This window comes from Arvicanthis niloticus, chromosome 12 (genome assembly GCF_011762505.2).
Source record: "Arvicanthis niloticus isolate mArvNil1 chromosome 12, mArvNil1.pat.X, whole genome shotgun sequence".
NCBI classification, from domain to species: domain Eukaryota; kingdom Metazoa; phylum Chordata; class Mammalia; order Rodentia; family Muridae; genus Arvicanthis; species Arvicanthis niloticus.
In genome coordinates, this window is record NC_047669.1 from 77065472 (window position 1) to 77209650 (window position 144179).

The 144179-nt window shown below is 46.5% G+C and overlaps 1 protein-coding gene and 1 long non-coding RNA gene across 3 annotated transcripts; both read left to right on the forward strand.

The window, feature by feature from the left end:
- Positions 1–20831: 20831 nt before the first annotated feature.
- Positions 20832–38839, forward strand: Ets2 (ETS proto-oncogene 2, transcription factor). The gene is made up of 10 exons (XM_034515406.2): positions 20832–21199; positions 24831–24902; positions 28124–28235; positions 30153–30272; positions 30608–30808; positions 32043–32126; positions 32681–32905; positions 33793–34056; positions 35558–35676; positions 36635–38839. Exons 2-10 carry the CDS (start codon positions 24831–24833, stop codon positions 36848–36850), a joined length of 1413 nt encoding a protein of 470 aa, XP_034371297.1. The 5' UTR covers positions 20832–21199; the 3' UTR covers positions 36851–38839.
- Positions 38840–53942: 15103 nt separating this feature from the next.
- On the forward strand, positions 53943–111500 carry LOC143444109 (uncharacterized). 2 transcript variants are annotated; one of them, XR_013113675.1, is made up of 6 exons: positions 53943–54097; positions 89353–89485; positions 90902–91030; positions 95087–95298; positions 98417–98516; positions 106245–111500. It is a non-coding gene; the product is annotated as an uncharacterized LOC143444109 (long non-coding RNA). The 2 variants fall into 2 exon arrangements; XR_013113676.1 differs by having other exon boundaries at positions 111268–111500.
- The last annotated feature ends 32679 nt before the right edge of the window (positions 111501–144179 follow it).

The window sequence follows — 144179 nt, forward strand, 5'->3', positions numbered from 1 at the left end:
ATCTATTAAATATAGTACTGGAAGTCCTAACCAGAGCAATTAGACAACAAAAGGAAGTCAAAGGGATACAAATAGGAAAGGAAGAAGTCAAAATTTCATTATTTGCAGATGATATGATAAATATACTTAAGTGACCCCAAAACTTCCACCAGAGAACTCCTAAACCTGATAAACAACTTCAGCAAAGTGGCTGGGTATAAAATGAACTCAAACAAATCAGTAACCTTCCTCTACTCAAAGGATAAACAGGCTGAGAAAGAAATTAGGGAAACGACACCCTTCACAGTAGTCACAAATAATATAAAATATCTTGGAGTGAATCTAACCAAGCAAGTGAAAGATCTGTATGACAAGAACTTCAAGTCTCTGAATAAAGAAATCGAAGAAGATCTCAGAAGATGGAAAGATCTCCCATGCTCCTGGATTGGCAGGATTAATATAGTAAAAATGGCCATTTTGCCAAAATCAATCTACAGTTTCAGTGCAATCCCCATCAAAATTACAAATCAATTCTTCATAGAGATAGAAAGAGCAATTTGCAAATTCATTTGGAATAACAAAAAACCCAGGATAGCGAGAACTATTCTCAACAATAAAAGAACTTCTGGGGGAATCACCATCCCTGACCTCAAACTGTACTACAGAGCAGTAGTGATAAAAACTGCATGGTATTGGTACAGAGACAAGCAGGAAAATCAATGGAACAGAATTGGAGATCCAGAAATGAACCCACACACTTATGGTCACTTGATCTTTGACAAAGGAGCTAAAACCATCCAGTGGAAAAAGGACAGCATTTTCAACAAATGGTGCTGATTCAACTGAAGGTCAGCATGTAGAAGAATGCAAGTCAATCCATTCTTATCCCCTTGTACAAAGCTCAAGTCTAAGTGGATAAAGAACCTTCACATAAAACCAGATACACTGAAACTAATAGAAGAGAAAGTGGGGAAGACCCTGGAATACCTAAGCAGAGGGGAAAAGTTCCTGAACAGAGCACCAATGGCTTATGTTCTAAAATCAAGAATTGACAAATGGAACCTCATAAAATTGCAAAGCTTCTGTAAGGCAAAAGACACTGTCAATAGGACAAAACCAACAGATTGGGAAAAGATTATTACCAACCCTACATCTGATAGAGGGCTAATATCCAATATATACAAAAAACTCAAGAAATTAGACTCCAGACAACCAAATAACCCTATTGGAAAATGGGGTACAGAGCTAAACAAGGAATTCTCAACTAAGGGAACTCAAATGGCTGAGAAGGACTTTAAGAAGCACTTTAAGCCTTTAATCCCAGCACTTGGGAGGCAGAGGCAGGCGGATTTCTGAGTTCGAGGCCAGCCTGGTCTACAGAGTGAGTTCCAGGACAGCCAGGGCTACACAGAGAAACCCTGTCTCGAAAAACAAAAAAAAAAAAAAAAAAAAAGAAATGCTTTACATCCTTAGTCATCAGGGAAATGCAAATCAAAACAACCCTGAGATTCCACCTCACACCAGTCAGAATGGCTAAGATCAAAAACTCAGGTGATAGCAGATGCTGGTGAGGATGTGGAGAAAGAAGGACACTCCTCCATTGTTGGTGGGATTGCAAGCTGGTACAACCACTCTGGAAATCAGTCTGGCGGTTCCTCAGAAAATTGGACATAGCACTACCTGAGGACCCAGCTATACCACTCCTGGGCATATACCCAGAAGATGCTCCAACATATAACAAAGACATATGCTCCACTATGTTCATACCAGCCTTATTTATAATAGCAAGAAGCTGGAAAAAAAAAGATGTCCTTCAACAGAGAAATGGATACAAAAAATGTGGTACATCTACACAATGGAGTACTACTCAGTTATTAAAAATAATGAATTCGAGAAATTCTTAGGTAAATAAATGGAACTAGAACATATCATCCTGAGTGAGGTAACCCAATTACAAAAGAACACACATGGTATTTACTCACTGATAAATAAATAAATAAATAAATAAGCCCAAAAGCTTGAAATAGCCAAGATTCAACTCACAGACCACATGAAGCTCATGAAGAAGGAAGACCAAGTGTGGGTGCCTCGGTCCTACTTACAAGGAGTAACAAAATACTCAAGGGAGCAAATATGGAGACAAAGTGTGGGACAGAAACTGAAGGAGGGGCTGTCTGGAGACCGTTCCACCTGGGTATCCATCCCACGTGCAGTCACCAAAGGTAGACACTGATGTGGATGTCAGGAAGTGCATGCTGATAGGAGCCTGATATAGCTGTCTCCTTAGAGGTCTGCCAGAGTCTGACACATTCAGAGGTAGATGCTCACAGCTAACTATTGATCTGATCAAGGGGTTCCCAATGGAAGAGTTAGAGAGAAATGTGAAGGAGCTGAAAGGGTTTGTGGCCCCATGAGGAGAGCAATAATACCAACCAACCAGAGCTCCCCAGGGTCTAAACCACCAGCCTGGGAGCACATAGGGAGGGACCCATGACTCCAGCTGTATATGTAGGGGAGGATGGCCTTGTTGGGCATAGGTAGGAGAGGAGATTCTTGGTCCCATGAAGGCTGGACACCGAGTGGGAGGGAATTCGAGGGTGGGGAGGTGGGAGTGGGAGGGTAGGTGGGGGCACATCCTCATAGAAGCAGCAGGAGGGGGTATGGGCTAGGGGGTTCCTGAGTGGGGGGGGGGGATGGGGTAAGGGGATAAAATCTGAAATGTAAACATAATATCCAATAAAAAGAAAAAGTGCCACTCTTAGAAACAGGCCTTGCCACTTTGAAATAAATGTTCTGAGCACTTGTCTGTTTTGATTTCTTGTGTAGTTTTTCTTTTTTTTAATGGTAGACAGACTCACACACACAAGAGCTCCTGCGGATTTTAAAAATACAGTTGAGACTGTAGCCCTGGAAACAAAATGGCTCAGTAGACGATTGTGCTTGCTACACAAACAGGCAGGCCTGAGTTTGGACCCCCAGAGCCCATGCCCATGCCGAAAGCCATGTGTGCCTGTAAAGCCGGTGCTGGTGGGTAAAGATAGGAGGAAGCTAGCACTCTACCTGAAAAACAGGGGGCTCCAGTCTCTGCGAGCCACTGTCTCGGAAGGAGCAAGGTGGAGAAGTATAGAGGAAGCGCATGCGCACTAAAGCACACGCTAAAGGAACACTCCCTCAAATGCTGCTCATAAGCCCCAAACTGAGCTTGCAGTCCCAGGAAACCATTTCTTCTGGGATCGCAGAAGCAAAGCGGCTTCCCTTGCCCCCAGACACACAGCGCTTGACCTGCTGTCTCAAAAACAGCTTGTCTGGAGAAAACAGCTAACTTCCCTATTCTGATTCCTTACCCTCAGCTACGAAGACCTCAGTCTGAAGCACTAATGTGAGCTTTCCTGAACACTGGTCGCTATGTTTCTGCATTCTGTGTCCTGATCCCAGTGTGGTCAGAACTTAACACGCTACCTCTTCCATTAAATAAAGTTTGTTCTAGCTGCCTGGGTCATCAAAAGTCTTGTCTTTTATTTCTTCCTCCAAACTTGCTTTTTACTCATCCTTACACACACACATACACACACACACGCACACACACATGCACACACACACATCACACAGAGACACATACATACACACATACACACACATGTACACACATGCACATACACATCACACACACACACACACACACACACACACACACACACAATGCTAGCATGTGGGACATATAAGCAGAAGGACTAAAAGTTGGAGGCCAGCCTGGCCTACACAAAAAGATACTACCTCAAAAACACAAAACAGAAACAAAGTTGCTGAAAAGTTACAAGATTCACAAAGTTTTATAAAGGAGTAACTGGAAGGTGTCCGTCCACTGTCTGCACATCCCATGGGGGTCTCCGGGATGCAGCCTTTGCCTGTGCTGGACTTTCAGAGATGCAGCTGCCTCTAAGACAGCCTGCACCCATCACCCACTAGCCTTACCCTGAAACGGACCTAAATCACCAAGGCATTGGCTCACGAAGCTAGCCATGGGTGGAACTGTTCTTTGGTCTGTCATCAGTATCCTATCTGGAGTTTTAAAAGGCTTAGATTTGTTTGTGGTTTACGCATATGAGTGGTTTCCCTGCATTTATGTATGTGCACCATGTGTGTATGGTCCCCAAGGAGTCCAGAAGAGGGTATGAGACCACCTAGAGCTGGAGTCATGAATGGTGTGACCTGCCACGTGGGTACTGAGACGTGACCCCAGGGCTTCTGCAGGAGCAGCCAGTGATCTTACCCACTGAGTCATGTCTTCAGATATTCTCCAAGAAACAGACTCACCCAGCAAGAATACGTTTTCCAGTCTCCCTTGCAGCTAAATGAAGTGCAACGGAATCCCCAAGTAATTGCCACCTATAATTTGAATCACTGCCCTTCGGAGATGCATGCCTGTGCTTCTCTTCCTTACTCGGGAGTGTGGAAACTAAGCAGAAAAAGACGACATTGGGGATTCCTGGAGATACCTTGGACCACTGTCCCGAAGAGTCACAGACAGAACAGTGAATTTCTATCTCACTGGAGACCCAACGCTCATGGGCGCTTTGACGGACATGTTATTTGTAAGTGTGGGTTTTCTGTGAGCAATGGATTATTTGTTTTTAATTGTGTTTTTGTTGTTTTCGGACTGTCTCACTCTGTAGTTCACACTGGCCTGAAACTCCTGTGATCGCTCTCTGCCTCAGCTTTCAGAGTATAAGAATTACAGACCCACCCTCCATCCCCCATCCTCCACCCCTACGCTCACAACCCCCACCTTCTATCCCCCACCCTTCACCCCATTCCCCATCCCTCACCCTCCACCTCCCATCCTCTATCCCCAACCCTTCCATCCCTCACACTCCCTATTCCTGTCCCATGCCTCACTACCCCCCCACACACACACACCTCCCCCCTACCCTGCTGTATTTTCAGGGAAGGGAAGACTCAGTCTGTAACAAAGGCCCTCAGAAACACCCTTCTTCTGCCCGGTGTCGACTTGTGGCATGAAGTTCTCCTGAGAGGCATTTTTACCTATGACAGCCCATGAGACAGAGGCTACTAGGGTCTGCAACATGACTGTAGGTAGGAGTGCGTACTCCTTAGTCAGCCATTGCAGGAGGATGCAGGGCTTCCTCAGGTCCTTGGAACTAATGAATATCATTTGTGTCAGGGTGGCCTGGAGGCCTCACAGTGACTCTGATAAGGCTGAGAGGCCAGACCTTAGACTCTGTGGCCAGACGTGTGGCACTTAGTCCTTTATCTTCACAGGCAAGGTCGCAGAAGGAGCTAATGGCCCCCAGCAGCTGTCACCCAGAGGGAGAGTCCTCATAACGTACTTTCTGGCTTTACGTTAGTCATTGGTGAATGACTCTGATCAGGGTTAAGGGCGGCCCTGAGTGGCTGGTTGGATAAGAAGAGAGTCATAAAGATCTGGAGTAAATGGGACGGTGCTGCAGACAAACCTAGCTCCCTCCGTTCATCCTTTAATCATTGACTAGATGCAGGAGTGTCCAGAAACACCTCGAGATCCCAGGCACCATAGAAAGTGCTGGAACACCATAAAGAACAAGGCTCTGCCCTCCCTGAGCTTTTGTTTGCATATGGGAAAAAGATAATAAGATTAGCAGAATTCTAACAAGGTGACTTTCAAAGTGACAAAGGCTGGGCCAGGCCTTAGCAACTGGGCTGAGGACCCACAGCAGCAGAGTCAGAAAAGCACTCGGTGCCATTGGGTTTGAATTATAAAACAGGCAGACTCCCAGCCATGGAGGACGGGGAATTCCAAGGCACCCTAAGAACAAAGGCCCTGGCGCAACAACATTGGCTGTTCCGGGAACAGTGGGCACAAGAATGGGCTGGGCACTGGGGTTGGGAGGTTGGCTGGTGGGCAGGATATCAGCATGGGAAGTGGGCCTGGGGCTGGGTTGTGGATACCAAGAGGATTTGACCTTATCCTTTGCTTAGGATTCAGAAGAAATGGTGACCTCGTGGGATGTACTAATGATAAGGTTGGCTGCTAGGTGAGAGGAATCTGAGGGTGACCTGGCTGCTGAGTGGTCCAGCCTGGTGATGGTGGTGACCAGAGGACAGCAGAGGACAGCGGTGAGAAGAGGGTCCAGCCTGTGGTTTGTGATGGAAATAAAGCCCAGAGGACTAAGGGATGGTTAGGCGGTGAGAAAAGAATTTAGAATCAGTCCTGGAGCCTGGCCAAACAGCAGACGGCAGGTCTTAGCTACACTTCCGGTAGTTGTAGAGGAAGGGCTTATGGGGGGCTACGGTTCATCATAGCGGAAGAGACACAGAGGCAGCAGGCTCCACGGTGACTGAGCTCTACACTGGAGCAGCTCACATCTTAGTGAGCAAACGGGAAGTATGCTACAAAATCTCGGAGCTTCTCAGCCACTTCCTGATTCAGCACCTTACTCTTCACACCTTGCCCCACCCCCAATCACCTTGATGAGACCCCCACTCTCCCAGAAAGCAAAGTTCTCTGACCTTCAAGAGCACGAGCCCATGGGGAGCACTTCACCTCAAAAACTACGTCCTGGGGTCACTCTGTGGACAGAAACTCCTTTCCTGTTGTATCACTTTGGTGGTACCCATACTTTGGTCTGTCATGGGAGGGCTACCTAGATTAAGTAGACATGTGTCTTCAGTCTCCCCAGGAAAAATTTTTTCACACAACCCAATCGGCACCCGAAGATGAATTTGGGGAGCAGTGAGTGTGTGGTCCTGGCTGGGGGGTGGGGGTGGGGTAGCAAGGTATGCAACTGGGGCTGAGAGGCCTGAGCTTTGGGAGGAAATTCCCCAAGAGCTGTCCTTTCCTGTATGGAGTGCATTAGCGTGCATTGGTGTGACTGCGGTTGCATGGGTCTTGTCAGGGGTAGTGAGATGAGTAACTAAGGCTGACTCATCAGGGTCAGGAGTGTCTGTGGGAGAAACCTTAGGATGGTGATCTTCATCTATGACAGGGAGTGTCATGCCTGCTTGATGACTGGGGTCTACCACAGGGACATGGAGATACCCTGAAAACAGTTAAAGGTTTGGAGCAAACTTGGCAGTCGTTGAGATTTCTGCACAAGGGTGAGGTTGTCAGCCATGGGAGCTGGAGAACTGGGAATCCATGGAAAGACTCAGAGGGGAAAAGGAGAAGATGGTAAACACAGTACCAAAAAAGATTCTCCTCAAATCCAACCTTTAGTAGAAAAATGAAAAATCTAAAACCCAACATGCAGATGGGGCATTAACCATGCTTTGGTACAAGAAACTGGTATGATCTGGAAACACTCAGCATTTGAACGGTTGGAATTAGGGGGCAATGGAAGAGCCTGTCCCACCCTGCCCTGTGAGGCTGTGGGGCATGGGAGCAGTCTGACTGCTGGGGGCACAGGAAAAACTGAGTAATGTAACCTCCCACCCCTGATGAATTAGCTAATCAGAGCCATTAGGAACAGGCAGTTATCTTCACTAAGGAACTAGGGATAAGAGGGGCTGTGTTTGAACCCCGGTTCACTGTTCACAGAGGAGTTCAAAGGCTGAGCCACCAGAGACCTCAAGCCTGGTGTGGAGCTTCAGTGCCTTTGCTGAGTCTGTTGTCGGGGCAAGGTCTTCAAAAGCAGGAAAGGCTTTGGCAGATCTCCGTGACTTAGACAAGCATGCAAAGAGCGTTTGTAAAGTGAAAGAGGCACCAACCGGAGACTAAGGTCGAGAAAGACAACAGGGGGAAAAAGAAAGGCAAAGTGGAGGAAGAGGGCTATTTCTGAAGATAATGGTGGCAGGATTTGTGTCTCACTGGAGTCCCTAAGGGGTGGGGGGAACAGAAAGAAAGCCAGACTGTTTGCTAAGGAGCTTCTGACAGCCTAAGACCTGGGGAGCTGTTCACAGAAGACACCCGTGATAGAACAGGTGAAGACAACCAAACCTGTCCCAGGCTGGGTAGTTATCCCCACACACCGGAGAGGGCACATTTCCCTCCGCAAAAGGTTAAGCTAGGGGCAGAGGTGGTTTGCCCAGCCAGGAATTCCTCCCACAGCCAGGTATAGTGAATGGGGAGGTAACAGCAACAACTGCATCCAAAGTGCCTGTCTGACCCAGGGAGCCAGCAGAGGAGAGCAAGACCACACTTCCCTTTGGCCCTGAGTAGGGCTGAACAGATTAAGCCAGGCTCACTGAGAGCATCAAAGGAGAAGAGGAGGAAGGCTCTGTGGAAGAGCTCCAGGATACGGAAGTGAAACAGCTCAGGGAGGATGACTGACGATCACAGGGGGCTGAGTAACTTCGCTCCTCCATCCATGCTTCATACCCAGTCTGGATCGGCGGAGGAAGCAACAGATACAAATGGATGGAGTCTTTCCGCGCTGTGTTAGACCTTGCTTATGTGTGGCTTTAGTATCATCTTACTCAGGGTTTCTATTCCTGCACAAACGTCATGACCAAGAAGCAAGTTGGAGAGGAAAGGGTTTATTCAGCTTACACTTCCACATTGCTGTTCATCACCAAAGGAAGTCAGGACTGGAACTCAAGCAGATCAGGAAGTAGAAGCTGATACAGAGGCCATGGAGGGATGTTACTTACTAGCTTGCTTCCCCTGGCTTGCTCAGCTTGCTTTCTTATAGAACCCAGGGCTACCAGCCCAGGGGTGACACCCCTCACAATGGGCCCTCCTCCCACCTTGATCACTAATTAAGAAAATGCCTTACAGCTGGATCTCATGGAGGCAACTCCTCAAGGGAGGCTCCTTTCTCTGTGATACCTCCAGCTTGTGTCAAGTTGACACACAAAACCAGCCAGTACAAGTATCTTCTTAGTTGTGAACTGCTGTGGGTCACCTGATACCTGCTGAGAACAGATAGGACCCCAATGGTTATTGGTTATGAGGTGGTGGTTTGGGATGTTGTCCTGCCCATCATCTGGAAAGATTTCGATAATGCTAACCTCTGAGTGTTTTGCAGATTTGGAGAGACAACCTGGTACACTGGCACTATCAGGGTACCTTACAACCCTGGGTGCTGGGTGAATTGAAAGGGAAAATGGGTTAAAATAACATCTAAAGGGGTTTAAATCCAAAAGGTACCCTTCATGGGTGGAAAAGGACACTCCCAGAGATTATTATTGAATGAAAATTCCAGTGCCAGGAGTGGGGCCACCTTCTATGAGTTGTTGGCCAGGGAACCCCCACAGCCCAAGGATCACGAAGGCCATTGATACTGTATACTGCCGGTTGTACACCAGGACTAGACAGCAAGACCCTACTGAGACAACTCATGTGCATGTTTTGGCTACAGGAGAAGTTAATCTGGGAGTAAACAGAAAACTCCTACCCTGCTGACTGGCTTCTATATTGTCAGAGGGGAGCATGCAGGTGGAGAAAGTCAACATTCCTGCTTAGCTACGGACCCTTTTGTTCTGAAATACGGTTATGCTATGTAGGATATGTCCGCTTGTGCAATAGGGACCCGGCTGTCACAGGTAAGGTTGACAGCCTTTTGGCTCCACAAGAGGGAACTCACATCAGGTGCTGTAAGCTACAACAAAAACCCGCAGCTGGGAAGTCATAGGTCCCCACAGGGAGGCAACCTCTATGGTTTTACTAGATGGGTGTGCTGTGTCTGTCTAACTGCCCACAGGCAGTCTGTCTGTCTACACCCATAGATGATTGTCGTCAGTCTCAACTCATAACCTCTGGTGACGCTGTTGAGAGCAAGTGGCTGTTACTGCCGAGAGGTGGCTATTGCTTACCCATAGGTGGGCGTCTACAGTCACCTACAGGCTCAGGGATCATTGTGGAAGGGCAGGCAGAAAGAATTATGTAGTGAGAATTTTGGTTTCTCTAAAAACCAAGTTCTGTTATGTGACTATGTTTTAATCCCAGGCGTGGGATAGGGGCTGCTTCAGTTTGTCCACAGCTGCTAACTCTTGCTGGGAACAAGCAAAAGAAACGTATTCTAAGTACTACCATTCTGTTTTCAGACTCCATTTAATCATAAGGAGAAACTGAATTCAGGGTCCGAGGCCCTAGGGAAGCTGAAGACTTCCCAACAGCTGAGCAGCTTCTGTTGTAAACAGTTGTCTGAGTCCAGCCATCTCAAGGACAACGTCTCCAGTTTGCTGGCAGGGTGAAACAAGTCCATGTTCCTGGGCCTAGGAAGGAACCCCCATCCCACTTCTCCTAACGTTCTCTTAATTGTCTGTTAACCGGTAAGGAATATGGAAATTGCTGTTGTCTAAACCTGGGTGCCTAAGCTGTAAAAATACGCAATGACTTGGCTGTTATGTCCTGATTAACCACATGCAGCTGACCGGCTCCTCTGTCCCTTTATCACTCTGAGCTCCAGACCTAAAGTCTAAGAAGATGAGTTAAGGGCTCTGAGCTCTGGACCTAATCTAGGAGAATGAATTGAGGACTCTGAAAGCCAGATGCCCTGGATATGGCCCAGTCTCAATGGTTATTCCCTTGCTTCACCCATAATGACAACATTCAATTGGATAACACTGTAGTCCCCCCACGTCCCCTCTCACCTCCTGTTCCCATTCTTTGAAAATGTTGTACAATCCTTCGGGGATACAGTTCTGATCCCAAACTAGCCACATCTCTGAGTGGTCAGAAAAGTAAAGCTTTCATTTCAAGCTTCCATATCTGAAGTTGAGTTTTCTCAGTTTCCATCCCAAACCCAACACTATGATTGTCTCCTGCTTTAGGAGGGGCATGATTTTTGCCAGCTGCAGACAGTTAAATTCTGGGGTCTCTGGAGAAGGTATAAATGGGAGAGCCTCCAAGAAGGCCTGGGCTGGCTGCTGCTCCCCCTGCTGCTCCTGGTTGTTGTTGCTGTTGGTCATGTGGTCATGAGCAAAAAGAGAAGAAGAAGAGGAAGAGGAGGAGGAGGAGGAGGAGGAGGAGGAGAGGAAGAGGAAGAGGAAGAGGAAGAGGAAGAAGAAGAAGAAGAAGAAGAAGAAGAAGAAGAAGAAGAAGAAGAAGAAGAAGAAGAAGAAGATATCCTGACTACAAAGATTGAACTTGTCCCAAGAAACTCTACACCCCTAATCTGCAGGAAGTAGTCTAAAGAGATCTAAGCCCCCCTTTCTCCTCTACCTAGTGTGAGGGTGATATATATAAGAGCCCAATAAAATAGGCAAAAAAGTATCCCCCAAAATGTAAGAGCTGGAATAAGAAGCAGAATACTGCTTAACAGTTTTTTTTCTGAGACTGAAACATTCCATCCTGAAGAGACCCTCTTTAAAACAGGAAGGTGAACTTCCTTTAAGACAGCCTCTGGAAGTTCCTGAAACTGACCAAATAATACATTAGCACCACCCCACCACCCCCATCCCCCGCTAAAATAAATGATAAAAGCTGAGAACTTTTTAAAATTCATATTTTATTTATTTTGTTATATTTTATATAGTTAGATGTATATTTTTATTTCTACTTTATATATTTATTATTTTTAAACTAGCCAAGCTGCAAGGACAACTCTCAGAGAACAGCTGCAAAGAAGACTCAGATCAGAGCAGCTGCTGAGAAGAAACAGAAACCAGCTGAGCTGCCTGGAAGAGGTTTAAAACCCCTGAGACACCTGGGAAGGACAGTCTGCAACCTGTTGAGCTGCCTGCAGGCTGTGCAGTGTGCTCCAGGTTCCCAGCTCTGTGAGATGAATCCATGCTAGGGTTGGGCTTTGGTGAGACAGCTGTCTTAGAGTCGTTTCTGCTCCTGTGAGAAGCCACTCACCCACATTCCCATAAGTAACCCCAATAAAGGCCATTGGTTCACAAAACTGCACTTTGTTTTGACGTGGTTTCCCTATGGGGGTGAGTAGACAGGTGTGTGACACCTCCCCAGGAAAAGTTTTATCACACAACAGCAGTGAACTAAGGTAGATATGTGTAGCCAGATAGTTTGCATATCAGCCCTGCCACAGATCAACAGGTAGGCTGGAAGGAACCCCAGTGTGGTCCAAGACAGCCAGGTGGTTATTACAGTGACTAACTTTCAAAGGTGGGACTGAGCCAAACCTGATCTGGAGAGCAACAAGGACACCAGGCAGGGTCCAGGTTTGAGCTGAAGGCAGGAAACAAAGGCAGTGACTTCCTCCAGAAGCCAGAGAGAGCGAGAGGCCCTGATTCACAGCAACATGGCATCCAAAGCAGGGGACAGTCTAGACTTCAGGTCCCAGACAAGAGTGCACAGGACTGGCTTTCCTCACCAAGAGTGGACTCCTGTTGAGGGGTTCCCAGGGACCCAGTTCTGAGGACCTAGAACTGGCAGAAGCTGGAAAATTCACAGGATCTCCCCACCCCCCAACTCTTCTGGCTTTCTTGTCCCTGAGATTATTGCAGGAATTTCTGGGAAACTGAGCCACCAAATTGTTTTCACTTGGGGAGAGGAGCTCCCCGCTTTTATTAACAAGCTATTATTCAGATTTGTAATTAAGATTACTTTTATCAATGGTCTCCCATGTGAACTATAGAGACTGGTCACCGCCTGGGGCTTGCAGTTAGCATTCCAATACCTAATTGCCCTTATAAACTGAGTGCTGATCCCACTGGCTACTGCTGGTTTTAGAATTCCTTCTTCTCTCTCCTCTCTACCTCAGCTTCCTTCTCTTTGTTTTTTAGAAAGGGGCTCACTCAGTCACCCCAGCTGGCCTGGAACTCATAGAGGCTGGGCCATCTGCCTCTATTTTCAGGGTTCTGGGATTGAAGCCATGACCCCACCACGCTGGGCTGCTCTCATTTTCATGGAGAGAATGAATGCTAAGCCACTGCGGAGTTGACGGTCTTACGCTCTATACAAAAAAAAAAAAAAAAAAAAAAAAAAAAAAGTTGTTTTTGTTTTGTTTTTACTCTGAACTGCCTTGATAAGACCCTCATTTTCTTAGACATGGCTTCCCGATGTGCTTCCAACTTCCTCTGCCTTCCAGGATCAATTCTCATGGAGCCTGTACTAGTTTTCTGGGACTGCCGTGGCGTATTGTACAAACCAAGTATCTTAAATGGGAGAACTTACTGCTTCACTGTTCTATAGGCCAGAAATCCAGAGCCAAGGTGTCAATAAACGCCATGATAGCATTGAAGGCCCCTGGGGAAGATCCTTCGTCATCTCTCCCGACTTCTGGTGGCCCCAGGCATCCCTTGGCTGTGGCTGCGTCACTATAATCTCTGCCTCCATCTCTAGCTGGCCTTCTCTTCTGTGTCATGCTTCTGTGTGTCCCTCCTAAGGATACTGTCATCAGATTCAAGCCCCGTCACAGTAGCCCAGGGTGGCCTCATCTTTGGATCCCTGCAGTGGTTACAGTCTGTTTATCCAAATAAGGCCACACTCCTAGGCATAAGATCCTGGGGTGGGGTCTGTCCCTTACCCCTCAAAATCACACTTGCCATCCTTTGTGGAGAGTGACTATGAGTCCAACCTCTCCAAGGTGGAGTACATGTCTGGCAGTCAGTCACATCTGAGGTGTTCTTGCTAGCCACAGGGCTGAGACAGTTTATAGACTCCCAAATTCTGAAACAAATCTTTGTGGGGCCTCTAGGCTCCTGAACGACCGCTGATAGGAAGAGTTTGAAGTTGTACCTTCTGCAAAGTATAGGGAGCTCAGAGTCTCGGCTCGCTGACTGTCCACATGTCTGTATAAAGAGCAGAGAGCCAAAGGGCCACTGAGTCACTCACCACGTCTCTCACGTAGACTAGGACGATGATGCCTTTTCTGTCTGTCATAGGAAAAGAGGTGAGGGGTGGTCCACATACACCATGTAAAGGTCTGTTCCGTGTGCATGGGAGAATATTCTAGAGGAGAACTCAAGAGCTAGTGTTGAAGCTTTGAGGATAGGCTCTGGGATTTACACTGGAGATGGTGACACCTTCCCAAGAGCAATGTCACAGATGCTGTGACCAGGAGTGATAAAAACACAGTATTTTGTTGGTTTAGCTATAGTAAGAGCATTTATCACCATGTGTGACCACCTGAGTTTGATCCCTGGAACCCACATGGTGGAAGAAGAGAAATGGCTCGCACAAACTGTCCTCTGACCTCCAAGTGCATGCCATGATGCACACTAAAGCGTGCCCGTGTGTGCGTGCACATGCACACATTAAGTTAATGTAAAAATTAATTGATTAATCAAAGTAGTATAAAAACGACAATTCTGTCATCAGTTAGCAAAGTATCATTGCTTATATGCTCTTAACCCATAAATTCACATGTCGAGGATACCCAAAGGCCTTTGGGAGCTTTGGGGAATGAGATGAGGTCATCAAAGTGGGCCCACATACAATGAGAGGCTTTTAGGAGAGAGCTGCCTGTCTCAGTTTGTGGCACCACCGCCATGGTCTGTCACAGAAAGAATAGAGTCACATATGCACAGATGACATAAAGGCATATGTGAAACTGTCTGAGGAAAAAAGAAAAGGATCAGATGGGAGACAGCCAGAGGACCAAGGGGAGGGTAACAGGATACAGGGGAAGATGCTCCAAGTCATAATGTACTTGCATGGAAATGGTCTTAGCAGCCATACATAACAAATCTAAAGAAAATCCAAAACAACCCCCCACAAGGCAGGAAGAAGACCCACCAGATGTCAGCACCATGCTCCCAGATTTCCATCCTCTCTCCAACTGTGGGCTTAATAAAAGCCTGTTCTTTATGAATTACTCCGTCTCCAGCACCTTGCTGTAGCAACAGCACACAGACGGACTAATGTTACACAGTGTAATTTTTTTTTAACCAATGGAACTTTAATATATACCAGTGCTTGCTAACCAGCATGTTTACATTTGAAAGGCAACAAAACGCCATGCTGAGTATTAATTTGGGGCGATTTATTCCAAAAATGTTTATTAAATGCTGTGTCTGGAATTTTTCCAGTGCTGCAGAAAGGTTAATGCCAAACGAGACAACAATTCTGGCCCTGATGGAATGAAATACATGCTGGAGAGACAAAGAATTCATTAACAAGGTAAAATAATCAATTAACTAATTAATTAATTATCAATTAATTGAAAGAAAGGATTAGGAAATGTTGTTGAGGAACACCTGCCTGACAGGAGCAAGGTCTCTCCTGCATGGCAAAACAAACAGCCTGAACTATAAAAACATTAAATAGTGTCAGGGGTTTAAATAAAAATAAATGAATTCACATGATGTAGTCAATTAAGTAGAAAGAGTGCCACTGAGTGGCTTCGAAGATCACCAGGTGGCTTCTTAGTTTAGCTAGGTTGGATTTGAAAGAGAAGTCAGGTGAGGCCAGGGGGTGGAGTCTTGGGAGGGAAAGGCTCAAGGAAGCCTCCTGCCTGGCAGCTGGGGGTTGCCCTGAAGCCAGAACATCCAGAAGTGGGAGAAGGCTGCTGGGAAGAGATGAGCCACATGGACCCACGGAGGAGGCTCATGAACAGCCAGGTCTCACGGCATGTCACAGAACTCTGGCTTTTCCTGAGTTACAGGAGAGCTACTGGAAGGCTTTAGCTGAGGAAGGCCTAGCTGACCGATCTAACACAGTTCCTCTGTTAGAAGTCTCTAGAATAATGCGTAGAAGAATTTAAATTCGCAAGTTCCATTGAAAAGTCATTTTCTAAATGTCAAATGCTTGCTTTTCTTCCCCCACTAAAGTACAGCAGGTGGTTCTGGGCAGGAAAATAGTCCACGCCTTCCGACACAGACACCGGAGGGTGGGATGGAAATGAAGACTCGGGAGGCACACTCACTCGCTAAGTTTAGTCAGTCTTCACACTTGCTCCCAAGAAGCACATATGCTTGGCTCAGCACCGGGAGAGGGTTTCCTTTGTCTCTCTCTACACCGAGCCCAGCTATTTCAGGGTGGCCAAGTGTCTGAAGGACGCTCTGCTACTCCTGACTCTGCCAGGAAGGATGGGGCTTGCAGGCTGAGGCAGGGGCTGGAGTGAAGCTCTGGATGGGTTATCAACATGGTCTTGCCTCTTCCTCCCCAACTCAGGCTGGTCTAAGAAACATAGAGCTATGTCCTTACCATGGTGTTAAACACTCTACACAATACAGCCACCACTTAGACGAGCAACTTCCCATGTACCTGCCAACAGAAATGAAATAATTGACCTCAAAAGGAGATTGGTCTCAAAAAGGAGATTGTGAGGGAAACAATGAGACTGTTTTTGCAGCAGAGACCACACACTGGCCCCAAGCAGTGACTGCTGGCTTCCTGTACCGTGGATGTCCCTCCTAGGGCTGCACTGAATTCCCAGTGCAAAATGGGAAAGAAACTCTTGTTCAAAATCTGTGACTTTCAAGATGGCAATACCAGGTGAACGAAGGTAAATGCTGGTGTCCGAAAGGGCGTTTATTTGCTAACACAACAATGAGGTAACGCAAAAATGAGGTAACACAGCATTCTGTGAGACTTTCTGGAAGATAAGGTCTGCTGACCTTCCCTGTTGAAAGCTTAGACGGGAGGCTGAGCTTCCTCCTACTTGGACCGCAGCACTGGAATAGAGATTGACCAGTGGTTAAGAGAACTTACTGCTCTTCTAGAGGACCTAAGTTTGCTCCCAGCATCCATATCAGGCAGCTCTCAACTCCCCAGGGGATCCAACACTGTCTTCTGGCCTCTCTGGGCATGCAAATACACACAGATAAAAATGACTGTTTTTGCAATTGGAGCAAAACACATGCAGTGGAAACTATATGGCTGTGGAAACCGGGGTCTGTAGGTCAGCTACTCTGGGACAGACAGGATCCTAAGAACATGTTCCAGGATGTGGGGAGTCTTCCGGTACCTAAGAAGCCACTCCTCAGAGGCAGCACCAGACTCCCAAGTCTCTGCTTTAATCTTAGACTTCCAGGCCTCAGAGCTGGGAGACCTGAGTCCCCACTGTTTATAAACCATTTGCTGCGTCCAGTTCTCCACAACCACAACAAACAACTGAACTACCCTTTCTACATCAGTTTATGCCGCACGTGGCTTTTGAGCCTTAGAACCGAACGATCCTGCCACTTAATGATTTCCTTCCAAGGCCTACTGAAGCCGGTTACATTATCCTTTTGGTTTTTAATCCAGATCACACCTTAATCCAGGTTTTGTCTTGTGTCTGGAGGTATGTCAAAGACTGGAGTCTTGCTGGAAGGTCTGACGGGATTGTGAAAAACTCTTAGTTTATTTGTGGTTCAGCGATCCTGGTGGCTCAGAGCAAATGTAGGAGTCATGTTTGATTCAGAAGGGGGAAAACAAAAAACCCTACAAGTCATATATCTGTACGGGTCTGACTCAGTGCAGACACATTTATTTAGAGATTATCAATTTTACAAATACCATGGGTCCTTATTACGAGTTCAGCTGTTCAGACATGCCTAAGGCACACCACCCTGCAGGTTAATACCACGGTGGATTTTCAAAACAGTTGATGCACTTCAAGAATGGAGCCTTAGCCTTATAAGGGAAGCAGCTGTGTATGGTGATGGTGGGATGGACAGCATAGCACTGAGGCCAGGGGTGTGGCCCAGTCCTGCAGGAAAACTGCCCAATGACCCTGAGCAGGGAGTCACACCTCCTTCTGCCTCAGTTTCCTTCTCTGTAAATATGAGCATGGGCCTTATTTACTGGCTCTGAAGAGTCTTCAGGCTTCGAGATTCAGACTTAACTCCAGGGCTCTCTAACTACCAAAGCCAAGAAAATCAAAGAAACCAAGACTTCTCTTCACAGCAATGGTCTTGACCTTCCTGGTTGTGAGGGCTGGGCCTTCAGACATTAAGGGTGAGCCTGGCAGGCAGAGACTAAGCCTACCTAGGCAAGGAAATGGCTGATAGTATTCCTTATTTTTATTTCATTGTGTGACCGACCACCTTTGTTCTGTGCTCAGGAGAAAAAGGGGCAAAGGACTGGGCTGGACCTCAGACCAGAGACCTAAAGACACTTGCCCCAGGGGCCACAGCTGGATAGCCAGCAGGAGGCTGAGCTATCCCAGGCAATGTGGCCCAACAGCTGCCCTGAGAGGTCTGGAGAGCAGGCTCCATGCAAGGAATCTGTCTTCATGCCTAGGGCCCTGAGAGACACAAGAGGCCTCAGGCCAGCAGAGAACATGCTAGAGGGACAGTGGGAAAAGGTTTTTTTCCCACGGATTGTCCCTATTGTCCATTAGGAAAGACCTAAGGCCTTGGCAGGCACTGGGATCCCTTAGGTGGGAATTGTGAGGTTGCCAGCTCCCACCTTATACAGATTCCCGGGCCCCATGCAGGCCGACAGACTGGAGAGGACTGGTTTGGAAAGGCTTGGGGTTAGAAAGTCTGCCTTCATCTGTACCTTGACCCCACCACCAGTGGGATTTGAGAATCAGTAGACTGCTAACTACCCCCTGACACATTCCAGGCCATACTCAAATTGGGGTGATTCTACCTTCCCACACACTCCAGGCCCTTACTTGCCTCTGCTTCTCCATCCTCTGGGGTCAAAGGAAACACTGTGTGCGATCCTCACAACCCAACCTCATGGGGCAGGAACTCAAGTCTCTGTCCCTTTTGTCGTCTCCACCTCACACTGTGTTTGCTGAGTGAATATTGCACACCTCAGACTAAATGTTTAACTTGGAACTGGGACCCCGCCCTCCCACCCCCTAAGATGGAGCCATTGAGCCAGATCACAAGGTAAACACAAGCCATCTCTTCAGGAGGCTGCCCTGCACTGTTTCTGAAAAGGATGACTTAGTGGGTTAATCATTGTCTCATAATTATGCCCAGATCCTAAAGAACTGCATTTCACTCTCTAGGTAATTCATATGCTCTTGCATATTGTCTCCCCTTCTGTTCAGGGGAGAGCTACATTTGTCATCACACTGCCCCCGCCCCCACAGTCCACCTGCTTGCTCCTCAACAACTCCCCACCAGTGAGCCGTCCCAGCCTCCATTTCCTCCTAACACCATTGACTTTTGATCTCAGAGCAGAAGGAGTGCGCTTTTATTAGATTCAATTTGCAGGAAGGCCCCAGCTTCCCTGTGAATCGAGCCATAATAGTCAATGAATAATCACAGGGCTCAGCCAGGCTGGGCTTAAACTCTGCTCAGTAACTAGGAAACCACCCAAGAAGAGGAAGGGAGGGGGGGAAAAAAAAAACAAACAAAAAAGGTAAACATGTATCTGTTAAGTTCCTGAGCCTATAACTGATCAAGGCTGAGGTGGGCCTAGCAGATGCTTGGGTCCCCTCTTCCAGAGGGCCAGGCAGACCGCAAAGGTGCATGCGGTCTCTGAGACCTTGCTGGTCTGCCATGTGTGCTTCTAGCGGCTGTCGTTTTACATTAGATGTCACATACTCAGACCCGGCAGGGTTGGGGTAGCTTTCCTGAATACCTTCCTTCCTCTTCATATATATGTCAGTTTTTTCCCCCAAAAGATTTTCCTAAAATGCTCATAAGCGCGAGCTTAGAAAAACTTGTCGTTCGGGTATTTTGAACCTGTCTCTACCAAGTTTTGCTTCATCATCTAATCAAAGTTTAACGACACGGGTGCATGACTCTCGGGTACTAACCTCCTTTGTAGCTCTCTGCTCGGTATCCAGCCGCCTGAGCAGCCCTGAAAGGTATGTTATCTTGGCTCAAGAAGGCCTTTGTGGACCAAAGAAGTCTTTAAGTGCCCACAGTCTCTGGAGCAGAGTGTTGGAAGCAAGCAGCCCTTCCTGTTTTGGGTGCCTGAGCTTCAAGAGATCTCTATGTGTGTACCAGGCTTCTCAGACACGTGGTCAAGGCATGGGAACAGATGCGGGGAGAGAGGGCCAATGGGCATACTCCTTCAGACAAGTCAGTACCTTCTGCTATTTTTTTTTTAAGTTAGCATATGCGGCTCCGTGTCTCCATGGTAACGGAACAGGGAATCTGTCTTCTATTTATGGAGTTCCTCCTTGACCTGGGTTCTCTGGTCCAGACCTGAATACACACTGAGAAACCACGAGGAAATATCAATTCCCTCTGGACCTGGCTGTTTTAGCTTAGTGGATTGGGCCTTGACTCCTGCAAAGGTGATACACTAGAGAGAAGAAGTATCAAGTGCAATAGTATCTAGATTGGCAATAATTTCAGATGGGGAGTTGCCATGGAAACCAGGAACCCTGAGTACCAGGGAAGCTGGGGCCTTCCACTCCTTTCCCAGCAAGGCTCTCCTTGTAATGTACCAATCGTCAGTCCCGTGGCCTTGCCAAAGCTTGCCATTTGCAATTTTATACGCATCTCTGGTATCAACCTAAACTTGAGAAGGAACGCAATAATATTCAACGTACTCCTGTGCCTACGGACCAATTACACAGGTTTCCTACCACGGACTCGGCGCCTTCTGACCAAAAACGCAACCACCCTCTGGCTGGTGTTTCGACCATGAGTTTAGGAGAGTCACGTGGACTTGGCATGTAGCTGATCTGGTAGACTGTGTTAAGTAGAACACCAGAGCCTTGATGGACTAGTAAGACTAATAATAATAGATGGCGCCTAAGTGCTAGGCCAAGTCGGCACTGAGACTCGTCTCAGCCCTAGGGGGCGCCATCTGCACCGAGGCAGTAGGAGGGGCCTCCCGAGAGTCAAGCGGCTGCGCCACGTTCTGCTCTTCCACTCCCGACTCAGCCACCCGCCCAATTTGCGCCTCCCTAACCCCACGTAAGAGTCCTTTCACGACGGAAGGACTAGAAATCAGGAACCACATGTAGCTCCAAGCACAGGGTCAGCTTCACCGCAGAAGCCTAACCACCCAACCCAAGTGCCACCAGGGCCCCCAGCTCGGACCTGCAGATACCCGTGCGCCGGGGAAGCGGACGGACACCGCCCTGCCCTTCTAGCTAAACCTCCTGGGCACAAGGCCCGATTCGGGCCCTAGGAGCAGGGACCAACAGGCAGGCGACACAGGGGCGCAGGGAAGGGCCCGGGAGCAGCTTGGATCCGTGGCTGCCGGAGCGCGCTCTCCTCCCACGCCGGCCTCGCGCTCGCTCCTCCTCCGCGCTCTCTCCGTCACCCCTGCAGTCCCCTCCCCCGGTCCCCTCCGGCCCTCCCCCAGCTTCAGAAGAGCGCGCGGCCAGGAGATCGGGCTGGTTACTTCCTCCACCGCGGCGCTGAGCACGGAGTGGACACCACCGAGGCCCGCCAGTCCCCACCACAGTCCCCGGCCCCGCGCGCCCGGATCGGCCCTACGCCCTCGTCTCGCCCGGCCTCGCGCGCCGGGACCGCAGCGATCTCCTCTCCTCGCCGCCCTCCGGCTGGCCCAGCCCGCTGCGGCGCGGTAAGAGCGGCCCCTGTGCGCGACAGTCCTCCGGAGAGACTCCGCCCGGGGTGGGGTGTAGTGCGGGCAGCCCCTGCTCCCGCCGGGCGATCGCGCGCCCTAGAGCCGCTCCGGCTGGTTCCTAGGCACCCAGTGGCCTCGGCGGGGGACCCGGGCACCGGGTGGGGCGCAGGCAGCCCGCTTTTGTTTTGGGGAAGCTAGTGGCCGCCCGGTGCAGTTCCTGCCCGGGGCGCGGGACTGCGTTTCTCGAGGGGGCTTGTGGCACCTGGAAAGGTGGCCGAGGTAGCCCCAGGTTCGGGTGACTTGAGTGGGGGAGGTGCTAGGCCTGGGAGGATGTGTGGGTGTCCTGCGCCTGGAACACCTGGGAAGTTGCGGCTCCCGGGAACGTGTCACCTGCTTGACCAGGTTTGAGCTCCCCTGGGCCCCTGGGAAGCCAGCACGGGACACGGTCCAAATAGGGGTGCTTGTGGCTGCCCTGCCTTTATTTTCTCCTTAAAACATAAGAATGAAAGAGTATCCCGAAGGATTTGCGTGTTTGACGGGTTTTTTTTTCAATTTATTATTTAACCTCATAAGACTTGTACTAGCCTGCACTCAATTTCAGGGGAGCCTAAAATAGTAGTTGACTCGCTACTTATTTAGAAAGTAAAGCAATGAGCCGTCCTGGTTGGAGACTGGAGTCATTTAATTCACCAGTTGAGAGAGAGACTTGCTCCCTGTTGGAAGGAAGCTCCTGTGCGGTATCTGCCTGCCCACACTACCGCCAATCGGGAGATACATCTCAGTGTTAAGCTTTTATTAAAATCTGAGTAATCTCACAGTACAGTTAATGTGAACACCGCGCATCCCACAGGAAAATAGCCAAACTCTCATATATGGAATTAGTCATTCATCTCTCTAAACTGATCGCTAAGCGAAAAGCAAACCAACCTTCAAAAGGTTTTGTTCTTTTTTATTTTTTTAACCTAAATTTACCTAAACACAAACCTATGCTCTCTTACATAAGTGATTACCTATTTCAATAAGGATACAGTTATCCTTGAAATTCTTGTTTCAAAACTTAACTATTCTCAGCCATTACATTTCTGCCGTTTTCTCCCATTTCTTGTTACTTTTTTTAGCCCCCCCCCCCGCCCCCCAGTACCAAAAGGTCTAAACTTGAAATTGATTTATCTAGAGTCTTGACTTGTCCCAGGGGTTAGCAAGCACATCCAGTAGAATAAAAGAACTTAAATTTGATTAGCCGCGTGTCTGCCTGAAGCCATTTAGTAGAGGGCTTTAATTCTACATTTTTTTTTCCAAAACTCATTAAAAGCCAGGCAACAAAGGAACCCTGTTCTGCAGCCGGTAATTACAGCTCTTTATGTGGGAGTGGGGTCCTCCCTTTTCTGCTCCTGTTTGTACACAAAAGACAGGGGAGCTTGTCTCCGATCTCTGAGCTACTCTCTGCCTATCTCAGAAGCGGAAAAATCAAAATGAAATACCCAGGTGTCTCTACATTGGGGCGACAGAAAGCGCTGTCTGACGCCGGGCCCTGGAGGGACCATGTGGACGCCTCTTGCTCTGTCGCTGGTTTTCTTCGAGAGGCTTGTGTTTAGTCAACAGGTTACAGGGCTGACTCCATCCAAGTAGGTGACTTGAAGTTCTCAGTTGGGGAGCATTTCACAGGGCTGAAGTGTGACAGAAAGGCCTGGTTTAATCATATTTGTGAGCTCTCTGCTTCAGTGGGGTGTGGTAGGGAGAGCCCACTCAGGCATGGTCAGGATATAAGGCCTTACTGATCTGAGGTGTAATCTCTATAGACACCCCCATAGGAGTGTGGCCTGGGCCAGTGACTCAGTATCATCAGGCCTCAGTTACCTCAGAATATGGTGATTTTATGCTTGAAACCTGGACTCTCAGGAGGATTGCGGGAGTGGGACTCAGGTCTTCACATCTGGAGCTAGGCATTCTGTTATGGTGGCCTTCATTTGTGAGGAATATTGAGACCTCAGTGAGTATAGCTGAGGTAATATACCAAGGGAGAACCTGAACAAATGTGCCAGCTCTGGAGATTGCACAGACCCTGCTGTGACCTTGCCAGGATGGTGGCTCCTTCAACACACCTCAGCTTTTCTGGGCTGCTTTAACCCCAATTTGCATATCTGAGCTCCCAGAAGCCTTCCCCAGGGCCTCTTTCTGCTCTCACTGCCTTTTATCAAGGTGTGAGTGTGTGCACGTGTGCACTCGCACATGTTGGTATATGCGTGTGAGTATGTCTTTAGTAGGAAATTGTTAAGCCATCTGTCATTGGCCATAATGTTGACTATAAAAAGAACGTAAGAAAGAGGGATCAAAGCAAGTTAAATAATTCTTTGAGACTATGCTATCTGCTGCCTCTAGTGAGTTGTATCGGTTGCGTGCTAATTTTAGTGACTGTGTGTGGTTAGCAGGTGGGTGCACATGAAGGGTGGGGGGAGGATGGGGTGCACACTTCCCACCATGGAGCTGTTGTAGGCTCCCAGTTCTGTAGCTCAGAGCCTGGAGGACAGGAGCTGCTGTCGAGTGATGGTGATCTCTGGTGTGTAGAAATGAGGTTCAGTGACTGGGTCCGACTAATACTCTGGTATTGCTGAGGGGCCTTCCTTTACTTAACATGTCACTTGCTTGACTCATAACTACACATTAGGGCCCCAGAAAAAAAGTTCAGATCACTGCGAGTCACATTTTGGTTTTTTTTGTTTTGTTTTGTTTTGTTTCGTTTTTCTTCAATGTGCTCAAAACTGTCTTAACAGGTCAAATTGATTTTACTATATTCAGTCAACCTAATGTACTCACAACATCATATAAGAACAAAGTAAATATCCAAAGTACTGAGACATTTTCCTTTTTCCCCGCTAGCTCTTGAGGTCTGATGTGTATCCTCGTCAGAGCCTGTCTCCCTTCACAGTAGCCATGTTTTGTGCCAGTAGCCACAGGTGGCCAGCTGGTGGCTGCTTAGTTAGTCTGCCCAGCTCTGGGATATAAGCCCCTATTATTTAAGCAAGGCCAAACCCTCTTGAAGAAACATAAAACTCTGCTACCCACAAAGGAGAGATGTTCTCAGATCATATACTCAGAGCCCAGGATCTGGGACAGTGTGAGGGGTTGGGTGTTCAGGGTCATGTGCTTCTGCATAGCTCAGAGTAGAATGGGTTTGCGTGTATGCTGGTCTGAGTCCCATAGGAGCTTCCAAGGCAGTGACCCCTCTGTAGCTTCTCTTAGAAGCCCAGGTTGAACTGACTGCCCTGTGTAGACTGAAGAGGGTGGCTTGTGGCTCTGCTTGGTATCACCTCAGCTCTCACCTCAGCTGATCATGTGTAACCCAACCTCCTTGCTCAGCTATGCCAGGGTTCAGGGAAGCCCATGGAGTCTCACATCTGAGTGGAACTGTGTGGGACCCCCTCCCCAGACCTTGTTCTCCTTGAGAGCTACTTGGCCTGGATCCCTTTTAAACAAGAATTTCCATATCCAAGTGTGGGGACGTTGGCCACAGGTAGTGTTCCATCCGGCTAAAGACTGAAGCCACCGTCAGTGGTCAATGTTATCTTTAAAATGTGCTTCAATGGTAAGTAACCTCTTTGACTCTGTCTCTTTTGCTTTTTTTTTCAAGATGAATGACTTTGGAATCAAGAACATGGACCAAGTGGCCCCTGTTGCCAACAGTTTTCGAGGGACACTCAAGGTATGTGCTTCTTATTTAAATTATCTTGACAGTTTCAGAAACTCCATTAATGAGAGAAAAACCTGTGGCCCCCGGTTTCAGATATCTTAGCTGTGTGGCTCTGATAAAATTGTATACTCTCTTTGAGCCTCAGTTTTCTGTGCTGTCAAATAGATATCTTGATGCTATTTGTACCTGTCCCTCCAGATATGACCATAGTTCACTTGTAGATGAGCTCATCCCGTGGCTCCTTTCAAGTGGGAAAAACAAGTCCTGTGATTCTTTTTTTTTTTTTTTTAATTGTATTTATTTAATGTCTGTGAGTATTCTGTCACTCTTCAGACACACCAGAAGAGGACATTGGATCCCATTACAGATGGTTGTGAGCCACCATGTGGGTGCTGAGAATTGAACTCAGGACCTCTGGAAGCGCAGTCAGTGCTCTAAACCACTGAGCCATCTCTCCAGCCCAAGTCCTATGATTCTTAAAGAAAACAGCTGGAAAGATTGTTTCTGTGTTTCCATGGCTGATCAAGAAGGATGTTTGTTTCTGAACTAACTTCCTTGCCTTTATTTGTGTCTGTGCACATGCACCATGATACACACAGAGGCAGGAGGATGGTTTGTGGGAGTTAGTTCTCCCTTTACTTTCACTGTGGAGGTCCTGGGATTTGAACTCAGGTCACCAGACATGGCCCTGAGTGTTTTCACTGGTCAGCACCATTCCCAGAAGGTTGTTTGACTTAAATGAAGAAGCTGAAGAGTAGGCATCTTGTGCTACTTCCTTCGGGAGGGGCTGCATCCACCAGGGTAGAGGGAGCCTGGTCTTCTGCTGCAGCAGCCCAAGGATGTTTATGCAAACCCCAAACAGACTAAAGACAGAGTGGCTCCCCTGTGGAAACCCTTCCATGTTGTGTCTGTAACATGTTGTCAGCTCCTTTTGGAACACTCTTGTAGCATAAACTGGTCATTTCTTGTTTGAGGGTATGGTTGTGTGTGTGTGTGTGTGTGTGTGTGTGTGTGTGTGTATGTGTGATCTGTTTGTATGGTGTATTTGTATATGTGTGTGGGGATGTGTATGGTAGGTATTTTTGTGGTGTGTGGTGTGTGGTATGTGTATGGTGTGGTATGTGTATAGATGTGTGAGTGTGCATGTATATGAGTATGTGTGTGGTGTGTAAGTGTGAATGTGTGGTGTGTGTATATATTTGTATATGGTGAGTGTGTATGTATGGTGTGCTTGTATGTGAGTGTGCATGTATGTATATGTGTGTGGTGTATTGTGTAGTGAATGTGTGTGTGGTGTATTGTATATGTGTGTGATGTCTGTGTATATGTGTGTGAGTATGGTGTGACTCTGTATGTGTGTGTGTGTGTGTGTTTGTAATAAAGAGGCCAGTGATAAGTATCTTTCTCTATTCCGTTCCATTTTATTTTTGAGACAGCATTTCTCACTGAACCTGTTGCTCAGCAGCTAGTTTTGCCTAGGAACCCTGTCTCTGCTTTCCTTGTGCTAGGACTACCAAACTACAGCACAGACTCCAGTGTTGGCTCTTGCCGAACCTCTTCATTGTAACAGGGTCTCTTGTTCTCTGCCTGCTGGCCCCAAGTTTCTAGGGGTTCTCCTGTCTGCCTCCCTTCCCAGCACACTGACGTTACAGGCAAAGGCCCCGTGCAACCTTATGTGGGTTCCAGGGATACTATCGCATGTGCTCTCGCTTGCCCAGCCAGTTCTCTCCCCGCTCCGCCTCCCGCCAACCCCTTCTCCCTAAACCATTTTTAAGATTGTGTGTCTGGTGTAAACTACAGAGGCAGAACCTGGCACCTGTCCTTCTGTTTGGTTTAGTCACATGCCTTCAGCGGGGCAGAAATGGTAAATGTTGTAAGGACTTAGTGTGCCGGAGCAGAAGCTACACACACCCCTAAGGAAAAAAGCCCTCTGTAAACCGAGGGAACTTGCTGACGTCTGGTTTCGGAGAAGACTCTCGTTGCCAGAGTCTGTGTGGAAATTAGCAACAGTTTGCGCTGCTCTTTAACTTCCTGGTTTTAAAAGAAGAACTTCCAGAGAGACACTTTCTAGAAGCCTGGGCAATGCTCAGGGAAGGGTTTTGTTTTTGTTTTGTTTGTTTGTTTGTCATTGTCATCTACTTTATATTTCACCCAAATCATCCCTGCATAAAATCCTAGGTACATCCAGTTGAGGTTTTCACGCCACTCAGTGGGCCTGACCTCCTAGGTAGCTGGCAGTCCTGAAGGCTGAGGATTTGGGCTGGGGTTGGCAGCCTGTCTGTCCTCTTGTGCAACAGGTCTGTCCCTCACTCTTCTGCGTTTCTGGAATGAAGGCATGGTGTTGGACTGATTTATTTGTAAATGTGTTACACATTTTCCTCTCCCATGACTCAACATGTGGGTCATTGTGTTACACACCATGTAGGATTTCCAGGTTATGTTGGGAAATAGAACTTTTCTTCACGTTCCCTAACAAACCAGGCTGGGGTGGACCAGCTTGCCTCCACTTTTTCATGCTCCTCCCATTCAGGGCTGCTGTGTTTCATAAACATGGAGTCTGTGAGATCATGAGCCGACCATACTTTCCAGGGCTTTATGTGTGTATCCAAGTTTTCCTGAAAGATGCCTCTGAGAGCCTCCCTGTGGTTGAAGTTTCTTTTCTACAATCTTTTATTTTATTTTTTAATATCATGGAAAATATTAAGGTTGTTTTTCACAGATTACTATTGTCTGAACCACTGTGTGATGAGGAGGAATCCCCTCCCTTCACTTAAAGTGGTGGATACTTCAAGAGAGCCGTCCAAAGATAAAAATAGCTTGTTATTGTTTCGATTTCCCATTTCTTCCTAGCCTTTCCTTTTTATTTGAATTGCATGACACTAAAACCCTTTGCCAGCTCAGGTTTTTCTTTGTCTACACACCCAGTCTGACGAAAGAGGTCTTGTTCTTCTCTGAAGACCTCTCAGTGTGGTCCTAAGATTCTGCTGTTTTTAGATGTATTTCATTTATTAAGTTGATTGTGCTGATAAAATAATCTTCCCAGCCATCTGGCCCTACCAGGTTAATTAAAGAGTGTAGAGTGAGATAGAATTGTTTGGATTACTTTGAGGTCATTGGCCCGTGTTACCTTAGAATGGCTGATGTCATCAGGACCCACGGCAGGGTTTACTGTGGACCACTATGAAAACACATCAGCAAGTGAGTTCACGTGGCATTTCTCTTTCTTTCCGCAGCGCCAGCCAGCCTTTGACACCTTTGATGGCTCTCTGTTTGCCATGCTCCCTTCTCTCAGTGAAGAGCAGACACTCCAAGAAGTGCCCACAGGCTTGGATTCTGTCTCCCATGGTAATTTGTCCTTCACCCTGACAGATGGTGCACAGCTTCTCTCGGCAGCCGGGTTAATAAGGACATGATTAGTTAATAGAAATAGACCATCCTCCAGTGAAGAGTATCGATATCTTGAGTATTGGGTATGAGAAGCCTGGGAGAAGCCTGGGAGAAGGTGTTTTTTTTCTCTCTTGTGTGAGTGAACTGGTCATTCTGGTGTCTTCACAGGAAATTCCCACCTGTGAGCAGAGACCTGTCATTCACAGTTTGGAATTCTTTGTTTGTTTGTTTGTTTGTTTGTTTGTTTGTTTGTTTTTTGAGACAGGGTTTCTCTGTATAGCCCTGGCTGTCCTGGAATTCACTCTGTAGACCAGGCTGGCCTCGAACTCAGAAATCCGCCTGCCTCCGCCTCCCAAGTGCTGGGATTAAAGGCGTGCGCCACCACTTCCCGGCACAGTTTGGAATTCTTGAGAGTTGTGCTTTGGTGTTTTCAGACACTTCCTCCTCTCCCTGGTGTCTTTTTCAAATAGAAGATAATGGGCATTGAAATGTGTCCCAGTTCACACACACGCACACATGCACACACATGTGGGTACGCACACATGCACACACGTGGACACGCACATTCACACACCCCTTTCTTTTTGAGTTTTGGGACCACAAATTCCTTTTGCTCCTCTTAACCCTTTATAGTTCGGTTGTAGTTCTCGTTGGCTTTCTTTATCTCAGTCAAAGGCCTAGCACATCACGTCCATCTCCACGGCGGCTTCATAAAGTAAATGGCTGGACACATTCCAGATCGACTTGTCATGTATGTGAAGTGGGTGCTCAAACACACAGCCCACAAAGATCAATTAAAGCTCCTGCCATGCTTTCGTAAGTGCAGTGTCGTCTGGCAGTCATTTATCGTTCCCGAAATTTCTGGAAGCATCAGAAAAGATTCCTTTCCCAGAAACATTGTGGGTGTGCCTGTTTTTGTGTAGTGTTGACTGCACCTGACATGCCCGTCACCTTCCTTTGCCATCAGCTTAGCTTACTGGACACAGCTCCTATCAAACACGGTCTGAAGACAGACCAGGGACGATCCAGCCTTTTGACATTGCAACCTGACATTGGCATCTACAGAGGCCATGCTCGATAACCATGCGGTCCTGCTTTGAATACGTCTGACAGTTTTGTGTTGGGCTGTGTTCACAGTGGTCCTTGGCTACTCACAGGATGCAGGCTGCAAGGCTGGATACTTCTGAAATGTTTTGAACAAAATCTGTAAAATTTAAAATTTTTAAATATATTTTAGGTAGGAATGGTATCTGTGCATCTCTGCTTTTTGAAACCTTGCAAAATATTTAATTTTTGTTTTAAAAGTTCAACGCATACACACACACACACACACACACACACACACACACACACACGAGGACTTTTTCAGGTTCACTTGGAACTCACTGTATAGCACAGGTTACCTCATTAGTCTCCTGTCTCTGTTTTTCAAATGCTGGGATTACAGCTGTGTACCACCAAACTCATTTTTATTCTGGATTTTTTTTTTTTCTGTAATTGGAGTAATTCTAAGAATTCTAAGAAGCACGATTGGCTTTGGTTCCTGATGTGTTTGCTTACTTTTTTAAAAGAGAAAATAGCATGCCAAATTATAAAGTCTCTGTGATTACTCTAACAGAGTCTACTTCAAAAAAAAATTCTTTTCTTGTTTGCTTTTTGAGTTTCCGTTTTGGTAATACTGGGTATAGAACCTCCTGCGTGCTAGGTGACTGCTCGAGCACTGAGTGGTGGTACCCCAGCCCCGCAGCTGGATTCTGTGAAGGAATTGTGTCAAGATTTGTGATCAGGGCTCTCTCTGATAAATGGGCTGGGCTTATCCTAAGCTTCTGTCGACTTTGCCACCTGAGTTCTGACGTCCCTGTGGTCTCTCTCTAGACTCGGCCAGCTGTGAGCTGCCTTTGCTCACTCCCTGCAGCAAGGCAGTAATGAGCCAAGCCTTAAAAGCCACCTTCAGTGGCTTCCATAAGGAGCAGCGGCGTCTTGGCATTCCCAAAAGTAAGTGCTGGGCTTTGAGGCTGCTGAATCCCTGGAGGATGCATATGTGGGACCTGTTTGGCTGGGCCCGTCTTTAAAATGCTCCTGGTTGCCTGGTTGTCTTGCAAGAAACGGAACCACCTTGAGCCTGTGGCCTGCTGTACACATAACCCCCTGCACTCATTAAATACCGAGTGCCATTGGTAGCTTAGAACATGCCTGTTTCATGGCAGAGTCGTGTCTTGTTAATTTCCTGATTTGGAGCTGTCTGGGCTTGGTGAATTGTTGAGGGCCACACACCCTCCCAGCCTTCCAGATGTTCACTGGTCGTGTCCTCTCCCGCCCTCCTTGCACAGACCCCTGGCTGTGGAGTGAGCAGCAAGTGTGCCAGTGGCTGCTCTGGGCCACCAACGAATTCAGCCTGGTGAATGTGAACCTGCAGCGGTTTGGCATGAACGGCCAGATGCTGTGTAACCTCGGCAAGGAGCGCTTTCTGGAGCTGGCGCCTGACTTTGTGGGTGACATCCTCTGGGAACATCTGGAGCAGATGATCAAAGGTGAGGTGCAGAACTTGGGAGGTGGGGACCCAGGGAGCAGGAAGGTGTGCCCTTCCACCTCAGGCTGCCCAGTGCTAGAGTCCATTGCCTCAGAACACCCCCAAGCAAGTCAAACGGGGAGGTGATGACTGGTCTTCATTCCATGGAGGGAAGCATGTACAGTGTTCGTGGAGTGCCAGGTATAGCCACAAGGCAATAGCCTGAGTCACCAAATTGCTGCCTGTTGCCAGGCTGTACTGGTTGTACCAGCTCAGAGTACCTTGGATATGTAGGCCAGCCAGGGTGCCAGGTGGGTGAATTCACTAGGAGGACCGAGAGAGACAGGGTTGAATGTAAGGCAGCACATGCAGACCATTATAGATTTGGTAGGAAATGACTCCAGTCCACTGAGGATTTTGGAGAACGGGTTGTAACTGATCAACAACTGATCGACTTGTGTATATACAGAAATGTTAAAAGTAGACGCCAGACTCAGAAATCTCACCAAGGCTAAACACTCTCTTGTCACCAGCCTTAAAGATCAGTGAGACCTGCTTAAATAATACCTGGGTTTAAATGGGGGACAGCAACAGTAAGACTAACATTAAAACAAGCAAACAAAAAAGTTTAGTACCATGGCTAAACTTGCAACATATAAACTCAGAATTTCATTTGGGGTTTTGCTGCCAGGCTGGTTTATTTACGTTTCCTAGAGCCAAGAAAACCACCTTTAAAGACCCCTGATTCTCAGGGAGCACGGACCGATGTGTTTCTGGGCAAGTCTGGCCTCCTGGGCTTTTGTTCAGTGTGTGTGTTTGTGTTGCTTGGCCTCAAGGAATGTTGTGTGGTCATGTGTTCCTAGTAGTTACTTACACAGAACACACACTTTCCGTCTGGATCTCAGGACATCCCAGACCAACCTGTAGAGGATGTGAGGCCTCACAGAGGGCAGGAACCAAGTAAATTTCCTTCACCCAAGGTTTTCCCAGCCCTAGGACAGATGGTTCTTCATAAACACAGGTGTGAAGTGAACACACACAAACCAGGCTGTTCTAGACAGCGACATCACTGATTTTGGAAAACTTACCCCAGATCATTAGAAAAATACCTTGTAGTTTTAAACATAAGAGAACCGAACCAAAACGGAATGTGAAGAGCAGGTGTTGAGGCGAGTCGTCCTGGTGTCCACATGACAGGAAGTTGAAATATGGATCTTCTTGTAGAGTTTTCAGACTGTGCCTTCCCTCTTTTTCAGAGAACCAAGAGAAGACAGAAGACCAATATGAGGAAAACTCACACCTCAACGCAGTTCCTCATTGGATCAACAGCAACACATTAGGTCAGTCAGGTGATTGTGCCTTAAGATCTCTGGTTTTGGTCTCTCCAGTTCCTCAGGTAGCCTAGCCTGTGGTGGCTACACACGGCATTGATCCACTAAGCAGCTGAAATATGGCAGGTCCAGTTGAAATGTGCAATAAGAATCTAAGACTCTGACTAACTCAGAGGTCTTAAAATGAAACCAAGAATATGCACTATTTCTTGATGAGTTAGGAAGCTTTTTATATATTGAGGTGACCACGGCTATGCTGGGTCAGTTGTTCCTTGACTTTCTTATGTGGCCCCTGGAAAACTAAACATTGCTTAAGTGGCTCCTATAATCTCTAAGACACAGCACGGCTCTAGACCATTTTAACCATAAAGAGAAAGAAGTCAGTAGACACTAACGTGATATGACAGAGGAGGTAGCCAGAACAAACATGTGGAAAACTCCCTGTGCTCTGAACTCTTGGCACCCGGATACCTATCAGAGAATGGGGTCCTCTGTGTGTGAGTCTAGCTATTGAAATACTGACTGACTCTGACGTCTGATGTCTGATTCATCCTTGTGTTCAGGCTTCAGCATGGAGCAGGCTCCATATGGAATGCAAGCACCAAGCTACCCCAAAGACAGCCTCCTGGACAGCATATGCCCGCCATCGGCCACGCCTGCAACTCTCGGCTCTGAGCAGGAGCTCCAGATGTTGCCCAAGTCTCGGCTCAACACTGTCAGCGTCAATTACTGTTCCATCAGCCAGGACTTCCCTGGCGGCAACTTGAATTTGCTCAACAACAGTTCTGGTAAGAGAATGTTCTAGAATAAGGTTATTGGTTTGTCCTGGAAGCCAGTCAGGATGAGAGATGCTTGGTGAGCACATCCTGTCTTTGCCCATTGGAGAAGGAGGTTAAAGGTCTGTCTGGGCCACCTTCCAAGTGACTTTCCAAAACGCAGACTCACAACCTGTTTGAAACCCCGCTCCAGTCTGGGTTCTGTCGGTATCAAGTGAGCAACATTGATTAGCTGGAGGATTTTAAGCTGATTTCCTCATGGTGGAGTACTCTGCTGAGACTCATGGGAATATGCTGGGTATTTTTTAAAGGATGTAACTAACATACATGGTCCACACATCTGAGATTGTATATCCGGTTGAATTAACGGGCTTGTGTACTCCCGTGTTAACCGCCATCCACATGGAGCCAGAGTTTCTAGCCATCTGTAAGGTTTCTTCCTATCCCTTCCCAGCCTTCTTTACAAAAGCGACCCATTTTCCTTTGCATCATCACAGACTGGGTTTCGCCATCCTGAAATGTCACACATGGGTTTTGGCTGACTGTCTTCTTTAGGGTTTGTATTTAGAGTCTGAGTTGTATCTGTCTGTATTGCAGCATTTTCTCTTTCTTGTAATCTTAAAATGTTTTACTACATGAGGCTACATTGTATCCATTCTTCCCTTGGAGGAAGGTTGTTATTTGCATATAAAGTTGTCTAAGAAATTAGAACCTGAGTTAAAGAGTACTCAGAGGGGGCCTGAATGATGCTGTACCAGCCGTGTGTATAGCTGCATTGGGTATGGCTGGCGGAGAGGCAGGAGTTAGGATCACAGTGCTCCTGAATCGATAACCCACGGGCTACTGGCTCTTCTCATATCCTGGAGGGGTCTCAGCATTGTCTGGTTTTTTTTAACCAGGAAAACCCAAGGACCACGACTCTCCAGAGAATGGTGGGGACAGCTTCGAGAGCTCCGACTCACTGCTGAGATCCTGGAACAGCCAGTCGTCCCTATTGGATGTGCAACGGGTACCTTCCTTCGAGAGCTTTGAGGAGGACTGCAGCCAGTCTCTGTGCCTCAGTAAGCCGACTATGTCCTTCAAGGACTACATCCAAGAAAGGAGTGACCCAGTCGAGCAAGGCAAACCAGTTATTCCTGCAGCAGTACTGGCCGGCTTCACTGGTGAGTGAGTACTCAGGGCCCCAGCAGGCTCCTATGTGACTGCAGCACCCACCACACTTCCCCAGGCCTTATCCAAGTTGGCCTGTGATACTCACACTCTGAGGCTCGCTGTACACAAAGCCGATAGGGCCTGGTTTGAGGAAGTTTTTATGTTAGGATCTGGGGGAGTGGGGGAAGATCCCAGGCCACACCCTCTACCTGGGATGGGAGGTGGGGAGGTAGGAGGTCAGACAGACTCTGGTCCTGGCTCTGACTCACACTCTGGATCTCCAGGAATGTAAACTGGCCTGGGGAAGGGCAGAAGCTGGCTCAAGGGATGCCAGCACTGTTTACCCCTCTTGGCCCTCAGAACCATCCCAGAGAGGACAAAGGGGCTCTTCTTGGCAGAGAGCAAATCTTAACGCTGTTTTTAGAACCAGACAATTTCAAAACCAGGGCAAAAATACCAAGAATGTTCATTTTCTTTCCTCCAGATGCCATTAAAATAGATTCTCTTTGCGTATGCTGGCCATAAGAAACCACTGTGGATTTTAAAAACCCACTTTTAAAGATACGAGATTAAAATGAGGATGTAGGGATTTTCTTTTCATTGTCAAAACCAAATAGCTACATATATGTATAAAAATTCATAAATGGGTTTGAACCTATGGCTGTTCTGATTCCTAGGAATCTAAGAACTGCTAAGAAAGCCCCACAACATTAGGAGTGTCTACCAGGACGGTAATACTACTGTTGTTTGTTGGTTAGCCCCATGGTGTTAGCATGGGTAGTGTGGAAATCCACTGGTGAATCCATTCAGAGGTGACAAGTCCAAGTGGCCACTCAAGTAAGTCAGCTCAGTCTGGTTCAGTTTGAGGCCTCACTGTGCTTCCCCAAAGCCTTCTATATCTGAGGGGAAGGTGACAGCTTAGGATCAGATCTCTGCTTTCCTTCCCTAAACCCTGAAAGGGACCCAAGACAAGTTGCTGAGAGACAGGGCTACAGCAAGCCTGTCTCTCACAGTGGTGGTTCTGAGTGCCTGTGGAGCAAAGACAGACACTTGTTGGTGTAGGTCACCCCTGTGTGTTCCAAGCAGCAAGTCTCACGGTATGGTTTGCTTATGGTCGTAAGGGATGAACCTTTGATAAAATGGCCCTGGAGTCCCAACCCCAACCCCACTGGGCATTTTCAGATATAAACTCTTAAGGCTCTTGTACAGGAAAGCCTTAAACATCAAGAGGGTTAGTGCTGATGAGAGTTGCTGGTTCTGTATCTTCCTCTCAGCAGGACAAATACAGTAGCCGAGGTAGAGCCTTGGCTATGTCATTCTCTTGAAAGAATAGTGGATAGAGAACAGTGGCTCCTGCCCATTACAGTGTTTACTGGGTGTTCCCCAAAGCTCCGCCTACTCAACCAGCACAGTGCCCAGTAGGTCCGTGCTCTGAAGGCAGGCTGGTCACTGAGAGGGTCCGATCCCTGGTGATCTCAGACTCCCCGTGTAACCTGCCTCTCTTTACCCCAGGAAGTGGACCAATCCAGCTGTGGCAGTTTCTTCTGGAGCTACTCTCTGACAAATCCTGTCAATCTTTCATCAGCTGGACGGGGGATGGATGGGAGTTCAAGCTCGCTGACCCCGATGAGGTACGGCCACCGCTGGCGCTCTCAGTCTCAATCCATCACACTGGGTTCTAAAGCCAACCCTGTGTACAAAGGAAGCCAACAGAGCCAACAAGAACCCTCCTCCACCAGGAATCCCTGGCTCTTAGGCTGAACAGCAGCTGCTGCCTCTGGATGAATGGGCTTGGTGTTCATTGGGCAGTGCCTTCCTCTGGGGACATTGTCTGTCAGAGGTCTCTGGTGGCCCTCAGCAAACTCTAGAGGAAGCTTGCCTTTGTTCCTAGTTAGACAAAGCACATAGCCCTGCAACCTTCAGGGTTTGAATTGAGGCTCCCCATGGAGAAGGCTTTAGTAGGCCTGATGCCTACGATGTGAGTAATCTGTCACCTTCTCTGTGCTTGGAGGAATGAGCATGGCTCGTGGGCCAGAATAGTCTCTTCAGCCATCACATGGCTTGAAATGTACCTCAGCCAGCAGAGTGGCTGCCTAGCTTGCCTGCAGCTGTGGGTTCCATCCCCAGCACCACAGAAATCTGGTAATCACAGCACCTTGAGTGAGGGTGGGAGTGGGGTGGGGAGCAGAAGCTGGAGGATGAGAATTTCAAGGTCATCCTTATCTCATTGGCTGCATACTGAGTTCTGGGCCAGCCTGGGATACAAAAAAAAAAAAAAAAGAAAAAGAAAAAAAACCTCTGGCTTGTTAAAATCGAGAAAGGATAAAAACTTGTAATAAGAACTATAGGGCATTCCTGGTTCCAAATGGCTGGTCAGGTTGTGCTGAGATAAAGCTGGGAACTGAGATAGTAACATCATTAGCCCTTGCACAGGGAAACATCTGCATGCAATTATAGAGATCCAGACTGAACATCTGTCGCCGTCCGGGTGACTGTTGGGTTCTTCAGGGTGAGCACCTAGGGTCAGGGGAGCCAGTCATGATCAAGAGAAGACATAGGTGACTCTGACCTTTCTCTGTCTCCCCAAAGGTGGCCCGTCGGTGGGGAAAGAGGAAAAATAAACCAAAGATGAACTACGAGAAGCTAAGCCGGGGCTTACGCTACTACTATGACAAAAACATCATTCACAAGACGTCGGGCAAGCGCTATGTTTACCGTTTCGTGTGCGACCTGCAGAACTTGCTGGGCTTCACTCCGGAGGAACTGCATGCCATCCTGGGCGTTCAGCCTGATACAGAAGACTGAGGTACTCAGGACCACCCTGAGCCAGCCCCGGGCCCGGGGACTGAGTGGGAAGCCCGTCCTAACCCAGTTGCTCCAAAGACCCATGGGAGAGCAGGATGGGACCCCTTTGGGGAGAGCCACCAAGCAGCAGTGGTCTTTCATCTCCCTGCCTCTTCCACAAGCCAACGCCCCATGGTGGAAACCAACACAGCCTCTCTGTCCTGTGTGAGACCCCCCAAAGGGAAGAGTCTCTGGGAAGCCACCGTGGCACAGAGCAGGCCGTGTGCAGATCACAGTCGTTGTGGCTGTTGGAGATGCTCCAGGGAGCCAGCATGTGGTGGATACACAGACACTGACAAACATTGGTTTTCCTTTGGCCTTTTGCCACCAGGAGTAGCGAATGCAAAAAGCCACCTCTGCTTGAGAGGGCCGGGCAAGTGGAAGGGCGCGATTGTTCCATTTCAGAAGTCAGTTTGTTTGTATATATTACTGTATCTTATAATTGTCCAAATCCTCCGACAGTTCTATTTAACAGAAATTGTATATTGTATTTAAAGTAATTATAACTTGTCTGAATTAAGAATGCAGATACCTGATTGGTTATCCATTTTTTTTGTTTTTGTTTGTTTTCACGTACATAGGAACGTTATTTTACACCGATTTAATCTCTTAGGGGCCAACTGAGAGAAATCGCAATAGGTTTTTGTTTTATTTACCAGCAGGAATGGGGTCTGAAGGATGACCCTGGTTTTTACTTTTGTTTTGTTGTTTATGTTGCTTATTATTTGACCAGGACTTTGTATATTGGGTTGGTTTTTTTGTCTGTTTGTTTTTGTTTGTTTTAAATAAGAAACTTGATGTTATTATTTGAGGGTCCATGTGGCCTCTCCACTCTTCCTGGACTGTAAGAGCTGTAAAGCAGCATTTTTCTTGACAAATGGCACATGTTTTCCACTTCCCTGCATGCCTTAAGCCAGTTTATACACAAATGTATTTTATTTTTTGGCGAAACTGTGTTTTCCAGGCAACTCCCCTGCCCCCAGCCAGTCCTTCCCTTCCTTTGCCCCGAGGTATTCTGTGTGACTCCAATAAGAAGACTATTTTTGGAAATATATGACTCCTTTTCAGATATCAGAAGGGATTTATGTAGCAGCTATTTTTACTGCAAAAGTAACTCACTGGAAAAAAAATTGCAATTTGTACGAAAGCTTTATTTTTATCTTAGTCATGTAAAGGGAGATGTGTCAGGCAGGGCCAAGGGCAGTCAGGAGGGATCTTCCATCAGCTTTGACCTTAAATGAAGCGTGGGGCTTCTTGTCTCGCTGACCTGCTATGTCTCTTACCATCTGGGCTGCATGCTCCTCTTTCTGCTCTGTGTGCTCAGAGAGTTTGCTCCTCTTATTTTTTTGGCCATGGATACCCAGAAGCACAGACAGGGCAAGCACGCTTGGGAACAGAGTGTTGGAGCAGTTTGTAGGAGGTCCTTATCTGGTGAAGAGTTAACTTCACCAGTGGTGAGACCCCACGCTCTCATCCAGTCGTACGGTTTCCTAAAGTGCACGGGCTTCGCCATTTACCAGCATGGTGGCCTCCGACCAGCAAGTGACATTGATAAAGAGTCCTTGTATCATACGACCCCACAGGGGACACAGAACCAGCTGGGACCTGCTGTGCCGGCGCTGGGATGTCTTGGCCTGCATGCCCGGAGATAAATGCTTTGTGGTTAAGCACAGGGACCTGTTTGTCGCCGGGACATCTGTGTGTAATATAAACAGACATGGGACTAGGAACATACTCCCATCAGAAGTTTAATTCTCGGTCAGTTTATATATGGTCGAGCCACATGAAATTGCCAAGTTTAACCCGAGTTTTGTCAGCCAAGATGACGGTTTTACGTGGTTGAATCTTAACAGTCATGGAAGTCCTCAGAAGTCTTTGGCATGGTCTTAAGTATGAAGGTTTTGTAATTTGGCCTCCTCTTTCTCAAATAAAGTATTTGGTTTATGACAATGCCTCTTTGTGATATTGGGTCCTTGCAGTACTCCTCCCTCTCCAGCCCCCACACAAAGGAGGTAGATGAGGATTTGAACTCACTCCACACCCTCATCTGGATGACATGAAAGTCCAGTCTATAGCTCATTAGTCTAGAAACAAGATGGAATCCACTGAGTCCTTCCTTGAGAAATTAGAAAAAGAAACTGTTTGTAGTGAAAAATCTACCTGGGAAAGGATTGCAATAGAGGTTTGGAGAGAGAAGAGATTTTAGGAAGCTTGTGTGAAATGCTAAAGTCTGAAGTTGAAGCATCTTTGTCATTTGAGGTCATGGTGCCATTTCCCTCCCTGGAGTTCTGATATCCTGAGTCTCGGGGTACATGCTCTAGCTCCAGGACATGCCGACAAAAATACTGAGAAACCACACCCATGCCTCCTCACAAGTCTCCCAACTGTGACAGTGTTAACACTCAGCAGGGGCTGAAATCAGTTCCCCATCCCCTCCTGGGAGCTGGTGGCAAACACCTGCAAAACACCAGCTGGTTATTGTATTGCAAATTAAATTTTTAAGATTTAAATCAGAGCAAGAGAGATTAAGAGCATTCCTTGCTCTTGCAGAGGACCTAGGTTTGGTTCCTAGCACCCACTTGGGAGCTCACAACCATCTATAACTGTAGTTCCAGAGGATGCAACACCCTCTTCTGTGGCAATGCAAGCATATGGTGTACACGCATGCAGACAATTTTTTTTTTAATGTTTAGAGTTTTCATTTCAAAATCACATCTATTAGCCCAATAGCACTTTAGATTTTTTTCAGTTATAGCATTGTTTCCTATATTTACGCATCTCTTTAATATTTGAGCTCTTGTGTCTTGAGTATATAAAGAAAGTCAGACCTAACAGACTGACAATCAAATCAAGAAATACTGCTCAATATCTGTCAGGTATTGTGGTTATTCTACATGATACTGCAACAGACATGGTTACAGGAGGTGAACTGTGGTCATATGAAGCCGTAGAATAACTTACTGTGTTCTACAGTATCAGTCTATTTTGAATCCTTGCCCATGTATGATTTTGTAACCTATATTCATTATTTGCAAAATACCTCTTCAAATGATAACACAGGTTAGCAGAGACTGTCAAAGGGTTTCTGGACTTAATATCATTGCTGCCTTTATAGAAAAGCTGCAAGTTATCAGGCTCAAAGTCACAGATACAAATTCTTAAACACTGAAAATTCAACATTTTATCATCAACAACCATCTTTTCCTAATTCATTTTCTTTGAAAATGTGAAGTTTTTCTCATTTAATTCTGAGAAACAATCAGCCAAATATCTATGGTCAGATACAGTTTGCCAGTTGTTCTTTCAGGTAAAAAAAAAAAAAAAAAAAAAAAAGTAGTTGGATGAAGTAGTTAGTTTAGCTGGCTACTCAAACACGGCTACACTTCCTTGGAGCAGTCACCATGCTTTATTCAGAATGCAGCAGACTTCTATTACAGAATTGAAAGTAAGTCTGTTCTGTGAGAAAATGAATCTTAACTGCTTTATCTAATTCATTCTTACATGTGACTTATTTTATGAGGAGCATTCTTTTTTCTTCACAGTGTAGTGAAGAAAGCAATAGACAACCTGCTCCCACCTCTGAAGAGGCACTGGAATTCTTAATAATTTTTGTGTTTGCACCAAAGCCAATGTCAACACAGTTAATATGAGTAAATAGTTACAAAATGTTTTATGTCAGGAACCTGAGGCCATGCTTTGAGAGGCATTCTGGAAAGGAGAGATGCTTATATAGAACAAAAAGGATAGAGTATTTCAGAGGTGGGCAAATGAGCCCTGGGCCCCTGGAACCCACTTTCCTGGTCTCCATCACAACCCTCCATAGTTAATGAAGACACATTTTTACTCAAATACTTGAAACCTCCTCTTGTTCCTTCATGATGCACCACTCCAATTCTAAACCTTCTAAGAAAAATAGTATATTTTACCACTTATTTTTGACAGTTCTGACTCATACTAGATTATAATTATCTGTTTAATAAAAGTGTTACTTTCTATTGCTTAAACAAAATACTTGAGATCATCTATTTATAAAGAAAAAAAGCTTTGTTTGGGATCACAGTCTGGGCAATAGCAGTCTGTGGTCAGCTGATCACCTGGCTGCATTGCTTTGCATCTGTGGTGAGGAAATGCTTCATGGTGCCAGCTTTTGGCACAACAGAACTGCCTGCCTTGTAACCAAAGAACAGAAGAGAAAGATGAGGCCAGAGTCTACAATCCCCTTCAAAGGTGTGCTCCCCATGATCTGAAGATCCCTGAAGAGTTCTCACCAGGCCCTAATGGAGATCAAGCCATGGAGATCATACATAGACATCTGAGGACATTCACAGATCAATCTATAGCAACATGATGATATGATTCTAAGAACTGTCTCTAGGGAACTGGGAGGTAGCTTTGCAGGTAAAAGGCACTTGCCTTCCAAACCTGATGACCAGAGTTCAATCCGCAGAACCCAAAGCAAGAGAGAACCAACTCCTAAAAGTTGACCTCTGACCTCCACACAAGTGCTGTGGCATATACGCACAATAAATCAATTAAAGTTTTAAAAATGTTAAAGCTTTTTAAAAAATCATTTCCTTGTGATACTAGGAATTGAAAACAGGGTCCTGCATCTACTAAGCAAACACTGTACACTGAGCTGTGTCCCCAGCACTTGAATTATTTAGAAAGAATTATTTAGAAAAATACTTCTAGGTACATTGTCTTTTTAAAAAAATTTTTCTAATATTTTCTTTAAAGGTAGAAGAAAATGATGTGTGGGTTTTCCCGCATGATTCTAAAATATCTGCTCCAAGCCCACTAATGAATCTCATGGATCAACAATCCTTTTATTATAAGGTAATTAGTCATTTGTGGAGATACCATCAGTTCAGATGTTTTCTATGTGTGACTGATTTCAATTTGATATCATTTTTGCAAAATTTACCCGAAGTAGAAAAGTCATTTTTCCTTAATATTTTTATTACATTTATATGAGACACACGAGAGAGAGAGAGAGAGAGACAGAGAGAGAGAGAGAGAGACAGAGAGAGAGAGAGAGAGAGACAGAGAGAGAGAGAGAGAGACAGAGAGAGAGAGAGAGAGAGGAAGGAGGGGAAGGGGGAGGGGAAGGGGAGGGGGAGGGAGAGAGAGAGAGAGAGAATGCAACAGCACTCATGGGGAAGACTGAAAACAACTTTTGAGAGTCAACTCTCCCCATGGAGCAAGTGGAACCATGTCACCAGGCAGAAGCTGGGAAGGTGGAGCAGAGTCAGAAACCCCAATACTCTCATATCTGAGAATGGTGGGCACTTCATCTACTCCCAACCCTGTTCCTGTCCTGGAGCACATGACCACAACACCCCACCTGAGGATCATGACTCCTTGTCATATAGCACAGAGCATAGAGTTCTCCATGCTAACCAGGTGTCTAGATGGGCCCTGAGGGTTTAGCCAATAAGCTTCCCTTCCCAGACATTCCTTCCTGCAAAAGGTTTTTAATTTCTGGTCCACCCTGAGTAAGTTGCATACCTCCATTTTCCACTATTAATAAACAGTTTGAATAAGGACTATTTCTCTCATCAAGAACTGCAGTGGGGGGAAGCCTTCATCACAGGGACACTCACCCTGAGCTAAGCCAGAGCGCCCCTCCTCCGGCTCATCACTGGCCCTTCAGGCCTCCCCATTCTCAACTCCTTGTGGTTCCCAGCAGCACCTGGGTACCCAGGAGTATGAGAACAGGAACCTCAAGCCTCAGCCTGTGTGATTTCTCACCTGGAGTTGAGGCCCCCATCTTAGGCTGCATTCTGCCACCCACCCAGACTCTACATATGAAGTTCCAGGCTTGGCAGAACCAGATGGGAAACACAAGACAGGAAGTTAATTCAATCTCTCTGTCCTCCCATCTCCTCTTGGCCTATTGGCATAAAAATATATATTGATTGATTGAATTAAAAAAAGACTCAGAAATAATCCCACACAATTCTAGACACATGATTTTTCACAAAGAAGCCAAACAGATACACTGGAGAAAAGACAGCATCTTTAACAAATAGTCTTGGCCAAACTAAATAGCTTTATGTAGAATATAAATATATCCATATCTATCACCCTCTACAAAACTCAACAGATCACAACACTAACAGAAGACCAGGACCCCTGAATCTGACAAAAAGAAGAAGTAAGGAATGGGCTTGAACTCATGGGCACAGGAAAAGAATTTCTGAACAGGATACAGACAGAACAGACGTTAAAACCCAACAATCAATAAATGGGACTTCATGAACCTGAGAACCTTCATATGGCAAAGGATACCATTAGGCAAAGCGAGACCCTATAGAATAGGAAAAGACCTTTACCAATTAATTATACATCTGATAGAACTATGGTACCTACAATATACAAAGTACTAAAAAAAATTAAACATCAAGAAAACAAACAACTTGGTTAAACTGGAACACAGAACTAAGCAGAAAGTTCTCAATTGAAGAAACACAAATGTATGAGAAGCACTTAAAGAAATGTCCAACAACTACCTTGAGATTTCATTTACCCCAGTCACAATGGCCAAGACCAATAAAAAAAAATGACAGTATACGCTGTCAAGGATGAGGGGAAAGGGGGATGCTTATTCATTGTACAACCACTACAAATATCAGTGTTGCAGGATCCTCAAAAAGCTGGAAATCAATCTAACACAATATGCAGCTATATTACTCTTGGTCACATACCCAAAAGACTCTATATCTTTCTATAGAGATACTTGCTCATCTGTGTTCACTGCTGTGCTATTTGTAATAGCCCAAGACTGGAGACAACCTAGCTGTGCATCAACTAATAATAATGAAAATCCAGACAATGAAATTTATACAATGAAATATTTTGCAGCCATTAATAAAAAATGAAATTATGAAAATTTCAGGCAAATGGATATAGCTAGGAAAATCTCATCCTGGGTAAGGAAACCCAGACCAAGACAAATTTCGCATACTTTCTCTTATATATGTGTTGGGAGCCGACTCATAGCTATCAGTTTTGTAGCCATCTTGCGCCATATATCCTGACAAGAGACTTGTTTTCAACAGCCTACAACAGCTGAGCACACTCTGATAAATATCTTGTTTATCCCATATATCTTGTTTTGCTGTTTAGTGTCCCCAGCTTCGAGGCGCATGGTGCATGTGCTATCCACGCTATACACGCCTGTAAGGTGCACGTGATAGCCACACCTGCAAGGCACATAGTATCAATGCGCCTACAAGGCAAATGGCAAAAGCCTATAAATACCCCAGATTTCCCTTCAATGAGAGAGACAATAAACGAGACTTGAGACTTGATCAAAACCTCTGTCTTGTCTCTTCGAGTCTCTTCCCCTTTATTCCCACTCTCTCTCTTGCTAGACCCTGACCTGCAGACCAGAGCAACAGAGTGGTCCGGGACATATACGGATGCTATCTTTTAAGCTTTAGATATGTGTGCCTCAAATCAAATATCCATCATGGTAGAAAATAAGGGACCAGGGACAGGGTCTTCCAAGAAAGGGGAAAGAGTCTGTAGTGCTATAAAGAAATACAGGAAACAACACTAGGAAGGTGAAATGTGGAGGGGGAATGATGGAGGAAGGAGTCAGGAAAGGAATAACTAAAACCAAAGGCCTTCTGAAAAGCAATATGGAAACTTACTACTCTAGAAGCTCCCTGAAATATATACATATATGAAAGGAGCATAAATGGAGTCACTATATAATAAGATAATGCCTCAACTGCACATCCTGGAGTACGAAGTATCTGCAGCATCAGGTGTGCCTTACATCATTGGACAAAGCAGTCCATAGACAACTGCTCCCCCCTTTACCCCCAATACCACAGGCTATTGCAAATGCTATTGGTTGCTATCCATACATGATGGTAAGGCCCTATTGCTGAAGACACAACTTACTTATGTCATCAAACATGTAGAAATCAAGATGGTGTGCAACTAGAAGCTTCACCAGAACTGAGCTGGTACATATATGGTACTGGAAGTTGCTCTACCAAAGTACCAAAGGAGCAAAGCAATCATCAGAACCATCCAGCTACAATCGCTCAACCTACAGCACTAAGGCGCATGTCTGATACACTGGTGCAGTCGTGGCACAGATGTTACGGTAATAACCGAGCAGTTTCTGTCAGATTTAAGACCCACTCCATGGGACAGAACTTATAGGTGACACGGAGGTTATATAGGTCATGGGCCTAGGGAAAAACCATTACTGTTACTCTTCTAAGGGGCATTAGCAATAAAATGTAGCCTAATGATATACTCCTATGCCCACAGATGAGAGCATCTCTCAGCCCCTACCAGAGAAGCTTCTTCTTGCAATAGATAGAAATTGACATGGAGACCCACAACTAGATAATGTGCAGAGAATGAGATGTCTTTATCACCCCCCACCCTCCACCCTCCCTGATCAAGGCTCAGGGATCTGTACAGAAGTAGAGGGGAAAGACTGGAAGAGCCAGAGATAGTGGATGACTCCTAGTAAACTGTCTCCCAGATTACAACAGGAATGATAAAAATAACTCACGGAGACTTCAGTAGCTTGCCTAGAACCTGTACAGGTTCAAACCAGACAAAAATCCCAGAATGGAGGAAGGGAAGTGGGCACAAAGTATCATCCCTAACCAAGAAGCTATTTGCAATGCATACCTTCTAGTAGAAGGAAAATTCTTTGTCTCATATGAAGTATCCCTGGGAATATTAGCCACATACTCCAGGGCAAGCTGCCCAGGAGTAGTTAGCCACACAAAACCAACTCCATGAGCTTTGTTTGGGGGAAGGGTAGGGCACACAACTGTTTTGTTTTGTTTGGACTTTTTCTTTTTTTTTTTTTTTTTTTTTTGGTTTGTGTTTTGATTTTCAGTTTTGGGGCTTTGTTTTTGCCTTGAGAGAGGGAAAGAACATGCAGTTGGGTAGGTGTGGAGGAAGGAAGGATCTGGGAAGATTTTAGAGAAGGGGAAAGTATATGATTAAAATATATTGTATAATTTTTTAAAATAAAAATATTATTTATTGCTGTTGACTTTCCTTCTAGGATCTGTTCCACAGTTACCTAGCAACAGCCAGGTGTGCCTGACTCACTATAAAAGGGGCTGCTTGCCCCTCCTCTCTCTTCTTTCTTCTTCTCTTGCTCTTCTCTCCCCATTCCCCTCTGTCCTCTCCACTGCTCATGGCTGCCTTCTACTCTCTTCTCTCTCTCTCTCTCTCTCTCTCTCTCTCTCTCTCTCTCTCTCTCTCTCTCTCTCTGTTTCTACTACTCCCTCAACTCTGTCCCCATGCCCTAAATAAACTATTCTATACTATACTCATCCTGTGGCTGGTCCCTCATGGGGAAGGGATGCCTCAGTATGGGCCCGTGGAGGCACCCCCTTCCCCCACACCATACCTACCAAACATATCCCTCACTTCTCTTTCCTTTTTATAAAACACAACAGTTGTTATTTTTAAAAAGGCATCATCAACACTACCACAGATATCACACGGGGGCTCCTTCAGGCTCCCAGTTCCTCTATCCGAAGCCTTTGGTTTGCATTTCAAATTACCCATGACCTTCAAATCTCTTCATCTGTGCCAGATGCTTAACTGTCAGCTCTCTCAGAGCAATATAGAGGGGTGAGTACCCAAAGCCTAGTCGGGGAAACCCCCAGTTATGAAAGCATTTTGTAACTCCTGGGTGGTGCTCAGTCATGTGAGTCCTGCCTGAAATATGACACTTGGGAAAGACCATTTTTGGGCATTGCTGGTATGATGACATCTTTGCAACTGGAACTGACATGGGTTTTGTTCCAGGCGCTATGAGTAACTGTCCCCTCCCTGCCTCCCGAAGCCATGTTTAGGTGGCACAATGGTTCGAGATTGCCAAAGCCAGTTCCCACAAGCTGTCTCCACATGCCCAACTCTAATCTCTTCAGAAGGAGAGCCAGGGTCCAGCACGAGATCACGTGGGACAGCAGATCAGAATCACGGGTTCGTGCAGCCCAGTGGGCCAGAGAGAGGAGGGCTTGCTGGAAGACAGACATGGAGGCTAAAAAACAGCACATGAGACATAGACTCTAAATATAAAAGGAGTGCATGTCAGCTGTGGTCACCTTCACATGAACTTTGTGTAGAGAAATACTACCCACTTTGGGGTTGGATGCAGCTGTCTGTATTATAAAGTAAGCACATAATTAATGACTGCAACAACCAGTGCCGTTTTCAAAGTTCACTTTCATCTCACTTCTGAGTCACTAAGTTTGTGCTTTGGATTAGATTGTACGATGCTGGACCTCCATCTTCCTAAGGCATCCACGGATCTCCAGAGTATGAGGCTTACTTAACATTCTGATTAACTTATAGTCACTGGGTGCTCACTCAGCCTTAGGCGCAGTTACCAGTAACGTGTTAGCACTGAGAGTCTAAAGACCAGAAGCCAGGCTCACCTTCACTCTGCAGGGAAGAAATGAGGCAGTTAGAGGCAGGTCCCGCAGGAACGGGAGGCTTGGGACCCACCCAGCACTTTAGTTGGGTGGGTCTCTAGTTAGGATCCAAATAACTTATTTCTCCTGGATAGTGCATTTTAGGGGCAGCTTAGGGGGTCAGCTTTGCCAAGAGATAACAGGTGTTGGGCATCTGTGGTCGTGCTGAAGTGTCTACTGCAGTGGGAGCTAAGGCTTCGTCCTCGGAACATGCACATACTAATCACATGTGAACACACACATGCACACACCAAGTGAACACACACACACACACATGAAAGCACACTCTGCTGGTTTCACATTAGCTGTTTCTGTTCTTTTCAGTCCTACCTCCCACGTCTTGTAAGCATTAATTCCTTGGGGCTGGCGTACAGGGCCACACATGGGCAGCATTTATTTTATTATAGCTCTGCAAGCTGAAGTGTGACATGAAGATGTCACCAGTGTTGCTCCTTTTGGGGACGTAAGCGTCATCCATCCCCAGCTTGTTCTCTGGTGTGTAGGCAATCTCTACCCTGCCTGGCTCTTCACTCCAGCCTCAGTTTGCTGCTGTTCCCTTGTCCACATTCTCCTGCTCATAAGATAACAGCAGACTGCATTAGTACACCTGAAGAGACTCAATCCGAATCCCGGTGCCTCTGTAAAGTCACTGTCTCTGAATCCAGTCCCACCTTGAGGTTCTCGGGCTGGAAGTGAATGCATGACTCAGTGTGTCCTTAACACTGATCAGATTCCTGTCAGCTTCGGAACCCCGGGTGGCGTCTGTGCACTGGGATCTATCTTAAACATTAAAAACATTGCAGACACAGAGGCTCCTACTATAAAAAGCAAACAAGGGGTATGATTTGCATCACAAAGGGCAGAAACAAAATAAAATCAGATCAAATGCTCAAATGAAACTGGAGAGAAAAGAGGACTGAAATGCAGCCTGGTGGTAGAGCACTTGCCTGAGCTTGTGCAAGCCTCTGGGTCCCAAACTAGCACATGAAAGGAAGAGGAGGAAAAGAGGAGGAGGGAAGAGGGGAGGGGAGAGGATGGGGGCAGGGAGAGGAAAGGAAGGAAGGATGGGGGAGGGGAGAGGAAAGGAAGGGAGGATGGGGGAGGGGAGAGGAAAGGAAAGGAAGGGGGGGGAAGGAGGGAGTAAAGAATAGGACAGGGTGGGAAGGGGGAGGGGAAGAGGAAGGAGAGTAGGGGGAGGGAGAGGACAGACTAGAAGGAAGGGAAAGGGAGGAGGAAGGGCCAGATAAAAAGAACAGTTTTTATTTTAAGATTAATTTTTTGTTTTACCTGCATGCATGCATGTACACCATGTGTATGTCTAGTGCCCCGGAAAGAAGAGCAAATCAGATCTAGAGCTGCAGTTACAGATGACTGTGAGGTGCCCTGTGGGTGCTGGGAACTGAACCCAGGTCCTCCACAAGGGCAGTGCAAGGTCTTAATTGCTAAGTCCTCACTCTAGCCCCAAGAGCAGTAAAAGATTTTTTAAAAAGGACACAGACACCTCGTAAACAGGCAGACGAGTGCACTAAGGAGCCATCCCCATGACCTCCACAGGCAAGGAGCGGTTGGTCAGAAGGGGCTTCATTAAGAACGAGCAGCCGCGATGTCTCACCAGGTGAGCAGAATCGGACACAGAACATCCCTGCTAGGACCTGCTAGAGTTTGGGTGGACAGTGCCTGGGAATGGCTACTTTGACTGCACTGAACTGTTTCCACATTCCCAGTGTACTCTGTGGACCATGCTGCTTGCTACTGTGTCTTGAGAAGAACACAGCTAGGAACACTGGCTATCCTCCTGTTCTCCAGCCCAAGAGAGGGCTGGCCCTGGTAGCTAGATACCTGTTTGCCTTAGAGATGGAATACTCTACAGGGTTCTGAGCAGGTAGCTGGCCTGGAGGATACAGGTAAGGGAAGCAGAGCTGTGGAGCTTCTGAATTTAGGAGGCCTGTTGCCACAGAATGTCTCTCCTGTGCTCCTAGAGTGACTGTGAGTTATCCTGTAAGTGGTGATGACCCAGGCATTTTGCCATAGCGACTGTCTCTCCTGTATCCCAGAAATCCATGGGTGATAATATTGATGACCATCAGGCCAGGGTGGAGCAGGGAGCCCAGAAGTTGTACAGCTGTGGTATCCTGGTCATTGAAGAGACTGCACACCTCAGGAGGAGGAAGAAGAAGAAGAGGAGGAGGAGCAGGAGGAGGAGGAGGAGGAGGAGGAGGAGGAGGAGGAAGGTGGAGGAGGTGGAGGAGGTGGAGGAGGAGGAGGAGGAGGAGGAGGAGGAGGAGGAGGAGGAGGAAGGTGGAGGAGGTGGAGGAGGAGGTGGAGGAGGTGGAGGAGGAGGAGGAGGTGGAGGAGGAGGAGGTGGAGGAGGAGGAGGAGGTGGAGGAGGGAGCTGAGCACAAAGTGTTCTGCCCTCCAGAGTGTCCACAGAAAGGAATCAGAACACAGGAGGAAGGGCAGAAGCCAGGAAAGCATCAATTCACTGTAGATAACAGCAAGTCTCTGGTGTCCCTTCACAAACATCTCAGAGGTCCTCCCTGCAGGACTGTTGAAGGCATTCTGGGAAAAGAACAGAAAGGCACGCCAGCCTCTGCTACTTTCCCAACTAGTGTTGCAAAATACACCATAAAGGCATCAAAGAGCAAGGGGAAAATAATGGGTGGTTTGAGTAAAAATAGCGTGTTGACAGAAAGCCTAGACATGCAGCTGAACTGAGAATATACAAGAAGGAAGAGCTCACAAGCAAAAGATCAAAGGGAGGGGCCTTGAAGGGAACTGCACAGACTCCCCACATCTGCAGGGATGAGGCTGGGAGGGAAAGCTCTGGAGAACAGGTCCCCCACTTTGTCTGTCTTAGTTACTTCCCCTTCGCTATGGTTAAATGCTCTGACCAAAGCAACTGAAGGGAGAAAGGGTTATTCTGGCTATGGTTCAAGGACACGGTCCTTCATGGTGTAGAAGGAGACAGCAGGAGCCTGAATGAGCTGGCCACACTGTATCCACAGCTGAGAAATAAACTCATGTAAACCAACTCACTTCCCCCTCCCTTTCCAATTTATTCAGTCCAGGATCCAGGATCCCCATAGGAGATGGTCTCATCCACAATTAAGATGGATCCAAATCAGTGAATACAATCAGGTTCATCCCTACAGGCATGTGCAGAGGCTCATCTCCCAGGTGATCCTGGGTCCTAGCAGATTGAAAATTAACACTGACTATCACAATGTCCGTGGGGTTGGGGAGAAGCCTAATGGTGGAGCAGAGAGGACAGCTGGACCTGGCTCTGAAGAGTCCAAATCCAGCCTGTCTAGGGACCTTTGTTCCTATTGCTTCTGGAGAAACTGACAGAAGTCCAGAGGAACCAGGGTCCCAGGGAGATGATGGAGGTGTTTGAGGATTCTGGTGTCCATCCAGGTGACCTGCAGGTTTGAGTCACTCCTCCCAGTAGGGGCCCACACACCTGTAGACCACCTGCTTGATCCTGGTTTAACTCTTTCTGTCTTGCTACTGCTGCCTAATGGATGCCAGAGTTCCCTCTAACTGATGAATGGATTCATCTAATGAATTCATCCATTTCCACAAACAGAAGGTACCCAGAAGGCAGCAACGGCAGGGAGGGGTGCAATACTCAGATCCTGAGGGAGCTGGAAATGATGTCATGAGCCCAGTGAAGAGCTGCTAAGAGATGGTGAGGACTGTCCACGCCCCTATTCCTATCCTCCAACTGACTGGCTGGCAGTGCTTGGGCAGCCACTGGCCAGAAGGCCTAGCCACACAGACCAGAGGGTTCTCGTAAACACAAGCATAACAGCAGAGGTGCATCAGAGTCTGGGGAGCATGCAGCATCGGGCACTCCTGATGAGACCCTCAGTCTTACAGCATTGTCCACCTTAGTCTGTTAAGCAGGTCTCCTGCTCTGCTTCCAAGAAGAAGATGAAGCAACAGAGACAGCATAGAGTCCTGAGGACCCAGAGTTGGTAACATTCCATCAAGGGCATCGTTAGGTGATGAGGGGCAGATAGAGAGCATGGCCACAGTGCTCTGCAGACGTCCCCCACAGAGTGATGGAAACATGGGGACAGTTGGAGAATACCCAGGCGGCAGCAGGCAACCTAAGGTCTAAAGGTCAGATGCAGGCAGCCTGAGAAGGTCAGGGGCTTTTGCACAGTTTCAACAGTTTCTCCTGAATTGAAACATTTTATCCAGGAGGGAAGGTAAGGATCCATCTACAAACTTTCTCAATGAACTCTACTACTTTGCCAGGAGAGAGGGGAAAAAAAATAAAACAAACAAAGACACTAAATCAAAATGCACTGTATATATTTTTTCAAGTGTTATGTGCACTACAGCTTTTGATTTTGATTCATCCATTCATCAAAGAAGGAAGGTTTTGAGATACTACGACAGACAGACAGACAGACAGACAGGCAGACAGACAGACAGGCAGGCAGGCAAGTTTCCATCTTGTGAGACCTGTACTTGACTCAGAAGCATGTGGGAATCATGAAATTGTGGAGTTGTGAAGGTTCTCTACTGTGTGGGGATGGGGGTGGGTAGCTTTGAGCAGTGTGGTTACGACTCTCTAATTGCAGTGCTGATAAGAAGAGATTACAAAGGTAAAGGAGTCACAGACCTCAGAGCTGTTGGCTCAGGGGCAGCGAGCTGACCCAGCATGTACAAGGTCCTGGATTCTACCCCAGGGCTTCAAAACCAATGGAGATGCCTCATGCCAGGCACCTGGGTCACTGGATACTTTTCTGTAGTTCTCCCGCCACCTTCCACTTTTGCATATGATGAAATGAATAATTTTATTCTGTGACATGCTCGCTCCACCTCACTGTGAGACCAAGGCAACAAAGCCAGATGTCTGATAGAAAGGACCATGATGGCAAAGCCCAACATCAGACAGAAATGTCCGGAGAAACTGTGAGCCAAACAAACCTTCTTCTTCTAAGTAATTATCTCAACACGCTAGGCACCGGTTTCATTGCTGTGACCAAATGCCTGACACGAGCAACCTAAGTATTTATTTGGGCTCACAGTGTGAAGACAGCCCACAACAGCAACGGGAGTGGCTGGCCTTATTGCACACCCAGTCAGGAAGCAGAAAGAGATGAATCTGCAGTACGGCTCTCTTTTCTTTAGATTCAGCCCTGGAACCCACTCCAAGGAAAGTTCTGCCCACACCTAGGGTGTGTCTCCTCACTTCTACACCCTAATCTAGATAGTCCCTCACAGACACACTCAGAGACTTGTCTCCAAGGTGATTCTAGAGCTGTCAAACAGAGAGTGGGGAATAACCCTCACACTAGGGACTCTGTTCCAGTGACAGGTAGTTAACTGATGTGAGTTCTTTAAAAAATCTTTCTATTTGTAAAAGAAATTTGCATATTCTTTAGAATAAAAGAGACACAGTAAGAAAAAATGTTTCTTCCTGGGGTTGGGGGTTGGGGGTTGGGGCATATCAATGACAACTTCCATTAACTGAGACAGGATATCTAACCTGCCCCAGAACAGCCCAAGTAGTACCTGATAACTCCAAATAGAGGATGCAGGGGGCAGCTTTTCCAACACCCTAACTTCCTGAAAGACTGAGCCCGCAGGGGTTAAATATGTGTATTCCTGTTTAAAACATTGGGCTATATACATATATATACATGCATATATATATATATATATATATATATATATATATATATATATATATGCATTCATATATACACACACACATATATACAAACACACACACACACATCTCTATATATCCCAGCCTTTTTATGACATTGGCAAAAGCTCATAAAGTTTTCTTTATGAAGTTCCTTCATTTCAAGAGTTTTTGACCCAACCAGTCCAAACAGGTGTCTCAAAAGAAAACATCTGAATACCCAAGAGGTGTGTGGATGAGGCCCAGAGTCAGTAACCATTAGAGAAATACAAATCAAAACCCAAATGAAGCTCTGCTTCCCACAGGTTGGAAAAGCAATTACCAAAAAGACCACAGACAGCAAACACTGGTGGGGGCAGGAAGAGCAGAGCCTGCACAGTGTTTGTAGGGAGCATGGACAGCACAGCTACTGTGAGGGCTTCCTCAAAACATATCAAAGACAGCTGCCATGTATCTGATCCAGCCACCCCACCTGCATTGCCTGCATTCAACAATTGGGAAAAAAAAATAACTCTTTCTACTAGCTGGAAATCAGATGAAAATAAAAATATCTTTATTTCCTGCCTTAGTCAGGGTTTTACTGCTATGAACAGACACCATGACCAAGGCAACTCTTATAAGGACAACATTTATTTGGGGCTGGCTTACAGGTTTAGAGGTTCAGTCTATTATCATTCAGGCAGGCATGGTGCAGGAGGAGCTGAGAGTTCTACATCTCATCTGAAGGCTGCAAGCAGAATACTGGCTTCCAGGCAGCTAGGATGAGGGTCTTAAAACCTATGTTCACAGTGACACACCTACTGCAACAAGGCCACACCTACTCCAACAGGGCTATGCACACTCCAACAAGGCCACGCCCACTCCAAGGCCAGGCCCATCCCAACAGTGCCACTCCCTGAGCCGAGCATATACAAACCATCACATTCCCCATCCAAGCTTATTCTTAGGCCTTGCCCTGGAGCAGCAGGGTCAGGGGAGCCATATGGAAAGTCGTCTCAGAGAATTTCACTCTGCTTTCTTTCTGCAGCTCTCCTAAGAGACAGGCACTCTGCGGCAAGCTTTTCAGAGCAGGTAATTCTCCCTCGTGGGCTCTCCTTATTTACCTGCGTACTAAGTTCACTGTGGTGGGTGGAAATCTCTCAAAAGTGGTGAAACCAGAGTAGATCTGAAGGAGAAACCTCCAGAGTTCCTGTATCCCCAACAACAGGCAGGGCAGCTGGTCAAACAGGCTTGCCAGTCCTTTGTTGGAGTTATTTACAAACATTTTCAGCTTTCAGACTCCTCTGTGGAGAGGGATTTGTGGATTTTTCTGCTATCAAATGTCTTTTTCCTCCAGTTTCCACTAATCATCAGGCCCAGACTGTCCCAGCTGCACACCCAACACAGTCTCCCTAAGAGTCTGCTTTCCCAGCTCCTGGCCTGATGCTGTCTGTCTCCATCCCCTTCCCTATCTCCTGTCTTCTGGGACCATCCCCCAGTGAGCATAACACCCCAGCCAGTTCAGGTTCTGCCTCAAAAATAGCCAACGAAAGGTTGGAGCTCAGTACCCTCAGCCATTCTATACCCTTTGGCTGTCTTGGTTGAGATCTGAGCTGTTACAAGCCTAAAATGGAAGGCCAGAGTCCTGATGGTGTGCCCATAGCCAAGGATCCAGCTGTTTCTAAAGCTCCATATTCTAGTTTTACGAATTATCCAACCAACAAGCTCCCTGGAGGCTCATGGCAGTTTTCTCTGCATTTTTTTTTTTCTTTAATTGTGAATCATACTGATGTAGCCTGTACCAATCCAACAGGGAGAAAAGTTTGCCTTAAGTAGAGTTCTCTGAGCCGGGCTGTGGTGGCGCACGCCTTTAATCCCAGCACTTGGGAGACAGAGACAGGTGGATTTCTGAGTTCGAGGCCAGCCTGGTCTACAGAGTAAGTTCCAGGACAGCCAGGGCTACACAGAGAAACCCTGTCTCGAAAAACAAAACAAACAAACAAACAAACAAAAGCCCAAAACAAAACAAAAAAAGTAGAGTTCTCTGTCCAGAGTCACACAGCCTTCAGAGCAAATGTAATGGCAGTATCTGAGTCTCCATTGGCTAGCCCTCTCCTCTGGGCAAACCCTGGCATTTGTTCCCTGGGGCCATTCTAAGTTTGGAGAGTTTTTGCTTGGTTCCCAGGCCTTCTGAGGGAGTGCAACTGGGGAAAATTGAAGGCTTAGCCTTGACCACTGACCTCTATGCAGCTGATTTTGCCCAGGCTCCTGAAGACTCAGACTGGAGGGGCAGAGACACAGCACAGGGACAAAGATGTGTTAACTACTCTCTGGTGCTGTAATAAAACACCGAAACCCCAGCAACTTGAAGAAGCATTTGTTTGGGCTTATAGCCCCAGAGACCATGATGGCTACAAGTAGCAGGTGTGGGGGCAGGAGCAGAACCTGGGAGCTCACATCCTGAACCACAAGTAGGAGGCAGAGAGAGTGTGTGAGAGAGACAGAGACAGAGATACAGGGAGATACAGAGAGAGAAAGAAACAGAGAGAGATAGACACGAAGATAGAGACAGAGAGAGACACAGAGATAGAGAGAGACAGAGAGACAGAGAGAGAGACAGAAAGACAGAGACAGAGACATAGAGAGCTCAAAATGACACCTCCAAAGCTTTCCCAAACAGTGCTACCAATTGGGGATCAATTATTCAGATGCCAGAGACTATAGAGGACATCTCATTCAAACTACCATACAAGGCATCCCCAGGGCTCCTTGGGCCTCATCACCAAGACACCAGGCAGCAGGTGGTCCAGATGAAGACTCACCCTTAGACACACACAGTACAAGCTACTTGTGAGGCCAGAGGAAGGACATCTACTAAGCTTGCACATCAAGGCTGAACCACCTCTCTGCTTCCTCCTCCCTTGTAAGCACCTGATCTCTGACGTCCACGAACACCGCTGAGATACTATTAGGTCAAAGAACGGTCAATCTAAGGCTGGTTTTATACTTGAATATTCTTTTCTGTTCCCTCTGCTGATGAAATTTCAAGTCCAAATCATTAAGATCAGGCTGAACAAAACCTGCTAGATTAGAGTAATGGCAAAATTGATGTGCAAGGACAATCATTCTCCCTGAGCCTGCATCATTTTTAACATCGGGAACAGATGTAGTCCTTCAAAAAAAATCAAACCAGTACCTGGTTCAGTGCTAATAGAGTCTCGGAACAGGGTAAGAGCATGAATCAGCTCACTCAAGGCCCACAGAAAGCAGTCTTCATAGAAGTAAAGATGTTCTTTGCCTGTTCTGTCAGATAACTAAGGGACAGGGGGTGTGGGGTACAGGATGTATGGGATATGAGGATTTCAGAGGGCACCTTGCTTTCCAGACACATGGTAGACTATCCCCTGAACATGCTGATAGAAGATGTCCCATACAGAGGCCCAGTGTGGCTTTAAGACCCTGGCCCTTTTCTGGAGCTTTCTAAATACATAATCCATTATGCAAAACTCTAAGGCTCAGCCATGTTTGTCAGAAAGCCCAAGCTACAATGCTTGCCTTGCTTGGAGACCATCCCTGAAGGCTAGAGGCTTCTGCAATTGAGCCTCCTGGTGGCCCTGAACCTACCTACTGCCCCTTGAGACTCATCTTGCATCTCCTTGAAGTGAAGCCCTTCCTTCCCTAAGAAAGACCTCACTAGACCCCAAACTATGGGAAGGAGAACAGGTTGTCCAATCACCTGTGGTTCTTTGCGTGGGATGGATTGACTCAAAATAACCTAGAGCCATGTGGGATGCACAAGACCATGTGGGAGGCAGCGGTAACATCATGGAAACCTGAGAGGCAATCACCATGGCAACCAGCTCTCTAGGCCTCTCTTCCCCATGGTGTGGTCCAGACTTCCTCTCTCCAGAACATGCAGCCTGAGAAACTGTTCCACACCATGCTGCAGGACCTATCAGGTCTCTAGATTTGCAGAGCTGGGCAAAGATGAGCATCTGGTACATAGTCTCTGCACTAAAGGAGGAACCCAAAACCTACAACCTTCCCAGAGCCTCAGGTCCAACACTAATGGAAGGTTCCCCCTGTTAGATGTTAGTATTAGACGTCCGACCGCAACTCAGAACAGACCACTCCAGACCACATGGTTCCAAGGGGGAGAGGTTTATTCAGGAGATGGGGCAAAGGTGGGGGGAAGAAGATGGAATAAGAGGGAAGAAGAGGAAGAAGAGATGTAGAGGCCGGCCATGACCATGTGGAGAGAGAGGAAGAGAAGGGGGAGGGGACAGAGAGGCAAGAGAGTAAGAAGGTAAGAGATTAAGAGATTAAGAGTGAGAGGAGGGGACAAGCAGCCCCTTTTATAGTGGACCAGGCCTGCCTGGCTGTTGCTAGGTAACTGTGGGGAGGAGCATATCTGGCTGTTGCCAGGTAACTGTGGAGGTGGAGTTTAGACAGAATACTAACACCCCCACCCCCACCCCACCCCAGAGATAATTAGTTAGGATAAAGTCATAATAAATAGACCGGGCACTGCAGGTAATGAGTGAGAAAATGGAGTCAGATAGATTTATGGGGATGAAGTATAAGAAGACAAAAGGGCAGGCAGAGCCTGGAACAGGGTAGCCACAGCCAGAGAACACCAAAGAGGATCTGGAGAGAGGCTAGGAGAGGATCTCCAATGTACCTGGGCTGGCTCTGGGCTCTCACACTTCGGAGGGTAGAGCCACGTGTGGTACGACTATTGGAAGGACTAGGTGGTAGTACTTTGCTCCAGCAGTTATAGGAGACTCATACAGTACCATGGGGGCAGGAGGTGGCTTTATTTAATTTTGAGTGTGCTCTATGGCTCTACTGTTCACTGGAAGCAGCCAGCGATCTATTCCATTCGTGAAAGCCCTTTAGTACCGTGGTGTCTAGAGTCACAAGAGTGTTGCCGCTCACACGGGAGACAGGAAAGGAGGGACAATGTTCTGCAAAGGATTTTTTTGCTTTTGTCCTCAAGTCCGTTTCGTATGAAATGAAAAAAAAAAGCTTAAATTAAAATGAATCACCCGTAATGGCTGACATTTGGAAAAGCAGTGATAAATCTTCCATATATACAGTTTTTTTTTCTCAAAGAAATGTCTTATGTTAGTGCAATTATACGTACGTATGGGTGCCAGTGTGCTAATTTGGTGTATGTATGTAACATGATGACATGTCACAATTCTGTGTCATGTGTATTTCTCTCTCCTTGGATGTTTACTATGTAATGTTGGGGACTGGGGAGTATCTTATCTAGTTCTTTATAAAATATACAATAAACACTACTTTATCACCCCATGCCATTGTTAATTTGAGACTCCCTCTCCCCACCTTTCAATGACTCCAGTGACCTCTGCTCCACTCTCAGTTCCTACGACATCACCTCCTCTGGCTTCTGCACATAAACAAGAACACAACACTGGCTTTCCTGAGTAGCGTTTGGTTGACTTAACATTCTTCTCTGTGGAAAGGATCAAAGGTGTGCAGAGGTGTGCTCCCCACCGTCGCCCCTGCACAATCCTACCCAGACATCAGCTAAGTCCCCGAGAAGGCAGTTCATCTTCCTTTTCTTTGCTGAATTGCTGGCGATCACTCCCATCACGGGGGGGGGGGGGGGTTAACACACAGTGGGGGGATCCCACTTGCTTCCTTGGCTTGGCTTTAGCACATTTCCAAGTGGATGGCCCCTTAGAAACTCAGGCGAGCCGTTCATTTCTCAATCCAGAAAGTAGGCTTCGCCCGTCTTCCTTTTGTTTATCCTTGAGCAATTAGTGACATCACATCTTTTACAAAAGGACTTCCAGGGATGACAAGTCTTGACCTGCTTCATGTTCCTCGCTGCCTCTTGCTCTCCCTGCCTTCTCTCATGGCATGAGGAGTCCGGTTTACTGGAAGCTTGGGTAAACAGCAGTCCTCTGAGTAATTAATATCCAATTAGGCCACAGTTTCATGTCTTCATGAGTCAAGCTCTTGCCCAACCCCTGGGAAGAATTAAATAGGTCAGGCCTCTGTTTACAGAGTAGAGCCATGATGACGGCTGCAGGCAGTGCTCGAGTTATCTCTGGTAGCTGGAGGAAGCCGGTCCATGTTCTCATGTTGGTCCTTGTGAAAGGGGCCAACCGAAGGCCAAATGATCGATCTCAGACCTGCTCTGTGGGAGGGTTCGAAGCTCACTGATCTTAAACCACTATCTCCTTATGCTGACCTCGAGGAAGGCCCAGCCCGCCCTGTGAGTGACAAGCTCACAGCAACTATCCTCGTGGGCAGTCTTACCACAAAGGATACCTGTAGTGAGTCTCCCTACTGACTAATGTCTAAGCTGCCGTACAGTTCCCAATTATGGATTAGATTTTGAAACGTATACATGTGTTCACATGTGTGTTTCTGAACATATGGAGGCAGGAGGCATCCTCCAGTGGTGTTCTTGCCATGCTGGTTGACTTGCAAGCCTCAGAGATCCACCTGTCTCTGTCTCCCCATGCTGGGATCACAAGTGTGGCCTCCAGTCCTGGCAATTTTTTTTTTAAAATGAGAGTTCTAGAGGTCACACTCAGCTCCCATGCTTGTAAAACCAGTACTTTATGGACTGAGTCATCTCTATAGTCCCTCAGATATTTTAAATATAGATTCCTCCATACCAACAGAATACTCGTTCTTGTAATTCTTCTGTCAGCTCCATAGCACAACCCGTGTGTTTTATATTTCCCTTATATAGAAAGGTCTATATGCATCTATCTCCCTGTGTATTTTAATCAGCTTTAGATTAGTTATAATAATCAGTGTAAGTGTGGTATAAACATTGTACTCTACTTAGGAAACAGTGGCAGGAACAAGTCAGAAGAGATTCATTTTTTTTTCCCCTGAATAAGTTCTACCCACAGTTGGTGGGATCAGGATATGGAGAGCTTACAGACGGGCCGTCTGAGACTGGGGAGGACAGGGAGCATGGTGTGGGTGGTGAGCTCACTACGTCCACCAACCACGGTGGATGCTTTGCTCCACTCTTGCGCACACACCTTCTAAGAAGAAAAGCATTCTCTGACATAAGCACAAGGTCATGGTGACAAAGACGTTCTCCAAACAGCTGGAGCGAAATTGGTCAGAGCATTTCCCGTGTTCGTTTGCCGCTTTTGTTGTTTTGTTTTGTTTTGTCTTCGGTCTGTAGGGTCTGGCCTGCCGCCTTTGGGTCCTGTGGCCATGATGTGCACATCTCCTGTGCTAAGTAGATCTTGTTAGGTGTTTCCCAGCTCCGGGTTGCACGTCTGTTTTTACTACTATTGTTTTGTTTTTTTTTTCAGGTTTAACATTTTTCACTCTTGTCTACCTCATATTTATTATTTTCTCCATCCTATTTCTGGGTTTAATTTTTCATCTCTTAACGTGAAAGGTTAGATCTTTTCTTAGCTGTTTCCCACAAACTTGAACATGCTGTGTTGTTATTCTCATTTAGTTCAAAATAGTGTTAATCCTTCCTGTGACTTCTTCTCTGACCCATGAGCTATTTAGAAGTGTGTTGTTTAACTTCCAAATATTTGGGGGTTTTCCAGATTCTTCTGTTGTTGACATATTAAATTCTGCTGTGGGCAGAATATAAACTTTGTATGATTTCAGTTCTCTTAAATCTGCTGAGGCCTGTTTTTGGGTTCAGAACATGATCTGTCGGAGTGCACATACAAAGAATGTACGTTCTGTACCTGTCATGGTCGACACAGTCACATCCACAAGGCATCTTGGCAAACAGTGATTTTTAGACCTAACATTTTTTTAACCTACTTTGTTCAAATTTTTAGGGGTGTGTGTGTGTGTGTGTGTGTGTGTGTGTGTGTGTGTGTGTGTGATGTGGAAGTGTTCATACCATAGAGCACATGTGGTGGTCAGGGGACAACTTTCTTGGGGTCAACTCTCCCCTTCCATTTTTATGTGGGTTTCAGGATTTGAACCCAGATCACCAGGGTTGTGCAGCAAGTACCTTAACCCACTGAGCCCTCTCACTGGCCCTTGTTTTCTCATCCTTGTTTGCTCACTTCTCCTTGGGCTCTGGCTGATTTTGCTTTCATCTTCGTGCACACTGGGAGCTTTAATTCTCTCTGATGCTCTGGCCCTCTGTCAATGAGCCATCTCTCCTCTCTGTTACTTCCCATTGCCAGCAGAGTCATATCTGCTTAGTTTTGACTATTTATGTTTATGTCCCTTCCTGATCCTTTGCTTTTTCCTGTCTTTATTGACTCATTTAAAACTAGGTTTTGCATTGCTCACCCATGCCAATCTTCCGAGTATTTTTACCCTTATTGAGGCTCAGCCATTTGATCACAATGTTGCCAATGTGCATCGTGTAGTTAGTTACAAGATAGCTGAGTGAGTCTGCCATCTTGCTTTTTTCTTTCCCCATGTCTCCTAAATCCCTATTATACCTTTTCTTCCTGTTCTGGCTTCTGGGGTGGATGTATAGGCTCTATTTTATACACGCTACTGGGTGAAACGCTATACTCTCCGAGTTTCAAATGTGCATAGTCTAAGACACACTCATTCTAAGATGCTCAGTGCTCGGCAGCTCAGCCACTCCACAGGTAACACAGCATCTTTTGCCAGATTTCTGTTGGGTTGTTTTATTTCTAACGTAATTTTAACTGAAAAATATGTTTTTGCTATTTATTTTGCTAAGTAACCTGAAGGCCAGATGCCTAGAAGGCCTGCATATGCTTTTTCTAGGGGAAGTCTAAAGTAAGGATGCTCCAGCAGTTACTGTTTCGCCTTAAATTTTAAGAACCTTTCTCTAAAGACAAGGTTTCACTGTGTAGCCCCAAGATCCAACTACCTCTACCTCCCGAGTGCTGGGATAAAAGGTGGGCACCACATCTGGCAAATCACACCTGGAAAATTTTAAGTGACTGAAAAAGTTATGTTTACTTTTCTTATGTGGGGAGTATGTACCTGTGTGTTCGCATGCAGAAAGTCAGAGGACAACTTCTCTCCTCCTACCTTACAATCCTGGGATTATTCACATTGTCAGCTCTGGTGGCACCTTTGCCTGCGGAGCCACCTCCTGGCCCTTAAGTAACTTTAAAAGAAAAATTTTGACAAGTCAACTATTTTGCAAGCATTCATCCATATGCTTCTCAGCACTGGGTAATCTTTAAATCGTGTAACCATAGGTTTCTTACTCCTGTGGTTTAAGGGACTTAGTTTAAATTTACTCCCCTAAATTTACGGTGGGTCCCTGGAAGTGAAGCAGAGCCAGTGTTTGTTTCCAAACTATTTTGCTCCCATTGCCAAACAGTTATTTTCCAGCGTAGACCATTAATGGCTAAGAGAGCTTATTTACTATTTTTCAACCTGCCTACTGTTTAACGCATCCTGGTTTTCTCTTTGGCACTGCATGGTTTCTGAGAGAAATCTGTTGCCACTCTTGTTCTCTTTGAACAGATGTTTCTTTTCTCTCTTTGTGCACAAGAAAATTTCTATCCTTTAAAACTATCCTATTATTATGAAGTTTCATCATAGACTCTGTGTGTGTGTGTGTCCTAGGGTAGGCTTCTTAGGTGCCTAGCTATACGATTTTCATTGTATTTGGAAACACTGTAGCCATTACTCCTTCAGTGTCTTCTGCCTGTTCTCTTCAGTGTCTTCAAGGAGCATTGTGGTGAAGGATTTTAGCGTGTCTGCGCATCACTGACATTCTCAGATTTTGCCTCTCGTTTCTTACTGACTGACATTGCATCACAGGGGTCTTGACCAGTGTGTGACCAAGCTGTCTTTTTCCTCCTTTCTTGTTTGAGCTATACTAGATCTGGAAGGTGCTATGTATGGTTTAATTTGGAGTCCAGACAGCTCTGGGTTTCTTTGTAGGCTTCAGGGCTTCACTTTGGAAGGTAGCTCAGTAACCTGAAGGCCAGATGCCTAGAAGGCCCACATATGCTTTTCTAGGGGAAGTCTAAAGTAAGGATGCTCCAGCAGGGTCCAATGCTGCCCCGGTGGGCTGTTCTGTATGGAGCCTCTGCTCTGACAAGTCAGAATTTAATATCCTCCCATGGGGTCTGGTCCTTGAGTTATCTTATAGCTCCCTGGTCGTTTTCTACCTATAGATATTGAGGGTCACGCTGCAGAGGAGCAAACTGTAATACTCAGCAGATCCCACAGAAGTTTCCACGTGATTTTTACAGCAATTTTTTTGAATAGCTTGCTTCTGTTTGGACCTCCGCTCTGTAACTTTCCATAGCATTCGTTTCATGCCCTCCCTAAACTGCTATGGCTATTTCTTCAACTCATTGAAACGTCCAGGCTCTGCTTAGGATGCAACTTCTGCATCTATCGTCTGAAAAATGCCTAAGATAAAAAGTCAGGCACGTATAGAGTTTAACCTTCAGTTGACCCGTTACTGGGGCTCATAGTTTCCACGGCTTGCATGTCACATGCATCCTTAAGTGTTTACTTATTAGGGACTTGGTCTCTAGTCTGGAGACTCGAGAGATATTGAGACTGGTAGATTGTACCATTAGGGCACACGCAGCCCTCAGAAGGGATTACTGTAGCTCTCTTGGGATCTCTGTTCTCCCAAGACTGAAAAGACTAACTCTATTTCAGAGGAGGAAGAGTTCCAGAGGGAGAGAAGAGGACAATTGAGAATATGAGCAGACTGTTACACACACATCACAAACTCACTCTTTTCTACACCTCTTATTAAGGTTTCTATTTGGAAAAAAATAAGGAGTGAATCCTATTTCTCCTGTATTCTGGTTTTCTTTCTTTCCATGTGATTTCTGTCTCCCACACAAAATGCCTCCACAATGCCACCTACATTGATATGAGACTGTGCCCTAACCTAGGGGACCCTCCTCTGAAGGCAAGGCAGCCACCTGGATTTCAGCCTTTCTAAGCTAAATAAACCTCTTTCCTTTACACTCTATGGGATCTCAGATGTTACATTGTAACAACGGGAAATAGACTAACAATAGCACCAAACTATCTACAGTCAATTTCTAGAAGAGCTGTCTAATCTGTTGTGTCCAGATGTCAAATAGTCAGTGTGAGACAGGAAGCCTGGGTCTTGTTATTTCCTTGGGGTCAGAGGGCAGCAGTATCTATTTTTTAAAGATAATTTGCGTCAACAGTTCTCTCTCGCTTTGAGGGCTTTTTGTCTTTCTGTTTTGGGCTTGCTCTCTTTTTCTTAGATTGGCTTCTGTGCCTTGTATTTTTTTTTAATTAAATTTGACTTTATTATATCTAATGATTTTTAAGTTCCTAACTCTTAACATTTATCTTTTGGTAGGGTTTAAATACACATGTTCCTCACAGGCTCCTGGTTTCAAGGCTTGGTTCCAAGCTGGTGATAGAGATGGGGCTAGCTTCGGAAGTAAGCCATAGGGGATATCTTAACTCTTGTCCCTTCTGGTCACCTCTGCTTTCTGCTTCCACCACACACTCTTGCCATCTTGGTATCCTGCCTTGCCTCAGGCCCAGAGCTGTGGAACCATCTAACTTTGGCTTGAAACCTCTGAAACTGAGAGCCAAAAATAAACCCTCTCTTCAGGGTTTGTCTCAAGTATTTTGCCACTGCTATCTGTGCCACCCCCTCTTCTGTGCCTCCCTCTCCTGTGCCCCTCTCCTACTTTCCCCTCCCCTGTGCTCCCTCCTGTGCCAACCTCTCCTATGCCCCACTCTATAGCACCTCTTCTCCTTTCCTTTCTTTTCATTTAATTTTAAAGTTCTATGGAACTGTAATTTTATTTTATTTTAACCTTTAGGTTCTGTAGTTAAGTTAGGACTATAGCTCAGACAATGAGCAGACTGAATAATTCTGGACCATGTGAGCAATGCTCTAGGTAAGATCAAAATACTCTCAGGAATTGACACACCAAAACTCACAAAAAAAGCACACAACCTCAAAGAAAACCTATGCACCAAGAGGGTTTCTCATTCCCTGCATTTCTGTTGTTTGTGTTGGGAACTGAACACTGGGCCTCGTACATGCTGAGCAAGCAGTTCATCACTGAGCTACATCTGTAGTCCAGTTAACAGTACTCTTCATGTTTCCCTGAAACTCTTGGCAACCACCAATCTGTTTTCTGTCTTGGGGGCCTTGCTCACTACAGAGTGTGATGTACACAGAACCATACAGGAGCTGGTATTCTGTGGTTAGTGTTTTACATTGCACACACAGGCTTCAGTTTCCACTCAAGCTGAGCGTGGGTTCAGTTCATTCTTTGATGGCTAATGATGTGTCCTGTTCTGTCTCTCCGTTCCGTGTCTGGCAGTGTCTGCCTTCTCATCCTTTGGCTATTATGGACATTGCTGCCAAGAACACTGGCATACAGATGTCTGTGTAGACACACGTTCTCGATGCTCAGAGCGGAACCACTGAGTCAGATGACTGCTCCAAGATCAGCTCTTTGGGGAATTTTCAAACCATATTTCATAGTAGCTTCATCACAGATGCTTATTGCTGTCTGTCTGTTTTTCCTTCTTCCTGTGAGCTATCCTGGTGGGCAAAGCATGTCATACAGCGATTCTTCTTTGTGGGCTTCTTTTTTTTTTTCCGGTGAAGATTTAAACTCTCATTTATTTATAAAGCCACCAATTTGCTTTCTTCAGATCAAACCTGTTTTTCTGAGACTATTGCTACTCATGTATAATTCCTTTTTTTTATTTCTAAAATTAGCAAAGTGTTAAGTTTACTGTGGCATTTTCAGATATCCTGGTTTTTTGTTTCTCTCCTTTCGAACTCATGGCCTTCCTCTGCCCTTCTGTCCTGACAGCCACCTTTCTACTTTGATGGCATGCATGCCCCATTAACCTCCACGCCTTCCCCAGCAGTATTCCCCTTCTCATAGTCTTCTCCCTAATTTCATTAACTGTACTCCAACTTACACCCCTATATATACACACATCTGTAAGCCAGAACCCATGATGAAAGAGGCCACGGAGTGTTTGCCTGCCTGAGTCTGAGTCAACTTTTCTCTTAGCCGAGGTTTTCATTGCTGTGACAGAATACCATGATCATACACAACTTGGGGAGGAAAGGGTTTATCTCAGCTCACACCAGGTTCTCGGTTGTGTTGGTGAGCAGGATTCACTTTTCCATACATACCTGTAATCTCAGAGACTAGACCCAAAACACTGGTGGGTGGTGAGTTTGGGTGGGGAAGGTTTGATGAGAGATTGCTGGTGTCACATTTCATTTGAGAAAACAAATTTCTGTTGGGGAGACAGGTAAGAACCCTAGCACCAGGGAAACAAGGAATTGATTTGTTTTATATGCATCTTTGGCAGAGCCACAGAAAGTCAGTGCCATGAAGGATGGTTCACTCCTGTAGAACAAAGCTGGCATGTTGCAGCAAGTTTCTCCACTGCCTTTCCTGCTGTCAGACTTCTGGTGTACCAGATGCTAGGATGGATTCTAGATCTGAAGTAGAATCCTTCAGTCAGGTGCTGGCAGGAGACAAATGGGGTGTGAGCAAGCACATCTCTGGCCATCTGAGACCATGGAAGTAGATTCATTGGTTTCTTCTGGCTGGGTTTCTGAAGTTCAGTTCCTAGAAACAGGTACAGGTAGTAGCTGGTGGAAGGGGTTGATGCATGTGTGACTGATTGTTTCCCCTGGTGGTGGTTGTTACACAGTAACCAAATATTCCCTGATCTCACTGAGATTCTGCAAGACTTATCAAACCATCTGAAAAGTCACTCCTGTCTGGAGTATATTCTGCAGTCTGTAGATTTATCACACATTTGACAGTCTGTAGATTTATCACGCCATCTGATAAGTCACTCTTGTCTGGAGTATATTCTGCAGTCTGTGTTATGAACAGTGGCATTCATCAATATGAGAGGTATGGCAGTTATAACACATTTTTCTGCAGAGAATCAAATCTAGATAAATGGTTCACAGAAGGTTTGTCTAAGAGGAAAAGTTAATGTGCTACCTATTGGAATGAAAATAAAAAAAAAAAAAAAAAAAAAAAAAAAAAGAGTCAGAAACAAGCCCTGGTGACTCAGAGGAGGGAGGAAGGCTCTTACACATAACTTGCTATGCAGACCAGAAATATATCTGGCAATGGAAAGTTAGTACTGGAGAATTTAAAAATATTTGGCAATGGTTTAACATAAAATACTCCATCATCAAACAATATCTGAAAATCAAAATCTGATCATTGAATGTGTGCCTTCTAAATGTAGCAGGCAAGGTGGGTAGCCTCAGGAGAACCAACTGTGGTAAAAGATCAAAGACTCTGGTAAGTGAGCATTAAAGTCAAGAGATGGCGGGGGCTGCGCTGTATAAGAGGCAAGCTTTTTCTAATATGTAAGAGTCCAGCCCAGTGAGCCAGGGTTGATATCAGTTCTGTAGATGAGGAGAGGGCAAACATTTGAAAAATGACAGAGAGCCCCTTCAATGAAAGTGGGTGTTGGCTTTGGAAGCTCTGCAGTTGGTGGCATCCCCTGTGACACCCATAAGTGCTACAGCTGACGTCTGTTTCCTCAGCTTTCCCCAGGGGAACCAGAAAGGCTGAGCAAGTCACAGCTGGGAGACTCTGGCCAAGGAAAAGTTCAGATGGAAGGACTGTGAAGGCTCCTGACACTGTTCCTTCCACGCCCAGTCACAGATGGCTGTGAAGGTCCAGGCCTGGTCCCAACCCAGGAGTGGAGCAAGAGCCTGCTGCTGAAGGCATGTCTGCAGCTCCTGTACTTAGATACCATGTGAAGAGGAACCTTCAGTGAAGGGCCCAACCTCTCTTCCATAGGCTCACAGATCTCAGAAAGAACATTAGCAAAACATTAACATCAGTGTAAACACACATGCACACATCCAACAGTAGACCCCAAAATAGTGGAGGAGGACCAAGGCAAAAGATGAAGAGATAAATGGGTTTACTAAGACAGGAGAGCATTCTAAAGAAACTGAAACTCGGCAGAATCAACATTTGGAGGAGGCAAAGAGTCTAGTTGATTCCATTCAATGTTTCGTTCTTAAAAACCCTGTGTGCACATAACCAAGAAAACAGGGGCACTGAACATGTCGAAACCACAAGGTTGAAATATTTCTCCCTTTAGCTAACCTAACCAAGAGCAAACAAGAAAATTAGACATTTCCGGGTGTGGGGGAGGAATGAGATGGTGGGAGAAATGTAGAAATGTAGGCCAGGGGTCAACTGATTAAATCCCAACCAAATAAATCATGAGACCTGCGGAGATAGGAGCATCAGATGGATAGTCAGTGGTGTTCAAAGACGTTAGTGGTGGGTGGTGCCATATTCTACTTCTCAAGTAGACATTTTAGAGAAATACTTATATTTCTCTAAATTAAGATACAATTTGTTCAAAAAGCTGGGAGGGAGGGGCAGTGAGAGAGGAGGTAACTGGGGGCATGGAGATAGGAAGTTCCACAGTGAGCTGGTTCACAATAAAGCTGCACAGTTCTCTCTAACACTATTGAATAAAATGTTTGAAAAATGAGTGCGGGCAGATGACTCAGAGGGTAAATGTCCTTAGTATGCAAGCCTGGGGACCTAAACTCTGTCTCTAGAACTCAAATAAAGGTGAGAGGGGAGAACTGACCCCACAAAGGTATCTTCACACACATACACATGTGCACACATACATGTGCATACATACACAGGCATGCACACACATGCATATACACACAGGTGCCTGCATGTACACATGCACACTCACATCCATGCACACATATACACACACATAATGAGTATGATTTTTTTAAATTTTGAAAGAGTAAACTAAGGAAGAAAACAAGAATGACAAGCAGCTTTAATATCTTACTCTGAAAAATATAATAAAAAAGTTTCAAGTGAGAAAGCTTTGGGGAGCATGTTAACAACACTGATGTAAGAAGAAAATTTGAATGTGAGTATATTACCAACCTCAGATAAAATTTAAAGCACAATTAAAATATCTCAAAAGGGTCTTTCAGAGTTTTGAAAACATTAGTTATATCAACAATTGCATGGCAGAGAAAAAGATCCAGGAGATGCACAGTCTGTCTGTGAGGCTAAATCAACCCCAGCTCCAGCATGTGACAGAGATAACACACACAAAAACTATAGGTCAGATCTAGATAGAAATAATGTTCCAATCCTAATGTACTTATAAATTATCTTAAAGAACTTTCTAGTAACCCTGAGGAAAACTTGTTCTATCTTAAAATGGAATGACTTTAATATTAGAAAATCTAATATTATAGTGCTTCATGTCAATATTTCCCTGTAATGGTGACTGGTGGGCATTTAACATCTACTGAAACACATTTGAGAAGGCCTTGAGTGGGTGAGGTGTGAGCAGAGGTTATGAAACATGAAAGGACACCACATGGTGGAGAAGGTGTTAAGGGATAGAGCCTTGGATACATGAGCCATCAGGACATCACGGGGGATGGAAAGGTGCAGGGGATTGGGTCAAGGAGAAAGAGAAAAATCAACAAAAATGATTTGTTTAAAAATGTCACCATACAAATCTAAAACCAGGTATGCTGATTTAAATTTTAAAATAAGAGTCTTTGGAAAGATCGTAAGTGACGAATGATTCTTTTCACATCATGGTAACACAAATGGCAGCATCTAACTGGACCAAGGAGCGTGGGAAGCATATCTGTGGAAATCAGAAGAAAGGACAGTGTCTGCTTGAATTATTACTTCCCAGTGTGGAGAAGATCTGAGCCACGTCACAGGCTCCAAATAGAAATCACAGCTGTACTATTAGAAAGGGGAAGGTCAAAAGTTCACAGAATACTGAAGACGATTAAATAACATTAAATAATTGGTTCCCAAGGGGACTAATGCTAAAACACGGAACTAAAAAGAAAGCTTTAGTAAAGGGGACAAATTTAAAACTGCTAAATGCATGCCAGTCAGCAACCTTCCCATATACCCCATGAACAATCTGGATGCATGGTCTTACTGCCTCACACCACTCCAGTTTTCCAGAGAATAAACACACACATACACACACACACACACACACACACACACACACGCACGCACACACGCATGCACACATACAGATGCATGCATACACATACACATGCACACACATACACATATACAGACTGCACATGCGCATGTATACACATATACAGCTGTTCACATGCACACACACATACAGATATATGCACACACACATATGCATGCACACATACATATACACACTGCAAAGGCATATACACACATGTATATACTGTACATATGTGCACGAACACATATATGCACATGTGCACATAAGCACACGTGTGAGCGTGCGTGCACACACACACACACACACACACTTACAAAACCAATAAAATTCAAAACAAAGGCCAACAGATAAGACAGATTCTAGATGGATCTCTGAAATAACTTGAGGCTAAGAGCTCTTCCAAATGCAGGGTAACACTGGGAGGAGAGCCTGAGCTACAGTCGGGATGGATGATGGTGGGATCTAGCCCTGGCCTCCTGGGCTAGCCAGTCTGCCTAGAATCTAATTTAAGAAAGTGATGGTGACATCATCGCAGGTGTCTCTCCAGAACATAAGTTTATAACACTTCTGGCTAGCAAAGTTGGAAGGAAGACAAAGGTTTAAAAACCCTCCAGTTATTCTCTTTGTGGACGCCCAACCTCTTTATCTTCAAATAAAAGTGTCTGTGTTTCTTCCTTCCCCCTCTGGGCTCTGGTTCTTCACTGAGATATGACAACTTCAGAAGCAGGAGAAAACACGAGGTGACAGACAGCACAGAATGTTCTTGTCTTTAAGACTATAAATATTTTGCCTTCTAGAAGGGATCTCCTATCATGAAAATTTCAGCTCTTCCTAAATCTGTAAAAATGAACTATGGCACTTATAATAATTTCTAAATTCAAGTTGTATTTGCTGAGTTGGCTGGTAACATTTGAAAATCAATTACTTGGATGTTTACAGAAGACCAGTATGATGGGGGATGGAGGGGGAGTTCAATTCAAAAACAAAAGTCAGACTGCCAGTCAAAACATTTGATTCCTGCCAGGTGTGGTGGCGTGTGCCTTAAATTCCAGCACTTGGGAGGCAGAGTTTGAGCCTAGCCTGGTCTACATAGTGACTTCCAGGTCAGCCTGGTCTACCCAGAGAAACCCTGTCTCAAAATTACATATATCCAGTTCCTAAACCTGAGTTATTTAGTAAAGTCAACAGGCTAGAGAAGCAGAACTCTTCATGTTTACAAAGACCTGTGGGCGGTACTAGAGAGAGGATTGATACAATGTCTCAAGAAACTTATACAGTAACTAGAAAAAAAGATAAATTAAGAAATAGATCATATAATTCCTACAAATCAACATTTAAAAAAAACAAGTAATTCTGTTTTAAACATAGAAGAAAGCAGACTGAGGCAGAGCAAATGAATGGGTTAAGCCCATACTAGCCTCCTCAGCTTTAGTTGGTGGAGAAATGGAAATTGAAATTACAGCAAGGTGTCACTCCATAGCTGTTAGAATTGCTCACATAAAAATGATTGACAGCAACTGTTGGCAGGATGCTGCATGCCTGGGACATGCATGCATTGCTAGGGGATCCTCTGTGCCTGGAACATGTATGCATTTCTGGGGGATCCTGTGTGCCTGGGGCATGTATGCATTTCTGGGGCAGGATGTTTAGTGCCTGGGACATGCAAGCCTTGCTGAAGGCAGGATATTATGTCCCTGGGACATGCATGCATTGCTAGGGGCAGGATACTGCGTGTCTGGGACATGCATGCATTGCTAGGGGCAGGATACTGCATGCCTGGAACATGCGTGCAATGCTAGGGTCAGGATGCTGAGTGCCTGGGACATGCATGCATTGCTGGGGGCAGTGAAGAATAGCAACTAAATGCACATTCACCCTCTGACCCAGAGGCTTCATTTCTAGATACCTACCTGAGGGAAACTGTAACATCTATATAAAGACATATGCAAACATTTTATAGATGCATTATTTACTAAGATAAAAAAAATGCCCATTGACAAGAGGGTGGGAAACAAGATATTGGACCGTAAAGGAAGAAGTTATTGATGAGTGAACCCATAACCCACTAGCTGTTTCTACAAGAATATAGCTGACAGAGTCAGAAAGTGGCTGCCTCCAATACCGTGTATGGTCAATAACTCACTGTAAATGTACAACCAGGAAAGTCTGTGGGTAGTGGGCATGTTGGGACCTTGAGTGAATGTTTGTTGGACAGCTCTAAGATTGTCCAGTTTATCAAACTAAACATTTAAAAGTGTGTGCTATATCGATCGTGCTTTGGTTTTACTCTGATTTTCAGATGCTTAGAAAATGTAAAATTAGAAATAGTAGTTATTTGTACAAAGAGTTTGCATTGTACCAGCTTCCAGATCCTTCAGATTGGTAAATACCATAGAACACAAGTTTACCAGTAAGTTCTCATCATGATGGTGAGAGAAGCCATGGTGAGGCCATTTGCTCTCTGGAGATAGGAAGCCACCTCTAGTGACCGTAGCACAATGTCTGAGACGCAGACTTCAGTCTGCGAGGAACCACATCTCCATACTAGCTTACAAATACGCTGTTGGGGGACTTTACATCCAAAACGCAATTGCTGAAGGAGATAAAATATTAGACACAACACAAGAAGTGCAGGGACTGTTTTAAATGAGGCTTCAACTGAGAGTGAACTCTTGCCTTCTGCAGAATAATCCAGCTGAACTAGCACTAGTATCTATCCTTAAGTAACACATGAGTGAGGAGGTTAAAAATGGCTCTGTGACTTCAGACACATGGACATCTCTAGTGAGACACTAGGTGGTACATTGAAATGTATTCCTTGTATTAATTTTGTCATTTTAATGGATAGTTTAATAGGACAAATTGAAAGGAGGAATTATTTATTTCAGCTCACACTGTCAGAGGGTTCTATCTGTCAGGACAGAGAGGGCACTTCCTGTCAAAACAGGAAGTAGGAAAAGGAAAATGCAGGTCTTATTTCCTCTCACCCTTGTCTCCCCATGTTTCCAACCCTTGGGATGCTGCTGCCCACATTCATGGTGGGTTAGTTCTTTGTGGAAAATTCCTCACGAGGCACCCCAGAGGACTGACTCACCAATCGCCTAGGTGACTCTAAATGCAGACAATATGACAATGAAGATTAAGAGCCTTTAAATCCTATCATATTATCTCCTGGAACTCTGCTCATGATAACAGCATGCAATCACCTTAAAAGTGTTTGCACATTGCCAAGAGCTGAGTGGCAAGGCTCCCCCAAATTCATATGGTGCAGTTTGATTCTTAAGTGATAGAGTTGAGAAGTGGTGTGGAAGTCATTGGGTCATAAAAACCCTGCCAAAGAGCCGGGTTGAGGATGGCAAGGAGAGATGCTCAGAGGTTAAGGACACTGGCTGCTCTTAAGACTCAGGTTTGGCTTCCAGCACCCACATGGCAGCTCACAATTGTCTGTAACTTCAGTTCCAGAGAATCTGATGCTCTCTTTTTGCCTCTATGGACACCACACACACACATAGCACACATATATACATGTGGGCAAAAACTTATACACATAAAACAGAAGTAAATCTTTTTAAAAAAGATCTTCGTGGAGGCTATTCCATCTGCCCACTCTTTTCCCCTTAGATGCCCAGAGAGCTAACTTGGATGCCTCTAGCAAACCTCTCTATAAAGGTCATCCTTAGGGGGCAACCTTGACTGTCACCATTTAAAAGCATGCTCTGTTCCTCTGTTGGCCATTTGCACACCGTCCTCTCCAGCTCTGCATTTCCTGTGTGTCCCTGGAGCTCATCACATTCTGTACTGTACTTTGAGCTACTTGGTGGAATTTGTTACTTTATTATGTTTATGCTATGATTTTATTTTGTTTCTATTTCCTACTCCCCCTGCAACAATTTAACAATGTAACAATGCAACAATTTAACAATGTAACAATGCAACAATGTAACAATGCAACAATATAACCCTTTGCACTCTTCTTTGATTTGCTCATTAATTTCTCTTATGGTCCTAGATTCTTGCCTGTCAATTAAAAGATTCAGTAAATATTAATCACATAAATGTGTTACTTTTCTATGCCTAAGTTAATCAATGACTGTACCTTAACCATTGCAGATCTCTCTCTATTTTTTCCTTCTACCTACATAACCTTCCACTCAGGGGATATTAGTGAACAAGGTTTTGATCATCAAAAACTATAATGACTGTTCTAGAAAGGCTATTATGGTGACCATCTTTTTCCTACCTAGTGGAAGCCAAGGTCTCCAGTCCTACTATTTTATCTCTTTTTCCACCTCCCTTACTGCAGTACAGCATGTACCCAAGCAACACTGTAAGGAAATACATCAAATGCATCTAAGTGGCCTTTCCTTGAACTTGGACATCAAGCAAAAGCCTGGAAAATCAAGTGGATGAAGGTTGTAGTTTTTGTGTGGTACTGATTGTGAATAAATTCATTCATCTTATTTGATAGCTCGGGAATGATTTGTGATGGTAATTTAGAAACTGGTGATGAGATGTGTGTGTGAGTGTGTGTGTGTGAGTGTGTGTGTGTGTGTGTGTGTGTGAGAGAGAGAGAGAGAGAGAGAGAGAGAGAGAGAGAGAGAGAGAGAGAGAAACTGATGCTACTGGTCTCACACAGAGGGTGGACCAGGCAGTTGGGAGTCACGTGTCCCTGAAGAAGGTGGTCATTTTCTATGTGAGTCACTGAGTAATCACTGTGACCATTAGTGTGGCTCTCCTCCCATCTTTTTCTTTCTGATTCTAGATGTTTCCTTTATTCTCTTTTTATAACCATCTGATTGGTGCCATCCATGAGAGAAAATGAGACTATCTGATAGTTGCTATTAGCCTGATGATAATGGTTCCTATCCCATGGGATCCCCTAGGCCATCAATAAGACTGCAAAGTAGATGCCCTTGGTTAGGGCAGGAATTTCCAAATAACCAAATTTATCCTAAGGACTATGTGATAGTTAATTTCATGTGTCAATTTGGCTGGCATATAGATTGAACATTTATAGGAGGGTGAACTATAAACTAAGGAATACCAGTGGCCATCTGTAATGTGGGTTAGCCTCATCTATCAGCTAAATATCTGAATAGAATGGAAAGGCTACCTGGGAGGAAAAAAGAAAAATAAAAGCCTTTCCTTTTGGGCTCCTTGAGCAGAGACATTAGTCTTCTCCAGCCTTCAGCCCTTCTCAGGCCTCTGCTGTGCATCTTCAGGTCTTGGGACTTCTTGGTCTTCATTGCTAGCTCAGACATGGCCAGCCCTGAACAAGGAACAGCTTGCAATGCTTCCTGCACCTCTGCTCTGTGCTAAGCAGATTCCATGGGCAGAACAACCACAGTCGGTGGAAGAATCAGGGCTTCAGTACAATCTACAGAGCAGTGTAAGCCAGGGAGGGAACCCAGGAGGCTTATATTTGATAAGAACTTGGCTAACTCCACTCTTGAACCCATTCCTCTTAGGACATCTATAGCCATGGTGGTTTTACTCTCTATACTGCTCCAAATGCCTAGGGTCAAAGTCTCTTTATCTCAGGCCACCATGCAAGACATATTGTCTTCTTTCCTACCCCCTGCAATCTAATTCAACCTTCAGTTTGGAAAGTATATGGACCCTTCACTGTAATGAATCTTTACTGTTACACTAAGCTAGTAGCTACCAGTTACTCCTCAGCTCCTTGACAAAAAGCATCAGGATAGCCCAAATTCTTATCTCAGCAAAAGCTGAGTTTCCCTAAGTAACAGGCCAATGCAGAAGGGGCCCACAGACACCACAGAGTGTCCTTATGCCTGAAGACATCCCCTTGGCCAGTACAGGGCAGATAAATGTGGTGAGCCACATGTAAGGACAGGAAAACAAAGGTTTTCAAGTCTATACGGTGCCTAGAAAGTTCCCTTGTCTGTAGTTAACCCCCTCCCCCAGGTACTTTGCTTTGGGAAAAATCGCAGGTATCCAGAAAAAAAAAAAATCTGCTTGCTGCCATATTCCCTAACAACCACACTGTACAGTGGAGCCAGAGAGAAAGCCACATGGCATTGCCGGATTGCTGGGTGTTCATTTCCAGCAGACATTTGCTGAATGCCTACTGTGTGCCAGGTCCCTGTCATTTGTAGCAGGTCTCTCCCGTCTGTGTTTTCATTTGTTCTTTCCCTCCGTCCTCCATGTGCTTAAAGTTAAAAGGAATGTGTGCTCCGTGACAGGCCTCTACAAGTCCAACAGAGTTGGCCCAGTCTGATTCATGTCTTCTCCATCCAAGAATAAAAATAGAGGCTGATCCATTCCAGCTATCCCAAGAGATTAAAAGACTTCTAAGCCAAAACAAGACCTGAGATAAGCTGTCTGCATGTTAGGGAGGAGGCTGGTGGGTTCCCCTGTGCCAGCAGCATCTGGGAAGGGCTCCTGAAGCTTGATGGGACTTGTCCTGGCAGCCACTAGCCTCCCCAGGTCCTGTTACACATGTGTGCAAGAGGGAACAGAGGTGCCCATGTACACAGCCCTGAATGCCTCCAGCATCTGTTCATATGGCTGCTGTCCCCATGTATCTCCTACTTGGAAAGTAGGAAATTATATTTTTTTAAAGTCTCTGCCCTGTTGATCACAGACACCTTTAATAAGTTAATAGCTCTCCCTAAACTACTCCATTTAAATTTTTTTCTCGTGTGTTTGTGTGTATGTGAGCATGTGCATGTGTGTGTGTGTGCCTCTATGTGTATGTATATATGTGTGTGAATGTGTATGTCTGTGTCTGTTTGTATGTGTGTGTGTCTGTGTGCATGAGTGTGTGCACATGTGTGTATATGTACATGTGCATGTGTAGACACATATATACACACACATTCACATACACACATACATACAGAGACACACACAGACATATACATTTACACACACAGATATACACACACACGCACATGCTCACGAACACATACACACATGCACACATACACACACACTAAATACATATAAAAGAAAAGTTTAAAGTCCAAGTAGGCAGCCAACACAATGGTCATCTCTGTTATGGGTCTGGAGGCCAGGCGTCAGCTGGGCTGGCTTCTTCCTCTCTACCTCCCTCCTGGTTTCTGGCAGTGTCATAAGTTTCTGGCATTTCTTGACTTTGGAAGCTGCATCATCTCTGTCCACTCACAGTCTGTTTTCATTATGTGGCTTTCATTCCTCTGTGTTATGTCACTCATCTTAGCAGACCTCCAACTGTATTGGATTAAAAGCCACTCCTATAGCATGGTGTCAGTTTAACTTGATTATATTTTCAAGTGCCATTTTCAAATAAGGTGACACACATAGGCACCAGGGGTAAGGACTTCAGCTGAACTTTCTGGGGATTCTACTGAACTCACAACAGCTGCCAAGTGCTATAGACATGAACTTCCTCCGTGTGGCCTCTGACACCCTATGCAAGACTTTATGTTCATGCTTGTTCCTGTTGGAACTAACTTCCTTAGCCCCCAGGTGCATTCCTAAGTGTCTTCTGTGTGCGTGCGTGTATGTGCAAGTGTGTGCATATGTGTGTATATGCGTATGTGCACACAGGTGTGTGCATGGGTGCATGTGAGCTCCCTCCCTCAGGAAACACATGCCTTTGGTTTGGGGGGGTGTCAAAAGCAAACTTTAAGCTATATTATTTGGCTTTGGAAATGTTGCAGGTTAGCCCCGTCAGGTCCTCTCCAGCCCTGCTTCTGCTCCATGATGCCTGTGTGCTCCTTGAACACACTAAGTATTAGTTTCCAGGCCAACGTCTTGTGGGTGACTCTGATCTTCTCTGCCTCACAGGACTGCCAAGAGGATTCTAAGTGAACTAAGGCACTGAAAAGTCCCAGAAGTCTGTGGGAGAGGTAGAGCAGTTGATGCTGGCTAAAACTGCCACAATCATTCTCTCTCACCCCAGAGCCTACCTTGATCTTTGCTTAAGGGAAATGGTTTCTAATAGAAAGCAACCATTAGGTTGCCCATGGGTTTTCATAACTTCCATCAGAAGTCAGGAAGAAAGCCAGGGGCTTTTATTAAGTCATGTGCACGAACGTGTTCTAGGGAAGGTTTCCGAGAAGCTCTTCAGGTGCTCAAGGTCTGGACACCACACACTTGCCAGTGCCCAAAGCTCTGACATGCGCTGTCACAGAAGCTAGGAGGGGTTGCTGGGAAATAAAAGTCTCCATCACAGGAGAAGACTGCCTGTGTCCCACCCTGAGACAAGGGCATATCAGTGTAGACCTAGAATAGTGTTGTGCCCACCAAGGAATCAATGGATGATGTTCTTATTGGACATGTGACACCTGAGACTTGAAGAAAAGACTTGGGTGTGTCACTGAAGAAAACAGCAGCCTGGGACAGTCACCAATCCTAGGCCAGACCCATTGATGTGTGTGTGTGCATGTGTGTGTATGTATATATGTGTTTGTATGTGTGTGTATGTGTTTGTGTGTGTGTGCATGTGTGTGTGTGCATGTGTGTGTGTATGTATATATGTATTGTGTGTATGTGTGTGTGCATGTGTGTATGTGTTTGTGTGTGTGTGTGTGTGCATGTGTGTGTATGTATATATGTATTGTGTGTATGTGTGTGTGCATGTGTGTATGTGTTTGTGTGTTTGTGTGTGTGTTTGTATGTGTGTGTGTGTGCATGTGTGTGTGTATGTATATATGTATTGTGTGTATGTGTGTGTGCATGTGTGTATGTGTTTGTGTGTGTGTGTGCATGTGTGTGTATGTATATATGTATTGTGTGTATGTGTGTGTGCATGTGTGTATGTGTTTGTGTGTTTGTGTGTGTGTGTGTTTGTATGTGTGTGTGTGTGCATGTGTGTGTGTATGTATATATGTATTGTGTGTATGTGTGTGTGCATGTGTGTATGTGTTTGTGTATGTGTGTGTGTGTGTATTGTGTGTATGTGTGTCTGTGTGTCTATGCCAGACTGTTTGGGCATCGTTCACATAGCCAAGCTCTTCCCATCATGAGACTTACCTATCTGCCCTCCAGTCCTCTTCAGGGACTTGCCCTTTCTTGGCCCACATGGTGCCTGGGGAGACACCCAATGCTGTAAAGGAGGGTGATGTGGTACATTCCTAGCCCTTACTGGAATCGCAGTTGTTGAAAAGCTGTCTAGTAAACAGCCAGCCCAGTCAGCACACGAAAGCAACTCTGCTCCAGGGCTCTGCTGTCAGCAAAGGCACAACCGGGCCAAAGCTCTGTACAGCTGCTGTCTCGTCATTGAGCCATCCTGGCCCATCTGTCTCCAGGCCAATGGCAGCGAGGCACCCATATCCGTCACCTTGCTGCCTTTGGGAGCTTCCAACATTTCTTCAGTAAAACAGACCCACACTCTAACTTGGAACTTGACCATTCTTCCCCAGGTTTGGCATTCCTTCCTGGGGCAGAGCTGGCAGAGCAAACAGTGTGGACAAAGGCACAGAGTCTTAAGTTCCTCAACTGAGCTGCCTGTCTGGGAGTTAGAGCATTTACTGTCTTATCCAGAGACACCAGTGTCCTGTCTGAGTACCCTTATCAAGAGCATCAAGTCAGACGTCAGCCACAGACCATAGAGATGAACTGAAAACTGACTAGAAGTTGAATCGAGGTGGTCATGGAGACAACTCAGTTGGCAAAGTCCGTGCCATGCAAGGATGAGTACCTGTGTTCAGTTCCTAGAACCCAGGTAAAAAGCTAGGCATCCTCTGGCAGGAGAATGCTTGGGACTCCCTGGCCAGCCGGTCAGTCTAGCCTAATTCAGGAGTACACAGATTCTACATGGAGGAGGAGGGCCAACTTCTGTAAGTTGTCCTCTGACCTTCATGTATGTGTGGTGTGTGTGCATACCCCTCAAAAGACCACAAAACAAATATATGTAATTGTTTAAGAGCCAGATGACTCCTGAAAAAGAACAACACATACATGCCTACACACACACACACACACACACACACACACACACACACACATATGCACACATGTGCACACATTCACACAATACATACACATATGCACACATACACACATGAACATACATACACACATGCACATACACACAAACACACATACACACATAAAAACACACACATATATATACACACATATATATACACACACATATATACACACACATATAAACACATACATACAAAAACAAACACACATACATATGTAGAGCTGGGAACCCATACCATCCTCTTCAAAATATCTGAGAGGATGGCCAGACATTGTGGCATTCACCGATCATTGCATTGCTTACAAGATGGAGGCAGGATGGTCAGAAAATTGTCTAGCCTCAGCTAAATATAAAGTTTGAGGTCAGCCTAGGTAAATGAGACCATATCTCAAAAAACAAAAATAAGTAAATAAAAATAAAACAAACAAATAAAATATCAGTGAGAAGAAGACGAGACCATTGCTAAGCACAGCAGCAACTCCAATATTTAACACCCCCAAGGGCAGACATTCTAGTCCTCCAGAAGGAATACAGAGACTTCCTGATGGAGTCTGAGCCAGGAGTGGACATAAAAAGTAATGTGACTAAGTCCTGAGGATACACCCAAGAAGACAGTGGTAATCATGACAATGATTATTCTGTACCAACATGGAAATACTTCCAAGGCAGACACCGTGTGCTCTGCAGGACCCACACCCAGGACAGTCAGAGCAGGAAGCAGCTCAATATCTAAGATTTAGACAGACAAGTTCATGTGTGAATTTGTCAATAGTCTGTTCTGCCCCATGCCAGGCCCAGGCATGACTCTCTTCCCACACATGCAGAAGATGGGCATGGAGAAGTTAGAAAACCATCCCAGGGATTATAGCTGCACAGTGGTCAAGCTTAGCTAGGAGCTATTGTCCATGTCCCCAGAGATTAAGCCCCTCTCCCTACATGCTGCCATCATTAGCAACACAGCAGCATGTGCATATATGTGTGGGTATGCACATATATGAGTGTGAGCATGCATATGTGTGTGTGCACATGTGTATCCCTCTGTACGCTGTGCATTAGAATAAGAACTCTTAATCTTCAGAAACACCCATGATAAGAAAAAGTTTAAGAATTGTTTCTGGGGTTGGAGAGATGGCTCAACGGTTAAGAGCAGTGACTGCTCTTCTAGAGGTCCTGAGTTCAATTCCCAGCAACCACACATGGTGGCTCACAACCATCTGTAATGTGATCTGATGCCCTCTTCTGGTGTGTATGAAGACAGCTACAGTGTACTCATATAAAAATAAATAAATAAATAAATAAATAAATAAATAAATATTAAAATAAATAAAAAAATTAAAAAAAAAAACAGGAATTGTTTCTGAACTCTAACAGATACAATCCCCAGCTAATCCCATGTCTGAGTTTGTCCTGGCCTTAGCCCTGACCCAGCCACATGGAACCCAGGAGGAAAGGACTGTTCAAGTCTTGCATTTCTCTTATCTCTGAGAGGAGGCTCAGAGTTACTGGGAGGGGAGAGTTGCTACCCTAAGTGAGGAGCAAGAAGTTCTGGGACACAGAGAAATGGAAGTGAGCTTCCCAATAGACCCGTGTGGTGGACCCACACTCACTCTCCCTTTATGGTCCTGAGGCAGGTTGAAGGGAGAAAGGCGGATAGTTACGGAGTAGAGGGATGGCTCAAGAGCCCTTCACCCAGCAGAGCCACACTTGGATGAGCTAAGACAAGGACAGACCCAGCAAGGGAGGAACAGTGGTCACTGCTAACTTTTTCTTGGCTTGGTCATGTCTTGAGGGTGATTTTCACATCTAATCTACTTGCCAGTCTCAGAAGCTCTCAGGAACCACAGAAGCAAGGCCCCTAAGGACCAGTACCTCGAAGGCCACAGAGAGCAGGCTGAATCACTAAGTCTGGAAGGTAGTGAGGTCACCAGCGGGAGCTGTGCACTGGATGCCAGTGGAAACTGCAGTTCTTGGCAAGTCGTCAGAGTGATTGAGACTAGAGCTGTCTCCATGGCAACAATGGGCTAAGGGCCTGGCGCCTCCATGCCCAGCCCCAGTGGCCTGAGTCTGGCAATGGTGTTGATCCTGTTGACTATGCCAAAGACAACAAGAGTTGGCTCTGCAGACAAACTCCCTCAGATGCTTCACAGAGACCCCCACCCCCAAAGAGCCACAGCTTCCAGCAGCAACATAGCTCTTAGGCAGGTACCGGCTGAGTCACGCTTGGAGATTTGGACGGGTTTGCTGGGGGCTTGGGGGGTATTCCTCTCTAGTCTGCTCTTGTGTTTCCTAAGCACAGGGTACCCTGACCTAGGTAGCATGGGGAATGTCTCATCTTTACTCCATATGGCCCAGCTCCAATTGCTTGACTCCTCTCTTGCAACGCCAGGCCACTCAGGGCTACAGACAGGGTAGGGGATGTGTGAGTCCCACAAAATACCTCAGAATAAGCTTCCCTGAAAAGCAGCTACACAGTCCCATCTGAGAATGTCACAGAAGATCACAGTGTTGAAAAAAGAGTAATGAATCACCCGGTTCCAACTGCAGCCTCTGTGTCAGGCGGCCTTTCCTGTGAACATTCCCCCTATAAAGTATAGCCGAGGTCCCGGGATGTACTGTCTGGCTCCTTATGGCCCCAACCCATCAGGATCTGTATGATGTGACCAATAGCCTTGTCAGTGCCAAGTCCATCTCCATCAGAAGCAATGGCTACAGATTCAGGGGCCAAACACACCCTTCTTGGAGAAGGAAGTCCCAGGCAGCTGTGGTGCAGAAATGACCAAAGGATCCCAAGACCAGCAAACAGCCACAGGCTGCCCTGACCTCCTCCCATAATTCTTAGGGTGTAAAAGACAATGTGCTAACTAGCTACACCAATTCTAGATGGAGCCCAGCCCTGTACCTGGTACCAGCCTGGTGTTCAGGAAGAAAGCAAGCAGCTTTCAAAGAGTCTTCAAATTGCAGTGAGTCACCCTATCTGATTCAAGCGAGAGCTTAGGTGGGTCTGAAGAGAGCCCATTGCCTCAGACTAATGCCTATTGCTTCAGAAATTTACCTCCTAAGAGTTTCATACACCAAGAGAGCCTTACATTTGCATAGTCTAAGATCCCAGTCCCAGCAGACCACCCACTTAGTAAGGCCCAAGGAAGCCTGACCCCAAGTGCCTGGGATTCCTCAGGGCTAGGCCCTCCCTTTCTCCTCCCTGACACACCCAGTCTAAGCTCATGGGTTCAAGTCACAGACAAAGAAGATCCTTGAAGTCTTGGTGAAGTTTTGGCGGGTCTCCCGGTTACTGTCTGGATCCTTAATCTCTACCAGACCTCTATGTTCTCCTGAAACTTTTGCTGCCACTGGGCTTCGGCTACCCACCTGGGAATCTCTGTGAGCATCAGCTCCCCATGTGGACAGCAGTCTCTGCCTTGTCTTCCACAGAGCTGATCCTAAGCTTTCCTGGAGTGGCTCTGGAACATTCCACCATCCTCTTGTTGGCAGAGTAACACAGTGTCAAGGCTACTTCAGGAGCTTCTGCACCATCCTCACCTCCAGTGTGCCTGTTATCTTCTGTTAACACAATCTGAAGCCCCAGAGGCTACATGGGCAGTTCCAATGCTGATGCAGGAGACAGGCTTCTGTCAACCAGAACCCCTTATAAACTGTGGTGTCTGGACAACCCCTTCCTAGTTGGGTTTGGGAGATATAAGTTGGACTTTGTCTCTGTCACTGTTACCTTTCTTAGATGGTTTGCTGTTACTTCCCAGTCTTTCTCCATGATTCCCTGTCAGGGTAGCAGATTACAGTGGTTGGGGTTAAGGAAGAATCTAGCTTGCTTTTTTCTGCAGCACAGACTTGCTTGCTCCTTGCTTTTTGGGCAGAGGGGAAGTTCAGGCAAGGTCTAGCCATGGAACCCACACTGGCCTCAGACTCATGATCTCTCTACCTCAGTCTCCTGAGAACTGAGATTGCAAGCTTGTGCCACCGCATTTCCAGTTCTAGAGACCGGTCGTATGAATCAAACGCTTCATTTTGTAGACAGAGATACAAAGGCTTAGATGAAGCAAAAAGCTGTTGGAGACCACACATATTCACAGCAAGTGTCACAGTGCTGATATCCCAGTCCTCGGGTGCCCTGCGGGGATTTACTCAGCCAGGACACTACACGGTCTACCAGCTCACGGGAGGAAGGAGAAGCAAGGTGGATCCCGCTAAGCAAGAGCTCTTAAAGGCCACAGTCATCTATCAATGAATAGGAAAAAAAAAAAAATGAGAAGCATCCCAGCTGCAGGGTGAAGATGTTATTAAACCTGAGATGGAACAGAGCTGGGCGTATGGCACGGGGCAGCTGGCAAGCCACAGAGGCCCCAAACAAAAGGAGGAATGTCAGGATCCCACATCTGTGAACTGTCCAGAGCAGGCCAGCCCTGAGTGGCTTTCCAGAGCCCAGGGCAATGTGATGTGTGGGACTTACTGCTGATGGGTGCAGAGCTTAGTCCAGGACTAGTACAAGTACTCTGAAATTAGACCGAATTTTACAACAATGTGAACTTTTCAAACCATGTTTAGTGTGGCATTATGGGATATCACCAACATCTTAATGTGGGAAGAAGATACCAGGTTTGATACCCAGGCAAGTACTCTAACCATTGAGCAACAATCTACCTCGATACCTTAGTTTTTAGAAAAAGCCTCGGACCAATTTGCTGCTGGTAACCAAAAGAGAATGGAAAAAAAAAAGATGGCCGAGAGAAGCAAGCCTCCCCTTTGCTCCCAGGCAACACACAGAGGCAGCAGTAGGTAGATTCAGCTCGCACACACTGCCTTTCCAGCATGCCTCCTCACAGCCTAGAGTGCTCTGGTTGCCATCCTGTGCCCTCCCCTCTCCATTTTGTCCACCTGGAACGTCGGTGGGAAGTGTCATGTGTACTCTCAAAGAATGGGATCTAAAGGGCCTGCTTTCCCAGGGAAGAAAAAGGAAACCTCGCGGCTCCTTGATGATGTGAAGATTCATCTCTAGTCCTCACACTAGCAAGCTCTCATCTGCAGGCAGTGCAGGCCTGCCTCTGCCCAGCTTCATCTAGAATCTTCGAAGTGACTTACAGAGCCCTGAGGGGCAACAGTCAGCCCAGGTATCAGATGGTGCAGCTCTGCTTCAGGATCCCAGACTGAGGGCGGGGCGGGGCGGGACAGGGCGTGGGCGGGACTGGGCGGGGGCGGGGTAGAGGTGGGTGCACTGGAGATGGGGGAGAGGTGATGTTTGCAGGGATCCCAACAGAGAAGCAATTTCAAGCTGTTCCATAAGAGGGAAGAAAAGAAACTTAAAATCCTGGAGCCAGTTGGAAGCTCATTTCTTTCATGTCGGCTTGACTGATCCTGTGTGGGCGGTGCAGCTCCTGGCAGCGGTGCCGACCATGTGTGGGTGGTGTTCTCAGAACAAAAGTTCACTGCTGCGGCCAGAGCCAGCACCTAGGCAAGGGCTTCTGTCACCTCACAGTCAGTCAGCACGGGAGTGTGACCCAGGTCCACACACCAAACACAGTATACCCTGCACACACGTGCACACACACATACACACACATACCACACACCCCACACACCTACATATACACAATGCTACCCACACCACACACACACACACATCCCCCATACACCCACACATACACACCATGCCACCCATACCACATCACACACACACATCCCCCCACACCACACATACACACACATCCCCCACACACCACACACACACACACACATATACACACACCACGCACCCCTACACCATACCACACCATATACCACCCACCCCAACACACCAACCATATCACACACTACCCACATTGTACCACAAGACACACAGCAGACACATACACAGCACACACACATATGCACACCCACACATACTATGCATACTACAGACCACACACACATACACACACACACTACAAAACACTACCCACACCACACATACTTCACGTACCCCTCCCACACATCCCTCTCTTTCACACACACACACACACACACACACACACACACATACACCATGTACTAAGAGCACACATACCACTTCTCCCCGCCCCATCTTTCTGTACCCACTGAGGCCTCACCCATGTGAGTGAGGAGCCTGTCAGGCCTCCAAGGGAAGAACAACGTTAAAGCCCAGAGCAGCCGTAGTTATCACCGTAATGAGCACTGGCTTTTATGAGCTCTGAGTGTCTTCAAAGAGCTTGGCAAACACAGACTCGTTAAGTCTCCTACATTCTCCCTGTCACAGATGAAGACAGCAGTGGCTCACCCAGCCCAGGCTGATCTCAAGCCACGGAGCCTGGCTTCCTGATCCAAGTGATGCAGCCCCCGAAACCCTGCTCCATCTTAGGAAAGAGGTGGGAAGGTCAGAAGCCCAGGACCAGCTCTGGGGAAGCAAAAATGAGGAGCAAAGACAAAGACAAGGTGACTGGTGACAGGTGTCACCTCCTACCCTGACACGGGTGAGTCTGCTGGCCCAAGCCACCCTGAGGGCTGAGCTCACTGGGTACTGTCCTCTGTGAGGAGAGGTCACTGGACTTCAGCTACAGGCTGAGCTATAGCCTCCTCCACCCTCCACTCTGTATAGGCAAAATGGGGAACAAGGCATTGGAGTGCCGGGTCTAGTACATTCCCTTCCCAGGAGTGACTCATGGTCACCCGTCAGCACACCTCATCCACAGTGAAGGTCTCACAGTGCCTCAAGGGATGGCCTCTTCCTCCATGCCAGACGGAAAGTCCAGGAGTTGTGTGTGCTTACTAAAAGCCAGAGAGACACTACCCTGTGGGTACAAGGGAAAAGAGACCAGTCTGGTCCCCTGAAAAGGCTTTAGGAAGATCTGTTTCCATGCTGTCTTTCTCTGAATGCTGAGCCAAGCCCCTCCCCTACAGCCACCACTGTTCCTGTCTCTTGGCTGGCCAGGGCTTAACTGGAACAAGGTCTCTATGGGAAGAACATAGCCTCTGGGCCACAGCTCCCAGGGTGCTGACAGTGACAAGCGCTGTCCTCCTCAAATCCAAGTGCAGCACAGATACACTCAGCAGCTGCCTTCAGAGCTGGGGCTGGCTGCCCGGCTCTCTGCAGGATTACTCGAGCCAGAAAGACACTAGCAACAGAGACACAAGCTTTGAGGAGGCACTGGGAGCTATTGAGGCCTCTCCCCTCCCCCTCCCCCTCCCCCTCCCCTCCCCCTCCCCCTCTCCTCCTCTTCTCAGTAGAAACCTTGTCTACCTCCACTTCTTCTAAAGCCGTTCTTTTTAACTAACTTTACAAATGCTACTTTCAGTGCTAGGCATAAACCCATAAAGTGTGTGTGTGTGTGTGTGTGTGTGTACATGCATGTGACTGTGTGGGGAGCTAGGAGTGTGTGCTCTATGTATGTGTATGTATTCTTACATGTGCATGTGTGTGTTCTAAGCATGTGCAGATTTCTGTTTTCGTGTGTGTGCATGTGCGTTGTGTGTAGGCCAGAGGACAAACTTGGGCGTCAATCTTCCTCGGATGCCACGTAGCCTGTTTTCTGAGACACGGTCTCTCACTGAGACCTGAGGCTTCTTGAGGAATCTGCCTGTCTCCTCCTCCCTGGTGTAGGAAGAGCATGCAACCACGCCTGGCATTTTCCTGAGTGCCTGTGATTGAACTTGGGTCTTCCTGTTTGCCCTTTACCAGCTGAGCCATCTCCCGTGAGACACAGCTCTCAAGGACAAGCAGAACTGAATGAAGATCTTCAACCAGCTGGGTGGAGCACTGTATTGGCAAAATGCAAACGAATATTTTTGAGCAACCAAACCAGCCTTGGATGCAATCAGTGCTGTTGTTGGAAACTCAGAACTGAGTGTTTGTAAACAGCAGCAGCTGGCTGTATCACCAGGAGCCCAGGAGCTTAGACTTTGCATCTTCTTTTGCCTGCCCATTGAACACAGGTTGAGCAGCCCCTTTAGAGGCCAGTGTTCCTGTAGCTGACAACAAAATCCTTCCCAAGGGGCCTGTGACCATCAAATGAAATGTGGTCTAGAGGTTTTGGCCAGAGTTAGTACTTCTCATAGCTCTGGATTTTTTTTCTTCCAGAATCAGTTATATGTGACTCAAAAAAAAATTAAATAATTATTGATTATTTTACGTGAGGCGTTAACCAAAATAATGCCCACTTTTAAGGGTCCTGAAATTTGTATTTTGGTCATGTAGGTATTTTAGTTAAAAAATGGAGACTGAGGAAAGGGGAAGAAAAATGGGAGGACAGGGAGAAGGGTGAGGAGTGGTAGTTAATGGTCAAGTCTAGGTGGGAAAGGGAGGAGAGAAGACAGGGCCTATTTTAACTAAAGACATAGGAAGAATTTTAAATGGAGGTAACTGTATGACATCTTGTTTTTCTGAGAAAGTGAGGAAGACAGGCCAGGTCTTCTCAGCTCTTGGTCCTCTCCGCAGAAGTATCCACGGTTCCATCCAGGCAGCTGGAGCCTGTTTACTAAAGCAATACCCTAGACTAGAAATACAGGGCGGTCCTCAGAAAGAGAAACAGTCTACCTTGAGGAAGGCAACATGTGTAACACCCAGTCCATATTGTTCACCTGCTCAGCACCAGCTGGAGGTGTGAACTCTCTCTGGTGTGATTTTGGAGCAATCATACACTGCTGTCCCATAGGCTTGGCTGCAGATCTGCAATGTCACCTGGTCTCAGGGCTGTCCTTACTCACACTAGACCTATTCAATGTCACCTGCTGAGAAGACTGTCACCTGGTCTCAGGGCTGTCCTTACTCACACTAGACCTATTCAATGTCACCTGCTGAGAAGACTGAGAACCCTTTTCTCGGGTACCACCCCCATCCCCATCACCCACAGAGAACACATGTTCCAGGCCCTTCCAGATCCAAAGCTCAGAATTTCTGAAGAGGACCCATACTGGGTACCACAGTCCTAAATTATCTCTCAGAAGGGCAGAAATGTCCGGCTTTAAAGGGAGATTGGGGACCACTGATGGGGGCTTCATGCCCACTGAGGACCCAGCTGTCCTGGGATGGTGAAAACAGAGTGGTTAGGACCTGGGCAGGCCCCTCAGATTTTTGTGTGTCAACCTGAGGGCCCAAAAGACAGTTTAATACCATTTGAACTTATAATCCACCAACTTAAGTCACCAAAATAGTACAAGCACAGACCAGCTGGTCCTCATTGCTCTGGCACCAAGTCCTCAGCTAAGGTTCCATATGAATATTTTTGAAGTGGTCATGTATTCTTGAGCCACATAAAGAGTGATATATCACACTCAAACCAAATAAAGATATCGATTTCAAGTGGCTCTTTCTGTAAGGTGAGACCAGGTCTAGGGGTGGGGGGGTGGGGGGGGGTGGGGGGTGGAGGCAGGAACTGCTTGTTCACAGCGATGGGACTTTTCTATGTTGCTTGATTTCTTTTGCCAGCTGTTTCTAAATTACAAAGCAAATTTGCTTTTTGAAGTATCTGTGGCTAAAGCCAGCTTCCTGGGCGAGGGGTGAGGATCCCTGACCTCTCAGATAACCATGACTGCTGCTTCACCTGACAGGATGGATGCAGGTAATTTGATAATCTCAGAATGGAAAGCCCACACTGGCTGCTCCGCTGAGTATGTCAGAGACAAGACGGGCTCCCTGGGACTTGCTAACTAGCTAGCCTAGTCTAAAGAGCAGGTCCTGGATCACAGTGAGAGACCCTGTGTCAAAAGCACAAAGTAGAAGCGTCTGAGGGATGTCACTTAAGATTGTTCTATGGCTTCCACATGAATATGCGCACATGTGTTAGCATTCTGTTTAAACTCTGCCCCCACAGTTACCTGGCAACAGCCAGGTATGCTCCTCCCCTCAGTTAACTGGCAACAGCCAGGTAGGCCTGACGCACTACAAAAGGGGCTGCTTGCCCCCTCCTCTCTCTCTCTTGCTCTTGCTCACCCCTTCCCATTCCCTTTTCCACATGCTCATGGCCAGCCTCTACTTCTCTTCTCTTCTCTTCTCTTCTCTTCTCTTCTCTTCTCTTCTCTCTCTCTCTCTCTCTCTCTCTCTCTCTCTCTCTCTCTCTGCCTTTCTCTGCCTCTACTACTCTACTACCCTCTTAACTCCCCTCCCCATGCCCTGAATAAACTTTGTTCTATACTATACCATCGTGTGGCTGATTCCTCAGGAGGAAGGGATGCCTTGGCATGGGCCCACTCAGACATCCCCTTCCCCCATACCTGACCACACATCTATAGAACATACTCTCTTTACATCTTTATCTTTTTATAAACACATCAACATGTACACCTTCCTAATGGAACATACCCCCAAATGAACACATATATACAAACACATGCACACACACACAGACACATAGACACACACACACTTGTACACACAAAAGTAAAACACAGAAATCTAGACCATACACAATTTATTACCCTCAATTTCCTTGGCAGGGGCCATTTCCCAAGAGCCCCCAGAATGGTAGGCCACCCAGTTCTAGAGTCGTCTTGGCAGACTGTACCAAGAGCAGCCACCCCACCAATAAAACTGTTCAAAAAACTTCATGGCTTTCAAGACCCAAGATCTTAACAGAAAAAACACAAAACAAAAACAAATAGAACTTGGTTTTTGGCTAAGCCTGGGGAGCCTTTGTTGGGACAGATCAAAGCTCTCAGGCTGCTTCTGTTAATCAGGACTGTGTTTATCAGATGTGGGGCTTTGAGCAAGATGAGGGTGGTGGTCCATATGATCATTTTCTACAGAAGGACGGGGAGCTGGGGAAATACGGTTCAATCCCCGGAAGTGCTGAGTGTCTTAAACCTGGAGGAAACCTAGGCTTCCTTCTTCAGCACACGTTGGTGATAAATACCGTGCAATAGGAGTGAACTGTTTGGGGTTTGATTTCCCTGGTCATCTTTCCCTGGCTTAGAGAATCGGGGGTCTACGGGTGAAGTTAGACTTACCAGGTATCACTTGGCATATCTTTCTTTTCCAGCCTTCTAACTCTGAGTCACAAAGTTCCTATCCCCATATCTGGTCCTACAAGTGCACTTGCAAAGAAGTGAGGAGGGGGATGGGAGAAGAGCAACAAGGGTCAAAAGGACGGAGAGTGGACGCCACTGTGGTAAGTACAGTGTGGAGCAGGGATTTGTTGGCCCAAGAGGCCAACCATACAGGTGCTGGCTCTCCAACACAGGAGCCAAGAGACCTCTGCTGCAAACCTGCAAGCCCAACAAAGCTGCCTCCTTTTCCGCTCTGCCCCCCTGGTCCTTGTACAACTTTGATCTGAGTCTCTGGGCTCTCTGCTGTCCTCTGATTCTCTAATGTCACCCGCTTGCCTTCCTTCTCCTCTTTTGAATACATCAGTTATTCTCAAACCTTGACACAGAAAACCCCATGTATTTCTCCCTTCCTGAGTTCTTTCCCCCTTTCTTTTTCCCTCTACCAAAGGATCAACACCAAGCCAGCCTTACAGAGTATGGGGAACGTAGGGGGCTGGGGCAGCCCTGTATGTGAACAGAAAGTGTTGGAAGATCCTGATATTAAGGTAGCAGTCCACCATGTCCACATAGTTCTCTGAGCTCAGCGCAAAATGGAGGACCCCCATTCTCAGCGGGGCCTCCCTTCTTCCTAGCCTTATTTGGGGAGGGTCTCTAACCTGATCTAGACGATGACCTACAGAGCTTCCTGAAAGTCCTACATGATTTAGCATGTAAGTTCCACTCAGCCATATGATAATTAGGTACTATGTTATAACCAATCTGTTGTGTTTTATAAAAAGGTAAGGAAAGAGAGAATATGTTTGGTGGATGTGTAGTCAGGTGTGGAGGAAGAGGATGCCTCTGTGGACCCATGCTGAGAGACCCTTGAGGGACCACACTGTATATTATATTCTATAATAGTATAGAAGAGAGTTTATTCGGTGAGTGGGGAGGGAGTTGAGAGGGTAGTAGAGACAGAGAAAGGGAGAGAAAGAGAGAGGCAGGGAGGGGGAGGAATAGAGGCCAGACATGAGCATGTGGAGAGAGGGGAAAAGGGGGCTGGGGAGAGAGGGGGTAAGGAGGGAGAAGACAGAGAGAGAGAGCAAGAAGGCAAGAGAGGGAGGAGAGGGCAAGCAGCCCCTTTTATAGTGAGTCAGGCACACCTGGTCATTGCCAGGTAACTGTAGGGCAGAGCCTAGACTAAATGCCAACACAATCAGCCCTTCCTGCTCATAACCCGCCCCCCCCCACACACACACACACATACCCTTGGAGTAATAAAGTGAATTGTCTCATTGAAGCTGACTCCTGGAAACCCTTCTGCCATACTCACGGCCATCCAAACCCTGCTCACTTTTTAAGGAACTTATTCTAAAGCTTTCCGTTGAAGTTTGGTCAAGGTGCACTTGGCATATGGTCCCTGATGCATGTGAATGCTCGACTGAGGGTGTGTCATGTGTTAGGTGCCATTAGATGCTAACTAGATGTAACAGTTGTGTACATTGTGGTTTGTTTAAGTGAACTTGAAGAACACTGCTCCAAGGAGCTGCTTCTTGGTCAGAGAGTTGAGTGGTTATATGGTTTGGAAAGAATCCTCTTCTTTACCCATCTTCTGGGGGTTCCTGTGATATGAAATCCCTGAGTAGATTTACCTATTTGTCATTAGCTAACCCACTGCTACCCTCTGTTACTGATCACAGGACTTTTTGGAACCAGCAACATACCTGCCCCTATGCCATGGAGTCACTGGAGTGAGTTTGCTCTGTGTGAAGTTACTGGGGTCCTTGGTGGGTCCTCCGTGGCTTAGGGCTGTTTGTGGTAGTGTAGACCTGTGATTGATCACTCATGGCCAGGAAACTTAATCCCTCAGGCACAGGGGATGAGAAAAGACAAGCCTCTCCTCTTCCCTTACCCCAAAGGACAAGATGCTGTGTGACTGTTACACACAAGGGAAGACTGCTGATGGCATTCAGGGCACCAGGTGGATCCAGGTGCATCCCGACAGTGCAGCATGTCAGAACCTTTGGGTGGAAGAAACTCATGCCTAGCAATAGCTCTCAGAATAAGCAACATGGCTATAGCCACTGGCACAAGCCTTCCACAGATGCCTGCTCAATGCTCCGGCTAGTGACCAGAGAGGGTAGAACCAGATTGGCACAGTGTTGCTCAAGGAGATTGACTTGCAAAGACAGTCCTGGCTTTTTAAAGGCTCTGTTTCCTCTCATAGACTCCTCATCATACCTTCCTCCCTTCGTGATTTTAATGCTTAATTTTATATATTCAGACATTCTGCTCACATGTGTGTCTGTGTAGAACACGTGTGCAGTGCCTGTGGAGGCCAGAAGAGGTTGTCTCTGAGACTGGAGCTACTGATGGTTACAGCCATCTTGTGGGTGCTGGGAATCTGACCCAAGTCCTCTGGAAGAACAGTTAATGCTATTAACTACTAAACCATCACTCAAGACCACATTAGTGCTTTCTGAAATTAAAGAGGAAACTTCAAAGGATACAGACACCGGCACCACCACCCATCCCTCCCTGCCCCCAAGTGTGCAGATGAGACCTGCCGACCCCAGGATGGGGCCCTCCAGCCAAAAGACTGCCTAGCCTGCAGGCTTCAGGGCTGCCTCTAGATCTGAGTGGGCCTCCAGGCAGCTTATTATTTTGCCTTTGCTTCTGGCACTTCTTAAAACAAACCTCAAAGATGAAAAAAAAAAAAAAAAAACAAAAACAAAAAAAAAAAAAAAAAAAAAAAAAACCCTCCTGTCTGAAATGCATTCCTTTTAGAATCCAAGCAATGACTCACGGAGGCTGGGCTGGCATTTATGCCCCCGTTAAGATGATTAGCTGCAGAAATCCTATTTTTGAAATGTAGACTTTGTACCCTACATATTCTTCTAGAACAAAATAGGAGAAAAATAATTCTACAGGGAGATGGGGGAAGGATGACATTTCTGTTTGCATATTTAGTGTTATTTAAATACACACTACTTATTTTACACCTCACTCTAGTTTAACACAGGATTAAAAAGATTGAAAGATTATTCATTCGGTGAAGTCGCTCAAAATGTTCTTTAGAAAACACGGCATCCGTGTGTGAACTAGAAGAAGAAGTTTGGTCTGAGTGAAGAAGAATGAACAAGCAGATGTAGATACTCTTTATCCCAAAGAGAAAGGAGACTCCAATACTCAGTGCATGTACAAACCTTGGGAAAGTTAGAAATGAAACAAGAGAGCTACAAAGTAACAGTTGCTGTGGGAGACAATCCTGAGAGCTCCCTGGTGCTGTCTGATGGTAGAATGGGGGATATTAGGCTGGGGCAGGTGGCTATCATTTACTGAGGAGACTTAGTTGGAGGCCATGAAAGTATTTGGAGCTGTACAATAGAGTTGGCTGTACCTCTATGCAAACGTGCCCAATGTCTTTGAAATGAACCCCTTAAATGGGTGCAATGGGGAATTTTATGATATGCAGATTTTACCACAATAGACATTGTTTTCTCTAGGAGCAGATGTTGAGAAATATTAGTGGCCTGGGGCTTCTTTCTGCTTCTTTTTCATCTTGGCAATTCTGGGTTTTTTTGGTTTTGTTTTGTTTTTCCATAAATGACCAAGTGACTCATTCTTCAAAGCCAACCGTTGGCCGGGCCTACCCCACTTTATCACAGACTAATATGGGTCCAATGGGGCAAAGTGACTTCCTGATGGCCATACAATGGATAGTTGGCAGGGGACAGGTGTAACTATACTCCCCTGGGCTGGGGCAGATCTCAACTGTAGGAGCCTGACGGCTCTGAGGAGCATGTTTCGTTATTGTGGCTGTTTCCCAAGTTTAGACAGCACCCCTTTGTTCTGGTGTGCTATGCCTCTCATTGTCAAAGCAACATGGTCTCAGGTGGGCCATAAAAGCCAGCCCTAGTCTAAACCCACACAGTTAACTGTGTGGGAAGTCCCGGTTTCTAAAAAGGTTGTATTTATGTGATAACTCCTACATAGCAATGTTGCTCACAATAAGATTTTATGAGTGGCTGCTCAAGAACAATGACAGCCCTCAACTCCAATCTGAGAGGAGTATTCTCTTGTCGGAGGCTTTAGTAGAAAATAAAGCAGCCAGAATAAAGATCGCTGACATCACCTGACATGACTGAAGCCGGAACATATATTCTCATCCTGTACCTGTTTTCCTGTTTCCCCTGTAGGATGTATTATATGTTTCAGAATTGCGTGTGAACTGCCATAGAGAGCATGGAATACAGTCACAATATTCCCAAAATAACCTGTGACGTCTACCGGAACCTTTTAAGCACAGTGCATCCACAACATCAGGTTTTTCTCTTTATAATTCACCACCGGTTTTGGTAAAGGAAGGGTCGTGGAGCAATGCCTCATCTAACATAGACCAAATTATCAGGTAAGTTTACAAATAAAATGTGTGCATTTTATCCATGAGCAGGCTATGCCATCTCCACTGGGGTGGTACCTTTGGAGGGATGTCAACTCAGGCATACTGGCATCACCATCCTTCCTTGCTCATCCTCTAAGTGTACGTTCCCTGGGAGCAAAAGAGGCCAGAAAATGAACATGCCTATTGCTACCAGTCTGCAGGAGGAAGACCTCTTTTCTTAGGACTAGGAGAAACACTGCATTCAAAATCAGAGGAGCAACCAGATTCCTGCCAAGAGGTCACCACCATGTTCACCTGCCCACCTCCATTTTCATAAGTTACTGGGGGCATAGTGCTCACTCCTCCCCAATGGAGTTTACATCTTGTGGTCAGGAAAGGCAAGCAGCATTGAAGTTCTGCATAAAAATAGGGACTGTGAACCCTGGGAGAAAACCAGCTGCCCCTGTGCGTGGCCGTTGCTGTGCTGTAGAGGGCCCCTGGTGCCAACAAGTCCCCAGCCTTTGGGAACACCCTTGACTGTTAAGAGACATATGCTGCTAGCTCAGATCTCTAGTCTCCTCCTCCTTGACCTAATTCTGCTGTTAGAGGCCGATCCTGAAAGGTCAAGCACAAGGGCCTGAGTCAAGTAGCTCTGAGGTGTCTGGGAGCAGTGGCCTGCAAGAACATGCAATTCTCCTCAAGCCCAGCACTGTGATGGAGGTGTGAACATGATATCCCTGTGCCCCTGAGATACTGTATGTTTTCACCTGGAACCTAAGGGTGGACCCTGAATAACTAAGGTATTTGAAGGTCACAATCACCCAGGAAATGTTGGGAAATCCCATCTGTGAGGTTATCACTAACCCCACAAGTGGCATCCTTCCATCGACCTTATGCCTCACGAGACCTTGTTCCATTTCACTGACAGACCAAAAAGTAATTCATAAGGAAGCAAAGCCCAGGCACCAGCCTGTCTCTTTACTCAGCTTTTTCTATTCCTCCGTGCCCATAGCTTTTCCTTATCTGAAGTTGTCTGAGACCAGCTGTAGCCCAGCTACATGTTACACGGAATATTCTACTTCATAAATTTTAAATTGCGTGTTTTTCTGAATAAGGTGTAAAGACTTGTAGCATCCTGCTATAACCCTTCCTGGGCACAAGCAGCCCTTTATCTTGTGTGTCTACACTGTACTTTCTACCTGTCTGTTAGTCACTTATAACCAGTTACCAGTTCAACACACACCAGTGCCAGCCTCAGATTCATGCATCCGCCTCTGTGTTTTTAGAGCATTCCCACACTACATGGGAGAGCTGCTGTATCTCATTACAACATTCCCACGGGAATAATCTTGCCCAGTGGACACTGGCAATTTCAAATGACCTTATTGATTATTAATGAGAAGAAATGCCACTGGCATTTAATAGAAGGGCAGGGAAGCTGTTGGCACCGTGCACCACACAGCTTCAATGGACCATGGTCCCAATCCAAGGCAGCAATAGATGGAAAAGAAGAATCTTGAACTTAAAAAGAAAGGGTAATGGGAAAGACTTCACTCCAGAAAAAAAGGGGGGAACAGGAAAGGTGTCTTGGTGGATAAAGATCAGAGTTTAGGTCCCCGGAATACACATGGAGTCAGAGGCAACAGCATTCCCATGAATCCTGCTATTCCTGCAGTGAGGAGATGGATGGAGACACATCCCAGCTTAGTATCAGTGAACAAGGGACCCTGCCTCACACACGCCATGGCATATGTGTGCCTACACTCAAGAACACACAAAAAGACCCACAATAAAGCTGACCTTGTTCCTTTCAAAATTAAGACAACTTCCCCTTGGTTACTCACTAGAAACAAGTGAGTCTCTATTTCAGTCCACAGAGAAGCTATGGATCATGTAGCTGGTTGTTTCTGACACATCACAGACAGTGAAGTGTCATCTGTTGTGTGTCTGGAAGAGACTCCTTAGAGCTAACAGAGTGAGCAGACAAATAGCCCTCACCCCCTGGGGTCCCCGGAACTTCTAGAAGCTAGAACATTGCAGAAAGGTCCACCTTGTGGTTTGTGATTGGCCCCAAGGCTCAAAACTGTAAGGACTCTCTGGAATTATGAATTCACTTTTGAACTCTGCCCCCGTACCTGACCATGACATTCCCAAATTCCGCTTTAAAATATCCTTAAGAGTTCAGTGTAGTTCGATGGTAGACTGAACACCTAGCAGGTGGGAGACCTTGGGTTCAATCCCCAAATACTTCAAAAGTGAATTCAAGACCCTTAGATATGTCACAGAAGCCATTGCAGAGCTGTTACGAGACTTCATATATTGCAGGCCTTCTCTCCATTGCCACAGAACATGGCTGTATTTGGAGTTAAAACATTTACTGAGGTGATCCGGTCAGAATGAGGTCATTAGTAAGAGCCCTGATTCAGCACAAGTGGTGTCATCTTCAGAAGAGATCAGAAACCAAATATGCTCAGAGGGTTGACCATAAAACTTCCAAAGCTCCCTCATCCACGTTGGCTACCCTGTGGCTAACATGTTGGCTACCCTTCTCACAGGGGTGGTTTACTGAGCCCAACCAAACAGCGTCCAGTCAGTGAGTATCTCTCAGAAAATGTGGCACCCAGAACACCTGAGGTGCTCCAAGGACTTATTAACCCTAAGACTGGCAGGGCCTTGTCCCTTACTGACAGAGCTTGTCTTTCTCCTTCAAGAAACCAAGACCGTAAAGAACACCAGGCTCCTGCTACTATTGTTTTTCTGGTTGTTGAGGCGAGGACTAATGAAGACCCTCGTGATGGTTGGTTTTGACGGTCAACCTGCCATAGTCTAAAGTCACCTGAGAAGAGAGTCTCATTGAGGAGCTGTCTAGTCTTGCTTGACCTATGGGCATGTCTATGGGGGGATCTTGCTTGGCCTATGGGCATGTCTATGGGAGAGTGTTGCTTGACCTATGGCATGTCTATGGAGAGTATTGCTTGACCTATGGCATGTCTATGGGAGGGAGTATTGCTTGTCTTACTTGATGTGGGAAGATTCAGCCCACAATGGGTAGTGCCAGTCCCCAGGTTTGGGTCATGGACTGTATAAGAGTAGATAAAGCTAGCTGGGCACTAAAACATATTAATTTTCTCTCTGTTCTTTATAGCACATGTTACTATATGGATGCTCTTTATGTGGCCTTCCTAGCTGGGCCAAGCTCCTGTCAGCTTTGAGTTTCTTCTTCTGATGGATGATAACCTGGAATGGTGAGTCAAATAGATTCTCCTTCTGCTGCGATGCATTTTACCAAGGTGTTCATCACAGCATAGCAACTACACAAGGCAACCTTCTTCCTCCTACTTCAGTGGGATTGGATGTAGTGGGGAGGGGTGATTTTGAGACTGAGAGAAACATAATGGCATGGTGGAAATCCAAGAGGAAATGAAAGAATTTCCTAATCACTGTTGAATCAAGATAAAGGTCTGACTGGGATTAGGTACCATCAGCCATTCTAGAAGAAATATTTTCTTTCAAAAGCAACACTTGTACATGTTTGAAGTTAAGAGAAATCATCCTCAAGATGATTGTGTTTGGAAGAAAAACAGAAGAGATCCCACCAAACCAGGCATAAGCCAAGTCAGGGTCACAATCCATTTAGCAGTGCTTAGGTCTGTAGTAGGTATCCCCAGACACCTCCCGTCACTTAGCTGTGTGCAAGCATATGTGCATGTGTGTTTCTGTGTGCATGTGCACATGTGTACATTACATGCATGTGTACATGTGTATATATGCATGTACATGTGTGCATACATGTGTGTACATGTATGTGTACATGCATGTGTTTGTGTGTGAGTGTGCATGTGCACATGTGTACATTACATGCATGTGTACATGTGTATATATGCATGTACATGTGTGCATACATGTGTGTACATGTATGTGTACATGCATGTGTTTGTGTGTGAGTGTGCATGTGCACATGTGTACATTACATGCATGTGTACATGTGTATATATGCATGTACATGTGTGCATACATGTGTGTACATGTATGTGTACATGCATGTGTTTGTGTGACTGTGCATGTGCACATGTGTATATGTGTGCATAAATGTGTATACATGTATGTACATGTATGTAGACATTTGTACATGCATGCACACATGTGTGTAGATATGTGTACATTTGTGTATGCATGTGTGTACATGTATGTTTTGTGTGTGTATACATGTGCACATGTGTACATGCATGTGTATGTGTGTGTGTAGGTCAGAGGCCAGTGTTAGATATCTTCCTCCTCAGTTCCACCCATTGAGCTTGAAGCTGTCCTTTTCAGTCAGACTACCCCATGAGCAAGTCCTCAGACCACTCCTGTCTCCACGTCCCCTGCACTGCAGTCACAGACATGCTCTGTCACACCCAACTTTGATTCATGTGTTGGAATTAAACTGGGGTCCTCATGGTTGTAGTGCAAGCACTTTCACGAACCGAGTCCTCTCCCTGGCTCTGCCTGCACATTCTCTGTGGGATGATACGGTCCCTAAGGGGAGAAGTGGTCCTTGAGGGATGAACACGTTTTAACCACTTATCCAACAAGGTTGTGCTACACAGTATTAGCACGTCTCTTGAGGGATAAATACAATAGAACATAAATTGGTTGTTTGTTTTTCCTAGAGAGCCCTTGTGTTACACAGCCCCCCATTTCTGTAACAGATGCTCTGTGATACATCAGCTTCTAGAACAAAGGCAGCTCATGACCCAGAGTAAAGCAGCACATCCTGGCAGCAAAGTGTGACAGAGTAAAGCCAGAAAGCTCACACCTGGAACATGAGGAAAAGAGGAAGGGGCTGGTGTTCTCCCCTTCTCTCTCAGCTTTGTGCCCGTGGTTAAGATGTGATCTTTCAGCGTTTTACCACTTGCTGCCTCCGCCTCACCATAATGGACTCTTGCCCCTCTGGAACCATAATCCAGAATAATTTCTTCCTTAAGTTGCCTTTGGTCATAATGTTTTATCACAGCGACATAAAGTCACTAGCTCGTGAGGATAATAACATTGCCCCTAAAGGACAGTCTATCCTATAAAGAACAAACCAGACAAAGAAGGAACCTGTGATTGCCTCAGGAGTGGCAATGTCCGCAGGTAGGTATATGGGAAATGTCATAGTAGGTGGTGGTAAAGCTGTGGTCAGACTCTCTGATCTCATCAGAGGCTGATAAGTATCTGTTATCAGCTGGTGATTAACTTCTACCCTCCTGGAGGAAGAGGTGGAAACAGTTTCACAAACCCATGCCCCACCCATAGACAGATGTGTAGGTCAGACAAAGAGTGTCAGTATATATGTTTCTTCTCAGTTGCTCACAGTAATCCTGATACTAAGGTGGCATGGTTCGGGGTGAGAAATTCTACCACCTATCCCAGGAATATCCAGATGATACTGACATATTTGTCAACTGTTATAGAGCACAATGCCTGAGAGTGAGCTTAAAGGAGAAGCATTTACTCTGGCTCACAGCTTTGAAGGCTTGTGCTCAGCTAGCTCGTCCCTTAAGGCTTGCAGAGCACATGTTGGAGGAAATGGTTCACCCCGTGAGAGGAAGTGACTGGAATCCCACAGTCTCCACCAAGGTCATATGAACTCAGTTGAACTAAGACCTCCACCAAGCCCCATCAATAAAGATTCACCACCTCCCAATAGCACCTCAAACCGGGAACCAAGCCTTCTACACACAAGTGCTTGGGAACACTCTTAAAACACACTATATCACCAGGAGGCTCTCCACCACCTGGTCCTTAATTTAATAAGTGCTGAGACTCTTTTGCTGTAAAATGCAGCATATTCATGGGACCCAGGGATTGGAGCCTGGGCTGATTGGGACAATGAGGGACAGGAACATTAATCAGGGCCCCAAGCCTTGCAGCAGAATTCCAGTGCTGGAGCCCATCACTGTCAGCCTGGAGGGCAACAGCATCAGTAGCAGACAGAATAATAAGCCAGGGCCTCAGCCCAGCTTGTATGTTAGGAGTGCTCCATTGGGAGTGCACCACAACACTGAGTGCTGATGGGTGCTCCGTCAGACCCCAACTGCAAAGTCTGCTCTGGATGCTTCCCAAGGGATTTTTATTGTTGAGGAAAACCTTGGATTAAAGGGTTAAAGGTATTTGATGTGAGTGGTGTTACAGACAAGGAAAGTTCCTGAGCTGGCCACAAGGCAACAAGCATGCAGCATGCACAGTGCCAGGGCTTGGAAAACCCCAGGCAACATGCCCTAGGTCAGACCCCATCTCCTGCTGAGGTTTGCATCACTCTGAAGGCAGATTATGCGCCTGCGGCAGCCACGTAGAAGAGTGCTGTGGGGACTGTGTGCACTCAGGGTACAGTTTACATTAGCTAGCTCTTTTCCCACTCCCACCCAGAAGATTCCTTCTCCCCTAAAAGCATGCTTTTAAAGAAATTGCCCCCAAACAGTCACCACGAACTCGAATACTAACAAAACACATCATTAAGCACGTATACGACTTCCTTCCAGGACATTCCGTCCAGATGTGGGAGACGCTGAGAGCGTTTATTTACAGACCACCCTCCTCACTACCCACGTTCACCCCTCACTTTATTAAATTGCCTTCAGGCAAAGAAATCAAAGTCTTCGGCACAGAGAAGCTAATTAATCAATAGCTGGTTCTGAAAGCAGAGCCGTGATCGTAAGACATTTCTTCGTTTATACCCCATTCTACTTTTACTTTTCATTGTTGCGGTGACAAAACCAAGAAGGGAGGAAGGATTTATTCCGGCTCGTGCCTCGAAGGCACAACCTTCAGGGCAAGAGCTTTAGGCAGCCGGTCACAGAGAATGTGCAGCCAGGAAGCAGACTGTGGTTGCTCAGCTCATCGGCTCCTTTCTATCCAGTTCAGAACCCCAGCTGATGGGATGGTGACATCAATATCCAGAGAGTGTCTTCCCTCCCTGGATATATCCTCATAGCTGTGTCCAGAGGCATTTCTCCTAGGTGATGCCCAAATCCTGCCAAGTTCAGTCAAGACTGACCACAGCTTCCAGTGCTCCAAGTGGATTGCTCCAGAGGGATGTCTGGCACTCTGAGGAACAAACACCTCCTAGTGGGCACAAGCCTATCCTTCCCTGCTGCTGTCATTCCTATGACTGCTTTCAGAGCACCAAGTTCAGGGTGCTGCGCCTCCTGACTGATAAAAGTCACCTGTGAGTGTGGCTCACAGAAATATTTGTAAATATTTCTAATGAGGTCAGATGGGCCCTAATCCGTGACAGCTATCCTGTCAAGAAGAGAGGAATTCGGATGCGGGAAGGCACAGAATTGAGATGCTATGGAAGGATTCCCTACAAGCAGCAAAGCTGTTTGGCACCTGCCAGACACTGGAGAATGGTGAGGAAGGATTCTCCTGGGGCAAGGAAACAACTGGTTTGAGGAGCCAATTGACCTCCACAACCATATTGATGAATTGTAGCCATCTTAAGCCACTGAGTCTGAGCTTTACACAGTGACCCCAAGAACTCAGTTTAGGGCCTGAAATGTCCCCCTGGGCGATATCATCTCCAAAGCCAGTTAATATTCCTCTTCTCTCTCTCTCTCTCTCTCTCTCTCTCTCTCTCTCTCTCTCTCTCTCTCTCTGTGTGTGTGTGTATGTGTGTGTCATATGTGTGCAGGAACGTGTGTGGTCACCCACATCAACCTTGGGTGTTACTCCTCAAGAGTCATCATCTTGTAGTTTCTGTTAGACATTTGAGATATGGTCTGTCTATGTGGCCCTAGCTAGCCTAGAATTTACTAGACAAACCAGGCTGGCCTTGAACTCACAGAGACCTACCTGCATTGGTCTCCTGAGTGTTGGGTTTGCAGACATGCACCATTATATCTGGCTAACCTTGTATTTTGAGAAAGGGTTTCTTACTGGCCTGGCACTCACCTGTGACCCCGAGAGACCTTTTCTTTCTCCTTAGTGCTGGGAATACAAGCATGTGCCCTCCATGTCTCCCTTTTTAATATGGGTTCTAGGATGGAGTTTGGGTCTTTGTGCTTTCAAAGCAGTGACTTTGCCAACTGAGGTATGTCTGTAGCCCAATATTCTTATTCTTAATAACCCCTCCTTTTCTCCTGCCTGCTTCTTGGGTTTCTACCTCAGCCATATTTAAGATCTAAGTTTAAGGAGTGTTTGGTGGTTTGAATAGGAACGGCCCCCACATGTTCATAGATTTGAATGCTTGGTCTTTAGGGAATGGTGCTACATGACAGAAATCAGGAGGTGTGGCCTTGTTGGAGGAAGTTTGTTACCAGGGTGGTTTGGGAGTTTCAAAAGCTCAAGCCAGGCCCAGTGTCTTTCTCTTCCTGCTGTCTTAAAATTCAGATGTAGAACTCTGAGCTACCATGTCTGCCTGTGTGCCAACAATGTTCCCCACCATACCGATAATGAAACTAAACCTCGGAAACTGTAAGCATCCCCTGTGAAATGTTTTCTTTTATAAGAGTTGCTGCGGTCATGGCGCCTCTTCATCAGCAAGAGGACACTGATTAAGACAGAAGTACAAAGACCCTTTTAGGATCTTACTAACTCCACAAGTCATATCCCACCCCAGATCCTCCCCTCTGTTAACTTTGTGCAGAAAAGCAATTACACGTACACACACGCACATAAACACACACATGCGAGCACACTCACATACAGATAGATGTTGCCATAGTAACCTTTATTGTCAACTTGACTGTACTTAGAATCACCATAGAAACACCTCTTAGCACATCTGTGAGAGCTTTTTCTCAAACAGGTTTATTGAGGTGGGAAGACCCAGCCTAAATATGGTAGGACTGTGCCATGGACTGGGGTCTCAGACTAAGGGAGGAAGCCAGTTGAGCACCAGTGCTCATCTCTGGGTCCTGAGTGGATGCACCATGCCCAGCTGCTTCAGAACCCCAGTGTCATGACCTCCTCACCACCATGGACTGTATTCCCTCAATCTGTCAGCCAAAATCAGCCCTTAATTTGCTTCTTGTCAGGTATTTGGTCCCAGCAGCAATAGAAGGAACTAATCCATAATTATTTCTAAAGCCAAACTCTAGTTGTGTCTCCTGATGGCTCTGACACTCTGTCAGGGCTCCGAGAAGTTAAGACTTCTCCATAACTTTTCCCCCTGAGAAGAATCAACCCCCAAGGATGAGGCAAGTGGAGGAGTGTTTCTTCCCAGGGACAGGATTCACATCCATGTGGGAAGCAATGAGTTCATAAATCCAGGTTCCTCCTAGGTTTAAATATAACCCTGTAGGGCTGAGGCATTGGCCAACTCAGTCTGAAAGCAGCTATTTGTAGTCAGGCGGGGCTCTGCACTTAGAATCCTGGGACACTTACATACATACACACACACACACAAACACATGCATACACATGCATATACATGCATACACAGACACACTCACACACATTCACATATACACACATACACATTCACATACACACACCTCATACACACACACACTGACACATACACAACTTCACTGGGTTGTGAGGCTCTACATACTTACACACATATATACACATGCATACACAGACATTCACATACATGTACCACATACACACTCACACACATTCACATATACACACATACACATTCACATGCACACACATCATACACACACACACTGACACATACACAACTTCACTGGGTTGTGAGGCTCTACATACTTACACACACATATACACATGCATACACAGACATTCACATACATGTACCACATACACACTCACACACATTCACATATACACACATATGCACACATTTACATACACACACCACATACACAGTCATACACACACACACTGACACACATACACAACTTCACTGGGTTGTGAGGCTCTACATACTTACACACACATATACACATGCATACACAGACATTCACATACATGTACCACATACACACTCACACACATTGACATATACACACATATGCACACACACATTTACATACACATACCACATACACACTTATACACACACACTGACACACATACACAACTGCACTGGATTGTCAGGCTCTACACACTTACACATACACTTCACATAATATAGCCCAGCTCTCAAAACTACCTCATTATGAAATGGGGGAAGGGCATCTCCAGCTTAGCCCATTGTATAGATGAGTGAACTACAGGCTCTGAGGGGAAGATATCAGCTCAGGGGTAGCAGAGCTCAGATTGTCACCTCACTATCACGCTACCCCAAAAGAGAGGTTGTGCATGCACTGTGTCAATGTTGATCCTAAAGCCACCTCAGAAGACCACATGGTTCTGTTCATTTGAAAGGCTTTGGTCTTTCTGGCTACTTCAAGAATAAGGAGATGGTGGAAAGCTACTGTGGCAGAGACATGTTCACAAGTAATAGTGTAACACCAAATGCACACTCATGTCCCTTGCTATGAAGCAGGAAAAGCAAGCAAGAAAGAAAGGTACTGTGGCAGCTGGTGTGCATGCACAAAGGTAGACACAGGTGTTCATCAAGGGTCAAGACCTGATGCAAGGAGCACAAGCAGCCCCATGGAGCCACACAAGGAGTTCAGGCCACCCTGTGGAGCCATGCAAGGAGCGCGGGCAGCCCTGTGGAGCCTCCTCTGCCTCATAGGTACAGACAAACTGCACACAAACAGCCTGTAAGGAAGAGCCCAGCCTTGAACTGAGTGCGGTGAACTGAGCTCAGCAGGTTAGGACTTGGGGGATGGGAGTGTTGCTTTGCTTGATTTTGGAGAAAAGCTTCTTCTCAGGCTCAGAGCAGAGGTGCTCAGGGGAGAGATGCAATAAGCCCAGAGCTGACATTAAGGCCATCAAAGAAAAATAGCTTTAAAAGCAAAACAACAACAGTCTGGCTGCCTGGCTGCCTGTCTCATTCAGTCTTGTCCTTCCCTCCCTTCCTCTCTCTCTGGCTCGTCACCTGTGTATCGAGCGCTTCTGCTGGTATCTGTTTTTGTCTCACACAGATGATGTCTCAAAACCTCGGAGGACTTGGAGCAAGAATTCCATTCATTGGCCATGGACACCGTTGTCTTAGCAACGTGACTCAAAGCTTCCTGCCTCACACCTCCACCCTACCCCTGCTCCTGACGTTCTGCGTCACCTTTCATTACTTTTGGCGACACCACAGGTTATTAAAGCTGTGTAATGAACTCAGCTGTGACACGGGGCTGTTCCTCACTGTTGCCCAGTAACCCAGGCAGCTGAAGGTTCTGCCTCTTGAGGGGGGACAGCCTGTGACCGTTGCTGGTTCTTTCTCACACTTTGGACCATTTGAAAATTATGTCCAAATAGCACTTGATGAGATTGTTATGAAAGAGCTAGAGAGTTGCCTACTTCATCTTCTGAAGGGATGAGAATCCCTTTGTCTTCCATGGCACATGAATTTAATGTGAATAATATTGTCTGTCTGTTACTGTTGGGGCTGCTGTAACCAAATGCCTCAGGCTGGGAGGCTTATTGTCTTAGTCAGGGTTTCTATTCCTGTGCAAAATGTCATGACCAAGAAGCAAGTTGGGGAGGAAAGGGTTTATTCAGCTTACACTTCCATATTGCTGTTCATCACCAAAGGAAGTCAGGACAGGAACTCATATAGGGCAGGAACCTGGAGGCAGGAGTTGAGGCAGAGGCCATGGAGGGATGCTGCTTACTGGCTTGCTTCCCCTGGCTTGCTCAGCTTGCTTTCTTATAGAACCCAGGACTACCAGTCCAGGGATGGCACTGCCCACAGTAGACTGTCCCACCCTTGACCACTAATTGAGAAAATGCCTTACATCTGGATCTCATGGAGGCATTTCCTCAAGGGAAGCTCCTTTCTCTGTGATACCTCTAGCTTGTGTCAAGTTGACATACAAAACCAGCCAGTACACTTGTAAATAACAGAAATGTATCTTTTTATTCTGGAGGCCTGAAATCTTGAGACAGAGTCCCTGGGGGATTCTGAATCTGCTGGGGACCCACTTCCTAATAGATATACTTTTTCACCTTGAGCTCACACTGGAGAGGGACAAGTGGTCTCTCTTATAGGGGATCTAATTTCATTCCTCAGTTGCTACTCCCCTTGGTGATCTACTTACCTCACAGAGGTCTGACCTCCCCCTACCATCAGCGTAGGCATAAGGCTTTCAACTCCAGGGCTGGGCAGAGAAGGGACACACGTTGAGATCATTTGCAAAACTGTCTTATTGCTGGACATGTCTGGGGAGAATACAGACTAAAGAATGTTGTACTGAGAAGACAATTCATCTTCCCAATTCTTACCCTAGAGGACAGGGGGAGGGGCACGGGAGATGGGCTTGGGCCCCAGATACATAGGGGACCCAAGTGGGAAATAGATTATACTTTTCTTTCCAACGGCACCTGACTCAGTTCCCCCCATGGCACATGTAGGTGATGGTCCCAAGGACATGCTCGTGATCCTGTGGCCGGGACAGCAACAGTATCTGTCCCTGTGTGCCATGTGTTCCTATTTCATCCTCTCTTCTTGTGGCTAAGCATCGACACTCAATTGTTCTGTGCATTTCAACCTGTTGCGAGCCACCACTAACTGCTGCCCACTCGAAAAGAATCTTCTCTTCCAAAAGCCACACTGGTCTACACATATAAAGATGAGTATTTAAGTGGGGGGGGGGGATCCTCACAGACCCCAGGAGCAGTAGGCTCTCTGAGGCCTATGCCCTCTCCAGTCCAAGAGTCTTGGCCAGGATCCCAGCACCATGCATGGATTCCTACTGTGGAAAGGACCTTAAACCCAACAAGAAAGCAATTGGCTGGCTATTCCCAAAACACTAGTGGGCACAGTCACCACTAGCTTCTGGGTGATTCTTGCTTTGATAACTGTATCTCGGCTTGCATAGTTTCCTTCAAAGCCTGTATGTCTCTTTCCTGCCCTTGAAACATCTTTTTCTGAAATACAGCTCTCACATGTAAGTGGTAAAGAAGCCCAGGAAGTGAAACTTTATATCACTACGTCCACAATTATACACATTTCTACTCTAAGTATCTGGTCACTGGCACCTCATTAATACAAACCTAAGAGAGACTCTGCCAGCTTGCTTGTATGATCCCTCTCAATATGGGTTGGCTGGGCGGGTCTACAAACTTAAAAGCAAGACACTGTCTCAGCCTCGAGGTAAGGGGGAAGCTGGAGACACTCCAAGAATGGAAAGCATTCACGGAACCCTTCTGGCTCTGACAGGCAGAGGCCGTGAGCAAAAACCAGACTGGCAAGAGGCTTCAGGGTGAGGCCAGCAAACAGATGGCAAAAGCATGGGGTCTCAGTCCACAACCCTAGGAACTATACGCTGCTAACCACCAGAAAAATTTAGAAATTAATTTCCTCCAAACCTCCTGGCAGGAGCTCAGCTGGTCAGCTGCATATTTTCAATTCATGAGACCCAGAGCAGAGACCCCACTGAGCCGTGCTGGCCAACCAAGTCACAGGCCTTCGAGAAGACGGGTATTGTGGGAAGTGATCCAACGCCTTGCTTTATCCTGTGGTTCTAGCATATGGTTCTGAGAACCTGCATAGCCTACCCAGCCTCTGGAGCTTCCCACAAATGCTTTCTACCTTATTCCTCCAGCAGAATGGACTCTGTGCTCAACAAGAACACCCTAACACTCCCTTTGCTAGGGCCCATGGAAGCCCACACCTGGACCCCAGCATCATGTCTTGCCTCAGCTCCTTGGGGGCTTTACTCGCTTTTCACTGAGACCAGCTCTCACTATGGTCCACTCAGCCCTGGCTTCTCACTGTCTACTATGTGCACACTTACTTACAACCTGTCCCATTGAACCAGAGGTTCTCAGATGACAATAATATTACTCTTGTCTGCCCCTAAGGACAGTAGGCAATACCCGTGACATCACTGACACAGCCTAGGGACCATGCTAGCATCTCAGAGTAAGGATGCAGGATATAGTATCATGTTTGCAACAGTCTACTCACACTAAAGCGTAGTCTGACTTTTAAACCACTAACTCCATGAGAATAGGGATTTCATTGGTACTACTATGTGCTGGTGACTGGCACAAAGCCTGACACATATTGGGTACTGCCTGGGTATGTCTCCCTGAGTAAAAGCAGGAGTGATGCAGTTCATGACTGAGGGTGTAGCTGTCTGTCTGTCCATCCACACTGGCTTCCCAGTCATTACTTGTTATCTGACCTTTCTCTACCAGAAAACTGGAGCCTACGTCAGCTTCTCTGTTTTTGCTTACCCTTTCGGGTCCAAAGTCATCCTCACCACCAGCATGGGCTCCTGGACTCCTCTAACCTCCTCCATTCACCTCAGTCTACTGTGGGAAGCAGGGGGACCCTGCCTCAGAAAGGATAGCAAAGAGACCACAGCAGGGTCTCTCTCTCCTCCAACCTCCCTCCCTCTACTTCCAGCCTCACCTGACTCTCACTCACACTCCAGAGCTCTGAGCTAAATGGAAGCCATGCTCTCTGTTCTCAGAGGGTGATCGGGGTTCATGCTTTATTTATTCAGACCTGCCTTGTGAAGTAAGTGAATGGAAGAGCCTGCAGTCACCACAAATAAACCCAGACTGGCTGGAAGCATGCTGAGCTGTGAACCACAGGAAGAAGACAGAAGACATGAAAGGGATGGTTCTCGGAGAAGACTTCCTCCCAGAACCTAATGTTCTGGAAAAATCTTCCTAATTAGTCATTAATTGGTACATTATCAGCACCATGTGCCAAGAATTAAGTGGGTAATTCCTATGATTTCAGGAGAACAGAGTAAGATATCATCTTAGCAGCCAGGCAGGGAGAACACCCCTCCCTTGCTCCCTCTTTGCTGCAGCCTGAGGCCTCCACGGCCTCCATCCACCTGTCCGGTGGTCCTCTGAGATTTGCTTGCCCAGCACAGCCCATTCTGTAGGCTGATTTTTCCTCCAGGCCTCTGCATTTTCTCATGTTGAAAATGAGTTTTACCTCTTAGAGGAGGCTATATTGTCTCAGCCTGTGACTCTCGTTGAGCCAATTCCTGTTTGGTGCCTCTTGGTCATTCACACAGAACACTGCAGGTAATTTTAGCAGCCCTAGTTGGTTCTGTAACAAAATTTATTTTAAACGACTATGATTCATCTCTTAATCATAGAGTTCTATTGTACTGTCATTACCAAGAAATCTTAGAATTTATTCTCCACTAAAAATAATTAAGGGATATTCAAAGTTCAACCCTCTGCATTGATCAGAACTTTCTATATTATCAAGACAGCTATAGATAAGGGACTGTCGGTGGGGAAGAAAGGAGGAGGAGAGAGGGAGGGAAGACTATGGAATCAAAAGTTGTGTGTGTGCATTCATGTGTGTGTGACTGTGTGTGTGGTATGTGGTATTGTATAGTATGTGTATGTATGTGTATGTGGTGTGTGTATGTGCATGTGTGCATATATGTGTGCATGTGTGTTCATGTATATGTGTGTACATGTGTGTGTGAGCGTGTGCATGTATGTGTGTGCATGTGCAAATGGGTGTGCATATACATGTATATGCATGTGTAGAGACCAGAGGTTTCTTCCTCAATCACTTTCCCTTGTGTTTTGAGACAGGTCACTAACTGGCCTGTAACTTGTGGTTTGGCCTAACTAGCCAGCCAGCCAGTAGGCTCTAGGGATCCTTCTCTCTCAACGTACCCAGAGCTGACGTGTCAGGCGTGTTCTATACCCAGCTTCACATGGATGCTAAGGATCTGAATTCAGTTCTCCATGCTTGTGTGGCAAGCACTTCACCTGCTGTGCTACCTCCCTTGTTCCTCAGAAGTCTCAGGCATATATATCAGTTTTTCAAACTGCTGACTGAGTCAGCTATGGTCGGTTGAAAGCCAATAGGCTCATACATCTTAAAGTTTGGTTTCCCCACTGATGCACTGTTTTGGGGGAAGTTATGCCTCGATGAAGGAAGTACATCACCATGGGGGTCTTTGAGGGTTTATAGCCTTGCCCACTTCCTGTGCTCACTCCCTCTTTGCATTCTCTGTGTAGCTGTGATGTGATCTCTGGACTTCCTGCAGTAGCTGCCTGCTGCCATGCCTTCCTCAGCATAATGGACATTATGCCTACTGGAACTATAAGCAAAACAACAACAACAACAATAATGACGACAACAGCAATAAAACCTCTTAATTGATTTTAGTCATGTTGCCTTATCATAGCAACAAAAAGTAACTAACGCCATGGCTCAGGTTCTCTGGGGTGGTTTCTTCTTCTTTGGGGGAATATACTGGAATACGTGGGGGTTGCTGTCTCCAGTGTAAAGAATGATTGACAAGGGGGGTGGGGGCTGTAGAGAGGAGGGTCATAGGCAGGTGCAGCAAGCACTCCCACAGGTACACAGGAAGAGGCCATATCTTACCAGGAGACACTCTAACACCAGGTATTGCCACCAGTCTATTATATCTAGTAATATCCAGGCATGGGAGAGAAGAGGCAGAGAGTGGGGGCAGAGGGCTGTGGGTGGGAAGAAAATTTGGATCAGAGAGCATTTGGAGCCTCTTAGAGTTGGGGAAGGAACTTTTCCTGCTCCTCCCTCTTTCTCCACCCAGGTCCTCAGAGACCAAACAAGTTGAGGAGCAGAAACATGGCCCAGGTCTCCAGTGGTCAGTTTCTAGAACAGCAGTTCTCAACCTATGGGCCAAGACCCCTTCGGGGGTCACATAGCAGATATCCTGCATGTGATACATTTACATTGTGAATCATAACAGTAGCAAGATTACCTTTATGAAGTAGCAACAAAATAATTTAATGACTGGAGGTCACAAAGTGAGGAATTGTATCAAAGGGTTTCAGCATCACCACAATGTGAGAAACTATCAAGTCGGTAGCATTAGGAAAGTTGAGAACGATTAAATATCGCTCTAAGCTCTTTCTGATGTTATCGGGTAGATTACTGCACCTGAGACACAAATGATTGATGTTATAAATGTTCTCTTGGATAACCCAGAGGGACCCTGCTTTTCCAGGGTCCGGTTAAGTGCAGGCAGCCTGCAGGAACACATGTACACAACACAGTTTTTCTGTAGGCTGAGAACACCTCTTCTTCCTGAGAGTACCTAGATAGTACTGGAAACTGTGTACCTGACAGTACCTGGGCAGAATTACTTGTTTGCATGACACACTGATACCTATATCTTGATTTTATTTATATTCCCTGAATCTGGGGAGATCTGTCTAATCCCACATCTGTGTTTCCCCAGCTTGATCTTGAAGAGCAGATACAGATGTGGATTTTATACGAACTAGAATCTCCAGGCCAGTCTTGGAATCTGGAACAAACAAAAGCCTTACTGCCTTGAGAAGGAATCGTCAACTTGAGCATCAGTGCTGAGCCTCACTGTTGAATGCCATCACTGCATCCAGAGTTCTGGTCGACCTCCGAATGGAGTTCTCCTACTCTTCACTACAGAGAAAGAATCTAATTTGTACAATTCCTGAAGCACTGGGTGACTTGTGTCTCTATCCCATGTAAAACCTAATCAAGGCCTAATTCAATACACTCTCTGTGTTCAAGGGAGTAGTATTCATTGATTGACAAAGTATAGGTAATAATAGTCTCTCTCTCTCTCCCCCTTTTCCTTTTCTTCCCCTACCCCACCCCACTGTGCATAGGGGAGGGGAGATACACAGATCCCCTCAAAAACAAGAAAAGGTATCAGATCCCTTGGAGCAGGAGTTACAGCCAGTTTGTGAGCTGTCTTGTGGAAGCTGGGAGTTGAGTCTGAACTTTCTGCAAGAGGAGCTAATGCCCTTAACTGCTGAGTCATCTCTCCACCCCTGTAGATCTTTAATTTTTAAATATGCATTATTTCTTTTTTGAGAACTTTCCATATAGTGGCAACTCCTTTGTTTTACGTGCCACGGAATATTTTTTAAATGACAGAACTGTCTTATATTTGTTACAAAAATTTGATTACCACAGGGGAGAGAGAGAGAGAGAGAGAGAGAGAGAGAAAACTGCAAATGATCAGTGCTTGGAGATACTAGAATTCTAAAGACGGTCCTTTTAATTGTAATGAATATTATTGGCAATATCTGATCAACACACCCTTTCTCAGAAACAGCATGACTTGGAGTTGACATTCCTAGGACCTCAGGCACACTTGTTTGGTTTCCTTGTAAACCTTCAAACCTTCAATCCCTAGAGGTAACAACCCTGTGTCTGAGCGTTTCTATTGGCAATAGAGAAACACAAGTTTCACTTCTGATTTGGGTAACAAGAATGAATCAACCGATAACATTCTTGGTTAATGGAAAATTTCATTTGAGGTTGGGAAAAAAAAAAAAAAAAACAGCATAGTGAGTTTCCCTGTGTTTACCACAAAGCAGCCTTTACCCCACCCCGGAGTATGTAAATACACCAACGGTTGGTTGTATACATTGGCACTGTTTTTTTTTCAAAAAAGAAGTTATGTAAACACACCCTATGAAAACTTAATTGCCACTTTCATCATTTAGTCAAATAACAGATGAAAGAGACGGCACACATCCATCCCGGAAGGAGTCACTTTACGACAGCCAGGCAATAGAGATGGTACATTGTGCAATGCGCCCTGCCTCCCCAGTTTATGTGATATTTAGGGTCCCTTTGCTATGCACACCTGCCAAGTATCCTTTGAACATGGCCCAGAAACTCCACCTCAGTAAATACTGCACATTTCTGGGTCTCTCTGTGTGTGTGTGTTTCAGTGCCTGGGTCATGTTTAATAAAAAACAAAAATAAAACCTCAAAAAAACCCAACTGATTATCATTGGGACCAAAAGTTAAGCATCAACTCTGATCTCAAAGTGAAGTAGAAAAGTCTTCCTGGGACAGAAATGCCCCCAAGAGCGACTCCCACAGAAGTAGGAAGCTGTATGTGGCCATCACAGGAGTTAGTCTGGGATTCCACAGCTTCTTACACTGTCTTTTGACTGCACTATGTCCAGAAATTGTCAATACATGCCACACAGTTGGTTGATTTTTATCTTTTCATTTTAACCATGAGGAGATGGCAGTTGAGGGGTGCATACATACCTCCAGGCAGCTGCCCTGTCCCTGAACATCTGTTTCACAGACTCTTCCCTAACCTCACATCCTCACTTTCTGGTGGACTTGGGAAGAGTGACAGACAACCACCACAGTGACTGCTTCCTCGGGAGTTTATGGATTGTCTCTTCTTCAGCCACCTCATGGAAATCTACACCCCAGTTACAAGACATCCCCACACCCAACCCATGGATGCTCTTCACTTTCTTCTGCAAATGAGGCCAGCGATCTCTCTAGTTTTGAAGGGCCAACACCCAGGGAAGTGAGGGTGACACAGAGAAGTGACACATGGCTAGTTCCCAAGGAAATGCAGGCCTTCCCCCTCACCCTCCGGAAAAGACACAGAGGCCAGCTCCTCTCACCATTCCGATGCCCGTCTGCATGTAGCATAACAGAATGCAAGCAGAGAGATGGACATCCACAGCAAGGTGGGCGCAAAGCAGGTTGAGACCACTCCCTGCATGGAGTCTCCAGAGAACTCCTTAGGACCCATGGAGAGAGAGTCTGCAATGCTCAGATTTACTAGTGTCTCTTTTGACTGAGGTAACAATCACACAACAGAAAACCAAACCACATCAAGTGACAGTTCATCACCATTCAGCCAGTTCACGGTCCAAGCACAACCACTGTCTAGTTCCAAGACATCCTCGTCACCCCAGATGATTCCCACAGCATTGAGCAACCAATCCCTAAAGCCCAGAGGCCATAGTTTGCCTGCTGTTTATACATGGGTCTATCTGTTTGGTGTCAGATGTACGTGGAATCAGACAACTTGTAACCTTTACAATCCTCACTTATTTAACGTGTGTTTTCAGGACTTGTCTGCATGCAGCTTGTATCAAATTCCTTTCCTATCTGAATACCATTTTACTACAGTCCATCATCTCTGCGTTTCCAGGGTTCATCTGCATGAAGCTCATGTAATAACTTTCATCTCTCCGCGGCGGCAAAATGCTATTCTACTGGGTTCTACACGTTGCTGGGTATCCTGAGTACGTTCTGAGAAAACGTATCCTTAGGCAAATTTGTTGCAGAAGCAAAAATGAATACATTTAACAGATCTGAGCTTCAAAGACCACTGCACAACAGAAACTGGTGGCCTATAGGTTCAGCCTATAAACCTGCTAAGTACAAAAACCCGCCACCTCACTCGTAAGCTGGGTAGCCCTACAGCCCACTGTAGTATTGAATTGTGTGATGGACGCTAAAGCTGACTATACCTCTGGCTTGTAGGATGGGGTAGCTCATTACACTCCTGAACTGTGTGACTGTATAGCCCACTATAGCCCCGGCCTGAGTGAGGGTTTAGCCCCGAACAGGTTATAAGCCTTAACAGCACAGGGCAATTCTCAACACCGTGCTGACTCTAAAGCCTTGCAGTGGGGGCTTTCAGCTCTTTTACAGCCTCATAAGATGGCTGCCTTACACTCTCTTCATCCGTAAACAGATCACCAGCCCTTGCTTGTGGCTGTGTTCTGTCTGCACAGAGTGTTTCTTTTTATTTGCTCAGTGATAACTGTTTCCATTGTTTTTACCTACCAGTGCCCCACTTTATAAAAGTGTTTGGGCCTTGTTTTTGATTCTTCAGGTTATCCACTGCAACACACAGATTTTACAGCTGAATAACTGGGCACAAAGGCAAAGTGGCTTGCCTTGGCTCCTGCAGCTGGCTCATGACTGAGCAGTTCTGGAAGCTGGGTCACTGGGTGACTTGGTTTCGCTCTCACACAGCCAGACCTCTCTGAGATGGCAGGTAATGATTGTCTCCCTGCTGCCTCCTGCTCTCCAGACCTCTCCTCCCTTGAAGTTCAGCCCCCCTCCGCCTCCCCACAAGACTTTCCCTGGTCATCCCTCAGGCCTCTCCGATGCCTCTCCCATCCCTTCCTCCAGAACCCCTCCTGTTATTGTCTAACCTAAACCCACATGAGCTGTTATGTGAACCCACAGGGCAAGTTTGACTCAAAGGTCTCTCACAAACTCAGGCTGTAAGGTCTGTGTGAATGTGAGCTTAATGCATGCCATGGAATATGAGGGAAACCTGTGGAGCCAACAGGATGACCTGTCGGTGACAGTCAGCCTTCCTGGTGGCAGTAATGTCACAGCTGCCCAATGGTGACATTTCTGTGTGCTTCATCATTCAGCAGCTCTGAGACCAAGCCACCCAGTTTTTCTAAATGGTGCTTCAAGTAACCGGCTGGGATATTCTCAACAGTGAAGCTATGAGAAGATTTAGAGGTGTGACAAGTCTTGGTGCCGCCACCTTGCCCTGCCTGCCAGCAGCCATTGAGAATTCGGACTTATGTGTTAGAGGACCTCACTGCCTACCCAAACCTCAGGTCACCATGGCGGCAGCTGCTCTTTTGTAGAAATTGTTGCTAAGGAGGTATTTTAGGGACTTCTAAAAGATAACAGTAGAAAGCACAACTTTTAAATCCACCCTGTGAACCTTGTTCCTTGGTATATCTTATCACTTGATAATTACAGGAACAGTTAATCCCAGGGTAGCCAAAGGAGCTGACATATAGAAGGAGAGGAAGGGAGGGGAGGAGGAGGAGGAGGAAGAGAAAGGGATGATGAAGACACAGAGAAGGGGAGAAAAAAGAGGAGGAGGAAGAGGAGGAGTTAAGGAGGAAGAGAAGGAAGAGAAGGAAGAGAAGGAAGAGGAAGCAAAGGAGGGAAAGGAAGAAGAGGGGAGGAGGAAGAGGAGGAGAGAAGGAAGAAGAGGGAGGAAGAAGAGAAAGTGGAGGAGGAAGGGAGGAGGAGGAAGAAGAGGAAGAGGAGGGAGGGAAGAGGAGGAAAAAGAGGAGGAAGGGGGAAGAAGACAGAATCCTAATGCGCTCTCTTTTCTGCTATCTCATTGCTGGATTTAAGAGGAAATGCTGCCCTTTAATCTCAAAGCTTGAGGAAAAGGTGACGTGTCATCACATCCATACCAAATAACGAAGGGGATCTGCACACTGGCCATGGCACCAATCGCTTCTGCGCGGCCACTGGAATACAGTGAGGCTGCTGGCCATTTGGTCACAGAAATGGATGACTTTTGAGTGCAGCTATAGCCCTGTGGTAGAGCGCTTGCTTAGCATGCCCAGGGTCCTGAGATCTATCCCCAGTACCATCCGCTGGTACAAAAAGAAAGCAAAAATAGATGACTTCATTTGAAATATACATACTAAGATGGGTGCTACCCAGGAACATAAAGCAGTGTGCATAGCAAGGCACTGACACATGCAGAGGCTCAGCTCTCTTCAAATTAGTATCTACCAGGGTTCAATCCACAGGCAATGTCCAGTGAGAGAACAGAGAAACTGACTGGGGAGAATAAACTCTGACCACCAGCTTTCATGGTGGCGGTATTAGAATCATCTCACCGCCTTCCCTTTCTCTACAAAGTATCCAACAGAAACACCGCTCCGGCTCCTGCAGGGCCTTGATTTTCCTTGGCATCTTCCCTCCTTGTGTCTGTCCTTTCCATGTGTGCCGTGTCTACAGGGCCCTGGAGAGGCTCAGGGACCCAGGGCACTGTGACCTCAATGCCTGCTGAGTGAGCCGTGACACTGAGCTGACCTGGAGCCCGCAGGCATTGTGTACATAGAACTCTGAAGGAAGATCACCTGTGTTTGTCCAGTGCCCTACCAGCCACAGATCCCATGCTGCATGTCAGGAGGAGAGTACAGAGCCACTTGCTGGGCAAACAGTTGCTGTTTTTCTTAATGCAAAGGAAACATCCTTTTGCAGGAGTAAAGAGAAACGAGGGAGAAATGGCGGGAAGCAAGTAGCTCTGGAGTTAGAGCCTCTCGCTCTGGTTATGTGAACAAAAGACATACTCCCTCTTGGCCAAAAATATTATAGAAGATGGGAGTGGTAGCTCATCTTGTAACTACATTACTCAAACGGAGCTGATGCAGGGGGACTGTTGTGAGTTTGAGGACTACTGGGGATACAGACCCAAACCCTGTCTCAAAATATAAAACAAAAACAAAATGTAGCAATCAAAAAAAAAAAAGTGTTTGCTCACAATAACCCAGAAGTAAAAACGACCCAATTGTGTACTACTGGGAACATAGATAACATACCAACAAAGAATGACTGGTTGTGAGGGAAATCTGACACATGCCTGGGGCACATGGGACTCAGGTGCATGACTATGGGAAAGAAGCCAGTTACAAAGGCCAGAGGCTACAGGATTCACCTTCTGTGGACTATCTGGAGGATGCAGATTCATAGAAGTGGAGGAAAAGGGTGGCCCCCAGGGGCTGGGGAGCGGTCCGCTGGGGCTTGGGAGAGAATCCCCAGGGGCTGGGTGAGAGGACCCCCGGGGGCTGGGGAAGAAGACCCCTGGGTACTTGGGGAGAAACCCCCAAGGGTGTGGGGAGAGGACCTGCGGGAGCTGTGAGAGAGACACCCCCCACTAGGGGAAAGACCCCCCCAAGGGCTGGAGAAAGGACTCCCAGGTGCTAAAACGGAACCCCTGGTAGCTGGGAAGAGGCCGTCCTTCCCCACCACCACCACCGTGGAGAGGACCCCAGGGGGTTTGGGGGGACCCCGGGGGCCTGCGGAAGAGACCCCTGGAAGCTGGGGGAGAGATTCCTCAGGGCTAGGGGAGAGGAGAGCATTGAGGGACTTGGGGGAGAGATCCCTGAGGATCTCTGGGAGAAAGGACCCCTGGGGCTGGGGAGAGAGGACCCCTGGGGGCTGGGAAAGAGGACCCCTGGGGCTGGGGAGAGGACTAGGAGGAACTGCTTGAGGGGAACAGTTTAGTTTTATAGACAGAAAGTAACTGGACACAGTGAACAGCGATGGCCACACAAGTAGGATGTATGTCAACAGTCATGCTCCTAGCTGGGATGTAGGTGGTAAATTTCATATCATAAACTTTTGACTCCCAACCAACAGTGAACCAGGCACGGTAGCTCACACTGGTGATCGTAGCAGAGGCAGAAGCCGGATGGCAGGATGGAGGTAGCCTAGTATTTCTTTTTTGTTTCAAACAAAGAAAGTAACAAAAGCCAGTGTGCTTGCATTTGTCCTTTTTCATGCTGCAACTTAGAGACTGAGTTAAAAAGAAAACCAGCTACACTGTAGACTCACGTCTTCTCTCAGGCCCTCCCTACTAAATCTCCTTCCAGTGGGCTGCCATGCTTCCTCTACCCTGACTGCACTGAACATTTGAACACGCTTGATAAGTTGAGGGGAGTGTGCATTAAAATGGCCAAGGGGTCCACCCTACAAATTAAGTCAAAAATCACTGTAGTGGAACCTAGTACAGTTCCGAAAACCCCATCCTGTGCAGGAGCTCAGAATCAAAAATGGACAGGTTTTTTATTCAAACCAGCAGCTCACGTTCACTACATGTCTACATCCTGCTGAACACAGCTAAGGGCTTCATGATCGAAGAATCATGGGCATCGGTTATGTTGAATTCAATAAAACCCTTGCCTGCAGCAGGGCTGGCATGGGCCCTGTCCTCTGAGGAACACAAATTCTGTTCGTTCGTTCTTTCTTTTTATTTTTATCTTTCTTCCTTCATTTCTTCCTCTTTTCCTTTCCTCTTCTTCCTCCTCCTCCTCCTCCTCCTCATCTTCTTCTTCATCTTGGAGACAAATTTTCATGTAGCCCAGCCTAGCCTCAAACTCACAGTGACATAGAGAATGACCTTGACTTTCAGGTTCTCCTGTCTCCACCTTCTGAATGAGTGCTGAGGTCACAGGCATGTGCAGCCAGGCTCACTTTTTATGCACTTCGGAGAATTGAACCCAGAGCTAAGCAAGCATTCTACCAACTGCAGTATGCCCCTAGACCCCAAATTCCTGTTCTAATGCTCTGTGATTGCCATCTTGAAATTCCTAAGTCCTGAGCATGGAGTCCATCTTTTCCTTTGGCACCAGGCTCTGTAAATTGCTTGACCTGTCCTACCTACAAAAGCTAGCTGGTATTCTAGGTCAGGGTCCACAGAAGAAAGATTTAAGGAAAAGTGGACTTGGAAGCTCACAGCCTAAATAACACCCAGAGAGACAAAGTTAACCATCCCAGGAACTTCTGGTCTACCAGCAACTGACCAATTGATTAGTGGCTACTCCCTGAACTGTCAGCTGAGAGGGGAAAAGACTCAGGTCATGGAATAAGAAGGATTTCTCTGGAGTGTGAGCATGCTCAAGTTGATAATAAATAGCAAATCTAACAAGATATTACCTGGATGTTCAGTGGGCCATAGAACAGAGCCAAACTATAGAACAAACAGTACCTTGGGAGATGACCTGTGAGCTCAGCCCTGACTCTGGGCTGGATGCAAAGCATCAAAGGCCCTCCCACCCAACCCCCTTCTATCCCAAGGCTTCGAGACTAGCTCAATGACCCACAAGAGATAGCTGCCATTTGCCAAGGGATTCCCTTTGTTTCCTGTTTCACGGGAGTTATCTCAAGTCCTTTCCAACATCACTGTTAATAGACCCATATTACAGATAAGAACCCAGAGGATCAGAAACCCTTTGCAACTGTTGCCATGGTGACAAGGTCAATAGGCAAGAGAAGAAATGTGAATTGGGGGTCTTTGCTTTTGAAATGTGGGTTTAACCTTGGGCGAGGGCTACATGGCTGAATATTGTCAATTTCCTAAGGCAGCTCACACTGAGCTCATTCATACGAGCTGAGTGAACCCATGGACGGATCTAGATCATTCTGCATTCTGAAAATCTGCATGCTGGCAAACAGTTCCCTTAAGGACAAAGAAAAGCAGGAAAAAATAAGCACAACAGTCTGGGGTGAGAGCATTGTTGAATCAAAGCCCTTGTCTCACCCCGAGCCAGCCTGCTTGACAAATGAGCTAGCTGGCCTGGTCATGGCACCCTGTAGAAGGATAAGCAGACAGCTGCCCTCTAGGTAATGAATCTGCAAGGTTATGGCTTCCTGCCTAAGAGTAAAGTTGGGGCCGAGTGCAAGGAAACTGCAGGTTCCCAGGGCACTGTGCGCAGGGCTTGAGATGTGCCACCCACGGCCTGGGCACCTGGCAGTCAGGTGCTGTGTTCTGGCACACAGCCTGCAGATAGCTTTGTATGGCAGAGTCCTGGGTTTCCCCAATCAAACACCACCCTGGACATCCGCCACCAGTTTCTTCAGCCTCGATGGAAATGTACCACCTCCCTAAGATGCTGCATGGAAAGTTACATGGTCATTGCCTCACAGAAGCCTCAAAAAGCACACAGCCCACAGCAATTCCAAACCATCCAGCATTTCATCATTTTTTAAAAAGTCTGTGGGTGGAGGGGAGAAAAAAAATCATGAGGTCCCTGAGTGGATGACTCACTGCAGACAAAATGACAAGGCAGTTTCTGAGCAGATGGGACAACAGGACACTGGGCAGATGCTGCCCTGGGCTCTCACGTGTACTCATCTATCCACTCATTCATCATTCATTCATTCATGCATTTGCCTGAGTGTTCCCAGTGTCAGCTGGGCACTGTGGCGGGCACCTGGGAAGGGGCAGTGAAACAAAACAAAAATCTCTCTTCCCTTGGACCCCCGCTCTATGACGGAGATAAGAAACAGACAGAAGATGTGTTTAGGGTGATGAGAGCAGAGAGGGGTGTCGTTGGTAGGATGGGAGAGCTGCCTCAGTGGAAAGGAGGTGAGAGGTGAACTTTGTGGTGCTGAGGGGATGTGGTCTAACCAGGCAGGGGAGGCAACAGGGCCGAGGGAGAATTAGAGCCAGCATGGTGTAAGCATGACCTGGAGGAGGCAGAATGAATGAAAACAAGCAAGCAGGAGGGGAGTGCAGAAGGCCTGGGGATCTCTGGGGACGTGTGGGCATCAACTCTGACAGGTGGCAGCTACCATCCTGTGCAAAGGATACACATGAGTGGACTCGCTTCTGTCCAAGGCTGAGAGGAAGCAGGGAGGAGTACATGGCTTCAGTCTTGGTGCAGAATGATGGAGCAGATGATCTGAGAGACATGACCAGGAGCCAGGGATTCATGTTGTGGTGCTGAGTTGGGCATCCCTCAGTACCTCAGAAGGCTTGTGGCAGTGCCTCCCTAAGATGGTCCTAGGTGGTGGAAGTCCACAGGTAGACCTTAGCCAGTCTAGCAGGCTCCTGGAGTCGTGGCAGTTCTGTTTCCAGCCATCCTGGGATGAAGTCACTGTGTGTTTGACATCAGAAAGATCGCTGAGGTGGAGGGGTCCATGCTGGATATATGACTGCCACTGTGTGCCTACCGTGCATGTGTGTGTGTGTGTGTGTGTGTGTGTGTGCTCACCACCAAGCCCCAGGCTTCCAGATAGGAGGAAATGTGTATGGCCAGTACTCACTCACTCTAAGGAGAGTCTGTTTTTCAGATCATAATTTGGGCTAAGAAACAAATAAGCCTCAACATCTCTGGGAGTTCATTATTCTCAGCTTATCAGAATAAAAATAGAAGTCACAACCACAGAACTTACAGATGTATCCTTTCTCAAGCCATGCACCTGTGGCAGGTTTAACCAGGCAATACGGCAACCACCTGAAAAGAAGCGACTTACACTGGGGCTCAGAATAAACCACTGTGGCACACATGTTCTAGATGCCACATGAGCTAACCTCAGGTACCACGAGTTAACCTTCTGCACCAGTACCTAGGACAAATGTCTAATCCATCACCATCCACAGGCCACATGGGACCCAGGACAGCTATGAACGAAGGCCAACAGTAAATAAGAAACTCACTTAAAACACTGTGCACATTCTGTGTTTCAAGTTCAGGTTCTCACAAACTGTCTGGTTCTCCGATAAACTGAAATGCTGGCCACCCAGGAAACTCTATGTCTGGTGAATTCTATGTTCCCTTTATGCAACTGGCCTTCTGAACTGAAGTTATTCCATGTGAGAAAGCCTTTTGATAAGACCTAGGCTTTGAGTGACTTTTTATCAGGATCTGTCCCCAGCAAGGTAACTAGGATGGATCAAATACTAGTCACCAAAAAAGGCTTAGCCCTTCCATTCAGTGTAAATTCACTATGAACATTATGATATAATTAAGTTTGAGATCTCAAAATGAGGTCATTTGGGATTACATAGCTGGTTCTAAATCCAGGGACAAGGTCTTTCTAAGAGTCATAGACACAAAAGCCAAGGTCACATGAAGGTGGACAAGAGATAGCTGCAAGGGATGCCCAGGGCCACCAGAAGCTGCAAGAGATGCCCAGAGCCACCAGAAGCTGCAAGAGACAAGGTTGGACCCTCCATAGATCAGATAGAAGAGTGTAGTCCTGCTCACACCATCATTGCTCTAGAACCATGAGTATGCAAGACAGGAAATTCTTATTGAAGCCTCCCAGATGGTAGTGCTTATTCATAGCAACCCTGAAGTCTTAGTCTGCTGTAACAAAATACCTGAGGCTGAGCACATTGTTAGAAAACAAAAAGGAATTTTGTCACAATTCTGGATTCCAAGAAGTCAAAGGACTTCTAGCAGACTTGATCATCCTGTATGGGCTACCATCGGCATCCAAAATGACTCAGGGCTGTGTTCCCTAGGACAGGAGGAACAGAGTGTGTTCACAGAAGGTTAAAGAACAAGTGTGCTGAGCACTGAATAAAAGATCTTGTGCTCACTTTCCAGGCGAGGAGCCTTTAGACCTAATCAGACCTTAAAAGGACCCATAAAGTTTCAATACTTCTGTTTTGGAGGGACTTATTCAGATCTCAGCACCTCAGAAAAGAAGGGCACATGGACCTTTTGACTCCTCAATGTTAAGACTCCTGAGACCCAGACATACTTACCAGGAGTGAGAGATAATAAGAGGTATTATTTCAAGCCACTACAACTGTGGCAATTTGTTCCTGCAGCACAAGGATGATAAGGTTTTCAAGGGGGTAAGCAACTCATGCCATCTTGGTCAGATGGCCAAAGAAGGCCTCCAATGAGTACCTTTAAGGTGACCTTTAAGGTGAAAAGCAATGGTTAGAAGTTTCCAGAAGGGGAACAGCAAAGATCTAGACCAGTGAAGAGACTGAACACAGTAAATAGCCTTTAATTTTTATTTACAGTTACAGCTCTAGGGAGTAGAAGCCATCAAGGTTTCTGAAGAGCAGAGAACAGAAAAACCCAAGTTTTGGGCCAGAGGTCATAGGCATGTGGTCCACACTGCCTTGCTGGGGAACCCCATGACTCTGTCTCCTTCTGTTACCTACCCACCACAGCAAAAGCAATGATGGGCAAGCCATCTTTGCTATGAGATTTTACCTCCTGGAGCATGCCCAGTAGAGTAGAACACATGATGCCAGCCTTGACACATCTCAACAACAGATTCTTCAAGACAACAGATTAATGAAGATTTGTTTCCAAATGTGTTATTTAGACCACAGTGACATGGAACAAGCCAAGGAGCTCTCAAAATACCTTGAGTTGCCTGCTGGAGCAGCATGGATCTTGTGAACCAAGGTCCCACACGACACACTGCATTTGTCTAGTCTTCCTGGGCTTGGAAAGGCTTTACCGATAGCCCTGGTATGTGGACCATAGAGGATGCCCTGTTACTCATAGCCAGAGAAGGGAACCTGGCTGGGGAGGAAGCCCACCTGGGGAAAGCCAGACAATACACCAGTCTCTTTCTCTCCCTCCCCACCTTCTTTCTCCCCTCTCCTTCCTTCCCTTTCTCTCCACTTCTTTCTCCTTTCTCCCTGCCCCCTGCCCCCTCTCCTTCTCTTGTCTTTCTTCTCCCTCCTCTCTTTTCCTCACTCCTCTTTCCACTCCCCCCTCCCCATCTCCCTCACTTCTCTCTTCCCCCTTCCTTCCCTCTTTCTTAAGTTCTGTGCCTGGAGACAAAGATAGCTTTCCTTCTCAACCACATTGCCTGAGACAAGATGGAATGCAATCAGCAAGAGTTATAAGCGTGTGAGTGCCAAACAGGGGCCTGGAAATTACAGGGAAGGATGGTTCTTCTGGGTTATTTGACCCACACACAGGTCTTGTCACCATTTGGAATGTGTTGTTGTTGCTGTTTTAATTGCTAAATGTGTTAAATAACACATTTTCTTAAACTCAGCAGGCCTATTCATAAACTGTGAATTTTCATTACACCTTTGCACCCATGCATAGCAGCTCCAGGGTTGTATGTTCCCTAAAGGTTTATGTGTTGGGGACTTAGCCCTCAGTTAGACATGCCAATGGTATTCGACATTCAGGAGTGGAGAATATGGCCAGCATAAGATGATGACTTGGAGATAAAGTCCAGATGGTGGGCTTCAGAGGCTCTCTAAAGGAAGATGGGGCTTGGAATGTAGCTCTGTGGCCTGGTCAAGAGCTCATCTGGGAGGCACAAAGCCTTGGCTTTAATCCCCAAGACCACGAAAAATGTCTAATGAAAGTAAATTTGGACCAATGAGAGGGCTCAGTAGGTAAAGGGGCTTGCCACCAAGACGCACAGCCTTAGTTTGATCCCAGATACACACCTAGTAGAAAGAGATAACCAATACTACAAGGTATCCTCTGGCCTCTATGTACATTATGGGATACATGTACCCATACATACTCACATACACACAATAAATAAAATTTAATTTAAAAAGTAATAATAACAAACTTCTGTGATGGTTTGAATATGCTTAGCCCATGGGAAGTGGTACTATTGGGAGGTGTGGCCTTGTTGGAATAGGTGTGGCCTTGTTAGAGTGGGTGTGGCCTTGTTGGGGTAGGTGTGGCCTTGTTGGAGTGGGTGTGGCCTTGTCGGAGTGGGTGTGGCCTTGTTAGAGTGGGTGTGGCATTATTGGAAGAAGTGCATCACTGTAGGAGTAGACTTGAAATTCCAACCAGTATGGAAGAAACTCTCCTCCTGGCTGCCTTCAGATCAAGTGTAGACCTATCAGTTCCTCCTTCAGTATCATGTCTGCTGCCCTGCTTCCCTCCATGATGAGAATGAACTGAACCTCTGAATCTGTAAACCAGCCCCAATTAAGTGTTCCTTACAAGAGTTGCCTTGGTTATGGTGTCCCTTCACAGCAATGAAAGTTAACTAAAACAATTTCAAATTTACTGATAAGAGGACGAAAAAGGCAAGCTAGCACACTTGATCTCTCTGGCCGTGCAACGCCATCACAGATAAAAAAAAAAAAAAACAGTAGGCAGACTGTCACTAGATGGATGCCAGTGCTCAGCCTCCAGAACTGCAGGAAACAGACTTGCACTCTCTATAAACCATCTAGTGTCAAGTATTGTGTGACGGCAACAGAAAATAAATTAAGACACTTTGTGAAGTTTAAACTCAAGTACTGCCAGTGTTATTCCGTCCCAAATAAAGGATCCAAGAGATAGGTCAGGTCTCAACTGTTGTCCCCTCCTCTAGGAGCCATGATAAATTCCTTCACCCTCTCTAACCCTCTTCAAGCCAGGAGGCAGAAGGGCCTCATGCATGTTTGCCTGGTACAGCATGGGCGTAAACTTTTAAGGAAGTGACAGGCACATGTCTTGTAAGCCACACACACACACACACAAAAAATCAACTTGTCTGTGATGAACAGGAAGCCAGTCTCACGCTTGCCTCCTTCCACAGTTACACGCAGTTCATCTGGAGAAAAATCACGGGTCGAGCAGCTATGCGCAGCCAACACCAGCTTTGACTGTGGAAGCTATGAGGAACTTATGTGGGACAGAGACCCCAGCCCACTCACCTGTCCTTCTCCATGCCCCTTGTGACCAGCCACCATGCCTGGCCTGTGTGAGAGATACATGGCCCAGGAGAGAGCCCTGTTTTTGTGGGGTTTCCGTGTGTGAAGACTTAGGTCTTCCTCCCTCTTTCCCCATCTTCATCTGTTTCTTGCAAACTTAGAAGCTGTAGAATAATGCATTTATTTGACCCTTCTGAGGGTGGACACTCCAAGAGCAGCCTGAGGCATCCGTGAAGGTAGGTTTTTCTAGGGCTGTTAAGACAGGCTCATTCTTTCCTTCTTCCAGGTTCTAGAAGCTGCTTACTTCCTTGGCTCGTGGCTAGCTTACCCTTCCCCTGCTCCCACTGTTCCTGGCCTTCCTTGACTCAGGCTTCCCTCCATCCTTCATGTAAAGTCCTCCTGGTTGTACCTGGCCCATCGGGTAATCCAGAAGTATCTGTTACCTACCTCAGGATTCTTCACAAAGTACAGTGTCCCTCTCACTGTGTGAGACATTTCCCAGCTTCTAGGGATTGGGACCCGGCCACCTGGGGACCTTTGGTCTGTTTGACATACATCCCCACAGTTTTGTGACTGATTGGAGTGAACCCCTTTACTCACTCCCCCGTCCCCCTACAGGCATGAGTTCCCCCAGGAGGCAGCTCCATGTCATGATGACAGGCCTGGTCTGTTCTCCAGAAAACACCCCAGTTCCACTAACTGGTCTTTTTTTCTGTCCAGTTCTATGTCCCTGGCCTTTGGATATCATGGCTAGCATAAATAACACAAGAACTGCCTAATTGGGCTATAAATGGCTTCTCAGTGTACACCCCACAAAAACCTCATAGTCACCCCCAGAATTCCGATGTCAGCCACCATCCCAACAACCATGACAGCCACAGGGGACTGATTCATGGCAAGTTCAAGCAGTTCTCCCAAGCCCATGCCCTCTGGGTTCACTGTTCCTCCTGACCTAAACCATCCTGGTCTCTCCTGGGGATGGTTATCACACTCACATGAACCATCTTCCCAATGCCCACCTGGTCCCTGCAGCTTCCCCTTACCCCATGCAGCTGCCACTGCAGAGGTCATTCCTGACTTAGTTCCTGCAGAAACATTCTCATTACTCAGAGGGTGAAATTCAGAAGGTCAAGTCCCCAAAGCCCTCCTGAGATAGCCCCAGCCCTCTCCATGCCTTCTATCTCTCTGTCTCCTTCACAAGGCCCTGAGATAGCTCCAGCCCTCTCCACGCCTTCCATCTCTCTGTGTCCTTCACGAGGTCCTTTCCAGAGGGAGCTTGTCTTTCCTTTGCCATGTGGTTTTCAATCCCTCAGCTATGAATTGGACCCTGGGACTTAGCATCAGCCACTGCAATCCTCCGAGGTGACTCTGCAGAGATTTCTGGGAAAGGCTAGACCATGATCCCCTCATGCTTCCTATGCTGAGACAAATCTTCCACATAAGTCTCTTAGAATGTCAGCATGGTGGTTTATCTCCACAGAAACTCAGCTATTTTCAGAATCCCTTAGGAGGAGATGAGACAGATGGCTCAGAGGTTAGGAGCCCTTGCTCTTGCAAAGGACCTGAATTCCCAGTGACTTAAAACCAACTCGCTGCCCGAGACTCCGGCTCCAGGGGCTCCATCACCTCTATCGTCTGAGGGCACAGAATCCACATATGCATGCAATGTCATCCACAGAGAGACATAATTAAAAGTAAGTATAAATATAAAAAGGCAAGGGAGTCCCTCAAGAGCTATACACTATGAATATCTGTGAGGTCATTTCCAGGAGAGTAACTGTGGAGGGAGACTACAGCCTGAGCAAGAATGGTACCACACTGTGGGCTGCCGGCCTAGACTGAGTCAAAGGGGAGGGATAAGAAAGCCAGCAATGAGGCCTCTGTTTGCCTCAGTCTGCTTCCTGGTCCCACAGGACCCCAGCCTCACACCCGCTTCTAGCCCCTCCCCACACTTTGCCTCTTCCGCCTCTTAAGCTGTGATCCTAAGTAAACCCTTCCCTGCCTAAGCTCCTTTTGTCAGGAATTTTATAACCCATTCAGCATTTACTACGGATGGATGCCCTTACTTGAGGTCGGTAGGCTCAGCCATCAGCTATCGGGATGCCCAGCATCCTAGCAAATGGCAGCAGCATCAGGGCTGTGTGCGCCTGCGCCTCATACACCAAAGATGTCAGCATCCCAGAAGGTGCTAGAAGAGGTCCCTCTGTACAACCTCCAAGAGAGCCAGTCCTGCCGAGACCTCGATCTTAGCTGTGAAGCTGTGTGAGACAAAATAGTTGGGGTGTTTAAGCTTTTCAGACTGTGCGCCTGGTCCTGGCAGACCGGCATAGTGAAGGCCACCACCACCAGTCCCTGAGCTTGGACTCTAAGAGAGGGTCACACACTCAGGGCCCCTGCATGGGCTAAGACACAGGTCCAGCTTGCTACTACCTGGACACTGTGGCCAGGTCACCATTCCACGGTGTCATTAGGGGTTCCTGAAGCAGTGTCCCGAGTCTTCTCTCTAAGGTGTCTGAGGGCACTTACTATGGTGGCAGCCAGCGGGTGAATTCGGGAATCTAGAGGAGCCTTTGGTGGCAGCAGTCAGTCACTCTGAGCTGCCTTTATCCAGCCTGCAGGACACTCCTGAGCCTCCCTCGGCTCTGGCTGCAGCTCTCAGACTCCCAACAGCAGCAGAAGCCCTTTAGGAGCCCTTCCCTTGGGCAGCTCCCCAAGGCACGCAGTTCCTTGCGTTATGCCCGGTTCCCTTCAACTGTCCAGGGCTGTTGCTGCTTGCACACCTGAGCTTAGAGCTGAGGTCCCAGTTTGAGCTCCAGCCTGCCCACCGCTCTCTCCCACACAGTGCCTACCCTTGCCAGAGGTTACTGTTTCCTTGCACTCTGATCTGCCAGGAGTGTTTGTTGGCTTTTTATGTGGTTATTGCCTGAACCCCATCTTGGTTCTGTGGAACAGGATCCTATGGTCTTATCCCCTCCCCCTCCATGTCCTTGACCAGGAAGAAAAATTGGCACACAGTGGGCATTTTTGTGTGTGTGTATGTGTGTATTTCTGGAAGAACGGGGGCGGGGGGGAGAGGAAATTTCTATCTTTAGCTTCTCCCTAAAGAAGCTTCCAAAGGCATTTTTAGAACACATCGAGTATTTGAGAATATGGGCCTCGTAAACTCTGTTAAAAGATTTATGCCTCAGGCACCAACTTTTTCTTTCCACTTTTAAATATCACAGCCCACCATTTCAAATAAGAAACTTACAGCTCCAAAACGGAGGCTTTCCTCCTCCTCCTCCTCCTCTTCCTCTTCCTCCTCATCCTCCTCTTCTTCCTCCTCCTCCTCTTCCTCCTCCTCCTCCTCCCTCCCTCCTCCTCCTCTTCTTCCCCCTCCCCCTTCCTCCTTTCTCCTCCTTCCCCTCTTCCTCTCCTCTTTCCTCCCTGCCTTCTTTATTCCTCCTCTTTCTCTTCTTCTTCTTCCTTGCCCTCAGTACTTTAAATAGATTCTATGAGGCCAACACAGTCACTGGGTAGACACAGCTGTAACTCCAGCCATTTTCTCCTGCAGAACTCTGCCCTGCTCTTTCTGATGCCACCCAACTCTTCCTGCATGCTGAAGAACTTTCGCTAAAAACAACAATGGGGATTTCTGAGGAGTTCTCTGACCCACTTGCTTTTGTAAGTTCCAGTTCATGAGAGCACAGCTACCACCATTTGTTTACAAAAACCGCAACGTAATCTCAGAGTCGAGGAGTCGGGACATTAGGACAGGGACGACACAGCTCCTATGGTTCCTTAGGAAAACAGTCGTCTGCTTTTGCTCCACACAAAGCCTGGTGGCCAGATGGTCTCTGCCCTGACTGTGTTCTGGCCCTAGGGTGGAGCTCAGGGTACTCAAGGGGTGCCCCCCTTTTCTTTCTGGGTACATGGAGCCCATGGTTCCCAGCTGAGCGACAAACAGAAGTGATCCAGGTGCTTCTTGGCAGAGGCAGTGTGCTGACACCAGGATAGTGCCCTACTTCCCTTCCCTAATGCTTGCCCTGGCACCTGGCAGATGTCCAAGAGTGGTCAGGGTGAACAGAGCTCTACCCTGCTGACTGCAGTGGGCTGACAGAGGCACAAAATGAGACTTTTCTCCCAAACCTCTGAGATGTCAGGGTGTTACTGCAACCAGTCCTGACCAGTCCGGACCAGTCCTGGAGTCTTTTGTGAGAATCATTTGTCTGAATTTCTCAAAGCTTACAAATGTGGCTTTGCCCCTGCCACAGGTGAGCATTTTTTTTTTTAATTAGAATTGTCATTTCCTCCTTCTCTTCTCTCCCTTCATATGTATCTCAGTTCCCCCTGTATGATGTATATGATTTCCATAGTTGTCAGGTGAGCACTTTTGAGCAAAACACTAATGATTCCTTTGCTCCAGTTCAGGTGGCAATTTCTTACCAAAGAAAGAAAAGGCATGCCTTATCAAAGGCATGCAAGATCGTTCTAGAATGCCAGCTCTGGCTGCAGATTCCTGGGCTCATGATAGCCCATGAGTGGAAAAGCTCTTGCTACTAATGATGTTGGTGATAACAGTGACAACATTTTAGCTAGGGTGGTTACCATGGCAACTGCTGAGCGTATTTAATGTGTACACGGGCCTCACAGTATAGAGTTACCAGGTTCCTCTTTTTTAGAAGTAAGGAAGCTAAGGCTGAGAAAGAGGTGATTTTCACAGGGTTCCTGGTAGCTGTCAAGCCATGGAACTTCTGTGGGATACTGAGGAAAGCCAAAACCTGTGAAAAGTGGGGGGATTTCAGTTTGCCTGCGACCTTCTAACACACAGCTCTGCTTTCATTTCTGCCTCCCAGGATCATGGAGATTTCAAGCTGATTTTCTCCATCTTCTAAAGATATGGGTGGCAGTGTCTTGCTGTGTCTGTGAGTCTGAAAGTGGCATCTATGTAGCTGGTCAACTTGATAAGTAAATGTAACCTTTCTTGTCTGATAATTATACCCACTTTCAAGTTCTATAGGACAGTCCAAAGCTTTAGGGAGAAGCCGGGATCCTTTGACACCATCCAGAGCTACAGGAAATGAAAGCTGGAGAAAACATGATATAAAGAGTCTCTACTATTGAGACCAACAAGGGAAGAGTCCTTGCTGTCCACTCTCCTTCCTGCTCCAACCCAGACTTTTCTCAGCCATCATAATTCATGGAGAGCTGATGTACTGGTCTCTAGAGGATAATGACCCATGTCTGTTGAACATCTTATACTACCCAGGACTGTCCTTATCTCAAGGATATTTCCAGTACCACATGTCAACCATGCAAAGCTGGGAACCCCTGTTCTAATTTGATGCAAATTTTTTTTTTTTTTTAAAGAATGAATCTGATTTTATTGCTGAGGCTAGCCAGGAAGTCTTGAGTTCAATGGATCCTTTCACCTCAGCTTCCCACAGAGTGACATCTATAGGCACTCCCTGTCATACCTGGCAATTTAGCTTGAAAAAAAAAAAAAAAAAAAAAAAAAACCACAGTAGATTCTGGCATCCTAAATGTGTTTGAGAGCCAACTGCCAGCTTCATTCCACTCCAATTAGCCAAAGTGAGTTATCGTCTGAGATTCCCCATAAAGTTAGCCTTCTAATTGTTGTGGTTAAGCAGGCCTCAGGCTGAGCAGGGAGATGGGAGCCGGCCTCACAGAAGCCAGATAAAGCCACAAAGAGGATAGAGTGTGGGGCAAGCTGGTCAGTCTTAGCCTTGGGCTTCCAGTTTGGTTTATAAAGACACACACAAGCATGACATCACCTCAGGAAGGAAGTAAAAAAATAGAGTCGAGCAGTTGAGCTGATGTCTTATGTTCTCCCAACTGCCTAGCAACCCCAGAAGCCTGGGTTACTCATTCCACCAAAGCTTGATGATAGAGCTGGAGCCAATATCCTTATTCCTTCTCGTTGATGAGTACACCAAGACTTGAGAAGTCTGCTGATCCGTGAGGTGATAGGCTTCACACGAGCTGGGACCACACACCTCTGTAACTAAGATGGGAAGCAATAGCACCCTTCTGTCAGCCTCAAACTCCTGTCTTCTCTGGAGAGGCCACATAAAGCTCTCATGTGAACCTGAGATTGGCACCTGCACTCGGCACCTGCATAGAGTAGACTCTGTAATGGTTCCAGCTTCAACCTGCACTCACATCCGCAGGGATGGCTCAGCTCAGCCTTCAACAAAAAGACCATGAGTCTGGGCTGAGAGATTTCCACTGAAACATAGGAAAATCAAAATGGAGTCACTGGCAACAAACCCCAACAATATAAGTCCCCCAAACAATGAGAAGTGTCTATTCTATTTGTGATTTTGTAGTTGTGATATATACATTTAAAAAGCAATTTATGAGGGAAAGGGTTTGTTTTGTCTAATAATTCCAGGCTATAGCTCACCCTCACAAGGGAGTTAAAGCAGGATCTTAAAGCCACCAGTCATCCACAATTAGGGCAGAGAGAATAGACCAATGAACTCCCCCCACCCCATCACTTTCTTTTCTCTCATACTATTAGGGACGTTTTGTCTAGGGAATGGTACTGCCCACAGTGGGCTGGTTCTACCCACATCAATCAACAATCAAAATGATCCCCAGAGACATCCCTAGAGGCCAACCTGATATAGATAATGCTTCACAAAGAGAATCTTCCCTGATGATTCCAGGTTGTATCAAGTTGACAGATAACACTACCCAGCTCGGTGCAAGTGGAAGACCTTTTCACGGGCATGCTCCTGACAGTGGAAACTGTCAGGATCACTACCAGTGAAAGACCACTCAGATATGCTCCTGATGGTACTGTCAGGATCACTACCTTGCCCAGAGGTCACCATCACCTCACATAGTGAATATTTCTGCAAGGACATTGCTTGTCTAACAGTGAACTGCCCCCCCACCCCCCACCCCCCACCCCTGTTGCTGGTCCTATAATCAAGGACCATTCATTTACAAGCTACCTGTTTATGCGTTTTATCTTGCCTCAGCCTCTTCAGATGCACCCACAATTTGCTACAACGCATGTGTTGGTGCCACTCCAGAATAAACCAGTCTTTTCAGGGACTGTCTCTGTCACTTAGATTACCATCATTTGGGACCAGTAATGGAAAAAAAAATGATCGGTAGCTTCTGGATTTTTGTTTGTTTAGTTGGTTTTGTGTCTTGTTTTTTGTTTGTTTGTTTTTTAAACCAAGAGGCCACAGTCAACTCCAGCCATCTTCCTCTTCAACTGTGCACAGAAATGGCCTTTGCTCCCTCTCTCAGAGACATATCCACTCTCTGTGGGATTTGCTCTCCTAATTTCTGATTTTCTCTGCTTCTGCAATTTGTCCCTTTGGAAACAGATCTGCCTAAGTGCATTTTCATGTAGAAATGGAGAAATAGCATTTGTTCCCAAAATTTCTGTCTGAAGAAGTGAGCTTCAGTCCACATGCAAATGGCACTAACATATCCTGTCTCTCTTCGGTGGCACTTGCCTCCAGGGACACACAAGTCCCACAGCTTTCAGACCTGCAGCTCTGTCCCCACCCTGAGACAGCAGCTCTCTCTCATAGTGCTGACTCTTGTCACAAATGTTTGAAGGACAGACTTCCTGTCAGGACCTCAGCCACATGCACATGAAGAAGAAAAGAAGAAGAAGAAGAAGAAGAAGAAGAAGAAGAAGAAGAAGAAGAAGAAGAAGAAGAAGAAGAAGAAGAAGAGGAGGAGGAGGAGGAGGAGGAGGAGGAAGAGGAAGAAGAAGAGGAGGAGGAGGAGAAGGAAGAAGAAGAAGAGAAAGAAGAGGAAGAAGAGGAGGAGGAAGATGAGGAAGAGGAGAAGGAGGAAGACAAGGAGGAGGAAGAGGAGGAGGAAGAAGAGGAGGAAGAGAAGGAAGAGGAGGAGAAGGAAGAAGAGGAGGAAGAAGAGGAGGAAGAAGAGGAGGAGGAAGAGGAGGAGGAAGAGGAGGGGGAAAGAAAGGAAGGAAGGAAGGAAGGAAGGAAGGAAGGAAGAAAGAAAGAAAGAAAGAAAGAAAGAAAGAAAGAAAGAAAGTGATGTCAGCTCAGTTCCAAATGTCACTGTTCAGACCTTGACCTTGAGAGGTCCTACCCATCCTACCCAGGGGCATGGCACAGAGGAAGAGACTGCATTTCTTCCCTCATTAGACCCAAGTCACCCAAGGGAAACTACTTAACAGGAATGTGCCTCAGTTTCCACTTCTATCAAAAAGGGTAGCACTAAGCCTGCTCCCAGTGTAGATTCAGAGATTAAATGGACCCTGGGATGTAAGTACCCTGACCCAGCACTGGCAGAGATAATCCTCAGACCAAGGCATCCCTGGAACGACCTGCCTCTGACCTCATCACAAAGGGAGAAACTGAACTTGGAAAAAAAAAAAAAAAAAAATATATATATATATATATATATATATATATATATATATATATATGACTTTCCTGATGTACACACATCTACTAGGTGCCAGATTCATGTCACCTTAAAATCAAACTCACTTTTCTGGAATTTAAGAAATTAAGATAGGTGAGTAACTTCAAAAAAAGCAGTTGCGGCCAACCTCTGGCCTCTCTGTTAGAGATTGGTTCTAACACTTTGAATTAATTTGGCTAGGTTCCCAAAATCAGGAGTCTGCATGTCCAAAGCTGAGGTTCCTTGTCCCCAGTTGTTTTTTGATCCATCAATAAATTGACAACAGCCAATGGCCGGACAGGTAGACTGAGGCAGGACCTTTAGATTTGCTTGGGGGTAGGAACTGGGAGGAAGGAAGGAGAGATAATCACCCACTACATGTGACAATCGGGGACACTGGCCACACGGGCCACTTCCCCAGTTATGTTTGGAGTAGCAGAGATGAAACATAGATTTTAAAGGAAGTTTGACTCAGAAGTACCGGAGGGGAGTGTCTGCTAGCAGTGGGAAAGATTAGAACTGCCCAGCCTTTGAGCTAGTCAAAGCATTTAAAATTAACTGGCCTCTCTCTCTCTCTTTCTCTCTCTCTCTCCCTCTGTGTGTGTCTGTGTGTGTGTGTGTGTGTGTGTGTGTGTGTGTGTGTGTGTGTTTCATTCACAAATCCAGAGGGCTCTGGCTGGTGGCTGGGAGCGTGACCCACCAGGAGCACAAAGCAATTTAGCTGAAGTCACCGCTACACCTCTCTGCTGGCAGATGTATACCCTCTGTGGCAGCGTTTGCTGATTCTGACCCTCCTGTCCTGGAGACCCTAACTCACCTTACTGTGGTAACCACTGAGCTGACACCCCTACAATGACTTGCTAGGGGCCAAAGCCTCAATCAGCCCTGCTGGTTGAGTGGAATACTAGACACGTAAGAAGGTTTGAGCTTCGTGTGAAAAGCTCCAGGGATTTAGCACTATTTGATCCTTGGTGGTGTGAGAGATTAAGTCAGAGCCAGCCTGTGAAGCCCACCCCTGCATTAGTTACTTTATTATGGCAAAATATCGGACAAATGCGGCCTTTGAAAGGCAGATTTATTATGGCTTGTAATTTGAAGGTACAGCCCATCATATATGGAAGCCATGACACCAGAGGTGTGAGGCAGCTGGTCACATTGCCCCTGAAATCCGGAAGCAGAGAGAGGAGTCTGATCTTTGTATTCTTCGGTCAGGGAACCCGCCTGTCCACTCACATTCAGGCTGGGTCTTCTCACATCAATGAGTGTAATCTAGAAACTTAAAATGCCCAGAGGCTTGTCTTCTGGGTGATTCTAGACCCTGCCATGTTGACAGTCAATATTGCCACCATGCTTGGTGGTATCTCTCACCTCGCCTTGGTCTGCTGTCTCACTAGCATGTGCCCATTGTCCCCGTGGTCACAGGTGATGATAGCACTGTGGGATCAGGTCTAAAAAACAACTTCCCCTCCAAGAGAAAGAGAATGGGTTTCCTGCAAGCCTGTCCTTGCTGATTCTCGCAGAACCTTCAGCCCCTCCTCCACTCCCCCATGGCCCTGTCTGTTCTCCCATGCCGGCCCACATACCAGCTTCCCTCCATTGTCTGTGTTGGAGGTGACTCTCCTCACAGCTGCTAGAAAGGGCTGATGAGTCAACATGACCAGAGGTCAGTGCTGAATGACAGGATGAAGGAAGGAAGTACAAACAATGATCAGCTCTGATCTTGTTCCATAAAGCAACACGTCACGGTTTATGCGATGAACGCCACCTCTCCCTGCCCACTCCAACTCAGAAGCCGGTTTCAGCCCAAGGCAGGGCCGGCAGCCTGAGTTACATCCCCATTGGCATCCTCATTAACCTGGACGTTTGTATGAGCCGCAGTTTATTCAGCCTCAGGACATGTGTGAGGACAGAGAAGGAGGGGATCCCATTTGGAGCAGGGAGAGAGGCCTCCCCAAGGTGTATTAGCACACAGCTGTGCTCCATCTCCATTGCTCTCACAGCCTGCGCACAGGCACGTGCTGTCTGTCGCGGTGCGCGCTCTCTCACAGCCCGCGCTGATTCCAGCTAGCGCTCAGGCTGCCCCCTGGACTCCTTTTACTCTGTTCATTGGCGCTGCATCCAAACCAATTACAATGGTCCCTCTACCTCCCCAGACTTTCTTCTGTGTCTCCTAGCTCACCTTGTACTTCTTGTTGAAAGCCAGGCATACTGTACTGGGTCAAAGAAACCCAGCAATAGTTACCATGGAGACTGCTGGTCTTGGGTTTCTGCTCCCATAACTTGTAGTTCTCTTTGTCTTCCTAGCTGACTCTCTAACTTCAAGAGTCGGGTAGTGTTTAGCCCTACGACCTCAGTCCTTTGATTGTCTGGAGCCATGAATTTTCAGCGTGCTGGGCCTTTCTCCTGTTGTGTGGACAGGACCTTCCGAGTTTCTTAGACGCCCTACAGAGACTGAAAGCCAGGCCAGGGAGATGTCTGAGTCAGCACAGTGCGAGCGGTAGAGGAGGACCTGAGTTCAATCCTTGGAAGCCATGCTTTAGAAAGCCTGGAGTGCCCAGCACTTGGGAGGCAGAGGCAGGTGGATTTCTGAGTTCGAGGCCAGCCTGGTCTACAGAGTGAGTTCCAGGACAGCCAAGGCTACACAGAGAACCCTGTCTCGAAAAACAAAAACAAAAAAAACAAAAACAACAACAACAACAAAAAAAAAACAAAAAGAAAGCCTAGAGTGGGTGCTTATGCATTTGTTTTCCCAGCTATGGGATGGTGGAGACAAGCACAGAGGGTTGACAGACAGGGAAGTCTATGCAGCAAACCGCAGGCCAGTGAGAGCTCCTATATCCCCCCCCCCCAAAAAACAAACAAACAAACAAAAATGTTGGATGCCTAATGTTGGCCTCTGCTTCCATGTTCACTTGCACATGTGTGTACTCATACAAACACAAATCCACATGCATAAACAAACAGAACAATCATGAGGAGATGATCTATCCACTCTTTTCATGCCCCAAATCCATACTACCTTTTGATGTCTACCTACACCAATGTCTCCAGGATACTGCTTACTTCATGGGCTCTGTCCTGGGGATTTGTGCCTGCCTCCATACCCCCATTGCTAGGTTTCTGACATCTTTTGGTCTAGCTAAAAGCTGTTCCCTTTCTTTAAAAATTTCCTGAAACCCTAGGCAAAACTTCTGGTGGGCTTGTTCCAATTATCTACTGGAGACAATACATCTATCTGACACACTCGCCCATAGCACTGTAACCTGGGCTCTGTCTCTCTTAGGAGACTAAGCACCTCAGCCACAATGCGAGCGGGTCATCGACCCAGGCCCAAGAGCACATGATGAGCAGATACAAGTTGATTAATGTTTATGACTCTCAGGTCCCATGCAGACAGGCAGACACAATGGATGAGTTTCCAAAAGTATTTTAGTTGACACCACTGGCCTATATTTTCAGGAAGTGACCAAGAATGAAGTAAAGTACCTTCCTATGAATGCTCGGGCAGAAATTAAGATCCCGAGAAAACAGCTGGGCGTAAAGTAGTAGCTAGATTATACCATTGGGAGTTTTCTTAAGAACTGTGGAAGGGGGGAAGAACAGAGCAGAGAGACCAAGAAAAACAAAAGAGAAGAGAGTTGAAACCCACAAAGGAAAGGAGAAGCTTAGTGAGAGAGCCCAGGAGGGACTGTTCTAGGGCGGAAATGCTTCTTCCTAAAGCCATTAGTGTTATTGCAGCAGAAACGCTTGGCTCCCCGGGCTGTTGCTCTACTCTAAGTATTCCCTCCTGTGAGTGGGTTTCTGACATACAGCTCTGGGGCCTTGTGTTTGGACAGACACAGAGAGGAGCAGCAGCCACAACATGTCCCTAAATGGTATTTGTTCAGAGAGAATCAGAGGACTCGGGTCCAGCTTAGCAGCAGTCGATATCTGTGAGGCTGATACACTAATGAGCAAACAAGCCGACCGAAGTGCAGCAGAGGCACACCTCAGAGACAAGGTGATGGTGCGGCCTCTGTTCACGATGAGCGGTCAAGACCAGCTACATGTTGGACACTGAGAGCTGCCGTCAGGACAGTGTGTGGAGAAAGGACAACCATGGAGGCTTCTTTATTCTACTGTATTTTGTCAGTCATACTAGACTAAGACTTCAGTTGCCCAAGTGAGAAGATCTAGGTGGGAGTTCACAGTCCATCAGTCAAGAGCTAGAAAACAATGAAGTAGAGGGGTGGGGTGGGGGCAAGTACTTACAAAGGGACTGGCCAGCCTCCTGCTGTGAGCTGGGCAAGCCACTAGAACCCAAGACTGATTCTTCTGAACTTAGAGTCTCATTTGATAAATGAAAATTCTCCCTTCCTCCCTCCTTCCGTGTGTGTGTGTGTGTGTGTGTGTGTGTGTGTGTAACATGTACTTGTTCATGTGTACATGTGCACATGTACACCACAGTCAACACTGGCTGTCCCCCCTACTCACAAGACAAGGTCTTGCACTGGTCTGCAGATCATCAACTAAGATATACTGGTTGATCAGAAAACACCTGGGGTCCTCCCGTCTCCATTTCCCAGGTGCTGGGATTACAAATTTGGGAGTCTGTGCCTAGCTTTTTATGTGGGTACAAGGACTCTCCCCAGCAAGCCTTTTACAGACTAAGCCACCCCATCTCCCCAACCCCTGAAGTCTAGCTGAACCTCTTCCAACTATCACATTATCCACTGCAAGGGAGAAACTCAAGATGGGCCTCAAACACATAACACAACATTAATGTAATTGCCAGAGCCCTCCCAAGGGGCGGCATGGGAACACCACAGAAGCAGAGCAAATCCAAATGAAAAACCCCTCTGCACAGGCCAAGATACTGAGGGAAGCTTTACTGAAACATGGGTAATTTTGTTTGGGAAAACAAAGAGTCAGATTACTAGCACGGCTTGTAAGAGAAAGTTATTGAATGCTTTCAAACAGCTTGAACTAAAGTGCTTGCCACATGAAAAGCCGTCAGCATTTCTGCAGGTGTGTATCAGGTTTAGACATCTGATTCTGCTTACCTGGCCCTGGCAAAGCCAGTGGGCCCAACATTAGACATAACCATTCTTGCTTAATGCTTTTCTCAAAGCCCATGTAATTCACTGCCGGGGTTGTATTTCATGTTTAGGCTGTCTGGCTTGCTTTGTTCTTAAGCAACCAACCAACCAATACTGGCAGACCAAACATTCTTAAAGAGTTGTGAAATCACAGAATGTAAATTCTGGGAGGTGGCTCTGAAATCCAGATCCAATCCCTCTGCCTCTCTGAAGGCACGGTGGGCATAAGAGATGACAGGACATGCTATCCTGGGCCACAGGAGGAGGGACCCTCAAACATGAAGGGAACAAACTTCAAGTCACACAATGCTTCTGGATACCATACCATGTCGACTTAATGCATCCACTGTCGGGGTTTTTTTCCCCCCGGTTTACAAGGAGTTCTCCATGAAATCACTTTCTGACATTCAGTCTGCCTCTAAAAACATGTTAGGACCCATATTTCAGAACAGATAACTGGGTCTTAGAGAGATGCCCAATTGGCCCGTGATCCCCTGACCTGGGGTAGACCTACCTCCTTCAGTTTTGAAAGAGTCATTATATTCCTATCACCGTCCCAATCAAACGAGGTTTTGTCACCCCACCTTTGTTCTGCAGTAGATCCAGAGCCCCCATTCCTTTACCAGCAGGCTCTTTCCCACACACACCTCTCCCACCCAGAGCAAGAAGTAAGGAAATGGTTAGTATATTGGCAACCTGTAAGACCAGTGGGCTGTCAGTGGGTTGGGGGACAGCAGGCTAGTCACCCCAGGTTTGTGTGGCGATGGGAATGGCCCTGGGCCTTTGTTCCATGGAGTTCATGGCCAGTTGTCTCCTAAAACAAATGAGGCATTGCCCTAGCTGTCTGGTGAAGTCACAACCTAAATGCCAAGGCCTGGCGGCTCATGGAGTCACCTGTCCCCAACATGTGACATCAGAATTGGGTTTGAACCAGCTCTGCAGGCAAGTCCAGTGGGTAGTCAAAGGGGAATCCCAGACTTGAGCAATGTATTGTGTTTCGGTGACATACAGAAAGTGACTTCTGAGATTCTTCTCTATCATGCGTGCTGGTAACAGGAAATCCATTCGATGAGACAAACTGTTTTTTAATACTTGGGATACCTAGTAGATTGGAGCAGTGGAAGGCCCTGGACTAGACCTGGCCTTGTCTCTATGGAAACAAATCTTGTTTTATCCAGCTGTAATAATGATGGAGAGACCTTGAACATGAGCTTCTGTGAGGGTCTAATTCTCTCGTACATGTGGGGGCATCTAAGATGTGCCAGCTTTTATAAACATTGTTATCAAACTTTTTTTTAGTGATAAGGCTATTTACAAGATGAAGTGACTCTTAGTGGTTCTCTTACCTTGTTTGTGCATCCGCAGACCAGTTTGAGCCAGCTCCATCATCCCTGCTCTACCACAGTTTGTACTGAGCTCGGCAGCCTAGTCTTGCTGACCTGCAAAAACATGGGTAAGCCCATAGGATGAGTGTCTGCACAGTTCATGGTCAGGCTCGGGTACCCTTGGGGAGAAAAAGGAATCTAGCAGAATCTGCCCCCATGAGCAAAGCAGGAGAATTCCCATGGCAACCCGACGCTGAGAACAAGGGAGGCATGGAAGGCAAGTTCAGGAAGGCAACTCGATGAATAGAGTGTTTGCCTAATGTACACAAAGCCGTGGGTACCAGCTCCTCACAAACCTGACATGGTAGCATGTGCCTGTGATCCAGCACTTGGGAGGTGGCGGCAAAAGCCCAAGGTCACCCTGAGCTACACAGGGAGTGTGTGATCAATGAGATCTCTATTTCCAACACAAACAAAACCAAACCAAAAAGTGTAGTGAGGAAAGCTTGAAGAGGTGGTGGCATCTCAGCTTGACCTTGATAAACAGCTAGACTTTGGTGGAGGGCTAGACCTTAATGGACCAGCTAAACTTTGATGGACAGCTAGACCTTAATGGACAGCTAGACCTTGATGGACAGGTGGGGCTCTTGCACACAGAGGTAGCTTTAAAGGCTCTCACATGTAAGAGCCACCTTCTCAGCAGAGCATCATTAAAGGCTCAGGGAAGGAGTGGTCAGAGCTGGTGTAAGAGTTGACCAGGTTAGTCAGAGCTAGCCTGTTCAACTCAGCAGGATAGAAGAACATGTGATCCTGTATCTACCTCCCCTCAGCAGGTGGAGACTGCCATGGAGCTAGGGGAGCCCTTTCTACTCCCAACTGGTAAGTTCACTTCTTAGAAGAGGCTGACCTTAAACCAAAGCCACACTTTGACTTTACAATTCAGAAACCATAACTAGGCCCACTTTGGAAACCATCCAGGGTTGTCACTCACCCCTAAGTTATGGAGGGTGATAGACACTAGAAGTGCCATGGAGTAGCCATGATGTGAAGGGAGCAACTAAGTTATTTCCTTTTGGTACCTGGCAAAAGAATCACATTTGTATTGAAGGGAGGGGGAAGCTTTAATAGAATAGTGCCCCCCCATAGGTTCACATATTTAAATGCTTGGTCACCAGGGAGTGGAATTGTTTTAAATGATTAGGGCCATGGTTCTCCCTAACACTTTGACTTTATAATACAGTTCCCCGTGTTGTGCTGACCCCTAACCATAAAATTATTTTTGTAACTACTTTGTAACTGTAGTTTTGCTACTGTTAGGAATCAGAAAATAAACATTTGGTATGTAAGATATCTTACATGTGACCCCTGTGAAAGGGTCATTCAACTCCCAAAGGGGTCATGACTTGCAGGTTGAGAACAGCTGCTCTACAGGTCATGGTGACCAGGATGACATTGCCACCTCCCCCAGAACGTTGACACTGCTTTGACTTCCTCAGTGACAGAGCGTCTTAGCTACTACCAACAAACATACTGGAAGCCAGACAAAGTAGACCAGAAAGGGCAGCACATTCCCTATGTGTGATTGACAGCAGAGCCTGCAGATCTGCCCACAGTCAGCAGAGGAGCTGAGTCCACCTCTCCATCACAGTGAGCAAGCATATAAGCTCTTGAAAGAAGTGGAGGCGTTGTTAATGTGTAGTGATCTTTCCCTGCAGAACTGGTATCTGCCAAGATGTTTCCCTTACCCATCCTCTATACCCATCCCTCGGAACAGCTGCCTCAGACAAACCCCTGACAAACATCTGCAGCTAGCCAGATGGTCCTTTCCTGTGTGTTCCACACAGTGCCCTGCTCTGGCTATAAGTGACCCGATGTCCTTAACCTTGGCAATAGGCCCTGAGACAGAAACATACTTTACCTCCTGGTGGAAAGTCTTCATGGGTTTCAAGCAAGCCTGTTAGCCCTGACTCCCCAGCCCAGCAAACCGGAGCAACTTTGCAGGCTCCTGAATTATGGGAGCCATGCAGAGAAAATAGAAAGACAATGGAACATTCTAGCATCTAACACCAAGTATGTATTCACCAGTTGCTGTCAGTCATAGTCAAGGCGGCTGGGGCTGTAGCTCAGGCTGTGGGCTTTCCTAGCATGTGTGAGGCTCCTGGTGTGATGCTTACCACAAGAAAGAAAACTCAGGAGAATGAAGTGACCCATGGAGGACAAGCACACTCAGGACCTATACGTGCCTATATCTATAGGATACAGAGAGCCATACTGACAAAGGTGCATGCAGACATGTCCAAGGGCACAGACCGTACCTCTGTCCACTCCCATGTATCTTGGGTGCCCTGGTAATAGGAAGTGTCAAATGTGAAAGAGAAGATGGCTCTGAGTGTTCTGAGTGTGTTTGGTACCAGGAAGCTGGGACAACA

Excerpts from the sequence above, each read along its gene's own strand:
- Ets2 (XM_034515406.2), top strand. The coding sequence starts at position 24,831 with ATGAATGACTTTGGAATCAAGAACATGGACCAAGTGGCCCCTGTTGCC. Across the intron at positions 28,236-30,152 it reads CTTGGATTCTGTCTCCCATG|ACTCGGCCAGCTGTGAGCTG; the intron begins GTAATTTGTCCT and ends GTCTCTCTCTAG. Across the intron at positions 30,273-30,607 it reads GCGTCTTGGCATTCCCAAAA|ACCCCTGGCTGTGGAGTGAG; the intron begins GTAAGTGCTGGG and ends CTCCTTGCACAG.